Source organism: Notamacropus eugenii, chromosome 2 (genome assembly GCF_028372415.1).
Source record: "Notamacropus eugenii isolate mMacEug1 chromosome 2, mMacEug1.pri_v2, whole genome shotgun sequence".
NCBI lineage: Eukaryota > Metazoa > Chordata > Mammalia > Diprotodontia > Macropodidae > Notamacropus > Notamacropus eugenii.
The window spans coordinates 410,515,628-410,658,436 of record NC_092873.1 but is presented as its reverse complement, the minus strand read 5'-3'; the positions used below and the strand labels follow the sequence as shown (position 1 = coordinate 410,658,436).

Genomic DNA, 142,809 nt, shown 5'->3' with positions numbered 1-142,809 from the left:
AATACATGTTGCACAGAAGAATTAAAATGAATGGGAGAAACCATAGAACAAAACAAAACATAATACAAAAGAAAATGGTCTGTTTTCTATCTTCGATCCAATTCCATAGTTCTTTCTCTGGATGTGAAAGGCGTTTTGCTTCGAGTCCATTGGAAATTTTTTAAGTTTGTGCATTTCAATGAAGTACTAAGTCTACCAGAAAAATTCCTCACACACTGTGGTTGTTGCTGTGTACAAAGTTCTCCTGGTTTTGGTCCTTTCACTCAGCCATCAGTTCATATAAGTCTTTACAGGCTTCTCTGAAGTCTTCTTGTTCATCATTTCTTATAGCACAATAGTATTCTATTACATTCATATACTACAACTTGTTCACTCATTCCCCAATTGATGGGCATCTCCTTGATTTCCAGTTTTTGGCTACCACAAAGAGGGCTGCTATAAATACTTTTGTACATTTGGGACCCTTTACCATTTTTATGATCTCTTGGGTATACAGTCCTAGAAGCAGTATTGCTGGGTCAAAGGGTGTGCACATTTTTGTAGCCCTTTGGGCGTAGCTCCAAATTGCTCTCCAGAATGATTGGATCAACTCACAGTTCCACCAACAATGAATTAGTGTTCCAACTCTACACATCTTCTCCAACATTTATCATCTTCCTGTTTTGTCATGTTAGCCAATTTGATAGGTGTGATGTAGTACCTTAGAGTTGTTTTGACTTGCATCTTTCTAATCAGTAGTGATTTAGAACATTTCTTCCTTTCCATTTTCTTTTAAGATCATCAGAACATAAAAGAATCACTCCCAAGCCCCTCTGTCTAATTAGATTCCCTCAATGACCCCTGATGATAGAGTTCTAAGAGGATACATGTGTCATCCTATCATATAAGAATATAAGCATTTAACTTTGTTTAATTCCTTGTGGTTGCTTGCACATGGTTACCTTTTTTTATGCTTTTCTTGACTCCTATGCATGTATGTCAGAATTTCTACTTAGTTCTGGTAGTTTCATCAGGAATGCTTGAAAATTATCTTATTTCATTAAAGGTCCAGTTTTTCCCTATAGCATTATACTTAGTTTTGCTGGACAGTTTATTATTGATTGTAAGCCTAGATCTTTTGCGTTGTAAAATATTTTAAGTTCTCCTCTCCTTTATGGCATGATGACTAAGTCTTGTGTGATCCTGGCTGTGACTTCTTGGTATTTGAATTCTTTCTTGGGAGTTCCTGGGAGTTTTCATTTTGGAGTTTCTTTCAGGAAGTTGACTGGTAGAATTCTTTTATTTTCTTTGCCCTTTGGTTCTTCAAATTTTTCAGTTTTATTTTATGATTTCTTGAAATGTTCAGGCTCTTTTTGGGACCACAGCTTACAAATAGCCCAGTGATTCTTAAAATACTTCTTCTTAGTCTGTTTTCTAGATTAGTTGTTTTGGCTGTATCTCACATTTTCTTCTTTTTTTCCCAGCCTTTTGACTTTATTTTAATATTTCTTGATGTTTCATGGAGTTATTAGATTCCCTTTGATCAGTTATAATTTTCAGGGAATTACTTTCTTTTGTAAAGTTTTTGTACCTCTTGTTCCAAGCTGTTAATTCTTTTTTTCCCTTCTCAAATTTATTATTTATTTTTGACTATTTTTCGTTTAAGTTTTGAATTCCAGATTCTCTCCCTTCTTCCTCTCCCTTGTCCACAGAGAAGGCAAATAGTATCTCAGTTATGTGTTAGCTGTATTGCAAAAAAAGCAACAAAAAAAAAAATAGAGAAAATTATACTTCAGTTTGCATTCAGAGTTCATCAGTTTTATCTTTGGAGGTGGGTAGCATTTTTTATATATATACACATACCTACCTATGTACATACATACATACATATTATACTTACATATTTACATTCATTTGAATTGCCAGGTTGGATGAATCAAAAGCTGGGTGGTAAGGTGAAATAATAACAGTCTCAGATATGCAGGTGATACCATTCTGATGGCAGAAAATGATGAGAAATTAAGCCTCTTGATGAGGGTGAAAGACTTGAAGCTTAACTTCAAAAAAATTAAGGTCACAGCAACTCTTCCCATCACTTTCTGGCAAAGAGAGGGAGAAGAAATGGAAACAGTGTCAAATTTTATATTCTTGGACTCAAAGATCATTGCGTATGGCAGTTGCAGCCATGAAATTAAAATATGCTTGCTCCTTGGAAGGAAAACTATGGCAAATCTAGACAACTTACTAAAAAGCAGAGGCTTCAGTTTGCCAGCAAAAGTCTGTATAGTTAAAACTATGGTTTTTCTAGTAGCATTGTATGGCTTTGAGAGTCCAGACTATAATGAAAGCTGAGCACCACAGAATTAACACCTTAAAATTATGGTACTGGAAGAAACTTTCAAAAAATTTATGTATTTATTTACTTATTTTAAAAAATGTTTTCAGCATTCACTTCCATAAGATTTCGAGTTTTAAATTTTTTCCTCTTCTCCCCTACCCAAGACTGTGCACTCTGATACAGGCTCTACATACACATTCATATTAAACATATTTTCACATTAGTCATGATGTAAAGCATTAGAACCAATGAGAGGAACTGTGAGAAAGAAGAAACAAAATAAAACAACAAAGGAAAAAGAGAGCAAATAGTATGTTTCAGTCTGCATTCAGACTCCACAGTTCTTTCTCTGGATGTGGATAGCATTTTCCGTCATGAGTCCCTTGGAATTATCTTAGATCCTTGCATTGCCGAGAAGAGCTAAGTCAGTCATCACATAGTGTGGCTGTGACTGTACAGTGTTCTCCTGGTTCTGCTCACTTCACCCGGCATCAGTTCATATAAGTCTTTCCAGATTTTTCTGAAGTTGGCCTGCTCATCATTTCTTGTAGCATAATAATATTCCATTATGTTCATATGCTACAACTTGTTCAGTTCATTGACCTCATTGATGGACATCTCAGTTCCAATTCTTTGCGACCACAAAAAAGAGCTGCTATAAATATTTTTGTACATGTGGGTCCTTTTCCTGTGTTTATGATCTTTTTGGTATACAGACCTAGAACTGGTATTGCTGGATCAAAGGGTGTGCCGTTTTATAGCCCTTTGGGCATAGTTCCGAATCACTCTCTAGAATGGTTGGATTAGTTCACAACTCCACCAACCATGCATTAGTGTTCCAATTTTCTCATATCTTGGAGAAGACTTTTAAGACTCCCCTGGACCCTAAGTGTCACTTTCTCTTTGAAGCCTTCTATGAATTGCCCCCCCCTTGCAGTTCCTATGTTTTCTCTCCTCAAATATACTTTGTGTTGGTCTTATTTTATATGCTTGTCATGTTCCCAGAGTCCATTTCCCTCAGTAGAATATTTGTAAGCACCTTCAATTCAGTTCAGTGTTATGTGTAGTACTCTGGGGCAGACAGGTGGCACAATGGATAGAGCATTGGACGTGGAGTCAGGAAGACTCATTTCCCTGGGAAAAATGGGACAGTAATGCATTGTTGGTGGAGTTGTGAACTGATCTGGCCATTCTGGAGAGCAATTTGAAACAATGACCAAAGGGCAGTCAAACTTCCTACCCTTTGATCCAGCAATACCACTACTACCAAAGATATTATAAAAAATGGAAAAAGTACCTCCATGTACAAAAAATGTTTCTAGCACCTCTTTTTGTGGTGGCAAAGAATTGGAAATTGAAGGTTACCCATCAGTTGGGGAATGGCTGAACAATCTGTGGTATATGAATGTAATGGAATACTATTGTGCTATAAGACTCATCTCCAAGTTAAAATCTGGCCTCAGGCACTTCCTAGCTGTGTGACCCTAGACAGGTCACTTAACCTTATTTACCTCAGTTTCCTCATCTGTAAAATGATCTAGAGAAGGAAATGGCAGGCCACTTCAGTCAAATGGGGTCACAAAGACTAGGGTAAGACTGAGCGACAATGTGTAATGTTCTGGAGATCTTACAAAACTTTAAAAAGCTTTAGTTCCTCCAGGGAGTAGGAAGTATTTCCCTTTTGCCTTGTGTTGTTTAGCCTCAGCATAGTGTCTTACATTTAGTAGATGTTAAATATGTGTTTAAATCATAGTTTTACTACTTAAAAGCTCTCAGTACCTAACCTGTATTCTTTACTTCTTTCTCCCCTCCTGCCTTCTAACTGGTATTTGTTCAAATTACATAGAAGGCGTAATATTTCTCCTAGCACTCTTTGGAGAAAAAGGAATATAGAGCTTATACTATCCTTATTTTTTTTTTTATTTTTATTTTTTTTTAGAATTTAGTCATTAGGATTGCTGTAGAAGTTATTGTATCCACATTGGGACCAATTTATACAATTTTTTGTTGGAGTAATATACATTTTAAAAGATTATGTTGCTAACTTGTAGATGCTGAGTAATTTGAAAACAGCTCACTGACTGTAGAACGATTTAAAGTGGTCACAGCATGGAACTGGCACTGTTTAAACAAGGAATATTAACCCTTACCAATGGAACTCATCCTTCACTTTAGAGCCACATGCTAAAATTTAAATCATAGTTTGATCATTTAACTTATGCTATGTAAAAAGCATTACAGTTAGCTTTAAATTGGATATAGAGGAATGAAGTTGAAGATGTTAGGAGTGATAAATATTTAATCAAGACAAGACTTCATATGTATGTAAAAAATGCATTGTAAAATGTGTTTGTACCTCACAGAGACTTGAAAGCATTCCTTAGCATTGTATTAATGAGTTAGTCTTTTAGAAAGTTACAGTACCACTCCTACTGTCTTCCTGGCACAGTGCTCTGAAGAATGAGTTGGGACTTTAACATACACACACACAATATCTCTCTCTCTCTCTCACACTCACACTCTCTCTCTCACACACACACTCATACACACACACTCATACACACACACACACACACACACACACACACACACACACACACACACACACTTCATTACCCTGGGATGGGATGAGAACTAATGAAAATCTAAGTGTGGTGGTAGAACAGGTATTATGTTTACCCTCCCTATTGTCATGTATATGATCCTTTGGAAAATACCATAACATCTGTCCTTTCTCTAAATTCAAAGATTTAATTCAATTCAACAAAAATTTATGAATCACCCACCTCCTACCAAACACTGGGGATACAAACACAGAAAGATGCAACAGTCCCTGGGTTTAAGAGCTTTCATCTAAAAGAGAAGTAGAAAGTGTGGAACAATATGGAAAGAAAAAAAATAAATACAGCCTAATGCGGTGGAGTGGAGAGAGGCCCAGAAACCATTGGAAAGATCATGAAAAGCCTCTTGTAGGAGATGATAGTTGAACTCTCTTGAATGGACCTAGAGATTCCAAGAGGCAGAAGAGATGAAGAAGTAGAACATTCCAGGCAACCAGTAAGGTGTGAGGTGGGGGATGAAAAAAATGGTACAAGGAACATCAAGTAGGGTGATTTGGTTGGAACATAGGGTATATGCTACAGTTGTTTGGAGTGTATATTGGTTATGGAGGGCTCTATAATATAGAAATAGAGGGGTTTCTATTTTATTCTTGTTGTAAAGTAATATTTTATTTTTTCCCAATTAAAAGTAAAAACCATTTTTAACATTCATTTTCTTTTTTTTAGGTTTGCAAAACACTTTAATTTTTTTTGTAAACAGTTTTTTTCCCCAAATTACATGTAAAGATAATTTTCAGCATTCTTTTTTTATAAGATTTTGAGTTCCAGATTTTCCTCCCTCTCCAAGACAAGCTGTCTGATATAGATTATACATATGCAATAATCAATCATGTTTAACACTTTGGGGCTTCTGAAACTCCTTTGGGGGTTTAAAAATTTGAGGGTTCCAAATTTTCTTTCTCTCTTTCCTCTCCAACCCCAGGACAGTTAGCAGTATGAGATAGGTTATACATGTTCAGTTACACAAAAACATTACCATATTAGTCATGTTGTGAAAGAAGATAGAAATCTGCATTTTGTTCTAAAGCGCAGTAGGGAGATACTGGAGTATCATGAGCAGGCATGACTGTGTTTCAGTTTGATATCTGGATGAACTGGAAAAGAGAAAGACATTAGAAATAAGGAGACCTGTTAGGCAAGAGGTGATGGGAACTAAGGGCTGAACTAGGGTGCTGCTGATCTGGGCAGAGATTGGGATGGATGTGAGACATTGTGGAGGTAAGCTCAGGATGTATAGATTTGAGAGTCATTCATACACTTCACATCAAGGTCATGGTTGCTGATGACATGAGCAAAAAAGAAGAATATCTAGAGAGAGAAGAAAGGAAAGTCCAAGGACACAGTTCTGGGGTAGATTTCCTGAGGGGGGATGGAATGCATGATAAAACAAGAGACTGAGAAGCAGCCATGCAGATAGGAGGAGAACCAGGAGAGAGCAGCATCAGGAGAATCTGGGGGGGATGTATGATGATTAGTGCTAAATAATAAAGAGGAGGTAAGAAAGATGAGGACTACAGACAGGGTCCTGGATTTAGTAATAAAGAAATCATTGTTAACCTTGGGGATTATAGTTCTCAAAATTCTAATGTTTTATGTATTATATATTACATGATGGGCTACATGTGACACTAGCTTTTTTCTTTAGAAAGTGTAATATATAAAATATAAAAGAATCCTTTAAGTTGGTATACCATACTTGAATGAGTTTTGGTGGGCTGTAAAATTAGTGGTTATTTATTCCATTCTTTTTGATGTTTATGTTTAGTAGACAGAGCAGCAGTCAGCTGTAATGAGTGGGAGAATTCATAGTAGTGATTTTTTCTGAGAATTTTCTTGAAAATGATATTTTGGATGCTTTTTCATTTTGGAAATAATATGCTGACATTGTACCTCTTGTACAGCCAGCCAAAAGACCAATATTCTATTGATGTGGATATGTATTAGAGAATAGCCTTCTGGCCTGTCTCCTGTCTCCAGTTTCAGTTCTACCTACTTGCAAAAATTCATATATTGCCTAAGCTTATTGGGATTGTTCTGAGGAGTTACTGCTCTCTCCATTTACCAGTGATGTCATGATTGCCAAATCAAATGACCTTTTCTCAATTATCTTTCTTGACCCCCCCTACAGCCTTTGACACTGTGGATCATGCTCTTCTCCTTGATGCTCTCTTCTCCCTAGGCTTCTGTGAGATTGCTCTCCCTCTGATCTCCTACTTTTCTGAGAAGTATTTCTACTTCTTGGTCTCTTTCTTACTGGATCTTCATCCAAGTCATCCCTCTTCATCATGGATTCCCTCCCCTCCCTTGGTGATACCATCAGCTCTCATGGTTCTGGCTGTCTGTCATCTCTTTGCTTAACTTCTCAGATTTATTTGTCTGGCTCTAACTTCTCTGCTGATGTCCAGTCTTGTATTTCCAACTGACTGTTGGACATTTTGAACTGAATCTTAAACTCAACATGTCCAAAATAGAACTCATTTTCACACTTCCCCCAGACTCCCAAACTCTGCCCTCTTCCTAGCTTCCCTATTTCTCTTCCCACTTAACCAGGCTTACAACCTAGCTGTGATGTCCATTCTTTAATCCCACCCTCCTCCCCCATCCAGTTAGTTGCCAACTCCTGTCAATTCTTCCTTTGAAACATTTCTCATATGTACCCCCTTCTCTTCTCTGATTTTGTCACCACCCTGGTTCAGGCCCTCACCACCTTACAATTGGACTATTGCAGTAGCCTGTTGATTGGTCTTCCTGTCACAAGTCTCTTCCCATTCCAGTCCATCTTTTATCCAGCTCTCAAAGTGATCTTCCTAAAACACAAATTTGACGTATGTCACAATTCTACCTTCTTTCAAGTCATCTCCCTAATTGCCTTCAGGATCAGATATAAATCCTCCAATTGGCCCACCATAATGTGGCCCCCTCCTCCCATTCTAATCTTCTTACTTCTCACACCCCCGCAACCCTCACATACTCTTTGGGACACTGACCTACTTGCTACTTTTCCTTGAACTAGACACTCCATTTCTGACTCCAGACATTTTCACTGGTTGTCTCCCATACCTAGAGCTCTCCCTCATCTCTTCCTAACTTACTTGGCTTCCTTCAAGTCTCAGCTAAAATCCTGTCTTCTGCAATACATTTTTCCTGATCTCACTTGATCTATTTCTTATCTTTCTATTGATTATCTCCAATTTATCCTGATGTACATAGTTGTCTGCATATTTTCTCCTCCATTAGACTGAGCAAGACTGAGTTTTTCCTTTTTGTTGTACCCTCAGACCCTGTTTCCATAGTGCCTGGCACACAGTAGATGTTTAATAAATGCTGTTTAAACATCTAGCCAAATAGTTGCCTCAATTTGCCTTTCAAATAATATTCAATTAAAGTATATATCTATGCCATTTTTTTGCGAAGGCAAGCAAAATTCCAAATTCTCAAGGAACTGAACTAAATTGAGCAATATTACCATGAACAGGTATACAAATATAACAATTCCACTTACATTTTATAAAATATGGAGAAAATTAAAAGTTTCAACTTCAGAAAATCATATTCATGTTTATTGATAGGATTATTAACTGCCACTGGCATGGATCACAGCCTTACTCCACCTCAGTAGAAGATGTTCATTAGTTAACTTAATTTACAAAAATTTTTCACTTTTTAGTCACCATTTTGAGGGATGAACCTCTCCAAATTTAGCTGGCCTTTTCCTCAAACATACAAACTATTGCTGGGTTCATATAAAGCATTTCCAATTGGGCCTACCAGAATGTATGCTCTGTTTATATACCTGTTAGGCAGTTTGGGGTCACCTTGAGGCCATGATGAATCATCTAGGTAGGACTTTAATGTGGAAGAGTGAGAGTTCATGTTGTAATTATTTATTTAAAAGAACTAAGGAAAAGTAAGGATAGCTTTTTTATTTATTTTGCTGTGCAAAATGTGTGTGAGAAGAGTCGCAAATTGTCACAAACGTGGCACAACCATTGAGTTGGAAGGAATTGGTCCAGAAGGACATCTGAACTTATCCTCTGCTTAAAAACTTTGTATTTCCCATGTCATTCATTAGGACCAATCTTATGAAAGCACAACAATGTTAGGTCTGTTTTCAGTTCAAACCTGATTCCTTCTCCCTAGTACAGTTCTAAAATAGTTTTAATTTTTTGTCATTATGGTAATAAAAATAACCCCCCAAACAAAGCTGCTGTATTTGGATACCAGCATTTTATAAATTCACTTAAAATAAGATAACATTCTGTTTCTATTTCAATAATATAAATTCCTTTTAAAAGTACACATTTTAGATGATTTGATTTTAGTGAGGGGAGGTTATGAGTGATAAGTGGATACCAAAGATAATATTTAAGATCTGTTTTATTAAAGCTAAATTCATTTTAAAAAATCAACTGTTTTCACTATTTCTAAAATTGTATTGTTTCAGGCACGTGTGGTTCTCAAATATAGGCATTCAGATGGGAATCTGTGTATCAAAGTAACAGATGATTTAGTTGTAAGTATAAATTTTTATTCATTGTTCAAGTTTGAGTTTCCTGGGTTAACCATTTGTTAAAAATTAATCATAGACTTTATGCAAATTACTCCATAATGATACTTGTTTTGTTCTTTGTTCCAAGTTCAGGAACACATTGCTTCAGAAATTACTTTTATGGGGGTATTGAAAAGTAATTCAACTTGCTTCGTTAGTATAGCGTGCCAAGGCCATGCTAGTAGTTGCCCTCTTTTGACCATCTTCATGTAAGGAGAATGTAGAAGCCACGTATCAGAATACAATATAATAAATAGAACAGAATCTGTGACAGCACCATAACTAACTGGGATTAGATTATTTAATTAGGAAGCAGATAGCAGGTTTTTATTTCTACTTACTTAGAACTCTCTAACCTCTACATTAGAGGTTCTTAACTTGGAGTCCATTTTAAATAGATTTCAGATGGTCTGTGATTTGAATGGGGAAAAAATTACATCTTTTACCTCCAACTGAAATTTAGCATTTCCTTCAACTGTGAATGTAGGCAACAAGACATCCTTAGATGATGTCCATGGATTTCATTAGACTACCAAAGTGAGGGGGCCATGGTGTGAAAAAGGTTAAAAACCTCTGCTCAGGAGCTAACTAATCCCTTAGCAGTTTTAGATTATTGTTTATGTTATCTTTGGTTGTATGTTATAGTACACCTTGTGTTTATAATGCTTTCTCTGTGGTGCACAAAAGTCTTATATTTTAAATGATTATACCACCTCCTTGGAGGACAGTCTATTAAATTGGGTCAAGTATCAGTAAAAAGAAAGACTGGAAGATTCCCTTCCTTAAAGGAAGAATTGGAATCTGTTAGAACTTTGAATATTAATATAAAAAAATTCTGATGATTACTTGTGATTAATTTGTTATAGAACAGAGAACTATATCTTTTGAAGAGGAAGCATAAAATTTTAGAGCTTAACAGAACTTTAGAAAAATCCTCTTTTAATCTCTTTTTACTAATAAGAAAATGAAAGGTTGTATCTGGCCCAAGGATACATACATAACAGACTGGAAAATATGCTCTGTAATAAGGATTAGAACATGAACATAGAAAGATATCATTAATATATAGACAGTTTAAAATTTAAAGGTAGTACCTTTTCCCTCTGAAAATGATAATGTATATTTCAATAATCTAGAGGGCTACTATAGATATAAGAATTATATATACAAAAGATTTTTATTTAAAATGTGTTGTTTCATATAGTAAGACTTGCTTTGTAGGATGTTTTTCCTATTTCATGTTCTCATTGGACCTTAAAAACTATCAGAAGGTGCATGTATTACAAATTGGGGTAGCTAGTTGTTATAGTAGATAGAGTACCTGACTTGGAGTCAGGAAGATCTAAGTTCAGATTCAGCCTCAGACAAGTTATTAGATGTATGACCCTAATCAGGTCACTTAATCTCTTTCTGTCTCAGTTTTTTCATTTATAAAATGAGGATGGTTATAACATCTACGTTACAGGATTATTGTGGGAATTAAATGAGATAATATTTGTAAACCCAGAAGGGTTATGTAAATGCTATTATGATTATGTTTAAAGGGACCAAAAATATAATCTAGCCTATCACCCTAAAAGGACTCTGACAGTGAAAAATCTATACAGAGTAATTGATCATGTTGTCTAGTGGTCCTTACTCTTAGACAATTCTCACCTATAAATCTACTTATAACTACATTCAACTTAAACCTATTTCCTTTTGTTCTGGATTTAGTAGCCAACAGATATAGTTCCTTGTGTGGTATTTTATATATGTAATAACTATTATTGAAGCCTTTCATTTCCAGATTGAATAATTTGTTTCAGTTCTACATGTCTTCCTTACTTAGAGAACTCAGAATGAAGCATAATAGTAATCACTTGACTAGAAATGAATATTATACCTTTTTGGTTTCTACATTCCAAACTCCCATTTATGTATTCCAGTGTCTTGCTTTTGTGGCTGACTCATGTAATCCCAAGATCTTTTTCTGTTGTAATTGTGTGTGTGTATGTGTACACTATAGAAAGTGGAATATACTTTGGTCAGCAGAAGTTGAAGGCAATTATGTGGTTCTTTAAAAATTGCTTAGTATTGCACAATCATAACTCATGTTTTTAATTTTCTGTGGTAGAATGTTGAGTTATGAAGACAAGAGGGAAGCAAATACAATTTCCTGAATTTGGACCTCATTAGAGTGATACTACCTCAATGACATTTTTAAAAAGTGAAGACTGTTCTGCCAGATATCTGAACAACCAACTAGAATGACACCATTTGGTCATCAATAGGTAGAGTAGTATGTGGCCTATCAAGGACTGGGCCAAAGAGTTAGTTCTAGAGTCTGTTACCTAATACTTATATCAGAGACCTAAATGAAAGAAACAAAAGTCTGCTTATTGTTTACAAATAGCACTTAACTGGGTGGAATTGCTGTATATTTTGGTATAAAGAAATTAAATTCAGCATCTTTATTAATTGACAAGAATGATTCTCCAGGAGCAGGATGAAACTCAATAGGAATGGGTATTGATCAGAACCAAAATAGACATGAAAGACTGGTTAGACAAAAATATGGCAGAAAGAATTAGGAACTATATTGTAACACAAGTGGAATGAGTAAGTAATGTTTTGATGTAATCAAAAAGTACCAGAGTTTATGGCAGATTGATGTCTTGTTAACCTCTACTTTTTTGTTTTGTTTTGCAGTGTCTGGTATACAGGACAGACCAGGCGCAGGATGTAAAAAAGATTGAGAAATTCCACAGTCAGCTAATGCGACTTATGGTAGCTAAGGAATCCCGAAGTGCTGCCATGGAAACAGATTGAATAGTTTGAAGTGAAAGCTCTGGTGGTCACGTTTTTCAGGAAGAAAAATCACTTGAATTCATGAAAATGTTGGGACAGAAGAGGCTTTATATAACTCAGTGGGCCCTTAAAAAGCCTGGGAGCATTTTTTTCCTATGTAGCTTAAAAAAAATTCTAACTTCAGATAACTATAAATATATATTGCTTTCAGTTGAAAGCTTCTATTTATTTTTGAAATTTAAAACAAGCAGAAAAGTTTTTACAGGTTATTTGATGTTGGGCAAAACTTGTAAATATGATCTCTTGTAAATTTGTAACACTAATTTGAAAAGGAGAGATCAGCCACCTTTACTCTGTGAATTGCATCTGACCTTTAAAGAAAACTAAATATTGCTTGTTTGCTTTTCATCTTTAACTTAGAATTTAAGATCTTTTTTATTGAATATATTTCTTTACAGGTATAATATTGTCTGACAAAACACATTTATGACCAATAAACATAAGATATATTAACAGAAATTAATTTTGCGCTATAATGAAGGTATTTGTTTGTAGAAATGTTATATATCTTCTTTGAAGCCATACCTAAAATATGCTTTCCAGATGTGACTGTTTTTAACCCTAAAAGATTCCATTATTTCATAGACAAGAGCATAGCTTTTGAGTCCAGTTGTCTGTGATGAGAAACTTTCTTCATAAATGAATATGAGTGACCAATATCCACCAAAGGACTGAAAATTTTTATTACAGAGGCCTCTGTTACACTTGGTCCATTTGTAGAAAGCTTTTCAGAGGGCTCAGGACAAATTGGATTATATATTTTCTATGTATTACCTATTTGTACCCTTTTTTCTGCTTTTGTTAACTTCTTAGAAGTAAAGGAGGTGCTAAAAATGATGGCATAGCTAGTGTAATTATCTGTTATGCTGGCTAATGAACTACAAGTAAATCACTAAAGATTGATAATTTTTGTGTTAGTAACCTGTCCACAGTTCCCCAGCCAAGTCTGTGTCAGAGATGGGATTTGAAACCAGTGTTCCTGACTCCCAGACCATCTCCCTGCTTTATACACCATTTAAAGTCTCAGTGTCCTCTGATATCTCTCAGAGACTGTTATAATAGAGTAGGCTCTAATAAGTGTAGAAGGAGCTCCCTGTGCCATTAAAATCACAGCTGTATTCTCCCCCTTCCGGAAACCAAAAGCAGAAAAGCCCCCAAACCTCAACTTTTAAATAATTGCCCAACATCAGAATGAAGGTTCAACTTTAAAGATGTCACATTAAGATATTTTTGTCAGACATTTAATTTGGCTATTATTTCAACATTGTAAATAGTGCCATTAGCCATTTGAGTTTTGGCATGTTTCAAAGCAGTCTGCAAAAATAAAGAATTCAGAAAAAGGAAATGTAAAAATCTTAATGTTTCTGTTGAAACTTTTTTTACTTTTTAGGAATGACAGATTTTTAAAAATCAATTGAAAGTTAATTTAGCCTAAAGGATAAGTAATGCCATTAGAATAATACTTATGTGTTTTTATGTCCTTGTCTTCACTCCTCAGTACTATCAAATTCACTCTTGATTCTCTTTGGTTTTGTTTCTAAATTCCATTCTTGCCACTTAGCAAATGTTACATGAAAAGAATTGGTCCTTTTGACTCTTTATACCCCCAGCAGCCCAAGGTGGTAATAGACACATACTTCAGTAGAAAATACTGGCTATTTTCTACATGATAATATTTAAGAAAAAAAATTTAAAAGAATTAAATTAGTGTGTTAACCTATACTTTTCCCTTGAAATTAGATGTAGTACATAATGAACTTTAATTCGCTAATTAGATTTTTCGGTTAATAGGATTAGAACTAAGTTTCTGTTATTTTAAATACAGCTTTCTTTCTTCGTTGTTGTGCAGTACTGAAAAAAAGCAAGTATGAGTTCTAATCTTGAAGATTAGAAAAGATATTATGAAAATGTTTTTAATCTAATCTATTCTAAGTAGCAGAGTGCCCTTCACCTGAGCATTTTCTTCTTTATTGGAAAGGTTTTGTTGTTGTTTTTTTTTTAATTTCATTAAAACCATGTCTATAGCCACAGAACCCTTTTAGGTATGTTAGATACAGTATTGTAGGCAGCCCTTTTGAGAAGGTCCTTTGGTATTTGTATAAATAAATACATGGGAAAATCAAGTAATTTCATTTTTATATCTACTTCTAATTTTTTTCTTACATTCCTTGGAACCAAAATCCAGTAAAGGCTATATATTCATGAATGTAAATGGCAATTCCATCCTCTACTCTCTTTCTCCCCGCACCATGCTGCCAATTTTTTGTCTTAAGTGCATTAGTCACAGCTCATGTTTTTCTTAGTCATTCATTAGAAACAATCTTGGGAATGTTTTATAGTTGATAAGACCTTCTATTACCCTTTTAAGAAAACCTAGCACTTAACAGCAATCTTTAATTATATTAAACTTCAAACCATCCTGAAACTAATTGAAAGTAAATGAAATGTAACAGAGAGAAACTAATTGCACAAGAACAGTAGGAAGGGCTCCCCTTTCTCCACTCATCAAAACAAAGGAAGAAAATAGAGTCCTCTGAAATTGTCTGGTGCTCTTCCTGAATGTCTCCTAGCCATGACTGCTCTTGTAAACTCTTCTTCCTTTAAAAAAAAAAAAATTCCTCAAAGCACACTGTTTTTTTATGAAAGGTGAGGAAAAAAGATACACAGGCCCCAATCTTGTATTAAAACTATACTGTTCGGTAAATGAGGGTCATTGGGAGTTCACATTTTATGGGACAGAAGCCACAGAACAGCTTTTTGTCTTGCAATTTAATGCCTTGCTAAAGCCAACATTGAAAACATTATTTTGTGATGTAATTCTTAGTACAAATTTGTAGTTACCTTTGTTATTTCATGTAATTGATTTAATTGCACACTCAGCAGATCAATAGTACTAGGCATTTGGGGCTTCTTTAGGATAAATGGGAGGATAAACTTTCTAAAAAATATAAATTTAATTGGAATTAGTTTTTGAGGAGGGAATGCTTTACTTTAAAAAATGTTAAGTTTGGGTTAGCAAGTCAGGATTTTGGAACATGGCCACTATCATTACATTAGCATAAACATCAGTTCAACAAATATTTTGTATGCAAAACTATGGTGCTATGGATACAAAAGCAAAAACAGCAGTCCTACACAAAGGGGTTGGTGATGGGATACTGCTGAGGCCAGGTAAACATGTACATAAGTAATCCAAGGTAATTTGAAGGGTGAAAGCACTAATTGGGGTGAAGGAGTAGGGATCAGGGAAAACTTTATACAAGGAGATGGTACTTAACCTGAGCCTTGAAGAAAGGCACAGATCCCAAGAAGACTGGGCAGTGCATTACAGGCATAGAATAGTTTGTGCATAGATTGACAAGCGTTTTTTAAGTGTCTGCTATGTGCCAGGCAATGTACTAAGTGCTTGGAGATACAAAGAAAAGTAGAAGATGGTCCCTGCTCTCAAGGAACTACAAACAACTATGTATAAAGAAGATTTGTAAGGATAAATTGGAGATAAAGTTAGACTAATATTGAGGATTGGGAAAGGTTTCTTGCAGGTGAGGTTTTAGCTGAGACTTGAAAGAAGTCAGGAGGTGGAAATGAGAAAGGAGAGCACTCTAGGTATGGGAGAGACCCAGGGAAAATTCATGGACTTAGGAGGTAGATAGTGAGAGGAACCTCAAGGAGACCATCAGTATGTGGACAAGAGTAAGGTATAAGAAGACTGTAAAGGTAGGAAGGAGCCAGGTTTTGAGGGTCTTAAAAAGCCAGAGGAGTTTATATTAGATTATGGAGGATTTAGTTTATTTGTGGAGGGGAAAGGTGACAGACCTGTAATTTAATAAGATCAATTTGCCAACTGCACAGGGAGAGACTTGAGGTGGAGTTATTGTAATATGTCCAGTGTGAGTTAAGGTTCTGCACCAAAGTAGTAACAATGTCATAAGAGTTCTTATATAAGAGAGATATGAAGGTGGGATTGACAAAACTTGGCAATGTTCAGATATGGGGAATGACAGGTATTGATCATGACACCTAGGCCTTCAGGAGAAATGGACATTAGGAAGGGGTTAGGGTTTTGAGAGGAAGGTGAGTTTGGTTTTGGACATGAGTCTAATAAGATACCTTTACAACAACCAATTCAAGATGTCTAACAGGCAGTTGGAAATGCAAGACTAGAGGTCAGAGCTAGCTAAAATAGATCTGAGAATCATCTGCATGGCGATAATAGTTGAATCCTAGAAGCTGATGAGAACAAGTGAAATGACAGTTAAGAAGGGCAGACAGAGCCTTGGGGGTCACCCAGAATTAGTCATTGTAGTCTAGGTGAATAGCAAAGGAGACTGAGCAGTGCTTGTACAAGTAGGAGGAAATCCAGAGAAAGTAGTGTCATAAAAGCCTAGAGGAAAGAGAGTATTGACAATTGTTTTTGCAGAGATCAAAAAAGACTGAGTAAAGGACATTAGATTTCGTAATTAAGAGATTGTTGGTAACTTTACAGAAGACATTTTCAGTTAAATGATGAGGTTGGAAGCCAGACTGTAGGGAGTTAAAAATGTGAAAGGAAAGAAGTGGAGGCATTGATTGTAGACATTCTTCTCAAGGAGATTAGCCATGAAAGGAAATATCTTAGGATGATCACCAATGGCATTGGATTGATCAAGTAATATTTTATTGAGGATGGGGGAGACATGGACATTTTTATAAGCATCAGGGAAGCATCCAATGGACAGGGAAGAGTGGAAGGTGAGAGGGAAATGTGCTGGAGAAGACTGGATGGAACAGGATCAAGGGTACATAGGTTTGCCTTGGCAAGGAGAAGAGCCACCCCTTCCTGTGAAATGAATGAAAGAGGAGACAGTGGAGGGGGTGGGATGAGAAACCATGTAGTAGTCAGAGACAGCTTGTTGGGGAAGCAGGTGGTATAGAAAACCTAAAGTTTGAGTATTGAAGAGGTATGAACAGCAGAAAAGCGGAGGGCAGCCTGTAAGTCGAACTGGTTAATTATGTGGTCAAGATTACCAAGGGAAATGTGAGCCTAAAGAAGGAATGATGGACTGGAACTATGGAAGGCCTGGACATCATAAGGATGAAAAATTGTTAAGGCAGAAAGAGAGATGCAAGATTAGAGTCAGAAAGAATTTTAGAGTCTTAAGATGATGAAAATGGAACAGTTTTGGATAAGTACATCTAGGGTAGATTATGGAAACTGAGGTTGATGAACCAAGGCCACAGTGTTAAAGGACCACTGATTTAAATATGAAGTCCCCAGATTCTGAATTCAGTTGTTCAGGTAGAGAGGAGAACTGCTTGACAAGTAGAGGGAGAGTAATCGGGACCAGTAGATGATAAATATTTGCATTTGAATCTGATGTTTTTATCAAAAGAAGACACATAGGTTGTGCTTTATAGGCCTTGCATATTCCAATCAACTCATTACTTTATATTTTTTGATCAGTTCCTTTTTCCCCACTGTTGATGAATAAGTATAAAGCACAATCTAATTAAAACTGTAAGTATTCTGAAATGTAAGTATTTAATTTTATCTCATGTTTATTATTTGAAGGACTGCACTATTTTGGAGGAATGTGTTACTGGAGGGCCTGCCTCATTTGGTCTGTATAGTGCCTAACAATAATATGCTCATAAGAACATTTAGAAATACTCTTCAAGATTATAGTTTTAAACTAAGATTTATCTTTAATAATTTGGTTTGGGAGTAGCCTTGGTAATCCCTTCATGGAAACTAAGAACGAAGAAAATTTGGATACTTACCCTCATTTGTAAAATGAGGAGGTGTGACTAGAAATCCTCTAAGGACCCCATCAACTCTGAATCAGTTATACAGTGATCCAAATCTTAAATGAACTATAAAGCTGTGGTCTCATATCACAGTTTCTCTAATTTTGATAGCTTCTGTGGATGATTCTCAACCTATGCTTAGCTTGAGAAGCTATCTCCGTGAGCTGTATTGGAATAAATATTCCCGTTGCCAAGTAAGCTGTTCATATCTTTCACTCAGTGGGAGTTGTTGCGAATAGACATAGAAAACAATTCTCTAACTTCACAGTTTAGGAGGTTTGGGGAAGGATAGGGAATTTAAAGGTTGAATAGAAAAGGGAACGGGGAGGGTAAAATTTGGGTAGTAAAATTCCTTCGTAGTAAATAACCACCAAGGCAGTGTCTACCAGTAACCAATAGAGGTCTCTAAAGTTCTTTAATTGCACTGGAATCATGAATATAAGATTTGGGCTTGGTAGGGACCCTACAGATAGTTTTAACTTCCTCATTTTACAGCTTACGAAAATGAGACCTAGAGAGGTTAAATCTTTACCCAAGATCAGAGGGCTACTAGGTTGTAGAATGGACCCAAACCCAGGCCTTTTAGTTTCAAATCTGTTGTACCAACCTGTATACTCTCAGTTTTCCGTAGACACTGCATTTTTTAATTGGTTTGATTGAAGGTGATAAATAGCCTCTATATCAGCTGTGTCAAAAAGACTGTCTAACACCATTGAGTGGCCAGATTAAAATGCAATTGGGAAATATATGATGTAGCATAGATAACATTTTAAAAGTAAGTCAATAATACAACTTACAGGACTCCTTACATATGAATTAGTGGTTTCCAATTCTGTTTGATTTTGACACCATTGATCTATGTGACTATTGCTACATTTTTGTAATTACTCTATGCAAAAGCATAATAGTAGCTTATAGAATTTAGATCTGGAGGGAACCTGAGATAAGATTAAGTCTAACTTTATTATTATGAAAGTTTAATGCTCCGGCAAAACCCTGAAGTTCTCACCAGACCAAATAATGATCATGAAATCTAATGAGAAACTATAGTATCTTCCAGCTCAAAACTATAAAAAAAAAAAAGTCAGTGAGAAGCCAGTATGGCAATGAGAACTTCCCCTAAGGCTCTATGCCTAGAGAAGCAGAAAGATCAGAGAGCTCTGAGAAAACCCCAGGATAGGGACTTTGGAAGGGACTTGGGAATTTTAAGTGGGTAGCAAACAATGTAGTACCATAGCATAGTCTCAGGGACTGAGACAAGGGCCCTGAAGATCTCACACTCAGGAACTCAAGGATCCTAGGAGAGAACCTAATCTCAGGGTGGAAATCAGTGAAGGAATCTAGGGCAAGACCAAACAGGGTTGACCATCCTACCTGAAAATGTATTGGGGACTTCCTGGTTCTAGTACAAGGCCCCATTTCAGTAATGAAAGCTGACAAGATGAGAAAATCAAAACATCAGAATAAAAAATGATTACATGATTTAGGTGGTCCTCCAAAAGAAAAAGTAACATAAGAAAGTAACATAACTCTTAACAACTGTAAAAGAACTCAGAGGAAAAAATGACTTCTGAAGGACATAAATACCTAAAAAAGATTAAATGAGATTTTAAAAAATGAAATAAAGGCCCTGAAGGAAAGAAAGAACTGGAAGAACAAATAGTTTAGAAGAAAAAGTGGTAAACTTTACCTAAAAAATAAGACTTCCTGAAAATTAGACCAAACAAATGAATGATTCCATGAGACCACAAGAAATAATAGAACAAAAACCGAAAGACTGAAAGAAAAGAGAATGTACCAAAAACAGCTGATCTGGAAAACTGATCAAAGAGATTCTTTAAGAGCCAGTGGATACCCTGAAAAGCATGATTTAAAAAAATCCTGGTCGCTATCCTTCAAGAAGTCATAAATGAAAGATGCCCAGATCTATTAGAACCGGAAGGCAAAGTAGAGATAGAAAGAATCCCCTGATAATCTAAAGTAATGTCCAGAAGGAAAAGTACTAGGAATATTGTTGCCAAAATCCACAGTTCTGAGGCAGAATGCTAGAAGCATCAAGAAAGTAGTTCAACTGCCAAGGAACTAGAGTCAAGATCACATAAGAAAAGATCTTGGAATACAATATTTCAAAAGGCTTACAACCAAAAGCAATTTACTCCACTAATGGGAAAAATGAGTGGGTTTCATGCATCTCATGAAAAGAGCTGAGTAAGAATACAAATCCAGAGAAACACAAAAAAGTCACCTGATTTGATCAGTTGGAAGGAGCTATATGATGATGTGCAAACATTCTAATGGACAAGTTAGAACCTTCAGTGTCTTCAGAGGGTACTGAGGGAGTTAAGAAAAAGAAATTCTGGGGTTAGATTGGTTCTATTCTGAGGAGAAAGAGAAGGGAGGGCAAGTGTAGAAAGGAGGAAGAAAGGGTTTGAATTTGCAAATTCCTATAAATGGGATGTGTGAAGAGTTTGCAAACATGGAAGAAGGAGAGGGGGGAAATGGGCATCGGATGAACCTTACAAAGTAGAATTGAACACATAGAATTTGATTCAGAACTAAATCAAGCTCAAGGAAACGAGTGCAGATGGGGGAGGAAGGGGAATGGGATTAAGAGAAGATAAACACATTTTCTGATCCTTAGTGGAAGATTAAAAGTGGGAGAAGAGTTGGAAGAAAAAACAAACCAAATACAAGATGGTGCCTTAAATTGCCTTAGACAAGTAGGGAATGACTGAACAAATTGTCAGATAAGCATGTAATGGAATATTATTGCATCATAAAAAATGATGAAGGAATTCCAAAGCATCCTGGGTGGTATGAACTCATGAGAGAAGCTGAAGCAACATATTTTATAAAGACAAATATTGTAAAGAAAAACAATGTGAAAGACAAATGATGGATGCAATGACCAACCATATCCCCAGAGGACCAGAAGTGTTACCCATCTCCTAGCAGTGGTGTGTCTGTCCTTTGTTGCCAAAGAAGACCATGTCATCAGAGAAATGATGACATGACTTGCACTTGACTTTGTTTTGAGTGAGGGAGAGCTGTGCAGGTCACCAGCCTCACTTGTCCTCCAGAGCCAACTGAATCCAGTGACCAGATATTCATCAGGATGACTGGAGATGACCCAGGATGAGGCAAGTGGGGTTAAGTGACTTGCCCAAGGTCACACAGCTAGTGAGTGTCAAGTGTCTGAGGTGAGATTTGTACTCAGGTCCTCCTGACTTCTGCACTGGTGCTTTATCCACTGTACTATCTAGCTGCCCCCAACCCATCTCCTGACAGAGATGTTGGACACAGAATGCTGAGACATCCATTTTTTTTTGTTTGACTTATTTATTAGAAGGATGTTTTTCTCATTCTCTTAATTTTCAAATGAGAAGGTTGGTAGAGAGGGAGGAGGAACTAGCAATGGTGATGCCCCCAATCCACTACTATACCTTTTTTTTTTTATAATGCATTTGCAGCAATGATATGCATAAATACAAATCCCACTGTAACTGTTGGTCTGTGATCTGTGAATATCATAAACCACTTCAACCTGATTCAGTTCCTCTGGATTCCTGGGTCTTCAACACATCTAACAAACTGGCCATTGTTGCTTAGTCTTTTCTTTCCTTCTCCCTAGGTGGCATAGGATAGGTAATACAATGTGCTATAAGGAACAGAATACTGGATTTGGAATAAGGAGGACCGGAGTTTAAATCCTACTGACAAGTTATAAATCTAGTGTTCTCACACTGAAGAGAAATAATAGGATTATTAAAAATTGCCACAGTAGACAATTATTCCTGATCAATCTTAATTCTTTAAGGCTGGGCAAGTCTTTATAGTAAGTGTTTAATGTATATGAAGGCAACGCCCTGGCTGGAGGAGAAGGTTCATATTGCAGTAAGTGGGAACAGAGGCAGGGTAGTTTGGCCTTTGTCTCCGGGTCCTGGGAAGACCTATGGTTGCGAAGGGAAATGATGCACTTCTTGGCCAAACTTAGGTCCTGTCACAACTATTGTGCCAATACTCTGCAAATACAGCGAGGACCCTGCCATTTATGTTACAAACCTATGGGACAAGGACCTCTGCTGCTGCTGGTCATTTGTTAAGGGGCTGGAGTGGTGGAAGAAGAGAGAGGCAGAGGGATACTGAGGGAGCAGGGGGAAAGGAGAAGCAGAAACATGGCATTCTGAAGGGAATCGGTCTGGGCTGGGGTGGAGAGAAGGAAAGCAGAGCTAGTTAGGGGCCGCTGAGGCTGGCCTGGGGTTGCCTTCGGTCTTGTTCACATTTCCAGGCCCCGCTCCACTTCCTGGCCTAGCTTGGTGGGGTCTGGCAAGGGTCCCCACCTCCGGCTGCACAACAGACGGCTCCGGGCCATCGGGGAGGGCTCAGCGCTGGGCGTGGCCAGGCCTTGGGTGGATAGACCTCCCCGGAGTGCCTGCGGCGGCCGGGGCGCTGGAGGGGGGCGGCTGGCACTTGCTCCAAGGCTTGCCCCATCTTCCAGGTCTCCCGGGATCCTGGAACCTTCCTCGGATCCGAGCCTCTGCGCCTGTTGCTGCTGCATCCCGCCCGGTAGCCTGTCGCCTATCGGCCGCAGTCACCGCGCTGCCGTCACCCTCTCGGCTTCCAGGGGCCTCTGCCCACTCCTTGCGCAGTAACTGGACAAACCGTAAGCGCTTGGGTCACGCCTGTTCTCGTGCCCTCGGGGATCAAGAGGCCGTCCCCCGGTTTTCCTACCCCTCCCCCCCTTTCCGGGGCGAGACCCCGCAGCTGAGGCAGGGAATGTAACCCCAGGGCCGCCTCCGGGTCACCTAATGGACCCTGGCACGGGGGGCAGCGGGGCCTCTCAGCGCCGGGCTGCTGGATGCCAGCGTTGGCCCTCATCCTGGCCAGAGACAAGCCCGGAGAGTCTCTGCCTTATCGGGTCAGGAGGAGAGATGTAGCAACAACGCAAGTTGTTACTAAATATCAAATCTTTAACTAAGCTTGCTACTAGTATCCTAACAGAGAGGCCGTGCACCCGATATGTGGAAAGACACGTTTGACCTTGATCAAGGGGGAAATCCGTTCTAGTTGACTGCGTATTTGTTACAAGGACTTTGTTTTCCCGTTTGAGGATAAATGCCCCAATTAATATTGGGGCAAAAAACTCTGTGTATGTGTGTATATACATAGATATAATATGTGTGTAATTTATTTTAAAAGAACCCATATATTTGGTTCTCCTCAGTGGGCAATATTTTAACCCTTATTTCCCTGTTCCTTTTCCTCACCCTAGACTTCCCCACGTCTCCTACGTCAGTGACCCTTCATTTCTCAGCCTCTTGACCGGATTTATTTGGCTAGTCTCTAGGGCTTGTTGACATACCTTGTTAGAGGAAAATCAACCCCGATTTTGCAGAGGAGGAAACTGACATCCAGGGAAGGTAGAGACTTGCCCTAAGTCACGCCCCAAGCTGGGAAAATATTTTCCTGAAGAGAAGCCCGAGAAATTTATTTAAAGACCATGTAAAAATAGCTTAAGTTAAAATCCTGGGTCCCAAGGTGTTCAAACCCTTCCCCACTTCATGCTAAGCCCTTGCAGTGGTACTTTGAACAGCATTTGGCATAAATCTTCCTTCAAAAGACATTTGTTTTCCCAGATTTCAAAGATGTTTGGCAACATCCCCAGATAGTCATGTTAGTTTCAGACCAGGGGCAATTCTCTGAGCTTCGCATAATTTATCACAAACCTGTTTCTGTAAAATCAATAATAGGTCTTCAGATAGTTTGATTCAGGTTTGATGTGTGCTTAAGTGAAACTTTGATCCCTGCGCTGTTTGTATATTTTAAGCTTTGGAAATAGAATGGCCCTGACCCCACTTACTGGAAGCTAGAAAATCTGTTTAAACAATTTTAAGCAGAATTTTCTTTTGTCCAGAAAACTTACGCAGCCAATAGGAGGGATGGGGAACCTGTGGCCCTCTAGGTCCTCAAGTGCAACCCTTTGACTGAATCCAAACTTCACAGAACAAATACCCTTAAAAAAAAGGTTTTGTAAAACTTGGACTCAGTCAAAAAGCCACACCCAAAGGTCACATGTGGTCTTAAGGCTGAAGACTCCCAACCCTTGCAAAATAGACCATAACTGATGCTAATATTTGACCCCTACTTTTCCCTGGAGAAGTTCTGGTAGTTTTTTCAGCTTTTCCTCTCCTTCCCACCCCCCTTCAGTGATTTAATGCAGAAGAAGTTGGCCACTGGACTTTCATCTGCCTCCCTGGGATGAGCCTCCTACCATACAAACTGGAGAGGTGAACCAGCCTTAGAACAGATATGTTAGGGGACACTGATAGAAACTTCTGAAAGGAAATTCCCAGCAAATTCATCAGTGTGATGGAATAGAAGGACCCACAGTTCAGAGCAGGGGAGGACCTTGGAGACCATCTTGCCTTCTTATGAGAAAGTTATAGTTTAGAGAGTGAATTTATCCAAGATTACACAGCTGCCAAGTATCAGCAGCCATTTCAACACACCCTCTGAATCTAAAGCCAATATTCTTTTCACTCCACTCTACTACCCCTTTTGAAGTGTAATTTTTATGGATTCATTTATGGATTTCACTTTACTGAAGTTTTTTCTTGCTGCCAATAATTTTTTTAAAACTCTCTTGGATTTTATAGGTACAAAAATATTCCTGACTCTCCAGAGATGAAGATCCCGGTCCTGGGTTTTATTTTTGACTTTGCTAGTAACTGTACGTATGGGGCTTTTATTTCTCTCTAAACTTTAATTTCCTTAAGGTTCTGCTATTCCCAAGGTTTTGGCGGTTAGAATCCTTGGGTCGGAAAGGAGGTAGTGGTTGAGATTGGGGGTCGATTCACCTCTCTCTCCTCTAGGCTGTCTTACTTCTCCTGTGTATACCAGCGCTAATAATAATGTGCATTCCTTTTGCTTCTTTGACAGGAAAATGGAGTATCTCTTCCCTCCCAGACCAAACTACTTTTAAAAATTCATTTTTTTAAATTATGAACTTAATCAACAGTCCAAATATTTTAGTATACCAAGAACCAAAGAGGCTCTCATATGAACCATTAAACTTCTATTATGTAGTTTGTTTTTTAAAATTATATGCTAAATTCACCAAAGTAGTAACAAAATTGCCTTCTCCTTTAAACTTCTTTTTATTTCTTTTGTTTGACTTTAATATTTCCTTGATTGATTTTTTTTCCATTTGCATCACTACCCACCAACTCTTCTACTACCATAAAAGCCTTTCCTTGTAATAAATAAGTATAGTCAAACAAAACAAACCCGTATATCAGACATATCTGAACATATGCCTTATTCTGCACCTCTAGTCCACCATCTCTCTGCTAGGGAAGCCACTTTCATCATCAGCGTTCCCAGAGTTAGGACCCTTCACGTTCTTACCCATATTCCAGTCTTGTACAGACTTGGGCACCCAGAGAAACAAACAATCCTAAACATACAAGCTATATGCCAACAGCCACACTTACCTTTAACCCTAGAGGAGGAGGAGGAAGCAGGGACTATTTTCCAGCCTGATCTTTTGTCTCTACAAGTCTTACAGTTGGGTCAGGGCAAGTTCCTAGGTGAGGAGAGGATTATAAGATTATAGACTTAGAGCCAAAAGGAACCTTAGAAGTCAGGACTAAGTGGCTTCTGAGAGTCCTTTCCAGTTCTATACCTGTGATTTTTTGATCTGTAATCCGGTCTGACCCCTTTCTTTCACTCATGAGGAAAGGAAGGCCTAAAAATTTGCTTAGAACCAATCTTCAAACCCTAGTCCTCTAAATGTACTTCCATGTAGTGGTTCATGATAATTCTGAATGATATACTTAGGTAGATTACATACTTGCCTTCAGGAGTGGGACTATGGGAAAAAACCTGCCTCCTCAAATACTTCTTTGGCCATTTTTTTTGGATGCTGCCTGAAATGCCATCATTAGAGATTAATTTGTTTGACTTTTGCTTTCCTTCCTATTTAACATGAACATATTCTTGGGAAAAATAATATAGTAAGTAATTTATATCAGTAATTTGTACTTTGATATGCATGGATTTATCTCATTTTTTCCTAAAATTAAATTTTGTTAATGAATCAAACAGTTCTAGGCCTCTGAACAGGATGGAAAGAGAGGGAAGTGGTACAGGCAGGGGAGGCTGGCATTATTGAAGACATATGAGGCAACTGACAATTTATTAGGACCAGTTTTGGAATGGAGAATCTAGAAAAGGACTAAAGTTCCAATGCTAGACCCTTTTGCCCCGTAGATCATCGTCCAATATTGCTGTTCCTGTGTACAGTGTTCTTCTGGTTCTTCTTACTTCACTTTACGTTAGTACATGTAAGTCTTTCCAGGCTTTTCTGAAAGCATCCTGCTTGTTATTTCTAGCACAGTGGTACTCCATCACAATCATATACTACAACTTATTCAACCATTCCCCAAATGATTGAATCCCCTTAATTTCCAATTCTTTTCACCACAAAAAGAGCTGCTATAAATATTTTTGTACATAAAGGTCGTTTTTCCTTTTCCTCTTTCTTCGATCCCTTTGGGGTATGTGCCTGTACATGCCTAATAGTGAAATCTCTGGGTCCAAAGGTATGCACAGTTTAGTAACTTTTGGGGCATGTTTCAACTTGCTTTCCAGAATATCTCTTCCTGTTCTCAGTTCCACCAACAACAGTGCATTAGCGTGCCTGTTTTTCTACAACTCCTCCAACATTTGTCATTTTCCCTTTTTGTCACTGTTACCAATCTGATGGGTGTAAGGTAGAATCTCAGAATGACTTTAATTTGTGATTTCTCTAATTATTAGTGATTTGGAGCTTTTTTGTCCATGGTTATTGATAGATTGTATTTCTTCTTTTGAAAATTACCTTTTCATATTTTTTGACCACTTAGCTATTGGAAAATGGCTTATTCTTATAAATTTTAGTCAGATGGAAATGAGACCTCTAACAAAGAAACTTGTTGCAAAGAGTTTTTTTTGCCCCTAACTACCATATCCCTTTTAATGTGAACTGTATTACTTTTGTTAGTGCAAAACTCTTTTAAATTTTATGTAATTAAAATTGTCTGTTTTATCTCTATGATCTGTTCTAGCTTGTTTGGTCATGAATTCTTCCCCTGTCCATAGACTGATGGATTTTAGCTAAGTCTTACGTGGAGGTAGGGATTCTGTGAGATATCGAAGGAAAGCATTCTTGGTATGTGCAAAGTCATGGAAATAGGAGACAGAAGGTCCTGTATAGGGCACATCAAATAGTTTATGTGGAACATAGAATACGTGTGAAAGAGTCATGTGAAATAACTCTGAAAAGGTAAGGTGCAAGCCAAATCAAGAAGTGTTTTAAATGCCAGACATTGGAGGAAGTGTGTATTTTATTCTTGAATCAATAAGGAACTGTTAAGGTTTCTCAATCAGGGAATGAGAGGCTCAGCTCTTGGCTTTTTGGAATATCAATTTGACAGCTTTGTGAAGGATGGATTCGAGAAGGTAGAGGCTGGTGGCCAGGGACCCAATTGGGTTGCTGGAGTAGTAGAGGTGAGAGGTAATAAGGCCCTGAACTAAGGGGTTAGTCTTTGTTAGTGGAAGGAGACCAAGAGGAAGAAGGAAGAGAACCTACTATGTGCCTGGCACTGTGCTTTACAAATGTTATCTCATTGGATTTGTAGAGAGAAGAGGATAAAGAAGAGAGATGTGTTGAAAATAAAATTGACAAGAGAAGACCAGTACAGTCTAGTGAGAAAACACCAGTCAGATAGAATTCTCTAGACATAGACTCTTAGGTCTGTCTTTATTTCTGGGATAGCCAGGTGGTACAGCAGTTAGAACTCTGGGCCTAGAGTTAGGAAGACCTCAATTCAAATCTATCCTCAGATACTCACTAGTGGTGTTATCTTGGGTAAGTCAGTTAACCTCTGTTTGCCTTAGTTTCCTCAACTACAAAATGGAAATAATGATAGCACCTACCTCTCAGGGTTGTTATGAAGATCCAATGAGATATTATCTGTAAAGGACATAATACAATACCTGGCACATAGGAGGAACTTGATAAACACTTGTTTCCTTCCTTCTATAAAGAATGTTTTATAGTTTCTTTGTCACTGATCCTATTGCAAAGGTATCCAACTTTTCTTCATGACATATAATATTTGCTCTTAGTTATAGATAAATGCTGTTTATTGTATTAAGAAAAAATCTATTTATTCCTATGCTTTCTAGCATCTGTAGCAGAGCCTGATGTTGGAGATTGTCCAGTAGGCATTGGATCATCTTTGTGACTGTACACAAGTCATTTCACTTTCCTGGGCCTCAGTTTCCTTATCTGTAAAATAAGGGATTAGATTAGATGATCTGTCCAGTGAGGTTCCTTTTAGTTCTAAATCGCTGATCTTATGTCCTAAATTTGAAATCTGATCACTTATTGGATGACTTGGGCAAGTAACTTAAGTCTTTGGACTTCATTCTCCTCATTTGTAAAAGTGGAGGTTGGATTAGATGACCTTTAAGGTCCCTTCAACTCTACATCTATGGTTCTATGAAGATGCAGGCATGGCATCTGCTGATGCTTGTATTCACAACAGGTTCTAGAACAGGAAGGTGACCAGTCCATCCATTCTTGATGTGTATTGTGAATGGAAAGGAATGGGAAGGGATGGGAAGGAGACTGATTTGTTAAAGACTTTGGGTATTAAGAATAGTGCCTGCCATATTGCTTGACTGAAACTTTCTTCTGATCTTGAGAAGGCAGAAATCCTGGTGACCAAGAACATGAAACAACAAAGGCAAAGGGATGGGAAGTATCACAGTCCAGTGGAAATGGTACTGGCTACAGAGCAGGAGGACCTATGGTCTGATCCTTCTTCTGCCACTTACTAGCTGGGTGACCTTGGGCAAATCACTTAACCTGCCTGAGTGCCATTTCTGTTACCTGTAAAATGAAGGGTCTGGGCTACATGGTTTCTGAAGTGCTTTTTAGCTCTGTGTCTGTAATCCTAAGGAGAACTGCAAAATGCCTATCTTAGATTGTGTATCCAAAGTGATGATTGTGGAATGCACATTGTGAACTGAAGCCTATTCACCACAAACTCATGATTTGTTTACTCTTCTCTGACAAAATCTAGGGTCTTTAAAAGGCTCCATCCTGTTATTATATCAAACTTCCCTGACAATATATCTGATATGTAAAGCATTCTGGCAAGAATGAGTGATCACTAACAATTCTGACACCTAGGGCAAACAACACATTTTATGCCCTCAAATCAGCTTTTAAACACAAAATTGGTTAAGGGGGAAGGAAAGAGGAACTACATCTAGGTGGAAGGAGAGATGGAGACCGCAGAATACCTTGGGTCTCCTGCTAGAGAGGTTGTCCTGATGGGGGTAGAGGAGAAGAAGAAAAGGATGAGGCTGGAAATCAGCTGGTGCTTAAAGCACTGTGCAAATGACCAGGCACTGTTCTAGGTGGTCCATTTAGAATCCCACTTTGCCTCCCTTAGAGAAATTTTTATTCCAGCATAAAGGAGTAAAGAGCCCTTACTGTCTTGAGTTACTCCCAGATATCTTCACTGAAGCTTAAGGACTTATTAGGCCAGTGCTTGAAGTTGCATAATGATTTTTTAAAAAAAGTTTACCCCGAGCAAAAGCTAAGCAAACAAAAAAAGAAGAAAAAAAATCTGGTCATATTATTGCCCCATTAGAAAATAAACATTCCCAGGACTCTTTCTCAACACTACATTTCTATTTTGGCCAAATAAGTCTTAAATTATGTCAGCAAATTACATGGGAGATGGTGTTGTCCAGTTAACAGTGCCATTTGTGACATAGTATTAAAAGGCTTGTCAGAATGTGACACCTATGGTTCAGGTTGACAGGAATCTTGAGTGAGTGTGGTGGGGCGGGGGTTGGGGGGACAGAAGGGAAAAGAAAAGAAGGGATTGTAAAATATATAGTGAGAGATAGAAAGAGTTCATGGGGGGGTATGGGGAGAAAATCAAACCAAAGGGATTATAAAGTCTGTGTGCATTATGCCCTGAAATAATCTGAGCCTTTCTTTGCAAGCTGGTGGATTTTCCCTTTAAGTACTGAAATCTGTATTTAGGCTAAGGAAGGTACAGCTTTTTTCTTATTATGAACAGACTATTTTCTCAGCAGTTATAAGAATTAAAAACAAACAAAATTTAAATGTTCAGGAACTCAGAATCAACAGAAAATGAAGATACCCATTTCTTAACAGCAAAGGAGAGAAAACTGAACCATAAGAGCCACAAATGAAATGTCAAGGAGTGGGAAAATCCCCTAGTCCAATAATTGGCTTATAGCCCTTCTCCCCCAGAAGAGCACTTGTGTTTACCAGTGTAAAAATCTAAGGAGGGATATGTTCTCAAAGGAATTTATGGTAAATGTAGATAATGGAATTATTAAAAATCTGTGAAAGCTGCATGATCTTCCTAGATTGATATTCTAGCTAGGTAGTGACTTGGAGACAAAAAGGGATTGGTAGTATGCTTATCAGATTTGCAGATCAAAGCAGGGAAAGAGAGCTAATATGCTGAATGATAAGAGTCTGGGCTCAAAAAGATCTTGTTGGGTTTCAAGAAATGGTTTAATTTTTCAATAAATAATAAATATAATTTATGTGATTTATTAATATGAATAAGGTAAATTAATGCATTATTTAATAGCTAGCATTTCTATTGTCCCTGTCATGTGCCAGGCACTTTGCTAAGTGCTTTACAAATATTCTCATTTGAACCTCACAACAACTTTGAGAAATAGGCACTGTTGTTATCCCCATTTTACAGACTAAGAAACTGAGCAAGCAAAAGTTGAATAGTTACCTAGCTATTGAATGTCCATGGCTAGATTTGAACTGAGGTCTTTGTGACTCCAGGACTAGTGCTCTATCCACTATACCACCTAGGAAGCTACTTTTATTGATAAATCAGCAGTTTATCTGTAATTTATAGTCTTAGGAAGTTGATAAAAGGAATAAATACAAAGTCCTTTACTTGGGTTCAAAAAGTCAATTGCACAGGTATAGCTGGAGAGACGTGTATAGATGATGTTTCCTGGGGAAAGATTTGGAGGTTTCAGTGAGCTATAAAATCATCATGAATTAATAACATACCATGGCATTCAAGAAAGCCGATATGGTTTTAGGCTACATTAAAAGATACGTAGTGTACAGAACAAAGGTGGTGACAATGCAGCAAAAGACCAGGTCTCTCTGTCCTGATCAGGCCACATCTCAGATGAGCAAAAATATTGACTTAGAAAATCACAAATTCATATTGTCTGTGTTGTATTTTTATTTTGTTAAGTGTTTCACAATTCCATTTTAACCCCGGTTTGGCTGTTTCAGGAGTGTTGCAGGCTGTGTGTGGCCTGGGTCAGATACCTCTGATCCACAGACTTTTGTTTTACCCACCCAGTACTTCCACTCTCCTAGAATGCTTTCCATTAGCCTTTCCAAAGGGGAGCTGACCAACCTCAGTGCTGCCCAAGAAGAGAGGTCCAACCTGTGCTTCTCTGACCTTTTCACTCCCTGTAATTTTTCACCCAAAAATTACTCTGGTCATCCTGATACGTCTTTTGCTCCCATGGAAGTCATTTGTCTTCATTCACTTTTTAGGTCTACCTCCTTCCCCAAAGATTGGCATGATCCTTGACCTCAGAACAGCATGAGAACACCTGTGTCCAAGCTCAGAGTCCCCTTTCCCACCCTTACACCCTGCCCTCTCCCCTCGAACACCCTGATGTGCTTAGCTGACTCTTCTGGAGGTCAGCTGACAGGATAGCTGTTAGTCAGGCCTTCAGAACTGTGAATAAATGCCAGAGGAAGTTTTTCTCAGGGAGCTTGTTCCCCTTCCTTCTAGTGTGAGCTATCCCTTCTGTTGTGATGGGTGTGGATGTGACATTTGGGGAGGGGGGAGGGAGTGCTGCCTGGAAGTCCCAGGAGACTGCCATCACCAGCTTCAGTTATTACTAACTGAAGAGTTGGCGAGCAGGAAATGTTCGCAGTCTGTTTGCCTTGGCAGATCCACCTAAGAATGAAAGCAAAGACCATCTGTCTTCGCTTTCTTACTGGACGTTCAAAACCAGAGTAGTAGAAGAAGACAGTTTTCAGGCCCTGGCTCCTCCCTTGGCTGACACTGCTGCCCCATCCCCACCCCTGGACTTTGGGAGGCTCAGGCTGACCTTCCCTGGTTTCACCTCTTTCTCCATCCTAGCATCTGTGCAGAAAACCCACTGCCTGTGTTTATTTTCTACCTTCCCTCTACCCCTCACAGCCCATGTGCAGCTTTAAGAGCTCTTCCTTTAAGAGCATAAGATTCTCACTCTAATTTGTGTCTGAATCATCATGAGGAAAAGATCAGATGAATATCATATTGCATTCAGGGTGTTCTCATGTTCTCATTCAACCTGTACCTTCCTTGTACTTCATCTTGTCATCACTCCCTCATTCCACAGCCTGCAACCCCAGAGGAAGTGGGATAACCTGGCATTGCCACCATTCTTCTGTTTTCAGGGCTTTATTAGAGAAAAGTAACTCTTTAAAGTCTCCTTAAGAGGGGGTAGATAGCATTAATTGGTTCAAACTTTTGCTTCTGTCCCATGGTGGGAGAAACTAATGTCCCATCAGTTGGATGGAGAAACAGAAAATGAACCCCAGATTTTTTGGCTCTTTCAGTCAACAGATGTTTCAAATTTCTAGCTTTAACTGTGGATTATTGAAGACCTTATGCATACTCCTTGCTACAGAAGATAGAAAAGCAAGACTGTGTGGCAGATGGATTGGAGAGGGGAGAGATTGGAGTCGGAGACCAGTTAAGAGTCTGTTAGAAGAGCCCAAGGGAGAGGTAATGAGGGTCTGAAAGAGTGGAAGAAGGATTAACAAAATGGCACTTGAGGTACCTGTGGGACAGCCAGGTAGAGACATTCAGGGATCAGTTAGTGATATGATGCTGAGGCTCAGGTGGAAGATGATTTTACAGATTTTACAGAAATGATCATTGAACCTATTGGAGCTAATGAGATCCCTGAGAATGTCGAAAAAGAAGAGAGAAGGATGACGACAGAATTGGATATACCTAGGGACAGAGAGTGGGGCATGGATGATGACCCACCAAAAGAGACTGAGTACCAAGAAGGAGCAGTCAGACAGGTAGAAGGAGAATCAGAAGAGAGTAATGTCATGAAAATTCAGAGAGGAGAGAATGTCTTCAAGGAGTTGATGGTTAATGGAGCCATATAGAGGTGAGGCAAGAGTACAGTCTAGAGAAGAGAACTTGGGAGCCAACCTTCCATTTAGGTTAAACTTCCTTTTTATCTTCTGTTTCATTTACAGTGAGAATGTCAGTATTAATATGATTGAGTTCCTCCAGGAGCTTGTCATCTCACGTGTCTATCCCATTCAGTAGTCACTAAACAACAATTGCACACTTAGAATCTGCAATTTTTTTATAGCTGGTCTAAAACCATCCCCTGTCCCCTTTTGTACCTCACTACCACCACATTGCCAGCGTAGAAATAGAAGCGGGGACACCTAGCACTGAGCAACATTTTATATTTTTCTTTGCTTCATGAGTTGTCGTGGCCAAAGACTTCATCTCTCAGTAGCTACTTTACTGATGAGAAACCCAGCACCTAGCAAAGTGTTTAGCACACAATAGGTGCATAATATATGCTTGAGAGTTGATTGTTGTTGATAATACATATTGATAATATATTGTGATTGTTATTTGTTATATGTCGTTTTGTCTTATAGGCATATATATGTGTGTCATATCCTCCTACTTGACTGAAAGTTCCTTTAAGTGGAAATTAAATCTCACTAAAGCCTAGCACAGTGGTCTATACACATTAATAAATATTTGTTATATTGAGTTGAATTAGAGGAAGGCAAAGTATATTATTCTTTTTTAAAAATTCATTCTTTAAAAATGAAGTTCTACTTTCTTTCCCTTCCATTTCATTCTTCTCCCCATTGAGAAAGCAATAAAAACAAAACCTCAGTTACAAACATGCATAGTCAAGCAAAATAAATTCCCTTATTGGCCATGTCCAGAGGAAGTATATGCTGAATCTGCACTCTTGAGTCCATCACCTTTCTCTATAGAGGTGGATGGCATGTTTCATCATGAGTTCTCTGGAATTGTTGTTGGTTAGTGTGTTGGTAGTGCCTAAGCCTTTCAAAATCATGAGTTGCCATGGCCAAAAGAATTCATCTCTTAGTAGCCAGTGTCCTGGTGATAAGCCTTCCTGGAATGCCAGCACCCAGTTTTTATAATATTGCTGTCATTGTATATGCTATTTTCCTAGTTTTGCTTATTTCACTCTGCAGTAGTTCATACAAGTCTTCTGAGGTTTCTCTGAAATCATCTCCTTTATCATTTCTTACACCCCAGTGGTACGCAATCACATTCAGAACTTATTTAGCTATTCATCAATTGATGGATACCTCTTCAATTTCCATTTCTTTACTACCACAAAAAAAGGTATTATAAATATTTTTGTATGAATGGTCCTTTTCCTCTTTCTTTGATCTCTTTGGGAGGTAGACCTAGTAGTGGTATTTTTACCCAATTTTATAGTTTTGAGACAAAGTTCTAAATTGCTTTTCATAGTGGCTAGACCAGGTCACAACTCTACCAACAGTATATTAATGTATCTGTTTTTCTACGGCTCCTTAAGCATTTGTCATTTTCCTCTTTTTGGCCACTTTGCCAACAGATGGGGTGTGAAGTAGAATCTCAAACTTATTTTTAACCTGAATTTCTTAATTATTAATGATTTAGAACATTTTTGATCTGACTCTGATAGCTTGTATGTCTTCCTCTGAAAACTACCCTGTTCATATCCTTTGACCATGAGTGAGGAAATGACTATTAGTCATAAATTTGAACCAGTTTCCTATGTATCTTAGAAATAAGACTTTTATCAGAGAAACTTGCTATAAAGATTCCCCCCAGTTTCCTGCTTCTCTTCTAATTTTAGCTGCATTTGTTTTGTTTGTACAAAAACTTGTTAAATTTTATGTAAATAAAATTGCTTATTTTACCTTCTGGGATCCTTTCTCTCTCTTATTTTGTCATGAACTCATCTGTCCATACATCTGACATAATTTCTTTCTTCCTCCTCTAATTTATTTGAAATTCTTTGTGTCTAGGTCATATATCTGTTTGGTGCCTATCTTGTTATATGGTGAGAGATATATAATGCTTAATGACTTAAGCCAGATTCTAACATGAAACAATAACCTTTCTTTTTCAAATCCTTCAGCTAGCTGAAAAATAGCTTAGCATTCAACAGCTCTATATTTCTGCTCTAAGTCAGCATATTTCAGTGGCAGATGGCCAAACCTATAGTCTACTTTATGAGATTTTTTTAAAAATTATATTTAAACTTTAGTCCAGTCCTCATGAAAATGCAGTGCACTGATAACATGCCTGGTCAGCTTGTATCAGTAACAGGGATCCCATGAGTGGTATATGAAAATATGATCCATAGATAAAATTACATTAGGTTACCATTGTACCATGTGTACTTTCATACTCCAAGCTTCCTGGAGTGAGCTGTATCCTAGGTTGGGTTTCAAAACCAGAAAGAAGTGAGAACTTAGGATTCTGAGGTGAACGATGAAAATGACAGAAAAATTAGAGAATAAAACTTTGTGAAAAGGTTAAAAGAATTGAAATAATTCTGCCCAAAGGATGGAGTGATGATCTAATCAATCAAAACTCATTTATTAAGTATCCAGGCAGTGGGCATTATATTAGGGATATTGAGATACAAATGGAACAGCTCTTACGCTCAAGGAGTTTATATTCCATGTGGAATTACAACTTATATACAACAGACTCCCTTTTTAATTGGGTCAAGAAGGAAATAGTGTGATTGGCTGACCAAACAAGCTAACCACACACTTGGGGACTTTAAATAGCAGGAAAAATTTCAGCAGTTCTGTCAGACTGTGGAAGAGTTCAGTGGTGGAAGCTTTCAGTTTGGAGGATTCTAGCCAGGACCTTTCCAAGGGTATCACCATTGGGTGAGGGAGGAGACTTTCTTTTTCTCCCTTTTTCTCTCCTCTCCATGACATGGACCATTTTATCAGAGAAATTGGACCAATAGCCAACAGTGTATCCAGAGGATACACTGAGAACAAATGCCAGACAAGGACACAGACAGACATAGATAACCTTCCAAGGAAGGAAGTAACTTTGAGGAGTGTGACCAGAGGAACTGGCCCTCTCAAAGCCCAGTAGAGGACTATACCTTAGGGGAATTTCATGAGGACTTTAAGAAGGGAGAACAGGACTTCCAAATATCCAGAAGTTGTAAGTTTATTCTTTAAATATGTGTTGTCTATATCTGTACCTCATTACTACTGGTTATGCTTGTTGGAGAGTGCGTCGTAGCCTGGACAGGGTGGAGTTTTGTACCAGTTGTTCTTACTATACAATCTCAGTAAATCCCTTTTTTAAAAGCAAATAGAGTCAACTGATTATTTATGAGGAGTCCACCAGTGGGGACTCAGTAGTCAGAATATTAGAGATCCAGCCCTTTCAGGTTTAACCCAAGGATCCAATGGGGTCTAGTCATTAGTATGAATATGAGTGGGGAAAGTAACTCCACAAGGAGTGCTACACAAAGGAGAAGAGAAGGGAACAAGCGTTTATGATGTATCTATTATGTGCCAGACATTCTGCTAAGCACATTACAGATATCTTATATTAATTTCCATTTGGTTTGAGGTAGAAGTGAGGAGAGAATATATTCCTAGCACCAATTAAATAATCACTCTAGGAATCATAGAAGATTTTTTAAAAGTCCTGTTACAAGAGTCTTCTCATTACCTTATCACCATTGGAGTTCAGATAAGAGAATAACTTACAAAATTTTATTTAAAGGGCAAGAATTTAAACTATGCCACTATTTAAAATTTATTGTATTTGTAGCCTTTTAAGTATCCATAATTTAGATGCACAATTTGCATGATTTAGCCCACTAGCTAATGAATTGTTCCTAACATATGCTTCAGTTACTGGGTAGGTAGCCTTCTAGCACCTTTTCTTTTCCCTCTCCTTTCCAGCAAGTTTGTATTCTTTTCCTGAAATAAAATCTTGCTTTCACGGACATGACCTGTATATGAAATTCCTAATAATAACTGATAACATCATAGGACTTTAAATGAACAGGGCGATGGGCAACTCTTCTGTATTCTCTCCCGGGAAAGAAATTTCCTAAAAGATAGCTGAAGCTTTCATGTCACTGGAGAATAAGGAACCATGCAAAAAAAAAATCTCCCCTTGTGGGATATTTAAAAATAGAAGTTCATCTCTTGAGAGTGCATCTCTTGCAGGCAGCTGGAACCAGTTCTAGGCTTCTTAAGCAAAGAAGGATATAAAGAGCTTGGAGAAGATCCCTAGGACAAGTATGCATCAAAGAAATCAAAATGAAAAAGACCCAGATTTACAAAAATATTGCAGTTCCTATAACAAAAAATGGAAAACTATGGAGGTGTGCATCAATTGGGGAATGACTGAATAAATTATGATGAATATAATGGAAATGACAAAAGGGATGGTTTTAGAGAAACCTGAGAAGATTTGTATGCACTAATACAGAGTGAAGTGAGCTAAGCCAGCAGGAAAATGTAGACAAAAACATTGTTAAAAGATTAACTTTGAAAGACAATAACTCTGATCGGTTCAGTTGACCCTGTAGGACTAATGAGAAAGTCTGCTACCCATCTCCTGACAGAGAGTTGATTGACTCAAGGGGGAAAATGAGGCATACATTTTTGAACATAGCCAATGCAGAACTTGTTTTGCTTAACTGGCATATCTGTTTTGTTATTCTTTTTCCCAATTTGCAGGTAGGAGGGTGGATGGGAGAAGGGGCTAGCAATAGGGTTGCCCCTCCAAAAAAATAATCCTTAAAGTATTTTTTTAACGTGCAGAAGAAAACAGAGGGAAACATCGACAAGGACATCTTTAAAAGTTACTTGTTACTTATTATGCTTAAGAGGAAAAGCAAGGAATTTGTCAGAGATTCTCAGCTTCATGTATGATCTTTTCTTATGTTCTATATTGTGTATGTCAATGCTCATTTTATTTGGTATTTATTAAGTTCAGAATGAAGGAAATACATTTTTTTTTAAAGTTCACAAAACAAAGACTCATCCAAGGTGCAAGAACTCTCTTTGCTGCTATCTGGGTAAAGTTCTTAGGTTTAATCTCAGGGGAATACATTGGACTGTGTAATTCCTAGATACCGCTGAAGGAATGGGGTTGTAGCTGGCAGAAATGGAGTGACTGGGGATGAGAACCTTTATAAGGGGAAAGATAATGTGTTTGCTTTGAGATGTTCAGGGTTTGGTTAGACAGACTCCAAATAGATAGAAATGCCCTTTTGGGAGGTGGGAAAATGCAGACCTGGAATGTGTATCAGGGTTAGAACTGTAGAAGGAAATAGTTCCAACTGTGGGAATAAATGAGATTACTGGAGGAATATGTACCTAGAGGAACAGAAGGCCAAGGGTAGAGCTTTGGTATGTGTCCACAGCTCCTGGATGGTGTGGTGGAAGGGAAAGGAAGGAGAGCCAGTCAAAGAGGCAAGAACCAGAAGACAGTCTCATTCTTGGCAGTTTTACAGTCTTCGCTCTTGATTTTTTCTATAGCTTTTCTTTCCATTCACATTGTGGGTATACTCTTTGTATCTGTTGTTTTCTTGGCCTAAGGGGAGCGTTTAAGAAGGAAGGGGTAGTCGGTGTTCTCAAATGCTGCAGGAGGAAAAAGCCCTGGGAACCAACAATGGATTTAGCAAAGGGAGGTCACTGGTGATCAGTGGAGTGATGAGGACAGGAGCCTGATGGCAGAAGGCTGAAAAGGGAATCAGGCACATGGTGGGTAGAGATCACGGTTCAGAGGAGTTTGCTAGAAAGTGGAAGGAGAGAAATTGGCAAATAACTAATCATGGGCAATAACGTCATGTGAGGGCTTTTAATTTAAAAAAAAATTTAAAGATAGAAGCATGTTTTAGGCAGAAGGGAGAGGAGTCATGGAGTATCACAGTCCCATGACCACTGCTGGCCACTCCTTCCTTGGGACAGGGAACTGAGCTAAACAGTGATTTTCGCTGTTCTGAAAACACCTCATCAGTGATTGGAGTTATTGTCTTTCAAAGTTTTTCTTAAGAATGTTTGATGTATGTACTGGCAGGGGAAGATCCTCTTTATCTCACTTTTAGACTATTGCAATAGCCTGCTGGTTGGTCTCACTGTCTTGTCTCTCCCAGCTCCAATATTACCTCTGCTTGTCTGTCCAGTTGATCTTCCAAAAGTTCAGGCTTGGCTGCACCACCCTCCACCCCAATCAGTCAACTCCAGTGCCTCCCTCTTGCCTCCAGGGTCGAATATAAAAAGGGCTTTTAAAGCCTTTTATAACTTGGACCCTTCTCCTTCGTACTTTTCCAATCTTCTTATATCTTACTTCCCTTCCCCTGCAGGGTTCTGACAGGGATGAGGACATGTTCTGGCATCCCTTCATATCACCTTATTTCTTGGTTTTCTGGTGCCACTGATTGGCATAACCAGCCCTAGGCCTTGTCTCTCCATGTCCTGTTGTCATGGTACCCCTGTCACCAGTAATCTTTCTTCCCTTGCACCTGGGCTGAGGATCAGACTGCCCCCTCTTCTCATACAACTTTGCAGAAGGTCATACCGATCTCTGTAGGAGGGCCATTTAATTCTCCCAACTATTTTTTGTTGATTACAGCTTGGAGATTTCTTTTTTTCCTTTCATTTTTATTTTGAATTCCAAGTTTTCTCCTTTCCTTACTCACTGAGAAAGCAAGAAATCGAAATCCTATTATACATATGAAGTCATGCGAGACATATTTCTGCTTTAGCCATGTTAGCTGGGAGCTGTCTTTAAAAACTTTCTCTTCTGTGAGAAAAGAACCCAAAAAGAACCTGAAGATTATCTATAGGGCGTGGCCCCAGCTATGTTCCTTTGACCTTACACCTGTTGTAATAAAGAGATTGTGAGAATGGAACATATTAATCTTTGGAGTTAGGAGTTTAAGGACGGACAAAACAATAAACTTGGTAAGTCTTTGAAGCAAAATATTTGATAAAGGAAATTAAATTGTTTATAATTAATACTAGTATTAATGATACTTTAGACATTGCAACTTAAGGTTTACAAAATGCTTTCCTTAAAGTAAGCTATAATGGTAGTTTGAATGGACATTATCATCCCCACTCTGCAGATGAGGAAACTGAGCAGTGAGAGATGAAATAACTTATTTAGGACTACGAATTGTTAAGTATTGGAACTAGGATTCCAACCCAAATCTCCAGGGTCCTAGAATTTAAAGTAGATATGCAATAGGAACTGAATCCAAGAAAGGAATGGACATGGTTTAAAATTTTATAATAAAACTCTGTAACAATTAGATGGCACAGGAAATAGAGCACTGCCCTGGGAGCCAGGAGGATCTGAGTTCAAATCCAGTCTCACACACTTATTAGCTATGTGATCCTGGGCAAATCACTCAACACTAACTGCCTGCAAAAGCAAAAAAAAGCAAAAAAAACCCAAACCCTCCATAGCCAATGAAGCTAAAGTATCAAATAAGTTTACAAAAAGAAGAATAAAACCTTTTACAAATAAATATATTAGTATGTAACAATATGGAACCAAACAGACTTAACAGACAAGTTGACAAAGTGTTTGCCCTTTATTTTTTTTTCAGGTTCTTTTGAAGCTCTGCTACATTTAACTTTGATTTCTTTAATATCCATCAGCAGTCACCTAACGTTTATTAAGCACCTACAACGCACCAGGCATTTTTCTAAGCATCGAGGATATAAAGAAAGGCAGAAGATAAAACAAAAAAAGAACCCAATCCCATAATAGCTACCCCCATCAAAACAAAAAAGCACAGAGCTCACAGCCTAGGAATAGGAGAGGCAACAGGCAAACAACTACGTTCAGAGAAGATGGATATAGGATGAATTGGGGTTAATCTCAGAGCGAAGACTAAGATTAAGGAGGTCTGAGAAATGCTTCTTGTAGAGAAGGTGAGACTTTAGCTGAGACTTAAAAGAAACTTAAGGCCTCCAGGAGTTATAGATGAGGAAGAGCATTCTGGGCAAGAGGGACAGCTGGTGAAAATGCCCAGAGTCAGGAGATTGAATGTCCTGTGCAAGGAATAACACAGAGGCCAGTGTCACTGAAGTGCAGAACACATAGAGGGAAGTAAGGTATGAAGAGACCAAAAAAGGCAAGAATGAACCAGGCTATAAAGAACTTTGAAAGTCAAATAGAGGAATTTACATTTGAACACTGAGGCAATTGAGACATTGGAGTTTATTTATTTTTGAAGTTTATTTTTTAAAAGAAAATTTATTGGAGAATCAATACAAATCTCAGATTTATTCTTTTTTAACATTTGTTTTAAAATTTTCAGTTCCAAATTCTCTCTTTCCTCCAGCTCCTCCCCCATTTCATTTATAAGGCAAGTAATATAATACCCATCATACATGTGAAGTCACATAAAATATATTGCTATTTTAGCTATGTTGCAAAAAAAAGCAAGAAAAATAGAGTGGAAAAATATGCGTCAAGCCACGCTCAGAGTTCATCAGTTCTTTCTCTGGAGATGTTTTCATTGTGAGTCCTTTGAAATTGTCATGGATCATTGTATTGATCAGAGTAGCTAGGTCTTTTACAAGTTGATCATCTTTACAGTATTGTTACTGTTGTACTGTGTTCTGGTTCTGCTCAATTCACTCTGTATCATTTCATGTAACTCTTCCCAGATTTTTTTGAAACCGTCCTGCTCATCATTTCTTATAGCACAATAGTATTCTGTCACACTTATACACCACTGCTTGTTCAGTCATTCCCCAGCTAATGGATAAACTCTCAATTTCCCATTCTTTTCCACCATAGAAAGAGCTACTATAAATATTTTGTACAAATAGAGTCTTTTATCTTTTTCTTCACTCTCTTTGGGATGTAGACCTAGTAATAGTATTGCTGGACAAAGGGTACGTGTGCTTTTTATATGCCTTTGGGCTATTGTTCTCCAGAATAGTTGGACCAGTTTACAACTCCACCAACAGTGCATTATATCCCTATTTTTCCACATTCCCTCCATCATTTATCATTTTCCTTTTCTATCATGTTAGCCAATCTGATTGGTGTGAGATAGTACCTCAGAGTTGTTATAATTTTCATTTCTATAATTATTAGTGACTTAGAGCATTTTTATATGACTGTCAAAGCCTTTGATTTCTTCTTCTGAAAACTACCAGTTCATATCCCTTGACCATTTATCAATTGGGAAATGGCTCTTATTTTTTTTTATAAATTTGGCTCAGTGCCCTACATATTTGAGAAATGAGACCTATCAAAGAAACTTGCTGTACCACCACAAAGGTGGGGTGGGGTGAGAAGTGATATAAAAGTGAAAAGACCTGCATTTTAGGAAGATCGATTGGACAGATGAGCAGAGAATAGTCTAGAATGGGGAGAGACTTGAGGTGAGACCAACCAGCAGGCTTTTGCAGTATTCAGGCTTGAAGTGATGAAGGTCTGCACAAAGGTGATGGCAATGTTCGAGGTGAGAAAGTGACGGAACTTGACCACTGATTGGATGTGGGGAGGAGAGAGTAGCTAGGAGGATGTGGTCCACAGTGTCAAATGCTTTAGCGTCTAGAAAGATGAGCACTGAGAAAAGGCTGCTAGAGAGATCATTGGTGACCTCTGAGAGAGCTGTTTGAGTCAAGTGGTGGGGATGGAAGCCATACTGTAAGCGATTGAAAAGTGAGTGGAAAGTGAGAGAGTGGAGACAATGAGTATAGACAGCTGTTTCTAAGAGTTTGAAAAAAAGAGTAGAAATGCAGGACATTAGCTTGAGGGGATGACAGAGTCTGGGGAAGGTTTTTTTAAGGATTAGAGAGATCTGGGTGTGTTTCTAAGGTATCAGGAAAGAAGCTAGATTGGAAAGATTGAAAATCAGATGAGAAGAGGGACTAATTGACAGAGCAAACTCCTGGGGGAGACAGAAGGGGATGGTTTTGCATTCAAGACTTGCCACAGTCTGGTATGACTCTACCTTTCCACCTTATCTCATCTTAAATAACTGCACCTCTAATAACAGCTAATATTTTTGTAGTGCTTTCAGGTTTGCAATGTATAAATATTGTCTCATTTGATCTTCACAACAGTTATTATCCCCATTTTATAAATGGAGAAACGGAGACAGACAGGTTAAGTGACTTGCCCAGGGTCACACAAGTGTCTGGAGCTAGATTTGAACTCACTTCTTTCTGACTCCAAGCCCAGTGCTCTATCTACTCCACCTCCTAACTATCTCTATGTATTCTGTATTCCTGACCAACCAGAGTACTACCACTCCCTGTTCCCTTGAGCACAGTCTTATCCATTGTGTGCCTTGGTCCCTGCTGTTCCTATGTATGGAATGACCTTGTCTATTTGCCTGTCAGATTCCCTCTCATCCTTTAAAGTCCAACTCAAATGATTTGTCTTCCATAAGCCTTATTCATATAAAACATGTAGGATTATGTGGGGTTTTTAAATCTTTCTTGTACACATGTATTATTTTGATTGTAGGTTTTCATTTCCTCATGAGACATAACATAAAAACTCCATTAGTCAGGAACCGATCTCATCTTAACTGAATGTCTGCCAGGCCTAACATATTCAACTGTTGAATTGAACTGAGGAAGAAAGTACACTATTCTTAATGCTTAAAGGTCTGATTCTAGCTTGAGTAGCATGGAACACTATCCTTTTTCTCTTTCACCTTCTTCAGTTAGATGACATTGCTTATCATTCACTGATTTTGCCTTTCTTTTCTAAGTCAACACGGTGAAGTAGTCTATGGCCAACCCCAATAGTTTGCTCTATGAGGTCAAAAGGGTTTGTGCTTAAAGTTCAAGTTAGTCTCCTCAAGATTACACAGGGCACAGATAACGTGGTTAGTCATCATGCATCAAGAACTGGGATCCTAGGAATGGTGTGTAGGAAAATGATCTACACACATTCAATTCAATTCTTGAATCGGACTGGGGAAGAAAATACATTATTCTTAATGCCTGATTCTAGCATGAGTAGCATGAAAGATTACCCCTTCTGTTTCACATCTTTCATCTCCAGTTAGATTCCTTATCATTTACTGATTTTTGCCTTTCTTTCCTAAATCAACAGTGGAGTAGTCCATGGCCAAATCCAATAGTTTGCTCTAGAAGGTCAAAAGGGTTTGTGCTTAAAGTTCATGTTAGCCTTCCCAAGATTAGATACAGCACAGATAATATGCTTAGTCATCATGCATCAAGAACTGGGATCCTAGGAATGGGGTATAGGAGGATGGATGACAGGTTGAAGTTGGTCATTCTACCATCAATTATACTCAGTACTTCTCACATGGCGGGCTTCTGAGAGTGAACTGTATCCTGGGCTGGGCTTCAGCACCAGAAAGGAATGAGGAGACTTTAGAGAGAATCCTGAAGTAAACAAAGGAAATGAGGAAAGAATTAGATAATAGAACCTATGTGGAAAGATTAGAGGCATTGAAATAAATCTGCTAGGAAAGAAAAGCCAGAGGGAATCACCTAATAATAAATTAGTCAACAAACATTTATTAACCACTTACTGTGTACCAGGACCTAGGGATACAAAGGCATGAAAGGAAGAGACCCTCGCCTCAAGAAGAATACATTCTTTGGGGAGAGAATTGATAATTAATGATTCAGCTCTTCTCAAATCACACTCCTTCTTATTGGTCTTTCTACATTTCCTTGTATTTACCAAAGGATCAAAAATTAAGAGCTAGAAAGGACCTTAGGGGCCATCCAGACCTACTCCTTACTTTATAGATAAGGAACTTGAAGGTCTGAGAAGTGACTTGTCCAAGGTTACGCAGGCATCAGCAGATGATTCAAATGAAGATTCAAATCTGGATTCACCAATGCCAGTTCTGGCAATTTTTCTTTCATTACGACACCATGCTACTTCTCATTTATATTTATCCTAGTTTTAATATCACCATAATATTCCAACATATTATGCTATAACTCATTCAGCTATGTTAGACAAATACGTTGTTTTCAGTTTTTGTTTTTAATTTTGTTGCCATTACAAATAAATAGAGCAAGTAAATGAAAGAGTATCAACTTTGGAGTCAGAAACTGGGTTCAGATCTCACCTTTGATACGTTACCTGTGAGAGCTTGGACAAATCACTTAACCTGTGTGTGTCAATTTCCTCACCTGTAAAGTGAAGGAGGTAGACTAGATGATTTCTTAACCTCCAGTTCTACTTGTATTATCCTATGAATATTTTGTCCAGCTACATTTTTGCACATATAATCTTTTGTCTTTTTAATGACATTTTTGAGGATTAAGTTGTATCATTGGAATCACTGGATCAAGAGGTGGGATCAGTTATGTAGATTTCAAGATGTTTGTACCACTCTAAAGTCCCATCAGCACTGGGTTAGAGACTTTATGGTTCTCTATAAGGTTTGGTCATCCTTTGATGTTTTTGCCATCCTAGTGGACTTAAAATGTATCTGGTGGGTTTCCTTGATTTTATTTTCTCTGATTCATAGAGAGCTTGACTGACTTTTCACATTATCATTAACAGCTTATATTTGGAAATTTTACTGACTAAATGTGTATTTAAAACCAACTGTAAAAATAGTGCTAAAGGCATGTGATCCTTGAAGAATGGTTTTGAAAGAACAAATAAGGCCTGGCCTAAATATAATCGTGGAAGAACAAGAGGTCATAGAGAGGCCACTTTGTTTTTATCATGACCAAACTGGGAAAGAATGAAAACTAATCAAGTTTGGGATGAGGGAAAATAGGTTTGTGGCTTCCTATTCTAAAATGTATAAAAGAGGAATGAAATAAAATTTGGTCTTTTTCCTTGAGAAAGATCTTTTGCATTTCATGTTGTATACCAATTACAATAACAATACGTAGGCTTTTTGCCAAGCTGTTCAAAGAGTTGGCTTGAAAGCCTGTGTATCAAAAGCTGAGGGGTTTTGGAATAGAGAGGGAAGGAGCTTTAGAAGCCCTTGAGTTCAGCTCTCTCACCTTACAAATGAGGAAAAAGACCCGCAAAGGTTAAGTGACTTGCCCACGATCAGATGTGGCATTAACAGAGGAAAATGGATTTAACCTCTCATCTCCCAACTCCAAATTCAGCTGTCTTGCTACTGTACCAAACTATCTCCTGTTTCAGAGGCCTGGGAAAGTTCTTTTGGAGAATAGTTTAGATTTCTGTGTAAAGGGATCAGCACTTGTCTTAAGAAAGACTGTTTATTCTTTCTGAATTCTTGGAGGAAGACTAGGGAAACTCTTCAGCTCTAAGGGGTCAGCAATACAACTCCGATTTACTGAAGGGTTGGGCTTCTATTCAAACCCTGAGGGAGTCACACTCCCCTGGTGGGATTAGGAGTCCGTTGTTTTGATACAGAAGTGATATTACATGACATGCAAGTCATGTCATCATTTCTGTGATGTCATGGTCTTCTTCTTCGAACAGAAGTGATAAAATCTCAACTAGACAAAGAGCTAGTCTCTGTCTTGGACACTAAACTTTCCAATAGTGTTTCAGCAGCCTTGTTAAGGAAATATCCTTAAGATAGTTGGGGAGTGGTCTAATTGGAGATAAAACAAAATCAAGGGTCTCAAACTTTGAAGAAGCTCCTTCTGGAAGCCACCTGCTAAATTTTAAGTAAATTATATGTTAAGCCCCATTGTAAGACAAGAATATTGTTCCATTGAGAGAACCCCAAGTTCACCATCTAGTCTGTCTCTACTTTATAGGTGAGGAAATTGACACTCAAGTAGGTTAAGTATAATGTATTAAAGATAATATACATACAGGTAATGTATCAAAGATGAGATCTGAACCCAGTTTCTGACCCCAAAGTTGGTGCTCTTTCACTTACTTTATTTATTTGTAATGGCAACAAAATTAAAAACAAAAACTGAAAACAACATATTTGTCTAACATAGCTGAATGAGTTATGATATAATTTAATGTAATGTTGGAATATTATGGTGATATTAAAACTAGAATAAATATAAATGAGAGGTATCATGGTGTCGCAATGAAAAAAAGAATGTCAGAGTTGGCATTGGTGAATCCAGATCTGAGTCTCCATTTGAATCATCTGCTGATGCCTGTGTAACCTTGGACAAGTCACTTCTTAGACCTTCAGTTTCCTTATCTATAAAATAAGGAGTAGGTCTAGATGACTCCTAAGGTCCTTCCCAGCTCTTAATTTTTGATCCTGTGGTAAATACAAGGAAATGTAGAAAGACCAATAAGAAGGAGTGTGATTTGAGATGAGCTGAATCATTTGTTATAAATGTCTCCCCTCAAAGAATATAAGCTTCTTGAGGGGAGGGCCTCTTTTTTTTGTATCTTTAGGTCCTGGTACACAGTAAGTGGTTAATAAATGTTTGTTGACTGATTTATTATTAGGTGATTCCCTCTGGCTTCTCTTTCCTAGCAGATTTATTTCAGTGCCTCTAACCTCTCCACATAGGTTCTATTTTCTAATTCTTTCCTCATTTCTAATTCTTTCCTCATTTCCTTTGTTTACTTCAGGATTCTCTCTGAAGTCTCCTCATTGATCATAAAAAAAAGGAAAAGGACCCACATGTGCAAAAAGAAAGCAGCTTTTTTTGTGATGGCCAAAAATTAGAAATTGAGAGAATGCTCATCAACTGGGGAATGGCTGAACCAGTTGTGGTTTATGAATGTAATGAAATACAATTGTGCACTAAGAAATGATGAGCAGGCAGATTTCAGAAAAACCTAGACTTGCATGAATTGATGCTGAATGAAGTGAGCAGAACCAGGAGAACATTGTACACAGTAACAGCTACATGGTGTGATGACCAACTTTGATAGACTTAGCTCTTCTCAGCAATACAATGATTTAAGACAATTCCAAAAGACTCGTGATGGAAAATGCTGTCCACATCCAAAGAACTATGGAATCTGAATGTAGATCAAAGCAGGCTATTTTCTCTCTTTTTGTTGTTTGTCTATTTTCTTTCTTCATGGTTTTTCTTTCAGAATATGACTAATGTGGAAATATGTTTACTATGATTGTACATGTATAGCCTATATCAGATTGCATGCTATCTTGGGGAGGAAAGTGGGGAGGGAGTGGGAAAAATTTGTACTCAAAATCTTACAAAAGTGAATGTTGAAAACTAAAAATAAATTAAAAAAGCAACACCTCTCTGGTGTTGAAGCCCAGCCCAGGAATACAGTTCACTTTCAGAAGGCCACAGTGTGAGAAGTACTGAGTAGATAATGGTAGAATGATTAACTTCAGCCTGCCATCCACCTTCCTATACACCGTCCCTGGTATCCCATTTGTTGAAGCATGATGACTAAGCATATTATCTGTGCCCTTTGTCTAATCTTGGAAGGACTAGCTTGATCTTTAAACACAAATTCTTTCGACTGCATAAAACAAACTATCAGTTCCCCAGAAGAGAAAGGGAACCAGGGTTTCAGCTACACAGGGTTTCAGTGAGTATTCTAGTTTATCTATTTCTCCTGTGATTTTTAATATCTCTTTTTGTGCCTATTGTAGATTTATTTGTTGGATTTCTAATTTTTGCATGTATATTTAGTTTATCAATCCTCTCTATTTTTTCTATTGCGTTAATGTATGTTTTTAAGCATATGATTTTCCCCTCCCTGCAGGACTTATCTACATCTCAGAAATTCTATTTCATTATTATAATTTTCTTTGACATAATTTTTATTTCTTGGTTTGTTTTTTGATCCATCATTATTTAAGATTTCATGTTAGTCTTCAATTGGTTCGTATCTTTTGTTTGTGCTCTCTGAACTCATTGCTATTTATATTGCATTACTATCTATAAATGATGTTTGTTGTTTCTTCCTTTTTACATTTATTTGCCATATTTTTGCCCTAAAACTGGTCAGTTTTTGTAAAAAGTTGTGTGATGCTGAGAAATACACACACATACACACATACATTTAGCAGAACTGTTTAGAAAATGCAGTGTCTCTTAACTGTAGTTTCTCAAGCAATTTATTCAATTTCATATTTTCCTTTCTGTGTATCTTTCTTTAAGATTTGTCCAAAATCAAGAGAGGGTCATTAAAGTCTCCTGCTATTATTGTATTACTGTCTATGTCATGTAATTCAGTTAATTTTTCCTTAGCTAAAGAAAGGAAATATTAAGTAAGACATTTAGAGCATAAAAGTTTAATGTTGTTTTGTTGTCCATGGTTCCTTTCAGCATAATATAGTTTCCTTACTTATCTCTCTGTTGTGAATTTTTAGTTTTGCTTTTTCTGATAGAATGATTGTGACTCCTGCCTTTTTGGATTCACCTGATAAATAGTAAATTTTGTTTCAACCCCTCATTTAGACTTGTTCTAGCCCACACATTTAGATGTATTTCTAGTCAGCAAAAGATTGTAGTTTACTTTCATATCCAATTTGTCACTTTAAAATTTTTTTGAGTTATTTAATCCATTCACATTGAAAGTTTTGAGAATTTCTTTTCCTTTGTTTCTAATATCAGTTTTGTTTTCTGAATTGAGATTTTTGAGTTTCTTTTCTTCTTTAAACACAGGACTCTGTTTCTTCAGTTATTTTTGCTTAATCTACCATAAGGCAGTTCTGTTCCCACAGGCTCTCTACCCCTCATTTCCAAACCAAACATATGCCTCCCCTTACCTTCCAGTCTTGTTTATTACCCCTTTCCCTGGTTTTGGAGTTTTACTTGTTAGTTCTGGATTTTCTTTTTCCTTCCTTTTACCTATTTAATTCTTCCCCTCTTTTTTCCCTTTTCAATTAAGTAGTCAAGTAAAATCCTCCTTTCTTTCCTCCCTTAACTCCATTGGTGACTTCATCTTTTAATGTTTTCCCCCCTGGGGTAATTTATTTCATTACTTCTATCTTCCTTGGTTACTGTAGTTTACCTTTCTTGTATTTCTGTTATCTAGGGTGTTTGCAAAGCAAATAATCTCTTCATGGTGGTTTTCTTAATGGAAAACCTCAAATGCTTCATTTTTATTTAGATGTCCATTTTTTTCATTACTAATTAGGCTTACATTGCAAGGTATGTCATCTTGGGTGTAGAGTTCTTTTGCCCTTTGGGACACACTATTCCACTCTTGCAGTTTCTGGTGAGTGGAAGATGGTTTTCTCTTAGATGAATTTCCTTTCCTTTATAATTGAAGATCTTTTCCTAGTTGCTTGCAAAATTTGTTGTTTGTCACTGGAATTGTTAAATTCAACCACTGCATGTCTTGAAGGCACAGCACAGGGTTTTGTTTTGTTTTTAATTTATTCTGGAGGCAACTTGCATATTCTTTTAATTGGCAGTGTGTTTTCTCTTTTCAGAAGTTCCGGGCAGTTTTCTATAATTTTTTTTTTTTTTTTGCTGCATTATACTGTTAAGGTTTTTGATGTGTTACGTTCCTTCTGGAAGACCTGTAAGTTGTCTCTATCCATCTTCTCTTCAAGATCAATACATTTTGCTTGTAATTATCCCTTCAACATCTTGACTTTTTTTCCCCATCATGGTTTTGACATATCTCAAGGATGGTTTAAGAAATAAAATGGGAATTTGGGGGGAGTTTTGTGGAAGCCGGAGATGATATATGAAGGCCAGCAGATGACACAGATTAAGCTTAGAAATTCAGAAATGCATAAAATATGTGTATAGTATTGTACCATATCAATGTATTTTGTCTTTTAATACTCCAATAATTCAGACTTCTTCTCTGGTATGAAGGGAGCACCAAAAATTTTATGTGGATTTTCCAGATCTTGGGGGCACTAAGTCCATAGCCTCACCATGATGTTGAAAGGATAGCTGCATAAAGGTCATGCTTTGTTTTAATGTTAATCGCTTTTTGCTTCTTTTCATCCAGGATGTTCTTCCTTTCTGTGTATCAGTCATTAGTTTTCTTTTGTTTTTTTGGTGAGATTTGCCTTTGTGGATTCAAGTTTTTCTCTTTTGCCATTTGTTTGTATTATATGGTCCATAAATTCTGCTTTCAAAATTCTTATTTCTCTCTTAAATCATTTGGGAACTTCCCACTGTGATTTCATGCTCTCATGGGAATCTACAGGATTTTCTGCTTCTTAAGGTGTTGATTCATTTTCCTTTCTTATTCCTTCCATCTTATTCAAGGGTGTTTAGACTCATTTACATGATCTAGAGACCATATTCCCCTTTGTAGTTAATATCTTCTCTCTTGGTTTATCTGCTTATGCTCAGTATTTTTAACTGAGCTTTCTTCCTCCTGAATTCTTTGGTAATTGCAATCTTTTCCCCTCAAATTTCCTTATCACATACTTTCTTATTCCTCCTAGACCTCAACTCTATCCCAGTCTCCTCATATCCTGGGGAATTCATTTCTCACTCACCTCAATCTCTTTCCCAAATGGCTTCTAGGGGGACAGAACTAGCTTCAGCTTCATGCCAGTCCTCTGTCCTTCAGCTCTGGTGGAGCCCCATACATGCTGGTTGCAGTTCCCTTGCTTCCTTAGTCCTCTGGCTGGCTGGGTACTGCTATACCAGAGTGCAATTCTAAGCAGTCATCCCAGATAAAGCAAATTTTCATCTTTCTTGCACCTGTCCCTCCACAGCACAAGGTTGAGAAACTGGGAATGGGGGTGATGGGAAGTAGCATTCAATTCTTTTCTTAATTGCCTTGGAGTGGTAGAATGAGGGCAGGTGGGAGAGGTAATTAGCTAGCAAAAACTACAATGAAATCAAGGGAATTGCCAAGTGGGTCCCAGAGCACAAGATGATAAACTGGGTTGTACCATGCTACCAGAGCATATATGTGTGCTTGTGGGAGATAGGGTGCTGAATAAGTAGATTAGAAGTTAGCCTTTTCTGCTGCTAGTGCATCTAGTTGTTGCCTTGTTAGGGTTGTTGGTGTCTTAGGCTGTGGAGATAGCTGAAATTGCATTATCTGTTGTGCATAATTCTTTATTTTGGAAAGGTTTGAGAGCTCATGAAGATTGGAGAAAATGTCTTATCTATCATCTTGGTCATGGCACTTGGAATACACCCTCCAGTGTGTATTCCTATCTGAGGGATAAAGGCGCCTGAATGAATTGAGCCATAATTAGTCATTTTGATACCCAGCACATGTAGAATGAAGAGTTTCAAGACAAGCATCCTTACATTGACTTTTTAATTTGTGATCAATTTTGTGAAAATGATTTTTTTTTTTTAACTGACCTGTGATTTTATCTGTGTAGAGAGTTCCTGGTGAGGGACTTCCCCTATCAAAGCAGATATTCTCTCCTCACAAACTTGTGTTATTTTGAACTTAATCAATGTAATAGATCCCTCATATGGGATTTTACTGCAGTTTTGTAAGTGCCTTCAGGTCCATTCCCAAGAAGTAAATGTGAAGCCTTGGTTTTACTGACTAAAGATTGTTCAATAGAAAAATGAAAATCACCTCCTTCTCTTCATCCAGGGGCACAGCTAGATGATGCAGTGGATAGAGGGCTGGGCCTGGAGTCAGGAAGACCTGAGTTAGAATCTGGTTTTAGACATTTACTAACTATGTGACCCTGGGCAAGTCACCTAATCCTGTTTGCCTCAGTTTTCTCATCTGTAAAATGAGCTGGAGAAGGAAATGGCAAACCACTCCAGTACCTTTGCCAAGAAAACCCCAAATGGGGTCACAAAGAGTGGGACATGACCTAAACAATTGAACAACAAACCTCATCTGGGACACTGAGTGACTTGATGTGCAAATATGCTTAATGTGAAGGAATTTGCATATGTTTTCCAGTAACTGCTGTTGGTCTGATTTCTCCCAGCCTAAGAAAGTGCAATCCAAATGAAACCAGTCAGTTCCCAGGCCCTGTGGCACAAGAGAAATTGTTAGCAATTGTTTTTCCTTCTTTAAGAAACAAAACTTGGAGAGTTCCTCCTCAATTGTCACTGTCAAGCCTCAGAAAGATGAAGAAAGAAAGTCCCTTCAGCCAGGACCAACCCCAAAAGGCAACCTCTGGACCTGAGCCCAGTGGGCAGGACTGCCCAAGAAAGGGGGAGCAGACCAAGGTCCAGTTTAGAATTCCCTCTTTGTTTCTTTGGGGGAAATTTAAAGCACTTGCCCTGATTGAAAAGGATTAAAATCCTTTCTTACTAGAGAAGCTGCCACCTTTACTTGGGGTATTATTTACTTTTAAAAAGACAACCTTCATTTCTTTTGCTTTAGCTTGTTTTCATTATTCTCACAATTCCTTGGAGCTATATGGGCCTCCTATAGAAAGAAACACTATTAGCTAGCTCTAGTAGAGGGCTGGCTACTAGGTTCTGGGAGAGGGGAAGGAGTTAAGTGGAAATAGCCTATGAAGTAGCAGCTTTTGAAAAATGTTCGGTGGTGTTGGCTGTTCTGTGAACCCCTCTGGGGCATTACTCTGATCTGATGCTCCTTCTAGCACCTCAGGCCCACTCCATTGCATGTGATGTAATGCCGGAAAGGAGAAAAGAAGGATAGGATAGTTTGTGGATGATTTCAGTTGGAAAAATGAATTAAGATGGTGATCCTGATTACCTTTTAAGCGATAGCGTCATAGAGCATTAGACTTGGAGCCAGGAAGAATGAGCGTCACATCCTATCCTTCCAACCCACTTACAAGCTGTGTCACCCTAAGCATCTATAAGATGGTACAATAATAGCCTCTTTCCTTATGGGGTAGGTATAAGGACCCAAAGAAATAATCTGTATAAAGTGAGATAATATATGTACAGGGATTTACAAACCCTTAGGGCAGGTAGGTGGTGCAGTGGGTAGAGCCCTGGGCTTACAGTCAGGAAGACTCATCTTTATGAGTTCAAATGTGGCCTCAGACACTTACTAGTTGTGTGACCCTGGACAGGTCACTTAACCCTGTTTGCCTCAGTTTCCTCACCTGTAAAATGAACTGGAGAAGGAAATAGCAAACCACTCCAGGTAACTCCAGGCCAAGAAAACCCCAAATGGGGTCACAAAGGGCCGGATACAACAGCGGTAATAACAAAATGATATATAAATGCTATTATTATTATTATCTGTATCAGCTGTTGTTTACTCTTATAGAATCCAACAACCACTTAGTACCTGTGTGGCCTTGGACAAGTCATTCAACCTCTGGGCTGTGTTTTCCTCAAATGAAAAATGACAGGGTTGGACTAGATGACCTCTAAAGCCCCTTTGTGCTATAATTCTTTGATCTTACGAAGTTAGGTATTATAGATATTATCCTTCCTGTTGTACTGATGAGAAAACAGAGGTTGAGTGACTTCCCCCTTGTCCCACAGTAACTATCTGAGGTAGGACGCAGGTCTCTTCTAAGTCCTAATTTAATGCATCACCGTTCAGTGGTCAGTGACAGGCTGAAGGGCATCCAGTAAACAGTAGAGCTGGCTGAGGCTTGGATCTGGATCTCCTGACTCCAAATCCATTGTCTTCTCCCCTCTGATACAATACCTCTTCTCTCAGTACCAAGATGGCGAGATGGTTTTAGACTGTGGAGAAAAGCAGGATGTGGTAGTCATTTGTCCTTCCACCTAGGCAGAGGCTTTGTGATGAAAGGTAGGCCATCCTATTGTCCATTAGGCACCCTCTTTGAGGAGCTGAGAGAGCAAGTACCCGTTGTCTGTGGTTTCTCCCTGTTTTTGACCTTCCTGAATCAATGCATTTCATAGTTGGGAAGAAACCTCAGAGGCCACCAGTCCATCCCTATATAACCTCCCCTCTCTAAAGGAGAATGAGTAAGTGGCTCTCCGGCTTCCACTTGAAAACCTTTTATGAAGAGAAATCCAAGTGCTGAACTGAGCATCACAAGCCCTGAGTTCAGATTCTGCTTCTTCCAGGAGAACATTGTGCTGTCTTGGGGAGGGGGGAAGAGAGAAGGGAGAAAATTTAATACTCAAAATCTTATAAAAGTGAATGTTGAGAACTAAAACTGTCTAAATAAATAAATAAATAAATTTCATTTTTAAAAAAAGATTCTGGTCCTGCCACTTATTAGTGCTGTGGTTAGTCATGTCACATCTCATGGGCCTCAGCTTTCTCACCTGTAAAATGAGAGGGCTGGATTAAATAACTAGTCTAAGGTTCCTTCTAAATCTTTCTTTATGATCATAAACATAGGGGTAGTACCCGCTGCATATTGAAATCACGCTGTAAGTTTTTCCTTATATCAAACCTAAATCTGATTCTCTGAAATTCCCCACACTGCTCCTACCTCCTGTCCTCTGGGGCTGACCGGAATAAATCTAATCCTTCTTCCTTGGGCCAGGCCTTCAAGTACTTAAAGACACTGATCAGGTTCTTACTGGATCTTCTTTTCCCTGGAATCAGCCTCCCCAGTTCCACTCTTTTAGGGCATGTGCTATGCCAGTCTCAACTAAAATTTGACCTTTGTCAATTCCTCTTACCTCTAGCGCCCTCCCTCCGTTAACTATTTCTTACACAATTCGTTTGCACATATTTGCTTGCATGGTGTCTCCCCTGATTCAATTGTAAACTCTTTGGCCGTTTTTGTATCCTGTTTTGTAGTGCAGTGCTTCACACATGCTAGGCATTTAATAAATGTTGAATCGTGGATTGACTGATTGGTCAGCTCCCTCTTCATAGTCTCCAGCTTACTGGACATTTCCTTCTTACAATGTAGCACCAAGAACTGAACAGACATGGTAGTGCACCTGAGGGGTGCCCAGGGCCAGTACCTCGGGGTTATTGCAACCCCTTGTGACAGGCACTGATGCTTTCATTAAATCAGCTTAAGCTCCAAATCTAAACATTTTTGTATTAAAAAGAGGAAGAGTGGTAGTGGTATGTGATTCAAGAAGGTCCACCCAAAGCTTGACAATATTAAACTTTAAATACAATTATGTATTATTATATATTGTTTGTTATTATATATTATATATTACTGTATATTATATAATGTGTTATGTGTCATATGTAATATAATACATGTATATTATATATTATATGATTATATAATATTATGTTATCTATAATATTATATACATAATTAAATACAAGTTAAAAAACTATTCTTTGAAAGATTTGTTTGCTTAAATATTTGCATATTGTCAGTTCCTGTTTTAGTTTGTAAATGTTTAATATTTGTAGTTTGAATGAAACAAAAGAGATCCTTTGAATATTGTTTTGGAAAAATTAAAACAAATTAATATATGAAGAAAAAAAAATACCATTAGCTCTTTCAGCTACTGCTTCCATCCACTCAAAATGCTCAGCTCTTTTTTCAGACAAGCTCTTATCACCTCACACCTTTCCCATCTTGTTCCTGTGAAGCTGATAAAAAAAAACCCTCCAAGTGTAGAACTTTGTTCCTATTCATCTCTATTAAATTTCATCTTCTCAGATTCCGGCCATTGTTCTAAACTGGTGAGATCTTTTTGGAGCCTGATTCTTTCTCCCAGTCTGGATGCTTTTCTTTCTAGCTTTTCATCCTCTGCAAATATGATGAGGGAGGGGGAAAGGAAGGAGAAGGAATAAATATTTCTTTGCTAAGGCTCACTAGCAAACCTTTCGTTGACTACCGAATGACCTTTGAGTGCCTTATTTCATCCAACATTGAACCTGAACTCAGAGGGTTAATCCTGCAATATTCCCTTTCCCTTGCCATATCCACCCAAGTACAACATGCTCAATTGGTGGTTTAATGTGTGATAACTATCTTATTTCTGGTGCACTAGAATTGAAGTCAGGGGGACTTGGGATTAACTCTTCTTCTCACTACCAGGGAGACCTTGGGCAAGTCACCTTTTAGTGACTTGAGCCTCAGTTTCTTTATCCATAAAATTAAATGATTGATCCCTAAAGTTTCTTCTGGCTTTGACATGATGTGATCTCTGAATTTTATCTTCTCTAGGCCAGTTATAGGTTCACTGATGATTCAGGTTCATATAATAATGTAGATAAGTTCATCTTCTGAGTTCACTCTCATTTCCAGTAGCTGGTACTTAATACTGAACTTTGCAAATATTATCTTGTGTGAGTCTCACCACATTCTGTGAGGTAGGTGCTATTATTCCCATTTTACAGATGAGGAAAGTGAAACTTAAGTACATTAAATGCCCAAGGTCACACAGTTAGTAGATGTCAGAGGCTGTATTGAACCCCAGGTCTAGATTGAAATTTTATGTTCAGGTCTTTTCACTGAACCATGAAAGCTCATTCATGTCATCATCAGATGTGTTTACAAACTACTAAGTCTGAAACTTGGCCCTTCCAGGGTGGAAGAGCTAATGTTCCCTGTTTTCAGAGGGGTGCCAGGTTGGTGTGGCCCTAGTAAGAAGGATGCCCCACTCTCCTGGAAGCATTAAGCCCTAGTGACTGGTCTCCAGCTATGGGGCTGACTGGCCCTGACTAACTTTGCTTATGTGTGTCTTCTCTTGCAGATATGTGGTTACTATACATTTTTGCCATCCTGTTTCTGGTCCGTTTAATCTACTGGATCATTAACAGGATGAATCATGAAAAACTGGAAATGAAAGATGCATGGTGGGGCCCAGGAAGTAAGTCCAGCACACGAGAGGATGAAAGTATCCGCCCCTTCAAGGTGGAAACCTCAGATGAGGAGATCAAGGTAAGTAAGGCATCTAACTAGGGAGAACCAAACAGAAGCAATAGACTGAGCTAGAAGAAAGAGGGTTTAGTGGCTAGAGTGCTGGGCCTGGAGTCAGGCAGATCCGAGTAAGGATTCTCCTCTACCAATGTAGATGAACACTTCCTCCGTAACTTGTAATCTTAGAGGGATGGTTGGGAGAGACAATGTGGTGCAGTGGATAGAGAGCTGCCTGTCTTACCTCTGACAACATAGTAGTCATGCCTTTGGGTGGGGGAAGAAGAGGATAGGTTGGGGAAAGGTGGGGTAATACTGTTAGAGGTGGGGGAAAATGGAGTGTTTCTATAACCTACTCTCCTCTCAAAGTATCAGAGACCTCTCTTCAGTCTCTGACTTCTTCCACACCAATTCTCCCCTCTGTCCCTGCCTCCCCAGTTCTTCCCTTATATATCTTGGCCACACATGGGGAAGTAAGAAGATAAGGGGTGAAGAGCAGGAGTAGGGGGGGTTCCCTGTAGCCAGGTGGGAGAGCTGTAACTGGGAAAGCTGGAAACTGTGGTAAATTTGGCTGAATTTGAGGTTGTAGGGGGTGGGATGGTGTTGTCTAAGGAATGACTATTCCTCTGTGTCATCAAGTACGCTAGAGAAAGAGTGCAGAGGTGATGAGAATCTCAAGAAACTAGGCTGTGAGGGATAGGATTTGGAGAGGGGGAAAAAGACTGTGAACCTGGTAGTAGTTTATTGAGAAGGAGGGTACCCCACCCTACTGGGCAAGGGGCTCCAGGGAGGAGGCGGTGAGGGCTACAAGTCCCTCAGGGGCCAAGGCAGAAATGTACTCCTCAGCACCTGGACAGATCTTGCTAGTTTTGGTTCTGGCCTTGAATTTCCCAGCTCATGTGGGGCTTTGTCACCCCCTGGGTAATAGTGGAGGAAGGTACAGATGTTGTGATCTGAATTAATCCATCACCAAATATTAAGTGTACTCCTACAGTGTGCCTTGTAGTGACTGAGACACTGAAGTCGATGTGGATGTGGTTTGGGAGGGCTGGTTGGTATCCACAAATCAAGTGAGTATAAGACATTTGCTTTTGTGAAGTTGTTACTTAAAAAAAAAATACATTCAAATGTTCATCCTTAATGCACCCAAAAAGGGTACTGAGCATCAGGAGCAACATGGTACAGATTAGCAGCTCAGATGAACTGGGTTCAGATTCCACCTCTGATGCTTACTTACCCCTGAGACCTTGGCACACTTTCACCAATAACTATGATCCAAGATGGTGGAGAGGGTATACCCAGGAGAAACCTAAAGGGAGATACTTTAGTTATTTCCGCAAAGAGCAGTGTCGCTGCAGCAGGCTTTAGAAGTTCCCACATGTAGCTGTGCTCTAGGACAAGGAGAGATCCTGCATCCAACATAGAGAGATCAAATCTTTTGTAGAGAGCATGAACAGGTGCCAACTGGTAGCTCTAGCTCTCATTACTCAGTGCTTGTCTCTCATTGTCGTTCAATTATGCCCAACTCTGCAAAGTTCATGGGGTTTTCTTGGCAAAGATACTGAGTGGTTTGCATTTCCTTCTCCAGTGTGTCCCCATTTTACAGATGAGGCAACTGAGGTAAACAGGGTTAAGTGATTTGCCCCGGGTCACACAACTAGTAAGTGTCTGAGGTCAGAGTTGAACTCAGGTCTTCCTGAGTCCAGTGCTGGTGCTCTGTCTACTCCTCTAGCCAGCTGGCTCTCATGACCCAGGCACAGATCTTGCTATTGTGGCTTGCAAAGAGGACCATGGCATAGGAAGGTGATGCCATGATTTTCCTGTGAATTGGATTTAAGTGAGGGAGAGCTGGGAAAAGTCACCAGCCTCACTCTCTCCTCCAGAGTCATCTGGGTCCAGTGGAATAGAGAAGGCCCTTTCACAAATCTAGCGTACAGAGCAAGGTATAAATATAGAACAAAGAAGCAGTTGTGTGGCTCTGACCCTAGCCTGGTATGGAGTCTGTAGCAGAAAAACCAGGGCAGGAATCCCAGAATGAAGGGACCTATTGTTCTGTTGCTTTGAACCTTCAGAACTTTCCACATGGCTGATGGTGGGCATGTCTAGTAGTAGTCTACTAGAGCTCCAACCAGGGGCTATGGCGTGTTGTTTTGGACCAACTTTGCTCTCAATAAGACCTTGGTCACACTGGAAGCTTGTATGTCCCCAGCCTGAGCTGCCCCTGAGATCCAGGAGTAACCCACATTCAAAAACAAGAACAGGAAAGCAGCCGTAGGACCCAAGAGGACACAAAACAAGTCCAGCCAGACATTCCTACACAAGTGCACAGAAGCATACTCTAACACAAATTCCAAAGTCAGGAAGTAAGTCTGGGAACATGAGCAAACAAGCAAACAAAAAAGAATCCTACCATAAAGAACTGTTTTGCTGACAAGGATATTGAAGACACAGACCCAGAAGAAGAGAATGATTTCAAAACATCTACAAGCAAAGCCTCAAAGAAAAACGTTTCTTGAGCACAAGTTCCTTCTGGAAAGGATAAAGTAAGAGTTTAAATAAGAGTAAAATTATTTTATAAATGAAATAAGAGAGCTAGCAGGAACAGTTGGAAAAGGAATGTGAGCACTAGGGGGAAATGGAAAACAAGTGAGAACAATGGAAAAAAGAATTGAAAGATAATTAATTAACACAACATTAATTAATTAACAACATTAATTTGCACAAGAAGTGCAAAACCTTACCTACAGACTCCTTGAAAATGAGAATGGACTAAACATAAGTTAATGGTTCTTTGAGACAGCAAGAAATATTAAAACAAATTCAAAGGACTAAAAAATAAAAGAAAGTGTAAGGTATCTCATGTCAACAAGTGACCTGGAAAACAGATCCAGAAGAGAGAATTTAAGAGTCATTGGACTACCCTGAATATCAAGACCCCCAAAAGAGCTTATTTCATATTTCAAGAAGTCATAAAAGAAAATTGCCAAGATCTTTTAGAACCAAAGGGCCAAGTGAAATTAGAAAGAATCCACCAATAATCTCCTGAGAGAAACTCTAAAATGGAAACATTAGAGCTAAAATCTAGAACTTTCAGATCAAAGAAAGCAATACTGCAAGGGCCAGAAAGTCAAGTATGAAGTAGTGACAGTCAGTATCACACAAGACTTAGGAGCCATCATATCAAGAATGGTAAGCTTGGAATATGACATTTTCAGAAATCAGAAGATATGCTTACAATCAAAAATAACTTATCTAGTCAGTCAACAAATATTAAGCACCTACTGTGTGCCAGTTACTGTGCTAAGAACAAGGGATAAGACAAGAAAGACAAAAGTCAGTCCCTGCTTTCAAAGAGTTTAAAACTGAGTATAATCTTAATAAGAAAAAAAATTATCTTTAATGAAATACAGGGCTTTTAAGCATTCCTGATGAAAGACTTGAGGTTGCATAAAAAGTTCAAAATACAGACATGGAAGTCAAGAGAAACATAAAAAGGTGAATCTGAGTGAACAATCATACAATGCTAAACAAAGACAAACTGTTTACATTCCAATGTGAGGAGATGATCCATTGTAACCCTTCAGAATCTTATCATCAGGAGTCATAGAGGGAGTCCAGTAAGACAGAGGGTGTATGAGTTGTGTATTATAATCTAAAAAGAAGAAAGGAAAAGGAAGGAAAAGGAATATACTGAGAAGGAAGGGGATAGCAAGGGTGGGGGGAAATTATCTTACATAATTGGGTTGTATAAGTAGAAGATTCTACAAAGGGGAAGAGACAGAGAAAATATGTGACCCTTGAGCCTGCCTCACTTTCTTTGCAACTATTCAAAGGAGAGAAGAATACACAGTGGAATTCTGGGAAATGGAGGAGAAGGAAGAGGTGGGTATAAGAGGGAGAATAGACTAAGGGAGGATTTAGTCTTAAGCAAAGCAAAGTAACCATGAAGCGTAGACTGTGAAGAGGGGTTTAAAAGGAAAGAATGAAAGGGATAAGAACTTGTGATTAGGCTCTGGCTGATGGAAAGAGAAGAGGGACAGGGGAGCAGAAGTCGACTGCATCAAGCCTAGAGCTCTGGCGCTGAGCATACTCCTCTTTCACTGCCCTTTTCTTTATAGAGAGGGTTCAGCCCTCCCTCACTCAAAACAGTCAAGTGCAAGTCATGTCATTATTTCTCTGATGGCATGGTCTTCTTCAGCAACGAAGGACGAACACACATAGAGAGAGGTCAGGGAAACTGATCAATACAATGACTAACCACCATTCCAAGGGAGTAATGATGAAACCTGCTTTCTACCTCCTAACAAAGAGATTTGAAGATTGAAACCTTTTGTGTGTATGTGTGACATGGATAATGCAGAAATTTGTTTTCTTTGACTATGCATATTTGTTACAAAGATTTTATTTTTTTTAAATTTTTCTTTCTTTTTCAATAGCTGGGAAAGTCAGAGGGGAAAAAAGATGAATTTTCATTCATCAAAAAAGATTTTTTCAATGTCTATAGGACATAGGACTTCCAGTTTGAGATATCCACTAGGCAGTTGAAGATGCAAAACTGAAGGACAAGAAAGAGGTTTGGTAAATAGATCTGAGGATCATCTTCATAGAAATAATAAGGGGAGATAATAGGTAATAGAGATAATAAATGTGGGGCCTGTTATAAGAGTGAAGGTATATTATTTTGTTTGTCTATTCATATTTGTTACAAGGGAGGGTTTCTATTGGTGTGGGAGTGGAAAGGGTAAATTAGTTAGCTAACAAAAAAAAGGGAAGAAAAAGGCATAAATAAAACATTTTTAAAATACCATAAAAATACTGTTTTCCTAATTCAATTTAAAACTGTATGTTTATGCAAACAATATAAGTTCTTCCTTTAACTTCATTCTGTCACTACTAAACCACAGTGTGCACACACAGAAGCTGGAAGGGACCTCTGATCAGTCACCTAGTCAAAATCCTTTCATTTTTAAAGACGAAGGAACAACTACCTCATTTGCTGTCTCTGGGGAATAGAGCTTTTCATCTGTGTCCTATCCCTGTCACTCTTTGTCCCTGCTTCTTCTCCCTCCCAGGACTTATACCAGAGGATTGATTTGACTCGATTCACACCACCCCTGGAGGACTCCCGCTTCCATTATGGGTTCAACTCTAGTTATCTAAAGAAGGTGGTTTCCTATTGGAGGAATCAATTTGACTGGAAGAAGCAGGTGGAGATTCTCAACAAATATCCTCATTTCAAAACTAAAATTGAAGGTACTTTTCGAAAATATATTGCTCCACATTAGCCTTCCCATAGTTCCGTGATGGAATCAGGATGTGTTCGTACCTTGGACAGCAGACTCAACTCTGTTCCTTAACCATGCTTCTGGTAGTGGTTGTTGTGTTTGTCCTTCATTCTCGAAGAGGATCATGACATCAGGGAATGATGACATGACTTGCAGTTGACTTGAATATGAGTGAGGGAGGGCTGTGCAGGTCATCAGCCTCTCTTTCTCCTCCAGAGCCATCTGGGTCTAGTCGTTATTTTAAACTGAAGGATCTCCTGGACCTGGAGACTCATGAAATCTTTAAGATGACATTAAGAGGTGATCTTGTCTGTTCCCTTCCCTTGAACAAATCCAACCAAGTTCAAACTATCTTAGAGCAAGAGATTTATGGCCTATTCCTTTCATTATTTCAATGTTAAATGACAACACTTTTGTTGGAAAGGTTTTTCTTATGCCCTAAGCCCAGAAATCTTTTTTTAAAAAAATCTTTTAAAAAGGGGGAGGCCTGGTATTTACCAGAAATTATCCTTCACAGGGCTCCCTTGGAGGCCCAGATTACTAACTGTTCCATAGCATTTGGGGGCCTATCTATTCCTGTATACATATGACCTGATTGCTGGGTTAACCTGACTTCTCTGCCACCCAAAGCAGATTCCCTGTCCTAAGGTGATGTTTGAAGGTAGAGAAAGATGATGATCCTCCTCAGTTTGTTTTTGTGGAGATAACTGAAGGGAATCACCTCCCCATCTCCAATAATCTACCCACTGGCCTTCCCTACTGCCAGGACCTGCCTCACCTCAAACCCCACATCCATGTATTCCTTGTCTCTTTCCCTAGTACTAACATTCGTAATTCAATGTTTATAGAGTCATGTGCCCAGCACTGTGGCCAGTACTAGGAGGATATAGAAATAAAGTCCCTGTCCTTAAGAGAGTTTAAAAGCCCACTGGGAAGACAAGATAAGAACACATGAGCTTGTGAGAGAAAATATAGGGCACTAAGTGATAAGTAGTGTGACCAAGCTGCTTTGTTTCCTGAGAGCACGGTGTGGGTTGTGGGGGGCTGTAATGTGCAGCTCAGGACCTTACCCAAGTAGATTTGTTTGACTTTGAACCTACCTTGCTGTTTCCTTCCAGGGCTCGATGTCCACTTTATCCATGTGAAGCCCACAAAACCACCAGCAGGCCACAAAGTAAAACCATTGTTAATGATTCATGGTTGGCCTGGCTCCTTCTACGAATTTTACAAGATCATACCCCTCCTGACTGACCCTGAGAGCCATGGCCTGAATTATAACCAGGTCTTTGAAGTCATCTGCCCTTCCATTCCTGGCTATGGCTTCTCCGAAGCACCTCACAAGCAAGGTATGAATGCTGGTCTGTAGGCATTGGTAGCAAGCCCAGTCCATGTGCAGCATCCTCATTCGATATCCAGTCCTGACTAAATTCTCCCATAAATGCACTCCTCCCAGGGGATTCAGGATAGGACTTACTGTCTTTCGAACCAGAAGATGCTACTGGGAGAGGAGAGAGCACAAAGAGACAGTGGAAAGAGTGAGTTCTGAAGAAACAGGAATAGTATAGTCAAAGAATAAGGTAGAAGAAGGCAGAGATAAGAGATACAGTGTGAAGGTTGCTGGGTATGGGGAGGGAGGATCCCAGAGAACAGGGTTAGACTCCTAAAGTTCACATCATATTCTCATACTCCCCATTTAGAAGGGCTGATGAGCAGCAGGGGAGGGCAGAACATTGAATCAGACTATTCTATCTTTTTTGGGGGGGGAGGGGAGATGGCAGTTGGGCTTAAGTGACTTGCCCAGGGTCACACAGCTAGTAAGTTTCTGAGGCCAGGTCTTTCTGACCCTTAGGCCAGTGTTCTATCCACTGTGCCACGTAGCTGCCTCTAGACTATTCTATCTTAACAAACTTAAAACCATTTGTGAACAAGCTGTTCTCCCGCAGACTTGAATGCCCAAGGGCTTTTCATAGATACAAGCCCATACAGAGTCCTACATCTGTGCACTAGACACATATATATTTGTACACACATGAATCCATTCACATTTAATTCAATTTATTGAATTTAATTCAATTATTATTATTAAAATTAAATAATTTTAAGTGCCTGCTATATTTAAGGCACTATTCAAGCTGCTGGAACCATATATTCATGTTTCGCCTCAGGTTTCCCCTCAGTCAGGGACTCTTTCTCTGATTAGACTCATGTTTTGAAGAGATTTCCATCTTTGTCAGCATGTTAGAAAACCCTGAGGATTAGGCAGCCATTGTGCTTCCTATTATCAGGCAGCTGTCACTGTGTTCCTACATAACCCCAGAACCTCTCCCAATCCTACCTCCTTACCACCACCACTAGCACCAGCATCATAGACGTGCAGAAAGGCTGTGTGGACAAAACAGGTGGTAATAATAGGTGTAGTTGGCTGGTAATGGCAATAGAGGGTAAACTGAGGGAGTGATCAATTCTCTTCTCACTATTGACAAGTGTTTGGCTTCTGGAGAGGAGAAGGAGACATGGGCTAAAAGTGCTAGGCCACCAGACTTTCTTCATCCCAAGTATAGATAACAGGAGTGAGGGAGTCAATCCTGAGGTTCCTTGGATGGCCGGGGTGGATGAGAGTTCTCTCCATTGGTATAGAGCTCTACTCTTTGGGCCCCCTGGTCCTGCTAATCAAAGGATAACAGAGGGCCTGATAACTGGCCCATGAAACTGAGGAACCAGAAAAAGTCTAGGCTCAAAGCATGATTTTTCAGATTCTGTCTACCCTATCCTTTTCCAGGTTTCGATACTGTGGCTGCTGCTCAGATCTATTGTAAGCTGATGACCCGCCTGGGCTTCCAAGAATTTTTCGTCCAGGGTGGTGACTGGGGGTCTCTGATCTGTACCAACATGGCCCAGATGGCGCCTTCGTGAGTGATGTGTTCTTGTGTGTTGTGTATGTGCTCGGGTGGTTATTTTGATGAGGCTGGTCATATCTGCAGAGAAGACCCATTCATCGCCACAGAAGCATCCTTTTCCCCCAAAGTGTTCTAGTGTGGCAGCTTTACCTCAATTTCCACCCCATCTCAGGTACCCTGGTCCTGGCTGGTACCAGATACAGATTTTGGCTCTTGCTCCAGATCTCCCCTTGCCACAGTACATGAACTCCCAGGTGCCCAGTAGTGTTTTGGGATGAGGGTGATGGCATCCATAAATGCCTACTGCCATTTAATGCCAGGGACGTTTTAGCACAAAGGCTGAGTTTTTGAGGTGGGATTTAGAACCAGGTCTTCCTGACTCTTTTCTCATCCTCCATATACAACCACTGTTACTCACCAGAGACACAGGTTGTCCCATTCTAAAAAATTGTGAAATAGAGGTCCAAACCAATGATGTGCCCTAAGCCAGGTCCCATGACAGAGTTGAGGGGAGGGAAAGGGGGATAGCCAGGGACTAGACTCTTGGGTGGAGCTCTGGCTACTGAAATTTGGGCTATACCCTGGGTAGAATGGCCTGTAATCCCAGCATCCCTCTAACTCAATGACCTTCTGAAGGGATGGGAGTGAAGCACAGTAGACATGGACCGTAGAATGGCCAGAAGCTGAATATAGTGTCTGGATCCTTTACTACCTTCTATCTACCTATGCACCTTGACCTCATCTTTTTCCTTTCTCCTGGACTTTGTCCTTTACCCTTCCTTCTCCACATTCTCTTTGTCTTCCTTTATGGCCCCCACTTCCTCCTTCATGACCAGCTAGCCTGACCTAAATCCCCTTTCTCTGCATTCCTAGACAGGTGAAAGGTATCCATCTGAATATGTGCTTCACTGATTCTAAAACCTTCTCCATCTTTGTGTCTGTTCTGCTGGGACGGTGGTTCCCATGGCTTTTTGGCTTCCGGGAGAGGGATTTGGAGCTGTTGTATCCTGCCAAGAAGATCCTCCATTCACTATTTAGAGAATCTGGCTACATGCACATCCAGGCCACCAAACCTGATACTGTAGGTAAGAAGTTACTTGACTGCCCCACTCATGGAGGGGATTTTCCAGAGGCCCAGGTTTGGTAGACAGCAAAACAAACAAACCAAAAAAAAAACCAAAACCCCCCCAAAACCCCAACCTAACCAACCCAATCATTAGGCTGGCCTCAGCCTTCCTACTCAGTTCAAAGACTTCATCCAATTCAATCCTATTCAGTTCACTAAGCATTTATTAAGTTCCAGACAATATACTAGGCACTGAGCATATGCCAAATACTGTACTAGGATACAAAAAAATGGAAAAGAAAGTAGACTCTACCCTCAGGGAGCTTATATTCTTCTGGGGAAAAACAACTTGTACTTAGACAAGTGCATACAAAATGCTTGCAAAGTAAATAAAACAATTTTTGTGGGGGAGGGAGAGTTTGCTAAAATGCAGGAGAATCAGGATAATTGTCATATAGGAAATAACACTTGGGTGAAAAGTGAAGAGGGAGAGTGTTCTGGACATGTTCAAAGGTCCAGGAAAAGGAGGTGATTGTAAAATGGAAAGGTTGGACTAGATGACCTCTCAAGATATTTCTACCTCTCAGTCTTATAGCCCTGTGTAAAGTGATGCCATGTGGAAGAAGGATTAAATTTCTAAAATCCATGGCCGCAGAAGGGAAAATTCAGACCAATGAGTGGAAGTTACAGGGAAACAGATTTCTGCCAAGTGTAAGAAAGATATCCTTAAGCTGCCTTATGAGGTTGTGAGCTCCCCTCTACTGGAGGGATGCAAGTAGAGAGGCTGGCTGATTATTTTTCTTGAATTAGGTGGGAAACTAGACTAAATGACTTTCAAGTTCCATTCTAACTTCATCAGGCAGGGAAGGCAGGAATTATTATTTCCATTATTTCTCAGTTAAGGAAACTGAGGCTTAGATGAGTGAATTGGTTTGCCAAAGAGAACCTGAACTTTTCCCCCCATACTAGGCTGTGCACTGAATAACTGCCCTGTGGGATTGGCTGCCTATATTCTGGAGAAGTTCTCCACATGGACCAATCCAGAATATCGATACCTGGAGGATGGAGGCCTGGAAAAGTGAGTATCATTTTTCCTCTCTGGAGCTTAGGTCCCGATCATACCAGAACTGGAGAAACCTAGACAGGCAGAAATCTTGCCTCTACTTCTTCACACATCACACTTATCTTCATCTCTGGCTGCTTCGTTCTAAGGAGCTGGAAATGGGTCCTCTGTTTTGGCCAACTCACAAATTCCAATCCTGTGAGGTAGGAAAGGATCATTAGAAATTATCCCTTTTTATGTATGTAGAAGCAGACATGCAGAGAGATAATATTTTTTACCCAAAATACATAGTGAGGGATCCAGGAGTAGGATAATTACAATGGGCAGTGGGCAGTGTGTCCAGGGCCCTGTAGGGGAAGGAGGGCTGTACATTTAGAGTACAGGGGAAGGGGCAGCAAGGCATCGTTGATATATTGCTTGATTTGGAGACAGGAAGATTTAGGTTCAAATTCCACCTCACATACCTATGAGCCTTGGTGACCCTGGGCAGGTCATTTAAGTGCCTCAGTTTCCTCATCTGTAAAATGAAATAGATGATCTCTGAAGTCCCTAGGAGCCCATGATTCTTTCATTCAATAAAGAGACAGAGTGAGAATTTGGCTGGTCTCCCTTGTGGGTAGGATCTCAATCTAGATGGATGAGCAGGAAGAATACATGGAAGTCATTGTTCATTTCTACTTCTGAAAAGGCGAGTCTTCAGATAGCAGGGACTCCCAGGCTTGATAGCTCAGTCATGTTCCATTAACTCCAGTTCCGGACCTTATTGTCCAATTAGCTTGTTTAAATGTTTAATATTGACATGAGTCTTAGGCACATATCTTGTGTGAACTTTTTCTTCCTCAGGAACTAGAACCTCTGTGTTTACTGCAGGCACTCAAAATGAGGATTTTGAATTGAACTGAAGATGGAGTCCTTGCTCAGCCAACTGGCTCCTGGACCCTCATGCCCAGGCTCCTTGGCTGAGGGTTTGCTGGAGGTGGTAGCTGAAGGGAGAGAAGGTTCACATCATGGGCTGAGCATGTGTGCCCACCCTGGCATTCCCCACTGGGGACCCTTTTTTGCTTGAATGTACATCATTGATGGCTAACATGAAGTTCAGCTCTCCCCTCATGTTTTGAGCATGTAGGCTGTCAAGATTAGTGAATAACACATGGTTTTTGTTCCATCTGAATTTCCCGTGGGCTGGGTGGAAAGTTGAATTGGAAAGGCATCCCTGAGGTTGTTCAGGGGTAGCATTCCTCCCCCAGCTCTGCCTTTCTAGCTCTGGTTGCACTTTTACCCATTTCCCCCAATTCACTGGTCTCAGTAGGGGAGTTTGAATTCTTGCTCTCCATTGCCACTTTCATGTTCTCCTTCTCCCGCCATCACTCTCCTTTGAGGTTCACTCAACCCGTATCTACTACACAATCAAAATTCTGGTACCTATTGTCTACTAAGCTCCAGGTCACTCTCCTTTCTTTAATGAGTTCAGTGAGTTTCTGTCCTTCTGTCCTCCCCAACTCTTGCCTTCATCCTAGGGAACTTCAACATACATATTTATATTCTCTCAAACATCTTCAACTCACAGTTCCTCAATTTACTCATATCACATGACCTACTCCTGTCCCACCCTCAGCCACAAAGATGGTTGTACCCTTAATTTTGCCATCTCCCACAAATGGATCACTCCATGTTCATGAACTCTGAAATCCCTTTATTTGATTTCACTCTATTGTCATTCTATTTCTCCCTCTGCATTGCACCCCCAAACCTGTTTTCATCCTTGCTTTGACCTCCAATCCTTTACTTCCTCAGTTCTTTCTCAAGTTGTCACCACTGCACTAACTACACATTGTCCTTTTCTCTTGAGTCCCTTGCCCTCTTATCATGTTGATAGTCTCATCCTGCACCAAACCTCAACCTGGAATCATTCTGACCATCTGCTGCCTTAACAACTAAAAAAAAAAATCACAAAACAATGATTGGGTTTACTACAGATTTGTGTTCTGTACCTCCTTTCACACCTGCCTAATAAACTCACTGTCCTACTCACTGCACCTCTTGCCAGATCTTTTCATCCCTCCTTAAGCCTTCCCATGGTTCTTTCTCTACCCCCTCGCCCCCCCTCCACGCCACTATCTAGTTTTCACCTTGCCTCATTTTTCACTAAAAAAAAAAATGAGGCCATTCTCCAAAGGCTTCCCTAGGTGGCACAGTGGATAGAGCATGGGGCCTAGAGGTAGGAAGACCTGAGATCAAATATGGCCTTAGATACTTACTAATTTAGTGACCCTGGGCAAATCACTTAACATCTGCCTGCCTCAGTTGCCTCAACTCTAAAATGCAGATAATAATAACTAACTTCCAGATTGTGAGATAATAATTGTAAAGTGCCTAGCACAGGGACTGGGATATACTAGGCATTTAATAAATGTTTCTTTCCTTCCCATTCCCTCTTCTTCCCCTCCCCCATCCTTTCATATCCCCCATTGCCTTCTGCTACTATCTCCTCTTTCACCCTTGTCTCACATGAAGAGGTGGTCTTACTTCTTACCAAGGCAAATCCCTCTACTTGCACAAATCATCTCATTCCATCCTATCTTCTCCATCATCTCCAATCTCTCATTTATGTTCAATGGCTCTTTGCTTTCCAGCAGCTTCCTACTGCCTCCAAGCATATATGTGTCTCGCCCACCCTCAAAAAGTCCTCACTTGATAAAGCTATCTTCACTAGCTAGTATCCCACATCCTTTCTTCCCATAATGCCTTTATTTCATTTCCTCTTGTTTTCTGCCTAACTCTGTACCATCTGGCTTCTGACCTCATCATTCAACTAAAACTGCCTTCTCCAGAGTCACCAGGGATCTCTTCATTGCCAAATCGAGTGGCCTTTTCGCCATCTTCATTCTTCCTGACTTTTGTAGCCTTTAATTCTTACCTATCACCCTTCTCTCCTTGATACCTCTTCTCTCTAGGTTTCTGTGATACTACTCTGTCCTGATTCTCCTCCTACCTGTCTGACTGCTCCTTGTCAAACCTCCTTTCATGAATCTTCTTTCAGGTCAACTTACTAAAGATGGGTGGCTCCCAGGACTCAGTCCTGGACCCTTTTTGTGCTACCTCACTTGGTGATCTCATCAGCTTCCATGGTTTCCATTTTCTCTGTGCTAATGATTCTCAGAGCTACTTATCTTGCCCTAACATCTCTCTAACCTCCAGACTCTCATCTTTAACTGCCCATTAGACATCACAAACTGGATATCCCATAGACTTTTTAAACTCAGTGTGTCCAAACTGGAATTCTTTACCTTTACCCCAAAACCTTACCTCCTGATGAACTTTTCTATTATTGTTGACGACACCACCATTCTCTCAGTCACCCAGACTCACAACTGAGGTGTCATCCTGAACTCCTCATGCCCTCACCCCTCTCATATCCAATCTGTTGCTAAATCCTGTCTATTTTACCTTTGAAACATCTTTCATGTTTGTCCCCTTCTCTCCTCTAACATTGCCACCACCCTGATGCAGGTTCTTACCAGCTTATGCCTGGACTATTACAATAGCCTGCTGGTGGATGTCCCTGCTTCAAGCTTCTCTCTTCTCTGGTCCATCCACTCTACTCCATCAAGTCAATCTTTCAAAAGGACTTCCCAAAGACACTGACCATGTCATTCCCCTATTCATTAACCCCCAGTGGCTCCCTGTCCCCTCCAGGGTCATGTATAAAATCCTCCCTTTGGCATTCAAAGTCCTTCACAACCTGGTCCCCTCTTACCTTTCTAGACTTCTTACACTTTACACACCCATGTACACCGAGATCCAGTGACACGGACCTCCTTGCTCCTCCTCACACAAGACATTCCATCTCCAGACTCTAGGCATTTTCATTGGCTTTTTCCCATTCCTGGCATGCTCTCCCTCCTCATTTCTATCTCCTAGCTTCCTTCAAGTCCCAACTAAAATCCCACCGTCTACAGGAAGCCTTTATTCATTCTCTTTAATATAGTGTTTTCCTTCTGTTGATTATCTCCACTTCTTCCTATTCTATTTTGTTTGCGCCTCATTGTTTACATATCATATACCCCATTTGAATGCGAGCACTGAGGGAAGGGACTGTCTTTTGCCATTCTATCTCCAATGCTTGACAAAGTACCTGGCACACAGTAGGTGTTTAATAAATGCTTACTGACTCACTGCCTTGTAGAGTCAGTTCCTGGCTTCCTTTGGGGTTCAGCTCAGGGGCCACTTCCTACACCAGGACTATTCCAACCTCCCCAGTTGCTAGTGCTCTGCCCCCCCATAACTTTATATTTGTGAATATTTTATATTTGTGAATATTTACTTTGTATTTACTCATATTTACTTATACTCTCTTCCCTGTATATGACACTCCAAGCCCTGAAAGAGGCTCTGAATCCTGATGTCTCCCTAAGTCCTGATGCTATCTGGGACTTTTTCTTTGATCTGTACAGGAAATTTACTTTGGATGATCTGCTGACCAACATCATGATCTACTGGGTGACTGGCAGCATCATCCCCTCACAGCGATTCTACAAGGAGAATTTAGGCCAAGGCATAGGTGTACAAAAGCATTCCAGGTGAGTCTTAGGGCTTAAGGAAAACCCTGTTGGATAGGTGGGGATGTTTTTTTCCTTCTTGCATGATTCACCATCCTCTCTGTGCCCTCCCAGCCCTGTCCTCTCTTGTATGGTACTTATTGGACTGGAGAGAACACTTACCCGGTTGGCTAGGGAAAGGCAGCTAAAATTCTTCTGTTTGAAATCTTGAATTCAACCTGAATTTTCCTTGACTCACCTCAGTGAGCCCCAGGAGTTAATGAGCTGTTTCCCTGATGATGATTCAGACCCTCCTTGGGGGACAGGGATGGGGATAAAGCTATGTGACCTGCCCCTCCTCAGCTGACATCTCTTGTTTTGTAGGATGAAGGTATTTGTGCCTGCTGGTCTGTCTGCCTTTCCTTATGAGCTGGTACACTGCCCAGAAAGTTGGGCTCGGAAAAAATTCCCCTATCTCTGCTCCTACACTCATATGTCCCAAGGAGGCCACTTTGCTGCCTTTGAGGAGCCTCTGCTGCTTGCAGAAGACATTCAGAAGTTCATAGGGACACTAAAGGGGAAGTGAGTTTCAGAACTAGACGCTTCCCTCCCATCCCCAGCTTGTTCCACTCTACCCAACTCTCTCATCACTCCCCATCATCTCCCAGATGCCCCAGGCTCCCCTTCCAAACCCCTGCCCCAAACCATATCTCTCATGTAAATCTACAATCAGCCTCTTGGAAACTATGATAGGAGGGGAGGATGCCAGCTCTTCCTGCCGAGAATCCCAAGGCTGATCCACTAGGCTGGGAAATTGAACCTCATCCTTGTGGCATGTGCCAGATCTTATTAAACCTCTGTGTTCCACCTACCCAGAATTAGTTTCTAGGCTGGTGGGGTCTTAATTGGGAGGTGTGGTACTGGTTCCCTTACCCCTTGCTATTGGAGCTTTTATCAGTCACTTGTTTACTGCCAAAGGAGTGATTTTGCTTCCCTTCCCTTTGTAGGCTGCAGATGGTGCAGCTCTACATTGGTACAGGGAGTTTGCTCATCTTAGACATTCCACCATGAATAAACAACAGTCTCTATACTCTCTGTTGTGTTCTGGGTGCAAGCCAGTACATAAATTCCATGTTCCCTACAAGTCTCAACACTTCTTGGGTCTTGAGGTGGTAGATTTGGGTTGGATGGGTCTGTGGGAAGGAAAATGGCTTTTGATAATAAATGTTTTTGCTTCATAAGAACTGTTGAGTCTTGGACATAGGGGAAATTATGAGTGGGGAGAAGAGAGTGGTTAGAGAAAATGGGGTGTGTATAATGGGCTGAACATCCTGGAGAGCTCATTCCCATCCTGAAGCAAGATACTGCTTCTCATGCTCCTTTCAGCTAGTTCTAAATCTAGGATCTAGTTCTAGATCTCATTCATTCACCTCATCTTCATGGGAAGAGACATGGCCAGGAGAGCCAGGGCTCAGAGGCTCCAGAGCTCAGGACTGGCTCCGTTCTTGCTTGCCCTCCTTTCAAACTGAGAAGCTGACTCCCTACCTCTTGTCCTCAATGGTCCTGTAAAATGCTTCCCCATTCCCACTTTCCCCGATCACCTAGTTGGTTGGCTCATTCCCCAAAGCCAGTGACCTGAGCCTCATAGTCCCCAACTGGTGGGGGAACTGAGGGGAGGGACAGGTCCTGTTATTACCTGTGTGACCCCTCTGCCCCAAGTCATTTAACCTGGGCCTCTGGTTTCTCACTAGGATCATAAAAGTGGGAGGGATCTTGGTGATTCTGAAATCCAGCTAGATTACGTTCTTTGCCTGCCTCCAAAAGACTAAAGGCTAGCAACTTGAGTGGATGTACCCAACCCCTAGGGGATAATCTTGGCCCCACAGGAGGGATTGATTTACAGAGCTGCTGATCGCAGCTGTCAGGCCTGCTGCTGAGGGGTGGGGCCAGGTTACTGTCCTCAGGTTCACCCCATTCTCCCTCATAAGGAAGCAAAGGGAGACAAGGGGTGGGGGTGTGTGTGTGGAGAAGAAGGTGTCTGGCCATAGACTCCCATCTGCCATAGCCTTTGGGCTGCCAAGAGGGAGGAAGGGAGAGAAGGGGAGAGGGAGAGAGGAAATCGGTGTGAATGAGGTATGAGGACAGACTGAATTTTCTGCCCAAGAATCTTGTGGCTTCTCTCCCCAGGTACAGACATATCAGTGCTCTGTCACCTTGAGTGAGGCAAAAAGAAAGGGACATAGTTCAAAAATGATTTTGACCTCTGAGGGCCAAACAGTGACAGGAGCGAAAAGAAATCAGCAGAGACATTCTTCAGCCCTTCTACTGGCAGGCCGGCAGAGGGTCTGGCCACCAGGAGTCAGCTCCTTCTCCAATGTAGGGAGGCAGGCCTGCTGGGATGCTGACTTGGCTGTGTGCATGTGTGTGCGTGTGCATGTGTATGTGCGTGCGTGTGTGTGTGCATGTGTGCGTGTGTGTGCGTGTGCGTGTGCGTGTGTGTGTGTGTGTGATAGGGAAAGCCCCTAGTTTGAATGATGTCTGTATTACAGAGAAGCTGTGTGGCCCTGGGAAATTAACAACTCATCTGGGCTTACATTATGTCTCGGTAAAATGAGGGGGCTGGGATAAATCACTGGTCTTCAGAGTAGGGGATCACAGTGAGATCCCTGTGACTGACCAACCTATAGGAAAGAAGGGAGATAGCATATCCCACCATGCTCAAGATAGCCAATCATGGATTTGTCTCCAAAATGAACAACCACAGCTCTTTTTCTTCCACTGTCTCTGTGCAAATGCTCAACCTCATCCCTTCTGAGATGGATGTCAGTCCCTCAGGATGGCTATAACCTAATCCCTCTACCCAGGTACCCCCAGCAGCAGCTGCATAGATGCCACTGGAAAAATTCACAGTAGGCCTATCCCTCTCAGATCATTTAGTGTCTATGGTGGACACTCCCTTGAAGGGTGAGTTCTCTCCTCCAGGGCAGGAAACTATAAGGACCTCCCACCTTTTTGCTTTTAGGGAGAATAGAGGAACTCAGGTTATGATCCGTATCACAAAATTCATTACACGATTTTTCTCCCTAAACCCACTGTCTTCCAAACTTGGCTATCACATAATTTGAGGGCATCTTCGTAGGGCATCATTCTCCCTCACCTCTCTTACCAAATGGAGTCATTTCTGCTTCCACTAAATCTCCCACTCCTATCTCCTTCCCCCCTCACACTGATCCCACTACGGTTCTGGCCTTCTTCACCTCCTGCTTGGACTTTTGCAAGAGTTTTTCCCCCTCTCAAATCCATCCCCACACATCTGCCGATGTGACTCCTAAATCGCAGCTTTGACTGTGGTGCTCACTCCAGTGATTCCCGTTGGCTCTTCGACCAAATACTATTTCCATCTTTGTCTCTTTGTTATAGTGCAAATTTCACAATATACATAATTATTAGTTCTTCTTTGTAATGTATAAATAAGTCTATAAACAATGTAGGCACATACTCAAAAATCTTTTACTAATGGGGTGGTGTGGTCCCAGTCAAGCTTAGATCAGGACTAGCTATCTTAAGTCCCTTGTAGCTCTAAATATTCCACTGGCACCACCTGCAGGACAATGGGAAGAATGCCTCCTTGCCTGAGTCCCTACTTCCCTCTCCTGGAGGAGCCTGTTAGAGCAAGTTCAGCCTTGATAGGATCACAATTCATAGATTTAGAGCTGTAACAGATGTTGAATCCAATCTTTTCCTTTTATAGATGAGGTGACTGCAGCCCAGAACTAAGCTAAGTGACTTGCTTAAGGTCACACACCTAGCAAAAGTCACAGCCAGGATTCAAATCCAGGTCTCCTGTTTGTTTACTACCTTCCCTGCTAATGGTGGGTCCAGATGATGCTGTGTCTGATAGCTCAACACCATCTCCTTTCCCTTCTTTGGCCCACCCCAGCCGCAGGGGAGGAGACCATCGCAGAATATTGGCGGCAGTAGCCCTTGCCTGACTCGCACTCCTAGACTGGGAGAGGCCGAAACCAGTGGCTATCTCTTCTCCATGGCTCTTCCAAGACAGTGACACCGTTCACCTGGTTTCCCAAAGTCAGATCAGAGCCAGCCTTCAAAAAAGGAAGTCGTTAGTACTTTTGCTCAGGAGGAGTGGTGGGTGGTAGTGGTGGATGTTGAAGAAGCAGCCCCAAGTCATGGCTGGAACACTCAAATGAGGGCTATTGCACCAAGAGACCCACAGAAAGAAGCTAGGAACAAATTAAAAGCAATTGTTTCCTTTCGAACTTTGTATCCCCAGCACCTAGCACACAATAGGCTCTTGATAAATGTTGGTTGGTAGATGGATTCCTCACTTATTAGCCATGCAGCCACAAAAGTCTAGGAAGATCTTTCCCTTTGGCCTGAGGGAAAGCACAGGGAGCAAGGTCGGATGACAGAGGCCAAAGGTGAACCCACAACTGAGGCCTAACACAAACACTGGAGGGACTTGTGTAGTGCCAAGGGGCAGGATTCATTTGGAGACCAGGAAAGGGCCCTGATGCAAGTGGGGGATGGAAGGCTGTCAGGGAGACCAGGAGTGGGAAAGGATGCAAGATGTCCTTCATTCACCCAAACAGCTTATAATTTAGAGAGTTTGAAATGGAGGAGACCCTGGAGGTTATCTTGTCCCAAATCCCTTTTTACAAATATGGAAACTGGGGCCCAGAAAGTAGCATGCTCAAGGTCACACAGGTAACGAATGACAGCGTCTGGACTCAAGCTGAGGTCTTCTCACTCCGGAGTAAGCACGCATTCTAGTAACTGAGTCAAACCGCTAATTGGCTGAGGAGACTGTGGAGGCAGGAGAATGAAAGAGACCAGGGCAACTGCCCAAGGTGGAGCAGGGTGTTGGGGGGAAGTGGGTCTTGCACTCTAGTCACAGGGCAGGGAGAGGAGGAAAAGGAGAGGGGGAGAGTCAAGGCAGACAGAACCTCACTCGACCTGGCCACCTGTGCACTTTCTGCTCCGTGCTTTATTAAGGGTCCATCATCTTCATCCTTGCACCATTGTGATGGTGACCTGGCTGGAAGTGTCACTGACATCATGAGACAACAACAGGAAAGTCCAACACAAGCAATCAGGCAGCTGGAGGCAGGGAGCGATGGTGCTGTGGATGGAGTCAGCATTCAACCCATGAACCCAAGAAGAGATAGGCTTGAAACAGCCTTCCCCTTCATCGCTGCAGGCTCTGGGGCAGCTACTGGGAAGGTTTGGAGCATCGAATAAACTGGGACTCTGGCAGGTGGGAAAACAATAGTGCAGAGGGAAAGCTGGACTAAGAGCAGTCCCCTTCTTCTGACCAGGAAACCTACCCAACCACCTTTACCTCGGAAGGCTCTTTGCATACAACTGGAATATGTGTATTTGGATGTACATGTTAGTGCAAGGGCTCAGGAGGGAGAAAACTTCCTGCTCCAGGCTACCCTGGCCCCAGTCTCTCATTCCCAGTACCCTGGATTATTTGTCTAGGGTCCCAATGCTAACATGAACCCTTAATTAAAGAGTTACATATGCTGGCACCATATGGGCAGCACTGGCGGGGGACAGAGCTGGAGGGGAAAACCTCTCAAAAGGGAGTATCAGAAATCCAGAAAGCTGGGGTTGCCCCTCCTACTGGCCTTCTAGTGAATGTCCACTGAGCAATCTGGGTCAGGAGTCTTAACCACGTACTCAGAGAGGCCCCTGACTGTGAGCCATTTGGCTTGTCCTGTCCTAGGAAAATGGGCCAAAAAAAAAAAAGGAGAAAGCTGAGGTGCTTGGTCTAGCTTTTCCTTCTCCCCAGAGTCAGATGGAGGAGGTCACACAGCCTTAGAGACCTCAGACCCCCATGCATGCTCATCCTGGGTTAGGTTCATTTCAATCATCAAAGGAAGGAGCAAAGTCTGAAGGCTTTGGAGAATGGTGTCCAGGGAGGGTCCCACTGATGTTCTGGATGGCACCATATGTCTGCTGATCCTCTGGGGACAAGGAAGTCCTCTCCGAGGCCAAGCTGCTCAGGACCCTGGGCACATACATCTGTTGACAAATAGAGGAGTTGGGGCTTTGGTTCCATGGCTAGATCTTTGCATATGTCCCAGACCTCAGCACCCTATCCCAATCCAACCCCAACCATCCCTGTATTTGGGAAGGAAAGTGAATACAAACATGATCTCATTTGGTCTTGCCAAGCAGATGCTCTTATTATATTCATTTTATGTTATAGTTGAAGAAACTGAGGCAAACAGAGGTTAAGTGACTTACCCACTTTTACACAGCATCTGAGGCCAGATTTGAACTCAGGTCTTCCTGACTCCAGGCCCAGCACTCTATCCACTGAGCCACCTACCATCTAGCTACCTCGGGGGCAAGTCCCTGAGCTTGTGTGGCCCTCTTTCTTTAGCTCTAAAATGAGGGATCTGGATCAGATGACTGCTACAGAACTCTAACCCTATGACCTAGGAAGCACAGGGTTCCACACATAATAGGGACTCAGTAAATCCTAGTTAAGAGAACAAAACTATAGAGCTCTGTGATTTTCCTCCCCCAAGACAGAAGGTTACATGTCTTAACTGCACAAAAGATAAATGAGCACAGAGGCCTGGGAGAGGGGAAAAAAAGCCCATGTGACTGTTTTGGAGTATCCCAGAAAGATGCATTATCTTCTCTGGGCTACAAAGCATCAGAAAGAAATGGGGACTGATTGCTGATGAGCATTAACTTAGAAACTTGCCTTATCAGAGAATCAGAAGCGTCTGTTCCATAATGATTGATTCTCATGTGCTCAGCCAAGGCCCAGAGCGTTCTGATGGCCAGGGCCACATTAATCTGAGCAGTGGAGTAAGTGACAAATCCTACTACCACTATTACTATCACTGCTAGTAAAAGTGGTGACTTACAGCAGCTCTGGGAGGGAGGCGTCCGTCTGTTTCATTTCCTTTGTCGTTGGCCGATTCATCTGTCTATAGACAACAACAAAAATTGCAACGATAAACAAAACCAATCGTCTCGAACTGACACCCTCCAAACAAACAGCCTATTAACACCCAGAATAACAGCACCAGCTGGTGCTAGACTCTCATCCGAAGTACAGATAGAAGACTGGGGGAGGGGTGAAGAAGCATAGGGGACAGAGAAGGTGGTGTAAAGAATACTAGCTTTAAAGGATTTGCATTCAAATCTCAGTTCTGAGGTGTCTAAGCTGTGTGACCTTTACCCACCCCACCCCCCACCTTCCCCATTCCTCAGTTTCCTCATCTGTAAAATCAAAGGGTTGGTAGGAACTGGGGAGGGAAAATTCACTTCATACCAAACTACCCACATACTCCCACCCAGCCCCCACTCCTTTTTCCATACCTGAGTCATTTCTCACCTACTCTGCTTTAAGTAAAAAGAGTGGATGGCAAGCATGAGTCCATTGCCCCTTCTTGTACCATGACGGAGTCATCTCACCTTGTAATTGAGGGGACTGAGGTGCTTGAAGCAGCCGAAGCAGGTGTAGCCTATGCAGGCGGCGATGGTGAGCAGTACTGCCAGCAGGGTGAAGAGGCTTGTGGGTGCCTGGAAACCTAAATCAGAAACAAACTTCAGCCCTGGAGAATAGGCCTGACCCAAGAAGGGTGGGAGGGAAGAGATCCCGCATCCTCAGACCTCGAGAAAGAAGCCCTTCTCCCAACAGCAGGATGCTCCTAACAAAGCCAAAACAGAGGACATCCCCCACAAATGTGTGAGCTCTAAGACCCTCTGGCTCCTGGGCCATTCCCCACACCTTGCAAAGAAACCTTTGTGAAGCCTCTGCCCCAAAGGAACCTTGTGTCAATTTTATATCTATTTATATATTGAGAGATATTATGATTCGGTGGGAAAAAATTGTAAATTTGGAGTCAGAGGTCTTGGATTTGAATTCCATCTCTGCTACCTGTATGACTTTAGGCAAATTACCCAACCTCTCTGGGTCTCAGTTTCCTCATCTGTAAATTGAAAGGGCTAGCCAGGATGTGCTCTAAGGTCCCTTTCACCTGTAAATCTATGATCCTGTGATCTTTTATTTTACATCATCTTGTCCAAAAGAATGTAAGCTCCCCTCTAAGGGTAGGGACTGTTTCACTTTTGTCTCTGAATCCTTAGTGCTTAGTGTAATACCTGATCAATAAATCATTGTTGATTGACTCTGAGAAGCAAATCTGCCAACTTCTTCTACCCTCTGTACGCTCTAATCCTTTATCAATACAGAAAACTGAAAAGGGGTGAAGGTGTGTATATACATATGTACATGTATGTATACATATGTACATGTGTATATATACACACACATACAAATGCATACAAACACATATCTCCTTAGTATTTAGTATACACACACATGCACACACGCTTTTGTGCAGTGGAGACATAGGCCAACAAGCTGGGCCCTTCACACTATGGATTACTTCTATGTCTTGAATGGCTTGGAAGCTGATTTTGCTAAAGACCTCATCCAAATGCAGACAAGGACCTTCCTTAAGTTAAACTGTGTTTCTGACTGAACCATCAACTAGATGCCTTAAAAGCAAGAAATCTACTTGACTGGTTCATATAGACAACACAGTTTCCAAATCCTAGATACTAAGGCCATAAGCTTCCCAAAGAGAGGCTTAGGACAAGCCTGGAATCCCCTTGTCTCCATACTATCATAGAATCAGAGCTGGAAGGGACCTTAGTCAAATTCCTTCCATTTTATAGATGAGGAAATGAGGTCTACTGAGGTGAACTGACTAGCCCAACATCACCAAGACAGGAAGCAACAGAACTGAGAGTGATCCCAGGTTCTCTGACTCCTGATTTGTCTTGCTTTGTCTCTGGGAATCCTCCCTCACCCAGAGCCATGATTCCACAACCTTGAGGATAGCAGTGGCTGGATTGACTTCAGTTAGGATAGATGTGTATAGGTATCAGTGCCACATCAGCATCCATCCCTCCTGCACAGGCATGCTCAGAGCCTGGTCTGGCAGGACTACTCACCTAACCTCAGGAAGGAGAAAAAGTACAGCCAGAAGAGGCAGAGGATGGGTGCAGCCAGGGCTTGGTTCACAGCAGCAAAATGGATCTTCTTTTCCAGTTTGGTAGGAAGATAGGCAAAATAGAGGTTGTGTCGATCCACCAGGTGCTTGAGGAGGATGTAGATAAGACCTGCAGGAAATGAGCATGGAACCCAAGGATCAGGGTGCTATGATGCAGAAGCAGGAGGGGCCAGGTCTGTGGCCACAGGGTCACTCTGTTCCATCCCACCTGCCCTGGTGCCCCTTGCTGTTTACCATACCCAATCACAGGGGGGTGGGGCAGTCAGGTATGAACCATCTAACCCTCACCCACTTCAGCTCCAACAGTAGTGACTGTGATTTCCAATGGCCACTTGGAAATGGCAGCTGCTATATGCTCTCTGGGATCTACCCTCAAATAGCACTTTCCTGAGACAAACTCCTTTCCAAACTCACAATTGAGAATTCTCTTCGGTACATCAATTCAAAGAATACTGATAGGTGGTGGGGGGAGAGGGCACTCACCAAAAGGAACAATGATGGGGCAGGTAATACTGTAGGCCATGATGACAGTGAAAACACACAGCATCCATGCGTACATGGCTCCAAATTCATACTCAAATGCCTGGTGCTGGAGGTTAGAAGGAAAGGGATGTTTTAGAAAGGAAAAGGATGGGAGCTGGGAAAGGTAAACTTACAGGCTGTCTCACCTCAGAACCCAATTACATATCTTACACCAAAGAGTAGTATAAAAAAAAAAAGGAAAAGATGTATAATGAGGGATTTCAGAATTAGGAAACAAACACCTGTTTTTAATGCTAGGTAGACCTTGGGGCACGTTACTTAATCCACCTAGGCCTCAGTTTCCTCTTTGGTAAAACTAGGGGGTTGGACTGGACTGTCTCTGAGGTCCCTTTCAGGCCTAGAACTATGATTTTATGAACGTAAGTCCCTGGAAATTTCCCTCCTTCTCCAAATATACCCCCCTCCAACCTTTTAAAATCAGTTTGTCCTCTTGCCACGAAGTCTTTCCTGAATATGCTATCCTACATATAAAGACCAGCACAGTAGTGCAGACATAGATATCCAAACACGACTTTATTCTGACAGCTCTGTGGAGGTATGGTAATAAAGTCACTATCAACTCTTCTCCCTACTTCCACTCTAATTTCCCTTCCTTCCTTCCTTCTGTCCTTCCTCTTCCTTTCTTTCTTTTCCTTCCTTCCTTCCTTTCTTTCTTTCCTTTCTTTATCAGGATTAAGAGACTTGCCCAGGATCACACAGCTAGTAAGTGGCTGAGGTCACATTTGAACTCAGGTCCTCCTGACTTCAGGGCTGGTGCTCTATCCGCTGGCAACCTAGCTGCCCCTCCACCCTAATATCTTAAAAAACAGGGTGTAAATTGTCTTTACAATAATCTTCCCTATTTCTGTGGGGTAGAAGCAGATATTATTATCTATAACAGAGAAGAAAACTGGGATGCAGATGAGTGTGCTGGAGCCAGCTTGAACTGGCTTGGAGAAAGTCAACCATTAAATCTTCAGTGTAAACATTTATATGATGGAAACTGGCAACCGTGACAAATCAGGGCTTGGTTTATTGTTTTGTTGAATGTCTAGACTTAAGAAAGCATACAGAAAATATTAATAATGCAAATTAAACTTAATAGCTTATGTGCATACCTTTGGTTTGGTTTTTTGTTCTGAGAGCCAGTATATCCTAAGATGCTGACAATCTGCATATCTTAAAGGTGGCAATAGCAATTCACTTCAGGTGCAGGTCTCTGGCGACTACACACAACCCATTCTGTGGATAGCTCCTGCAGGTGATACCTCCTTATTTGAACTCAGAGGATCATAGAAATTAAGAGCTGGAAGGGACTGTGGAGATCATCTAAACCAAGGGTTCACAACCGTTTTTGTATGTATGAGGCAGTCTGGTGAAGTCTATGGAATTCTCAGATGTTTTTAAATGCATAAAATGAGATTTGAAAAATTACAAAGGAAATTGATTATACTGGATGCAATTATCAAGTATTTTTAATAATAATAACTAACATTTATATGGCCAGCTAGGTGGTAAAATGGATAGATTGTTGGGCCCAGAGTCAGGAAAATCTGAATTCCAATCTGGCCTCAGACACTTACTAGTCATGTGACTTTGGGCAAGTCGCTTCACTACTTGCATCAGTTTCCTCATCTGTAAAATAAGCTGAAGAAGGAACTCTGTAACTTGGCAGTATTTCTGCCATGAAAATCCCAAACTGGGTCGTGAAGAGTTGGAGATGACCAAAATGACTGAACCAAAAAGCATTCCTACAGGGCTTTAAGCTTCACAAAGCACTGTACGAACATTTCATTTTATCCTCACGACCATCTTGGGAGTTATGTAATATTATTATCCCCTTTTTTAAAGATGAGGAAACTGAGGTAGACAGAAATTAAGTAACTAGCCTATGGTCATGCAGCTAATAAGTTACTGAGGCTGGAGCTAACCTCTTCAAACATCTTCCAGATTCAGGTCCAGTGCTCTATCCTCCATGGCCAAGGTTAAGAACTGGGCCCCAAGTTAAGAACCTTTGATCTCAATCCAACTCCCTCATATTACAGAAGAGGAAAATGAGGTCCCCTCAGTTATGTGACTTGCCCAGTCACATAGATAACAAATGGGCAGCTAAGTGTCACAGTGGATAGAGCACTGGCCCTGGAGTCAAGAGGACCTGAGTTCAAATCCAGCCTCAGACACTTGATACTTCCTAGTTGTATAACCCTAGGCAAGTTACTTAACCCCAATTGCCTATGGAAAATAAAAAGATAATAAATAGCAAACTCAAATGTTCCAAATGATTCCAAATGTATTTCTCTTCCCCATTCCACCACTGACTTCCTAGTGCACTGAGAACAAATGATTACATTCTGGGGCATAGAGTTCACTCTTTCTAGTACTCTGCCTGGATAAACCATATGCTCCTTAAGGACCATCCCATAGCTGTTGTTAACTAGCCAATGAACAGAAGAAGACAAGAGTGGAGATGAGCCTGTTGATAAGACAGAGGACAACCTTCCAGCACCTGTTTGAGGTTTCTTCGGTCAGCAGCTGTCTTGGCCATGATCATGCGGATGGTGTAGAGAATGAGCCCAGGAAGCCTCAGGAGTTCCATGCCATTACCAATAAAGGCTGAGGCGATGACGTAGTTCACAAAGAAGGCTCCTTGGTCAGGCAGGAAGACACACCTACGGGAAAGCCTGGGTCAGGACCAAGGATAGAGCCCCAGGCAGGAGCCTGGGGGCAAGGCAAGGTCTCAATAAGACACGAAAGGTGGGAGGGCTCCGCCTCTCCCTTGGGGGAGTAATCTTTTGGGGGAGCTGGAGCAATATGCAAGTGAACTATGTCATTATGCCAAGAACACAAGGAGGTGAACAGGGCAAGAGTCCTTGGAAAGGACAGTAGGTGTGTAGGTATTTGAGTGTACTTTCAGTATATGTCTGAGCTACTCAGACAAACAGATCCCACAAGGACAGCCAGTTCAGTATTACAGTTTAATTATTCTGCTGCTTCCCTATCTGAGTGTGCCTGCTCCCCCAAGTGGATGGGTTTCCTGTAAATAAGTTTCAGAGGATGAATAAGGCTCTAGTTAATTGAGTTTTATCCTTAGAAAATTAATAACATTTCCATAAGCACAGTAAAAAGTGGGTCAGCTCACAAACATGCTGAAAAGGAAGGCTGCACAGACGCCCACCCCAAGGGTGGCTGAAATCCCAACACGGGCTGGTGAAGCCTGAGGCCTTGTTTTTTTTTGGGGGGGGGGAGTTGAAAAAGAGGGGGAAAAGAGGAAAGATATCTTTTCCTGAAGCACAAATTTCAACCTGAAGCTTCTGCACCAGGTTCCCCCTTCATCCTGGGCAGGCCCCCACTCCTCTGTGGGGTATTCGCCCCTGGGAGTATGCCAGACAGATGGATGAAAGAACAAGGGAGATGTTATGTGTACCACTTACTCCAATCTGACTGAGGTCTCAGAAGAAGCTTTGTCAAATAGCCACCGGAAGAAAAAATCTAGACTGGAATAGAAATGGATCCCATGAGATTATTTTCACTACACACACACACACACACACACACACACACACACACACACACACATGCAAAACAGAATGAAAAAGGAAGACTGTCCTTGGAACTACCAGTCTTGATTATGTACAGCTGGCTTTTCCTTTTAAATTTAATAAATTCATCCTAATACTTTCAAAGTTCTCCTGTTTGTCTGTTTCCTTCTAGACTTCCTTCTTTTCCTCCTCTGGGCATTTAAAAAAATGTTTCAATAATCCATTTTTCTTTTTTTTCTTTTGTAACCCTATTACTAGTTTCTCTCTTCTGATCTTGCCTCCCTGTAAGTGAAAAAAAATCCACAAAACTCTGATAACCTACAAAATCAAACAAAACAAATTCTTAAGTGGCTGGGCCTTAAAATGTATGACTCATTCCAGAACTTAACCTCTCAGTCGAGAGGTGTAATCCCTCCCTTCTTTACAGCTATCTAGGCTTATCAAGGACAAGGGACCTGTCCAAGGTCATCCAGTAAGAAAAAGTGGGATTCAAACCCAAGTCTCCTAACTAGAGGTCTATGGCTTTTCCCATCACACAGTGCTACCTTTCTGCTGTGACTTTTAAATAGGACACATATGGTCTATGACTAGAGCTTCCCCAAGTGGCATGGCTAAAAGGTGGTTTTGTTTTTAATTATCCAAGTAAAAAGAGGGGGGAAAATGAATCTCTCTTTGGATAAGTTAATGCCTAATTCTAACCGAATCTCTACAATCACACTATAAACAGATAACATATAAATGAAAAAATAAAAAATATTCATAGGTCAATGCCAATGAAATTCCACATTTCTATGGATCTCAAAGTGGAAAGTGATGCCTTTTACCTGGTAAGACCCAGAGAGGGGAGGATCAGCACCATGAAAATCAGGAAAATGTACACCTTGATCATCATTATTCTGTTTTCTCCTGACCTAAAGAAAAGATGAGCATTCCAAAGATTTTCACCAAGCCCTTGACTGTTCCTTTTCAGGTTCCTTGTCATGCATATATGGGGGAGGGGAAGTCTGGGAGACCCTGCTCACTCACTTGGTCCAGTGTGACTCCAGCAGTGTGGAGTAGTAGACAATGGAAGGCAGCAGTGCAGAGAAGGACCACAGAAGGAGTGTGGGGAAGAACTGACTGATTACTGGGTCCTAGGGAATAAGAGCCAGAGTCAGCCTCAGCAAGGGTAGGTAAAACAGGGCCCACAGGACTCTATCCCTACGAGGAAAGGACCTGCTAGCATCAGCATTCAATGCCTGGGGGTGGAGGGAGGGGACAAGGGGAGAAGTAAGGGTCTGAAAAGAACAGCTGACAGTTAACTAAACCCCAGAATGAAATAGAAACAAAATCCACAAAGATATGTGTGGGTGGAGGGGAAAGGAATGGGAAAGTGGATATCTCAGCCAAACCAAGTCCAGGAAAACCAATGACTATATCTTCAAGCTGAAACACGATGCAGTAAAATTAACTACGAACGCATAGTGGGATGAACCTTGAACTGGGAATCAGGTTCTATGGATTCTTTCACGCCAGTTTTGCCACTAATTAGTAATGTGACCCTGGACAAGTCACTTAACTTGATAGAACCTCAGTTTCTTCATCTGTTAAATGGGGATAATAACACTTATATGCCTACCCAACAGTAAGGATGTTTGGTTCAAATGAAAGACTGCATGTAAAATGCCTTGCAAATGTTAAAGTGTAATTTAAATGTCAATTATTTTCATAGGTTCATAGCTCTAGAGCAGGAAGAAACCTCAAAGGCCATTAAGCCCAAATCCCCTCATTTTACAGATAAGGAAACCAAGGCACAGTCAGGTTAAATGATTTGCTCAGAGTCACACAGCTAAAAAATGAATGAGAAAGGACTGAATTTAGGTCTTCCAGCATTCCATCCACTATACTATGTAGCTACCTCCTACTTCATTATCATTATTACAATTTTAAGGGATTCCCATTTTTAGCGTTAGGGATTTTTCATCTTCTCTCCTCAAGACTTAAAACTACAGAAACAACATCAAGCCATGTGCGGCTCCCTCATCCTCTCAGTCTCTGGGCTTCTTATTTCAATTATCGTATGGATTTCTCCTTCTTTCTTTCCTTCCCTCTCATCTCCACCCTCCTACCTCCAACAAGGTGGAGACCCAGCACTCACATTTAGGGCATGAATGGGTTTGGTGACATTGAACTTGTCCATAGTGGAGATAATGATGGAGGGAGTGGTCAGGAAGAACAATACCACCGAGAGGATGAAATTGATGCCTGACCACTGGAACCACCATCGAAGGCCCTGAATAGAAAGATTCTTCCTGTAGCAGAAAGGAAGAGAGAAAGGGAAGAGAAGTTCATTTTCAGTGTTTCCTGACCACCCTCAGCATTTCCAGGTAGAAGCAGCCCCAAGTGGAGCGATATCGCCCATGTCCAGGGACTCAGAGGTATTCAGTATCTCTAGACCTTAGACAACCAAGGCTAGGGTTGTAGAGGATTGTTAATGAGGGATTCAGTGCAAAAACCTGACTTGGGACAGGTAGGAGTTAATATAAGATCCACCTCTGCACTGGCTTTCAGCCGGAGGCAAGCCAAGCCACTGGATCCCTACAGGCTTGGAGGGGAAACAAAAGAGGCGAGTTCACCCTCCTTGGGTTACCTGCTGGAGGACATACATGTTTACTTTGTAACTGTAACTTGGAGACATAGCTGGGGCTGTGGAAAGGGTGCTGAGCCAAGAGCCATGAGAAAAAGTGGGCTGTGGTTCCTGCTCTGTAGCCTGCCAGCTGTGTGATGGGCTCTCCAGTTTCCTCATCTACATAAATATGTGTGTATTTAATTTACATATACGTGTGTATAAATATATTTATGTTTATAATTTATGTGTGTATATAATTTACATATGCACACAATTTTATATGTATGTACTTTATGTTATGTACATGTCATATATGTTTATGGTTTTGTATGTAAATATAATGTGTGTGTTCATATGTGCTTACATAATTTATGTGTGTATATTTATATATAATTTGTGTGGGGGGTATATATTGATACATGTATAGATGTAACTTATATGCATGAATATGTATGTATGTATGTATATATGTATGTGTATATATGTATATTTAAATATGTATTCCTCCATTAACATGTAAGCTCCTTGAGAAAAGTGATGGTATTATTTGGTGTTTGACACATAGTAGGTGCTTAACTGAACTGAGAAATAGCACCACCCATGCTCACAGAGAGCCAACTGGGTTAATAACAAATAAGAAAAATTTCCCAAATCATAAGATGGCATCTCCACTCTGGGCAATTAAGCAAGTTTTCCTTATGTGTTGTGAATGAGCCAAGGAGAGAATGCTTCTGGAGTGAGGAGGGAAGGCAAGGTTAGGCAACCTACACCAATGACATGTTGCCACAGACCTCTGTGTTTCTCCCCTTTCTCCCTCCTCCCTCTTATATTTTCTTTCTCTTTTCCTGCTCTTCCTAGGACCTAGTACAGTGCCAGGCACACAGTAGATACTTAATAAATGCCTGCTCATTGATACTTACAGGATATTCCTTAGACCAGGTATTTTTAACCTTTTTTTTTTTTTATCACATTCTTTGAGCAGTGTGGTAAAAACTCTTCTTAGAATAACATTTTAAAATAATTAAAGGGAATGCTAAATTTCATTAAACATTAGTGAAAATAAAGATGTCATTTTTTTCCTGATACAAGTTCATGACCCTCTGGAATCTATCCATAGACCCCAGATTGAGAACTCCTACCTTAGAACAACTATGAGGTAGAGGGGCTGCTATCTCATGGCCCAGGGGAGAGGATAACTGAGTTAATAAGCTACCTGTAGGGACCCCAAGGAGCTAGGACATCAATAGTCTGAATGTCCACCATTTAACCTGTTACAGTGTTACTGGGGAGACAGGCCAGAAAGTGATTAGTGAAAGAACTAGGCAGAATTTCACTAAACTGCACACTAGGCAGTGTGGTGCAGTGGTTAAAAGAGATGGCCTGGAAGTCATTTCCTATTCCATCTCTAACACTCATTAGCTTTGGGAAAATCACTCAGTCACACTTTCCTCATCTATAAATGGGAATAATAACACCTGCCTGTTGTATCTACATCACAAGTTTATTGTGATAATGAGATAATGGATATAAAGGCCTTTGCAAACGTTAAAGGTCCATATAAATGTGAGTTATTACTATTATTATATCAGTATGTTAGGGTGGAAAGATCATATCCTATGGTCCCCAGTGATTTATGCCAGATACAGTTATGAACAACAGATGCAAAGATCATTGTAATAAACACAAATCCTTTCCACCAATACTCCTCCCCAAATCCAGTCCCCTTGAAGTCAGGGCAAGAAGCTCACCAACAAATGTTCTCTGGATGGGAGGCAAAGGAGACAGTCCAGCTGGAGGTGCAGAGTTCTTTGCTGTAGGATGAGGGCTGGGGCTCATTTTTACATCTGCAGCCCTGACACTTGCAAGCATTGAAATCCTTGAGGATACTGCCGAGACAAAAGACATTGGAACACACCCAGCATGCAGAAGGGGCTCATTCCTACCACAGCAAAGACTGGGCTTCACTGGAAGACATTCCAAAAATGCCTGAAGAGTGAGATGACCACCTGTGCCTTCTTCTGAGACATTCCTATCCCTGAAGTCTCTCCTGTCCAAGATCATGGAGCTTACTCCCGTCTTGTAGGTCAATGGTCCTTCCCATTGCTATATCTTCAAGTTCCCCTCTGTCTCTTCTCTGTCCCCACAAATAAACTTCCTCAGAATATTCCTCCTTCCAATCACACGTACTTTTCTATCTCAGGCTCATCCTTGACTTCTCCTGTTATTCCTGTGGCTCTGAAGCCCCCAAGTGAATGGCATGATACTTATCCAGGGGGAATACTGAAAGAGAGGCTCTCTCAAGGTCCAAGATATATCAGAGACATTGGGTGGAAGGGGGAGCTAGTTGGCCTTCAGGGTCTGAGTACAGAAGAGGGGGGGAAACATTTCAGATGGCTACATTTTCCTTGGCATCAGGCTGCTCCCAAGTATAGAGAGGCAAAGAGAGAGGTGCCCTGCATTGCCCCGCTACTGACATGAGTAACTCCAACTTAGAAAATGGCTTCTGTTTAGTTAAGTTGAGAAATGACATTTACTTTTGTCTTGGTTCCCCTCAAGCCTTCCATATTTCTATCTTGGCTTCTAAGCTGATAAAACAGACAGTTTTATTTCTGGAAATGAAGGTTAGACCACCTACCACATTAATACTGCAGTAATACTAACAGAAGCTAGTCACTGTTCCTGAGAGGCACATAAAATCCTTCAGGCCCAGCAGTGGCAAAGGGTGTGGTGACTGTCTTCTTAAAGGATTCTCCCTGTGGCTACATGTGCTTCTTGTCATCTTTGGACCTTTAATAGTTCTCCTAGATTGCTTATGAGCAAGGTACCATGACAAGAGGAAGAGAATCAAGGCCAGTGCTCTAAGGTGACACCAAAGTTTGTCAGCTCTATTAGTTAAATCCTAGTACTGATGAAAACAAGGCCAGGGGGTGAACGAACCAGGTAGCACTCTCTGTTCTGTGGTCATAAATGACTATACCCTTAACCTGTCAGACATCTTACAAATGTATACCATGGGTCAAAAAGGAGAGTAGCTGAGAAAGGGAGGATGGTTCACTGTAGTCCCGCACTTCTATGGCAGAAAAAAAGAAAGCCATATGTCCTAGTCATGGTGAGTTAACAGCATCTTCTTGGTATCTAAAAGTTAGCCCATGAAGGTCCTGAGTAAGTAGGAAATGAACGCAAGATGAAGAGAGAGGGGAAACAGAGCTTTTGGGAAAACAGGGTCTGAAGCCCATTCTTCAAGCTGTATCCACTCACAAGGTAGCCATGGAGTGCTCCTGGAAGGTGACAAAGGCCATCCCCAAGGGGTGATCCTGAACCGTGCATTCCTCTTGAGATAATTTTTGAAGCAGCTTGTCTTTCATCCGGGTATAGTAGATGATGGCATCTTCCTGCCAGGAAAACACCAACTTGATTCACAGCAACGCGGTAGGGAGAGATGGGACACCACCCAGACCCAGAAAACCATTGGACCTTCACAGTACCTGTCCTGTAGGAACTTAACACATGTAAACTGACTGAGATAAAGAGGAAGTAGCTCCCAGCAACTTATGGAACAGTACTGCTGAACTAAAGGGTCAAGGTCCTCACCTTCTCACACCCCTGGATTTCACAGAAACAGAACTGGCCACAGGGCTTGGGGTTGATGAATGTGCGCTCTCCAGTCTTTGTCTGCAAGTTGGTATAATAGTTCAGGCTTTTCTCAGCTTTTTTCCTGCAAATGGAGAGGAAAAATCAAGAGAAACAAAAAACACAGACAATGTTTCCCAAGATGTGGTCAGACAATGATGAGTGAATGAATGTGCTCCTTGTGGCCACTGGAACAAAATTTCAATTAAATTCAAACATTTGTTAAGTGCCAGCTATGTACAAGTCACTGTGCTAGGGGAGGAGACAGACAAAAATAAAATAATCCCTTCCCTCAAGAAACTTAGTCTACTGACAAAATTTTTTGTAAAATTAAAATGGTTTTATTATTCAAGCATAGGTCTCACTTACTTTATAGATGAGGAGACATGGATCACCAAGGAAGACAGGACTAGAATCTGACAGTCTTGCATAATGCATAAGGTTCCCTCTCCCCCACTCTCACAGGGCCCCTTGACATTATGCACATTCCCCTAACTTACCTTTCATTACACAGATAAATTAGCTTGGCGACGTCATAGCACAGTTGGACTTCTACTACAGTACAGGTGGGATAGGCATCTCTGCAGCACGGAAAAAGAAGGAAAAAGGACACAGAGGACACATTATGGAAAAGAGCAAACTCCACTCAGAGAATATCAGTATTCATTTAAAATGATAACCAATGGGCAAAATGACCTTCTTATGGGTTGTTTTTATGGAGAACTCCTAAAAGTCTAGGAAGGGATTCTTAACCTGGGATCCATGAACTTTTTAAAAAAATATTTGGATAACTATATTTCGATATAATTGGTTTACTTTGTAATATTGTATACTTCTATGCATTTTAAAAAAAGTTTTGTTGGTGGTTCTTGGTTGGTCTTGCTGCCACAAGTCTCTCTCTGCTCCAGCCCATCCTCAATTCAGCTAGCAAAGTCATCTTTCCTAAGCACAGATTTGATCGTATCACCCCCCCAGTTGATAAACTCCAGTGGCTCCCTATCACTTCCAGGTTCAAATATAAAATCCTCCATTCAGAACCTGGACCGTGTCTTCCCAGTATTTTTGCACCTTAGTGCCCTACACCATCACTGCCCTCCTACCTAATCCCTCCCCTTAACATGCTCTGTGATTCACAGACAATGTCCTCCTTGGGGTTCCTAGAACAAGACACTCCATCTTTGGGCACTTTCCTCGGTTGTCTCCTATTCCTGGAATATCCTCCCTCCTCATCTTTGCCTCCTATCTGCCCTGACTTTCTTGAAGTCCCAACTAAAATCCCACCTCCTACAGTAAGCCTTTCCCAATTCCTCTTAATTTTAGTGTCTTTCCTTTGTTAATTATTTTCTATTTATCCTGTATAACATATAGCTTGTTTGTACTTAGTTATTTGAATGTGGTCTCTGCAATTAGATTGTGAGCTCCTCAAGGAAGCCTTTCACTGCTCTCAGCACTTAAAACAATGCTTGGCTTATAAGAGATGTAAATGTTAATTGACTGAATGACTGATAAATTCTTTTCCTTTCATTCATTCTAGTCCAGCCACTCTTCAAATTTTTGTTTTCTGAGCATGTTAGCAAAATTTCTAGGAGAACAGATTTTGAGGGACATGCCCTTGTTCCCTTGGAGAATCTTATCTAGCCTGCTTATACCCCAAAATCTGTTGGGGATCAGTATTCTTTAGATCTTTTGGCATGTAGGTGTTGATGAAGCCAAAACCCACAAAATAAATTTATGACTTTGTTCAAGAAAGGTATTTAACAGCAATTATTCACACACAATTATTAAAGAAAATTTCCTAGCTCAATACAAAAATACAAATCTAAGCTTCTCTTTTTCAGGTATGATATTCCTATTCTTACAACTTATGTTGTCTTTGGCAAGTCACCTGAGGCTACATGGGGCATAACTATGTGGTAGAGTGCTGGGCCTGAAGTCAAGAAGGCTTGAGTTTCAAATCTAGTCTTAGGTACTTTCTAGCTGTGTGACCTTAGGCAAATCACTTAACCTCTGACTACCTCAGTTTCCTCATCAGTAAAATGGGGATAATGATAGCACCACCTACCTTCCATGGTGGTTGTGAGGATCAAATGACATAATATTTTTAAAGCACTCAGTAGAGTACCTGGCACATAGTAGGCACTTGATAAATACTTGTTCCCTCCCCTTCCTCAAAGGCTGAGCTTGAACTCAGGTCTTCCTGACTCATAAGCCCAGCACTCTAACCACAATGCTATGCTGCTTCTTTTCTTAATAGACAGGCAAAGATACATTTTGACCCAGCCCTGCTCCAAGGTCTCAAAGAAGATAGTTTGAATTAATGAAGTGCTACAGTATAAATAGGTTTTTCTTGTTATCACTCCCACCTTCCCCCATCCAAGGGGATTAGTTACTAAAGAACTAGAATGGTCCCATGACTGAATATTCTCCGGGAGGAGGCTTTCGCAGGCCTGATTTATGTGTGGCTCTGGGATATTTCCAACGTTGACCTAATAAGAGTGTTTTCATCCCTGCTGGGGGCTTGGCCCATAGGAAGCTCCACCATTGCCCGCCTTACCTGAAGTGGCTTTCTAGCATCTCTTTCCTGGTGTTTTTGGGGAGTCCTGTAATAAACAGAGTGCGCCTCACCTATAGGAGAAAAAAATAACAAAAGTGCTTTACTTTTACAAATAATACCTCTAGGGTGTGTCCTTCAGGGGTGCTGTAGTGCCCAAATGAGTCTTGTATTAAAAAGCCCTTTGCAAACCTTAATAATAATAATATTATAAATAATTAATGTATCTCAGGAGTTTTTTCCCCTATAAAGCATTCTTCGATTTAGTGTATTCTTAATACTTTAAGTAATTTTAAATTTTTTAATATATTAACACAATATATTAATAGTTTAAACAGAATAATCTTTAAATAATTTCATTCCAACCTCACAGCAACCCTAGGAAATAGACAGATCAGAAAGGTGTCATTCTTCCCATTTTACAGAGGAGGAAACTAAGGTCAGAAGAGGCTCATGGACTTGCCCAATGGTGCTCACTCAGTAAGTGGCAGAAGGGAAACAAGGATCTAGATCCCCTGACAGCTACTCCTGAAGGGCTTTGAAAAACTCAAAGAAAACAGCACAGTTTTTTTTTGTTCTTTCCAAAGTCCCAGAAAGAAAACATCTGGGAAGCCAGTAGACGATTTATTGGCTTTTGCTTTGGGCCTTTCTGCTGCCTTGAACAGAAGGAGTTCATTTATACAGCACCTTCTTCAGAGGCTTACAAAGCACTGGAAACCACAATGGTGGCTTTATGTGCAAGGTGGGAAGATGGAGAAACAAGAACTCAGAAAAGAGAACTGGCCAGCTCAAGACCACACAGTAAATCTGGGGCCCAGCTACCCACAGAACAATTAACCCAGGGGAACCAGAACTGCTCTTTACCACATGGAATGTGCCTAACCATTGTAAGAAGAAAGTGGAGAGATGGGGTATCAAGTATAAGGACCATCAAGAAGACAGATGCTGCTCATCTTGGGACATAACATTTCTTACTTGGTTTCTACTTGGAAAAGTGATTAAAAGATTCTTTTTTAAGATATGACTCATCTGAATGTAGGCTGAAACACATTATTTGTGTGTGTGTGTGTGTGTGTGTGTGTGTGTGTGTGTGTGTGTGTGTGTGTGTGTGTGTGTGTTCCTTTGGGTCTGTGTTTTCTTTCACAACAAGGGATACGGAAATGTTTTGCATGATTGCGCATATATAACCTATTCAAGCTGCTTACTGTCTCAGGGAGGGGGAAGGTGACAGGAGGGCGTAAATTTGGAACTCAAAATTGTAAAAAAAAAAAAAATGAATGCTAAAAATTGTCTTTATATGTAATTGGGAAAAATAAAATATTATTTAAAATTAAAAAATAAAAGTAAAGATTTGAGTCAGGAAGTAAGAAGACTCAATACCCGGTGGCTACAATGATACAAATTTTAAAAAATCACCAAAAAGGAAGGGAATGTATGAGTAAATGAAAAGACCCATGATGATCGGAGAACAGATAATGAAACAGACCTCTCTCCTCATGGCAGAGGGGTGAAGAAACACAAGGACAGAATGTAGTATATACTGTAAGACAAGGTTGCTGTATCAAGAGTTTTTGTTTAACTGTTACACAGAGGTGTTCAATCTGGAATGGAGAGAGGATTGTTGGGTTTTTTTTTCCTTTTCCAGAAATAAATGTCACATAAAGAAAAAAGGCATCAGCAAAATGTTTTAAGATATGACTTCAGAATTGGGGATAAAATATCAGAAACCTTAACAGAAAAGAATCAGTCAGCTAAATGAAAAATAAAACTCTTCTGTTGATGGTCTTGTCCTTTAGACCTTGGAAGAAACACTTGAAAAGCCCAGGACAAGTTCAGGAGCAAATCTGCATATGTTGGGCTCCACCAAGGCCCTCTCTGACCTCAAGCAGGAATCAGGATGGATTGGGGGAGTCCCCACTGAGCCTTCCCTCTTTGCACCCTTCCCACTTCCGGGCAGAGGCTCTGGTTATGTTCACTGACCAGGTTTTCATCTTTGTACTTGATGGACTGGGTGTGATGCCTCATGAAGCCAACGGTGAGCAGGAGATAGATGACAGCAAAGATGGTGTGCAGCCAGAGCAAGTCATTTCTGAGAAGGGAGAAAAACAGGTTCAGAGTTGGGGTTGGGGGCCACCGAGGGGAGCACCTAGGAATTTCATGTACAATTCTCTTTTTTTGATTCTACTTTGTGTATGAAAACGTTCATTTCTCCCTCCCTCTTTTTTTCTCCTTCTCTATCTGGTATTTCAGAATATTTGGTGTATTCAAAATACATCTTTTTTTTTTTTTGAAAGAGACAAGAAATGGATACAAAAGAAGACATTTGACCCCCTCAGTGCAGTCACATAGTAGGACTGGTTTTGATTGGCCGTGACATTCCCAATTCTCACTCACTTCACGTGACCTTCATAGTGATCTACCTTTCAAAATGTAGGTCTAACTATGCCACCTTCACCCCTCTCTCCATTACTCCAGTGGCTCCCCGTTACCTTCAAGATCAACTATAAAATGCTGTTTGGCTTTCAAAGCCCTTCATCACTCAGCCCCCATCTACCTTTCCAGTCATTACATTGGACTATTTTATGATCTGACAATATTTGTCATCCCCACCCACTTTCTCCACTGGGTGTTTTTACTGCCTATGCCCCATGCCTGGAATTTTTTTCCTTCGTACCTCCAGCTCCTGGTTTCCTTCAAGCCTCAGCTCAAATCTCACCTCCCACAAGACACCTTTCCTAGTCCCTTCAGCTGTTCCCACTTCCCCTCTCAGACTACCTTTCCTCTACTCTGTATCTTGGACATACATAGTTGTTTGCAGGTGTCTTCCCCCATTAGAAGGTGAGCTCCTTCAAGGCAGGGACAGTGTTTTTGCCTTTCTTTGTACTCCCAATACTCAGCACAGAGCCCTGCAATACTAGCCTTTAGTTAAATGCCTATTAATTGATTTGACTGACTCCTCAGCTTTGCAGCAGCTTCTGGCCCTGAGCCCACTGCTGCCATCCTTGGGCAGGGGTTAGAAAAGCTCTTGTTCTATGGAAAGAGGAGTAAGAGAAAGGCAGAGTAGAGATTCAAATGTGAGGGATAAAGAAAAGTGTACAGAACAAGGCCAACAATTTACACTCTGGGTCCTGAAGTAAAGATGTCAGAAAGCTCCCTCCCTGCCCTTATGCCTTGTTAACTGTAATGTATCTGTATCTCTGGGGCATGAGGGACTCTTCCTTTTGTGAGCATCCCCTACAAAACATGGGTTTTTCTTATGACGTTCATGGTTGCACATTCATAGCCAGGAAGAGTTCATAAATCTTGACCCTCTTCTCATCTCTATCAATAAATCAACAAATATTTATTAAAAATCTAATAAGTATCAGGTACTGTACCAAGTGATGAAGATACAAAACAAAAATTAAACAGTTGTTGCCTTCAAAGAATTCACATTCCAATGGAGGGGGATAAGCACATTTATATGTATCTACAGCATAAGTTTAAAGTGAATAAATACAAATCAGTACAAATTCACTAAATACAAGACAGTTTGGAAGGGAGGATGCTCGGGGCAGGGAATAGAAAAGTCTTCATACAGAAAATGATGCTTGAGTTGGATCTTAAAGGAAAGGAGGGACTCAGAGACACCTCACTCTCTACGCTTGTTCCCTTTATCCCATCACCAAATTTCATATTTTCAACTCCATCTCTGACTCTCAAAGATGTATCTTCAACCTTGCACTGAGCTGGCACCTTGTATCTCCCACTGGCTATATGTTATCTCCAACTGTATCTCCAACAAAAATTTCAAAGTCAGCTTGTCCAAAACTGACCTTTATCTTCCACCCTAAACCCACTCCTCTTGGCTTCTGAATGTGTTGTGGCCTATCCTGGCCTCCCCAGTCTGGTTTCCCATTAAATTCCTCCCTGAGAAGAAACACACATCAGAGCAAGAATTGATAGCCCAGTGTCTGCTGGGATCCCCAGCTCTGACACTCACCCAGTCTGCAGATTTGCTATCGTCGTCCTCCCAAAACTGTAAGGATCTTTATCTATAGATAAAACATAGACACAGTGTCCTGAGATAGTCTTGAAGAAGACTGATAGGGAAAATCAGCTGGTGTTTATAGAACTCTGTGTAAACAGTTGAAATAAAATGTGGTCTAGTCTAGAAACCAGTGATTCTCATTTCTCAGGAAATTAGAATATACTTTATCCAGAGTTCACTTTGGCCACCATCCTGAATTTTTTTCCTTTTAATATCTAGTATGCATGCATTTTTATAAGTCAAAATAAATTAAAATTTAGTTCTAGATAACTTTATTACAACCCTTAGGATAATGAGAAACATCTTAGGGCATCACAAAACTAGACTTGGGAATCTCTACCATGGATAAAGATTAATTTTAGCATTTGAAAATGAGAACCTTTGCAGAATACTTGAGGGGGAAAAAATGTCACAGAATGTGGAACTTGACTGAAGAGAGTTGTACTGTGACAAAAGTACTGAATTTAGAAATGAAGGACCTATGTTCAAATTTCAGATTTGTTATGTAACACATCTGTATGACATTGGCTAGGTCTCTGGCACTTAGATGTTCTCAAATCTGATTCAGCCCTGAATCCCTGGAGATCCATTCTGGATCTTTGTCAATGAGCTCCAAAGCAGGGTCCCTGCTCTGGCCTCTCCCTTCTCCAATCAGAAAAGTGGGTAGGAAAAGTTCTTACCCAGTAAATCACCTGAGAGATTGACAGGCAGGATGACACACAGAGACAGGAAGCTGATCACCACCAGCAGGAAGATGATATGGCGTTGGAAGGACAGGTAGTGTATGGCGTCATCTCCACACCATTCCTGGATATGTTCATCTCTGGGCAGACACAGACACACACAAACATGCAGTTTCAATTGAGTAGCTTGGGCCAGAAATTCCTTCAGAATCTTACGGCTGCCCTGATTTGTGTTGATTGCATTTCATGCAACCACCTAAGTATGTAAAAGTGTGTGCATGCATGTGTGTGTGTTTACATCCCAAAGATCTTTCTGTCAGTCTGAATCAATCAACAAAGATTTATTAAACCTCTGCTCTGTGCCAGGCATTGAGCTAAGTACCACAAAGCACTTATCTCCAAGAGCTAGTGACACAAAGACAAAAATGTACCAATCCCTGCCCTCAAGGGGCTTATGTTTTATTGGACAAGCAAAGATGCTGACAATGTAGGTTCTAAAAATTCAACCAGCATTATGCTGGGCAACTACACAGGAAGACAGCCTGATGACCAGGGAGAAGGCTTCTGGATGGCGGGAGGCATCCCTTACTGCGTTCCCCCTCTCTCCATCTCTGTTCATCACAATGGAAATCATTGATAGGAAAGAAGTGCCAGGGAAGCCCCGCTCTAATCCTAAAGGCTGTTCCCTCTGCCCTGGCATCTCCCTGCTAGGTCCTGAAGACCAGAAGAACAAAGCAATGGCTTTTTGTCCTTTATGATGCTGCATTAGGGAGGTCTATGGATAGGAAGAGTCTTGAGATTAAAGATACAAGAGCTGTGCCATGGGAGGGAAAGGATTAAACAAAGTCGGAAGACCTGGGTTTGAATCTTGCCTCATACCTATTGACTGTGTGACCTTGGGCAATTCACAACCTCTCTGGGCTTGTTTTCTCATTTCTAAAATGAAGGATTGGATTAGATGGCCTCTGGGGTCCTTCTAGTTATAAACTGATGATATCATGATGATTACTTTTTGTGCTCTAGAGGGAGAAGGGGTGCCACCCTTAGCTCAATGCTACCCTAACAATGAGGCCCGTAGAGACCCACCACTTCTCAGGAAGTCAGAAATCAATGTGTCCGGCAGAGGAATGACAGCCCTATCCCACCTTCAGACTTTTTAAACACAGCCCACCTTTTGGTTTTAAGTCAAACCCAGCTCTCTTCTGACAACCACAATGGAGATAGTATTGAGATATGAGGAGGTCACTTCTTTGGCTTAGCCTCACAGACCAGAAGAGGGATGGATGGGCTCTGTGATTCCCTCCTGTGGTTTCCCTAAAAGCTTGTCTCTGTTTCCTGAAGGCCAGGCAATATACGTTGCCCTCTGGGTCCCTCTCCTGACTTCCCCAATTATTTTACCATCTTGCTCCTGGTTTCCCTCTCTTCCCCATCTCCTGACATCATCCTGAAGGACCCCTCTAAGAGCTGGATCACACAATCCTTCAACCTCAGAATCTTCTCTACCCCTCTTCAGCTGCATATGGGCATGACTATACCTTCCAGGGATGGGGAATCTGTGCCCTGGAAGCCACATGTAGCCCTCTAGGTCCTCAAGTGTGGCCCTTTGACTAAATCCAAACTTTACAGAACAAATCTCCTTAACACAAGGACTTGTTCTGTAAAACTTGGGACTCAGTTAAAAGCTCATATCCAAGGACCTAGAAGGCCACATATGATCTTGAGGCCGCAGGTTTCCCACCCCAGCAAGGCTTAGGCTTTACCATTCCTCAGAACCATGCCTCCTTCAAGTTCCCCAACTTCCAAAATTCTATTCTCTAACCACAGACTCCAGCTCTCCTGCCTCTCTCGTTTTCTCACACTAAAACATATTTTTTGTCCTTATCATGACTACCACAAAGCCAGCTCTGTTCTCCCAACACATTCTCTCACTCTGGCTTTATCTGTTTCCGCACCCAGCTTGATGACCTTCCACTTTCATGTTTTACCAGCCAGGGTCCCAGAATGCCTTGCTCCTGACCTTTTGTCATTCTTGTTTGGCTAATTTCATCGTGAGCACCATCCCCAACATCTTTTTTCTCTATTTTTGCTTCTCAGGCTGAGAAGGTCACACAACAGAGCTGATTTTATTCCAAATGGATGATCCATACGTTTTGGCTGGGCTCTCACTGAAGGTCAAAAATCCTACTTTACTCCCTCACTAATTCTCCCCCAGATCACTGACCTTGCTTCCTGCTTGGATCTTAGTCACCATCCTGGGAAGCAACTCTCAGAGAGATATAGCCTAGCAACTTCTTCTGCTGGGTACAGCTACTACAGACTAGAAAGTTCTTGGCACTGTCAAATGTTCCAACATCAGAAACTGGTACGATTTTATCAGTGGAAATGGCATGGATGCATCACTATCTGCTTTGCTACTGCATCCTAAGGACCACGGGACCTTTCCATCTGACTTGAGACTGAAACTTTCTATATGGATTGTCTCCCCCATAAGAATGTGAGCTAGTAAGAGCAGAGACCTTCTTTCCTTTCTATTTATATCTCCTGGGGCTAGTGCAGTGCTTTGCATGTAGTAAGCACTTAATAAATGTTTTTTCATTTATTTGTTCAATGGTAATCTCATTCAATTCCATATCTTTAACTCCCACCTCCATACAGATGACTCCCAAAACTCTGTCTTCAACCCTGATCTCTCCTCCGAGCTTGAGACTCTATCTCCAACAGAGTATAGGATATCTCCATCTGGACACCCCACAAACACCTCACATGCAACATGTCTCACAAACTAAGCTTATTCTCTTTTTCCCTAAATCTACTTCTTCTGACTTTGTTATTTCTGTCAGAGGTGCCACTATTCATCTAGTCTAAAAAGATTCAAAATTCTGGGGTTATCTTTGAATCTTCTCTCTCCTTCATCTCTCATGTCTAATCAATAATCAAATGCTGTTGACTTTAGCTATTCAATATTTTTCATTCCTGTGTTCCTTTCCCCTAACCCCCACCTCTAACCCACTGTCATTAAGGACCTAATCACATCCACCAATAATCTCTAATTGGTATTTCCATCTCCATTTTCTTCCTGCAGAATCAAAAAATTGGAAAGGTCCTCAGTAGCCATCTGGTTTACCACCCCTCCCCAATCCTCATTATATAATAACATACCCAAGTGGTCATCCAGTTTCTGTTTGAAGACCACTGATGAGTAGGGAAACGTACTATCTCCCAAGGAAGCCCAATTTCAATTTTGTATAACTCTAATTGTTAAGAATTAAGGGCAGCTAGGTGATACAGTGGATACAGAACAGGGCCTAGGGTCAGGAAGATTCACTTTCCTGAGCTCAAATCTGGCCTCGGGCATTTATTTACTAGCTGTGTGACCCTGAGCAAGTCACTTTACTTTGTTTGCCTCAGTTTCCTCATCTGTAAAATGAGCCGGATAAAGAAATGACAAACCACTCCAGTATCTGTGCCAAGAAAACTCCAAATGGGGTCATGAAGAATTGAGCGTGACTGAAAAACGACTCAACAACAAAGCTACAAAGCTACCATACCACAAAGGTGAATGGGAGCGAATGCCACGGTCCTAAAGACTTGAATCAGCAGTATTATGCGCCAGGCCTCAAACAAGGCTCTCCCCATCCAGCTGCATGGTTTTTACTTCTAAACCAGAGTTCTTACTATTATGCCTTGCACACAGTAAGGGGTGACATTCATCGTTGAATGAAGGAATGAATAATGAAAAAATCCGCTATTTCTTTCCTCAGTTTTAATAGAAACATTCTTCCTGCCCCACAGCTCCCATTACCTTTTGCTAGGAGTAGAAGGAGGGAAAGAGAAAAATTCCAAACCCCTTGTAGCAATAACTAGACTTAATGTTAGAGATTTACAACTAATAAAGAACTCTTCATTGCAGTTTTTTATCAACGGTTAGTTTTTCATGGAGCTAGCTTAGAAAAAGAAGGGAAAAACAGATTTCTATTCCCCCATTTTCACAGAGTGACCTGGCCCAAATAGAAAAGGCCAATGACAAGCCCAGTCCTGTCTAGAAAGAAAACAATATATATAGGTATGAATCCAACCAGTGGCAGAATTTACATTTTAAGTAACTGAGGAAAAAGAAGGTAGGGCCCACCCACTGTTGCCCTCTCTTTTTGACCACCTCACACTCCCAAGATGGTCTACTGCAAAGCATGAGGTCCCTCTATGTTCGGCAATTTATGCTCTGTTTTTGGGGTTCCCTTCCTTTTGGGTACTTTCATTTCCAAACCAGAAGGGCTCCTGGGATGAAACCTACGTTTCAATCCTGAGACAATGTTTATGAGGCAATAAAAAAGCACACCACACCCTATAAAAACACGATCATTCTATACCCCAATGCAGTTCAGCTCTTTCTTCCCTAATGTTCCTACCACCCAGATAAATGAGCTATAACAAAGGCTCCAAGTGACTGCTCTCTCCACCACATACTTACTGCATTCGGAAAACAGCAGTTAGCCATGAACAACACCCCTGGAAATAAAGAACAATTTGATTAGCTTCTAAACATCTGTTGCTTTGAGAAGACAGCTGTTTTCATAAGCTTTGAAACCAGACAACAATTTAATCTCCTATTATGCTGAAAGCAGTTTATTTGTCCTCAGTTTTGCAGCCTGTCCCTTTGTCCCCCTTAAGACAGTCTCCATATGCTCCTTGTTAAAAAAAAAAAAAAACTACCACAGCCGTGTACCATGTGTGTGGAACACTGGAGAAAATATTTCTTTCAAGTCTCAATAATTTTGGAAAAAAAATATTTTTAAAGCTCAAGAGGACACAGCCCAAACACTTAAATCAAGAGATGATGACATCTCAGGGCTGATTTGGAGACATCAATGCAGAGACTGTCAGTAGAACATTTGGAAAATAATTGATGGTGCCTGGGCCAGAAGCATAGGAGGTAGAAAATAGCAATTCTGGGGCAAACTTTTAGAGTGAAATCTAAGGGGAGGAAGTTTTCACTTGTTTGTAGACATTAGAAACAATCACAATTATTTTTAAACTTAAAACTCCCTAGAGTTTAATACTCCCTTAGCAGAGAAGTAGGTCAGTAATCCAACTGCTGATCATCTATGGGGAACTCTTTTCTTTCTTACCTCTTCTCTTATTTCCCCTCCCCGCCCTTTCCTTTTTTTTTTTCCTTCTGTCCCATTCTCTGGCTCTTCTCCCTCTCATTTCCTTTTCCTTCTACACTACAGCTTCAGCCTACCAAGTGGCCTGCTTGAGCCTACTGGCTAACATGAGGGTTAAAGGATTACTGACTTCTGTCTTACCTATTATCTCGATCTCGTTCACATGAATTCTTTAAGTATCCCAATTCTATTCTAACCCATGACGCACCTTTCCAAATAATATCCACTGCATTCTCCCAGTTCTTTTGATGAGCATGGGCAAAACCTACGTGATCTTGGGGAAAGCCACAACCTCTCTGAACCTCTTCTGTAAATTGAGAGAGTTGGACTAAATGGCTTCTGAAATCTCTTCCATCTTTAAATCTATGATGTCTTAATATTATTATTATAATATATTGTTATACATAATTAATATCAACAAAACAACTCTCATTTAGATAGCATTTTTACATTTACAAAGCTCTTTCTTCGCAATAACCCTGGAAGGTAGATGGTAGAAATATTATCATTCTTTTACAGTTAAGGAGGTCAGTTCTCAGAGAGGTTAAACAATTTGCACAGGACCACACACTCCTGAGTACCAGAGTCAGAGACTCAATCCAGTTCTCTGGATCCAGGCATCTTTCCCCTAAACCTGTCTGCCCCCTTGTGGTATAGTTAAGGACTGAGCTATAAATACTGGAAGTAGTCCTACTCCCAAATTTCTATTGTGAACTCTTGGAACCCACTGCCCACGCTGCTCTGTCCTTTAAAATACTAACCAGATCTGATTCAAAATCATGATGCCCTGAGGAAGAGGAAGACAGCCTCCGGTATCTGGAGTCCCTGGGACACACAAGGAGAGAAAGATACTTAAGTCTGTGTAATCATGTCTGGGGCACACTGCTCACAATTATCCCACCTTTCCAGGCTGGAATCCCATTCCCTATCCTAGGTTACCCCATTCCCTTAGAGAAGAATCAACTACATTTGCTTGGAGAATTATTGATTCAGCTGGAAAGGAAACTCAGCTTTCTACTTTTCCCTGTTGCTAAATTCCAGCTACAGAAATTTAAAAGCTACTGTGAGATTGCCTAAAATTACTCTATTTACCTTTTATAGGCTTCTAATTAACAGAATAAAATCAATGCAAATAATGTAATACTTACCTGAGGATATCATAACAGGTTCAAAATGCAAAAGATTTTTTAAAATCCATAGTCTCTGATAATAACACCTATGTGGTTCTGGGATGTTAGCAGATTGTAGGTACACATAAATTGTGGCCTGAATATGTCCTCAACCTCAGCAGAATGTGGTCTACCATAAGCAGGCCCTTTGTGTCATCTATCTGTATTTCCCAGGTTCAACTTTCTGCAGGATCACTGTTAGGTGGAAAATTTGACTGGGGCAATTCATTTCCCATCTATGTATAGGTACTTTACAGTAGTGGTACTAAAGTCAAACTCAAAGGGTTCCTTGGAGCTGCATATTGATTTAGAAAACCACAAATTAGCATTATCTATATTCTGTGTTATTATTTACTAGACATTTCCCAATGACACTTTACACTCTGGGAGTTTTGCAGGCACAAGATGACACCTCTGCTTTACAGATTACAAAGCACTAAACTACAGTTTGGTATAAAGTGGGAGTTCTTAACTTGGGATCTATAGACTCCCCCTACACCCCACAAAAAAAGTTTATAGATTTCAGAGAAATCTGAACTATATCGCAAATTTGTTTTTTTTAATATTTTGAAACTGTATATCAATATAACTTACTTTGCAACCATATATATGCATGTGTATGTATGTCTGTGTGTATATATATAAATATATACATATATGTATGTATGTACATATATACACATATATGTATAGATATACATATACATTATATATATGTATATATATACATACATATATATATATATATATAATTTTATGCATTTAAAGACATTCTCAGAAGTTTTACCAAAGGGGTCATAGGCTTTGCCCTTCACACACAAAAAGTTAACAAGCCTTGGTATAGTGGCTACAAGTGCTGGACCTGGAGTCAGGAAGTTTGGGGTTCAAGGTCTGCCTCTGAAACTAAGTGGGTAGATAAGTCCTTTAATCCTCTGAGCCTAAGGAAATTCTCTAAAACTATAAATTCTGGGCTGTCTGGTGTGTCTCTGTGGAGGGAGAGTTCCCACATTCGCTAAAATGTGGGTCTAGGACTTGTTGACAAAGCACTTTCCCAACAACAAATCAGCAATAAGGAAACTATAATCTGAGAAGTTGTGACTTGTCCAAATTCCTTAGGGTACTGAGTGTTGGAATCAGGATTCCTTCTCCATTTTTTGTCATTTGATTCCAAGTTCAGTGCCCTCACCAAAAGACTACCTCGCAAAAACTTTTATTGAGGCTTGTATTTTTTCTTCCTACCCTCAAAAAGCAAACAGCCTAATACTTCCTTTAATAAAACCTAAGCAAATTGTATCATGTTTTTGTTATCACAAGCAGTTTTCAAAAATCAATACGGGGCAAAGATAGCTTTTGATGTGACAAATAATCCATGTTCCCCAGGGCTGGGCAGTTCACAGATGTCCCTCCACCCACAGAGGCCACATTTCTGCACCAGCTTAGGCTGGTGGGAAGACAAGGCATTGTACGGAGGAATTCTCAGTTGAAACTGCCTATGGGCCCCAGGCAAGAGACAAAGGAACCCAGGGTCTACTCCCCAGTCTTCCCCATTAACATGCTACTGAAACAGCAGATACAATACCCATATAGGTATAGTATCTGGCCAGATCCAGAAGTTCTAATTGTTTAGATCTGTAATTTGCCATCACCTTTTTCCCTTTGATGTAAAATAGAAAATGGGCCTTCAGACCACAGTATGATATTGAAGGGGACAAAGAGTTTATGTGTTCCACTACAGTCATGTTGTTTTTCAACAAACTCAAAGGATGCCCAAGCATTGAGTTATGCCCACTGGGCTTTCACTGTAGTATAGCTTGAAATTCATGGATGGACTTTTTGGCCCTAAGGAGTCTCTCCTATTTTCAGTGTTCATGAACTCCAAAAGAACTACATTTGAAATAAGCAGATTGAGTAAAGAAACCCTCATCTTTCCACATTTTCTTCAATGTTGAAACACACAGGGAGCTACAGCAACTTTACTTCCTTTGTACGTTTTGATCTGCATGACAAGAATTCTGGTTGGGAGGCCAGGCATAGCTCTTTTCTGAGATGGGCAGCAAGAGCCAGGGCGGAGGAGGGGTGTTTCCAACAGGAAGAACAAAAGGTCATTTACATGGTGATGCACTGACTGAGCAGGGATTATATTGTAAGCCTACACTCACTTCCTGGGCCAAGAGCCAATCACACCTCTGAACAACCTTCAACATGTTTATCACATTAATCAAGTTAAAATAAAGATCTAGGGTCCCTAAGACATTAAAAAAAAAAGTCAAAAATAGGATGCCTGGAAGCAGAATGAGGAAGGGGGAGTGGATTAGCCCTGGTGACCATTTTATGGGTTGCTTGCATTATAATAACTCACACTTATATTGGCTTCATGCTTTGCAAAGCTCTTGACATAAATTATCTCATTCGATCCTCACTGCAACCCTTTTGGGAGAAAAGAATGAGTATCTCTGGTCTGGTAGACAAGCTAGCTGGAAGAGCTAACTCCTTCTCCACCAACATGCTCTCCTTTGCACCTGCCCAGAAGCCCCTCTTCTACCCCAACCCTATCCTCTCCCTTACCCCCTAAGAAGGAAAGCATCTGGGGAACGTCCCAATTTCTAGTACCCAAGTGACAATTCTGCTCCCATTACACCGAAGTAGATTTCATCTACTCTCATACCAAGGAATCTTATTTTTACCTGTCTGTTTCTGACACCAGTGCGATGCGGCCATAGTCCCAAAATCTTCTTCGAATTATGGAAAACACAACTATTAAAAACTAGGAGCAAGAAAGAGAAAAGGGCCGGGGGTAGGTGGGGGGCGGGGAGAAAGAGAAAGACAAACAGATGCATCACAGATGTTTTTCTAATTAGAAATAGAGATTTCTTGGGGATGAGCACGACATCATCCTAAGTTTACTAATACAAAGCTCAGCACCCTGGATACCTCCAGTAATGGTGATTCCCCTTCATGGGCCCGGAAAGTTGGTCATTTCTCAATATCCTACTCAGCTGTAGGAAGACAGACCCTCTTGCAATGGAGACTTCAGTAGGAGCTGCTTTCCCTGACCTCGGTACTATCTAACTGCAACATTTCCACTACCCAGCTTGTACTAACATCCAAGCAGAAGGATTAAAAAGTGACTCTAGCAAGCAAAATCACATTTATGTAGCAGCCCTGGAGACCAAGTTCTCTCACTCATACACACATACACATATACATATGTTTATATGTATCTATATTGTATATATGTGAGTATGCATAGACTTACACACACACACACATATACATATGACAGCTAGGTAGCCCAGTGGATAGAACACTGGGCCTGAAGTCAGGAGTCACTGGGCTCAAATCTAGCCTCAGACATTTTGCTGGGTGGACCCAGGCAAGTCACTTAACCCTGTTTGCCTCAATTTCCTTATCTCTAAAAAGAGCTGAAGAAGGAAATGGCAAACCATTTCAGTTTCTTTGCCAAGAAAACCCCAAATGAGGTCACAAAGAATGACCAAACAACATATATATTAGAATTAACAGCAAACAGCCTGCTCATTTTCCCATGACTAAGCCCTGATCAATATTCCTTAATCACTCAAGTTTTGTTTTTTTTAGAGGAAAGTAACAGTGCCTGGCTTGATTAGGTCTGAGCTATCACTGGAGATTTTTGCAAATAAGTAAATATGAACTTTATTTTATTTCCAATCCATCCTCCAAACAGCTGCCAAAGTGATATATCTTAGGCATAGGTTTGACCATGTCACTCCCCAAATCAATTATCTCCAGTAGTTCCTTATTACTTCTAGGAGTAAATATAAATTCTTCTATTTGGCATTTAAAGTCCATCACAACCTTGACTCCACCTTACTCTTAAAAGTTAATTATATATTACCCTCCTCCATATGGTCCATCCAAACTGGCCTTGGTGTTTCTCACATTTCATCTCCCACCTCTTTGTTTTTACACAGGGCTCTCCCCTTGCCAGGAATACACTCCCTCCTCCTTTCTCTGAAGTACAGAGACCAAATGAGGTCATCTGCTCATCATTCTCTTCTATGACTTATTGTTGGACGTCTACAACCTGGTTTTTTCTAAAAGAAACTGATTTATTCTTGCTATCTCACCCTTCCTCTGGGAGAAGCTCTTTCATCTTCTTGCAGATATCTTCCTTATATGGCCCTCCATATCAAGCTACATCTGTATCAATTTTGTATATAGTTAAAAGTGTACATATTGTTTCCCCCTTGAGAATGTGAATTCCTTAAGGAAGAGATGCTTTCACTTTTGTCTTTTTATCCCAGTGCCTGGTTCGTAGAAGAAGCTTAAAACTTGGGGCTTGTGGATTGACTGACTGATCTTAAAGGCACATGCTTGTTGACTGAAGTGTACCATAAGCAATACAGCAATACAGTATGTTCCTGGAAAGACTCAAATGAGAAGCTATATTCATACAGCTTTTTTGCAGTGCTTACATGCTACAGCTTGAGAATTTCCTATGCCCATCACCTTACAGGGCACTCTGATATTCCCATAATCTGAGAGGGAGAGAGAGACAAAGACAGAGAGAGAGAGAGACACACACACACACACACACACACACACACACACACACACACATAAACTGTCTTTAAAATTGCCTACCATCTGGCCCCACTCCTTACCTGATTCTCTCTCCTTCTAGTACCCTACTCATCCTGTTAACCCCAACCCAGCCTTCTTGAAGTCCCGGCTCCAGTCCATGCTGCTCAGGTATAAACTCTCCCCTTCCCCAACAGTCTCCCACTCCCTACCCCTATAAACTCCTTAAAGGCAGGGGCCTCTACTTAGTTTGATCCACCTAGCGTTCCCTCCACAAACCAAAAAGAAATGGGAGCATCTCACCAAGAAGCAGCTGACATCTATGAGCAGGACAGTAGGAACTCCACCAAAGGTCACTCCCTGGAGCACGGTGCTGGTGTTGTTGACAGTGCTGTAGCAATACGTATCATTGGGCTTGCCACCAACACTTAGCCTGTCTCTGCTCCTGATTACCCCAGAATGCCACAGGCTCAGGGTTGGGAAACTTGTGGTTCCCTTCATTCCTGGAGGCCAGATGGGAAAAGAGGAGGAAAGAGGGAAACAAAAAGTAGCAGAGTCAATGAGAGCACGGACACTCCCCTGAGACCACACTACGGGTACCAGTATCTCTTATGCTACTGTAGGGGACAAGGATTGGTGGCTAAGCAGGAAGTCAGCTGGAGAGAAAGGGATTCAGAATTCCTGTGTCCGGCAGTGGCAGCATCACTTGAGAATAGTTCCATTGTTTTAAGCAATTCCACATTGTCAGAGGGGTTGGGACAGCCAGGCTTACTCTGGGTCTCAGCCATATAAAACAGGTCCCCTTGAACACAATCTGTCAAATGGAAATTAACTGATATGGGTAAATCTAGACCAAGAGGAAACCTGTAGAAGAAGCTACTAATGTCTTAAAAGACTCTAGACCATGGAATCTGGGGCCCATAAAGTTGTTTCTAAAAATATTTTGGTAACGATTTTAACATAATTAGTTTACTTTGCAATCCTATGCAATTTATTTTATACATTAAAAACATTTTTTCTGAGAAGAGTGCCAAAGCGGAAGAAAAGAAAATAAGAATTTATTAAGTGCCTACTTTGTGCCAAGCACCGTTCCAAGTATTTGCAAACATTATCTCATTTTATATTTACAACAACCTCAAGGTTGTTGCTAACCTCAAGGGGTAGGTGTTATTTTAATCTCCATTTTACAGATGAGGAAACTGAGGCAGGCAGAGGCTTAGTAACTTGCCCAGGCTCACACAATTAATGTGTATGAGGCTGGATTTGAATTCAGGTCTTCCTGATTCTAGGCCCAGTGCTCTATCCACAGTGCCAACTAGCTGTCAAAGGGGGTCTATGACACAAAAAAAGTTAAGAACTTTAGTCCAAGATGAAAATTCTCTCTGGTCTTAAGGGTCACTAGCAAGACTAAACAATGTTTGTGGGGGCAACTGGCAAGGGTGAAAGAAAAGAGAGAGAAAAAGGGAAAATATATAGAAAAGAAACAAGTAGCAGAAGAATGGAATATCTTGTCTTGCTACAGTTGTCAACATGATACATGAGACACAGAAGATACATGATAAATAGAATCCTAGAAGAACAGACTCCTAGAGCTAGAATTAGGTCTAGATAACTTCTAAAATGACCTTTCTAATCCAACCCCCTCCCCTGCCATTTCATTCAACAGTTAAGGTGAGATGAAATTTGAGAGGGCTAAATGTAAAGCCTTATACTTGGGTTCAAAAAATCAACTTCATTAGTACAAAATGGGAGAGGTGTAATTTAGACTGGTATGTCTGGAAAAGAGCTTTGGGTTTCAGCAACCTGCAAGCCCAATGAATGAGCAGCATGGAGTGGCAGTCAAAAACCCTAATGTGATCTTGGCCTCCCCTAAGAGAGCTATAACTTCCAGGAATAAAGAGGCGATAGGGCAGCTGTACTCTTCTCCAGATAGATTTCATCTAGAGTACTGTGTCCAGTTCTAGATACCAAAGTTTAAGAATGATATCGATAAGCTGGAGGGAGTCACTAGGAGAACCAGGATGGTGAAAGAATTGCAAGTCAATTTCATATTCAGATTCACTGAAGGAATTTTAGATGTTTCATACTCCGCCATCTGTGCCTCCCCCCCCCCCCCGGCCAAAAAAAGACAGGGGAGGACATGATAGCTATCTTCAAAATTTTTAATGGCTATTAAATAGAAGAGAGTTAAATTTGATCAGTTTGGTCCTAAAAGGCCCACGAACCATGGGGTTGGAAGATGCAAAGACGAAAAGAGGAAAATTTTGGCTTGATTTCAGAGGGGAAAAAAACCAACTTCCTAACAATTAGAACTCTCCCAAAGTAGAACAGACTGACCACCTCAGGAGGTAGTAGGTTTCTCCTTATTGGAGAACATCAAGAAAAAGCTGGAAGAGGGATTAGACTTGATCAATCTGGTCCCAAAGGGAAGAACCATGAGACAAGAAGCTGCAAAGAGGCAAGTTTGGAACAATCTAGGAAAAACTTCCCAAAATTACAGCTGTCCAAAGTAATATAATAGTGCTTGAAGAAGCAGTTTAGCCAGGAAAATGGTTGTGGTCCTGGAATGAAACATGTAGATGGGGCCACAGCTGCTGAGCCTCCCTATCTCCTTTCACCATCGCCTCCAGGGGTAGGTCCCAAGGAGTTCTAATGCAGCAAGATGAATGCTTATCCCTCCCCTTCAACCTGACACTTACTGGGTGACTGGAATCAGGAGCCTATGAAAATGGCCTCAATCAGTGCCTTCTCTGGGATTTGCCAAGGGAGCAAGGGAGCTGAACATTCCTTGCCTCTGGCTCACCACAGCAAAGCCTCCCACACTGCTGAAAGCTGGACTCCGCCAGGATGACAACTCATTTCCTGCATGTCTTGAAAAACCAGAGTCTTGGAGGTCAGTCAGCCTTCATGGATTGCTCTAAGAGGAATAGGAAGGAATAGACAAAGGCCCAATCAGGTTCCTTGCCGCTCTTTTTATATTCTCTAAAAGTTGCCCGAACATCTTTGAATTTAAAGCCCTTGATAGACTTTGGTTTTATCTAAGAGCCCACCCACATCAGCTCTCTTTTCCCAGTCCCTACTGCAACTATTAAAAAAAAAAAATTGGTTTGTTTTGCTTCATGCCCCTGTTCCTTTCTGCTTTTCAAGCATTCAATCCTATCCCTCCAAAGAGAGTCCCTCCCAGTGACTTTCTGTTTTGACCAACTTTTCCTCTTCCTCAGGAAGAGATAGTAGCTGAGGGAGGTGGCCTGTGAAGTTAACAGTGTGCTCACCCCCCAAAAGCCTCTCCCCCTTCTCCAGAGGGATAAGGAATCAGGAAGAGCCAGGGTAGCATAAACCAGGAAGAAGAGACAAGGGGAGGGGAAAGAGCAGACATCTGAGACTGAGGATTGCTCTACATCAGAAGGCAAGGTCTCAACTGTTTTTCAATTGATCTACCAACATTCATTAAGCACCTGTATGACAGATACTGTGATCCAAATACACCAATGCGATGCTCTTTCCCCGCAAGGAGCTTTCATACTACTGGGTGGGGGGAACACAATGTATTATTCATAAATATAGGATACATATGCAAAATTAATGCAACAGCATTGGGAGCAGGGGAGAAAATGAAGAGGTAAGAAAAATTAGGGGAGTCAGGAAAGGCCTCCTGAAAGAGGTGACCCTTAAAGGGAATGAGGGGTTCCAAGAGGATGAGGAGGGAGAGCATTCCTGGAATAGGAGACAGCCTGTACAAAGGCAGAAGGGTGGGAGGTGGAAGGCTGTATGTGGGGAGCATCAAATAGGACAGTCTGACCAGACTGTAGAGTTTATGAGGGGGAAAAATGTGTAATCAGCCTTGACAGGGCTTTACATTCCAAATAGAAATTTGTATTTGATCCCAGAAGCAAAAGGAAGTCACTCATAGAGCATCTTATGGTGGTTTTTGCCATTTCCTTCTCCAGCTCATTTTACAGGTAAAGAACTGAGGCAAATAGGGTTAAGTGATTTGCCCAGGATCACACAGCTAATTTAGGGTTTGAACTCACGAAGATGAATCTTCCTGATTTGAAGCCCAGGGCTCTGTCCACTGTACCACCTAGCTGCCCCTACTTGTTACTTAATAAATGCCCATTCATTCCTTCATTCATATCTTCAGCACCTAATATAGTACCTGGTATGCACTTAATAAATACTCATTGATTGATAGAGCATTGAAAACCTCAGGCCAGCAGGACTGGGCATCGAATCCCCCACCTACCACATGGCTGGGAGAGAGGTGTGATGCTGAGAGCCATTGGCTTTGGCAAAAGCCTAAGGCATTAAGGAAACCAGCCAGGCAGGCACTTACTGCTGAGGAGAGTTCTGAGACTACATTCGGAATATGTCTCAGACTAGACTAGATAGTTCAGTACAAAAATAGATAAATGAATAATAAAACAGCACAGCATAATGGAAAGAGTGTGAGATCTGGAATCAGGGAACCCTGGTTCAAATCCCAGCTATTTACTCTTTGTGTCACCTTGGACAAGTCACTTCATATCTTCCTCTGTTTCCAATGCCCCCTTAAATGAGGGCATTGGACTAAATGATCTCTTGTGTCCCTTTCTTCTCTAAAGCTATAAATACTACCATCCTATTCTATCTAGAAATTGCGTTTTTAAAATACCTGCCACAATTTTTCCATTTGATATCCACAATATTCCTGCACAAACCATCTCTGAGGAACAGAATTTAAGTAGCCAGTCCTAGATCACGCTGCTGGAAAAAAGTCTAATTGGGCTGTATCCCAGCTGGCTCAGCACACCTAATTCAGCATTTTTTCCAAGCACAGCGATCCCCCCCAAATCTGAATCCAAAACCCTGGATTGTCAACCAAATCCAGGTGCTCATCTTGACTGTACCAAAGAGCTAATTACACATTTCAGTGACTTCTGTGGTCTGCATGGGTATATTACAAGGCAGTACACAGCGTGGACCGATGGTAAGGGCACTGTTGAGAGTCAAGACCAGCATTTCTTTTTCAGTTCTTCCAGACTCACTGTATGACCCTGGTAAGTTACCATTCCTGACTCTCCATTTCCTCAACTCTAACATCAAACTCATAACCCTTGTTATTCCCTCCTACAGAAGCTATAGAAGGCTAAGCATCTCAGAAGAGAGGCACTATAGAAACACAAGGTATTTTTTTTCCTCCATCCCCACCAAATTTAAAGATGATGTTTTAGGAATAGTTAACTCCAAGCAGCTAGGTCTCCTCTGGCGTGCTTGAGTACCGTATCTCTTGAAGTCTTGTGACTGGAGATCTCTGATAACTTTAGATTATCAGGAACTGAAACCTCAGTGGATTTTGTTTCTCTGCAAAATCTTTTTCATGGAAGACTCCTCATGGAGCAGTTTGACTTCTAAGGCACCTACTCTGGAGGAGAAGTGAGGCTGGTGGACTCGCACAGCCTTCCCTCCCTCAAAACAAAGTCAAGCGCAAGTCATGTCATTTCTCTGATGGCCTGGTCTTCTTCTGCAACGAAGGACAAACACAAACGAACACACACACACACACTTAACCATCAATTGAACTGTATGCAGACTAGAGCTGGGACACTGTGTGCTCTTCAAATTTGTGGCCTATTAATAAGGGAGGAGGGGGGAATTATAGCTCTCAGTTTTAAAAAATCATTCCCTCAAGCTAGAGAAACACACAAGCGATGCCCAGAGGGACAATTCATGCTTGTGTTTTCTTCCATTCCCTAGTATATGAACTTCCAGCTGGCTTCCAGATTCATCCCCATACCAAACCAAACATGCTGGGGTATGTGACAGCACTTCTAAGAGAAATGATGACACAATCTCTGTTCCTGCCCATACCCAACCATAGAGAAATTTCAGCATATGTGGAGTCATTAAGAGGCCCAATGAATTTCCTGTGTTGGGAAGGACATTTTTATGCGATGTTTTCTGAGGAAAAATGATCCCCTCTGACTATATTCCTTTTGGAATCCTACCAACACACTTTTGGATACCCCCAAGATATCCTCTTTGGACAGCCTCCTTCAGCAGTCTGGGGCCTGAATCAACCGTCCACCCAGAACCCCTGCCCTCACTACTTATTCCCTACTTCAGACTTGGAGCAGAAAGTCTTCAGTAGGCACCCCACTGCATCCCTTGTCCTTGGAGGGAGGCACTTAAGACTGAAATCACCAAAGTCACCTTAAACTCTCTGATAACTTTGGCTTATCAATTTTCTTTCTTTGCAAAAGCTTTCTTAGCCCTGTTCCTTCCCCTCTTCCACACCTCCAGCTTTCAGGTCCTGTCCACCGTACCCAAGGAGCCAAACTGGTAACAGGTGGTTCAAATTCAGATAACATTCCTTTATTCCTTTGGACTTTCCAAATATGTGTGTCCCTAAAGTCTTGGTACAGTGTTAATCAGTTAAAAGACTTTTGGGGGATATATTCTGTCTAAGTCCACTGTGAGGCTCCACTGATGAGCTCAGGCCTCTCAACAATCAGTCCCTTAATATCTCTCCTGCCAAGTCTCCCCGTGAGTAGATAAACTCAATCGATCAGAAAGCATTTATTAAGCGCTTACCAAACACAGAGCTAAACTCTAGAGATACAAAAGAAAAAACCAATAGTCCCTGCCCCAAAGAGACTTATATTTTATGGGGCCAGGGAGGGGGGGCAGCAATGTAAATAAATAGGTATAGAACATACAGAGTAGATGGAAGTTAACCCTAAAAGTCTAGAAGCCTAGGGAGGAAATGCCAATTGTAGCAGCTCCGGGATAGGCCGGTGGAGACTTCAGACGCCAGCTGACAGGGAAGGAAAGCGGTACAGTAGCTGAGGTTGAGAGGGGCTAGAGAGGGGAAAGCAGGATAAGAGGGGGAAGGGGCAGGATTAAGGAAGAAAGGAGGCAGCGAATTATAGCAGAGAGAGTCCCGGGAGGGGAGTAAGGAATCCTAGAAGAAGAGAAGGTAGTTGCTCTGCCCTGTCCCGAGGTTGGAGCCTTGCTTCCGCCGGGGAGGCGCCCCCGGTCCCCTTCTCTTATTGCTGAGATAGGAGGGCTATGGATACCACCCACTCACCCACACCCTGGCAGGACCACAGCTGAAGGCCTGGACTTGCCACGCCTGCCCCAGAACAGGACACCTGACGTGGCAGGGCTCGGGGTCGGTGCCCCCTGCCCAGCCCCGCTCAGCTCACAGGGCAGGTAGGCGAGGGGGCAGCAGCGGCGGCGCCCCCCAATCCTTGTCCCCCTTTTACCTGTAGCAGTGTCTCTGGCCCCGGCCCCGAGAGGTTGCGGAGCTCCACCCCGTCCGGCCCAGAGGCTACCTGACCACTTAAAAGTTACAAAGTGAAACTCAAGCACTTCCAATGCACATGCGCAGAGGCTCCGCCTTTTGCCCAATTTGGGCTTTCTGGGCACCCAGCAGGCTACGCTCCCAACTGTGCCCCGCAGCTAAACTCAGCGACCCACCTGCGCCACTCAGCTGGAGGTCGGGCCCAGGATCCTCCTGTTGCCCCCTCGCTTTCTCAGAGTCCACAGCTGGGTGCTCCACTGCCCGCTAGGCATCCCCGAGCTTCTGCGGACCTGAGGGCAATCGTCTCAGCCAAACAGCTCATTTTACAGACAGGGAAACTGAAGCTCCAAGATGGGAAGTGAGTTGGCCAAGGTCACGGAGAAAGTAAGCCGGCACCCGAGCTGCTCTTAGAAGATTCACACATGGTTTGGGAAACATGAAATAAATGCTCTTTAACCTCCATCCTGAATAGAGTTTTGGGTGGAGAAAAGGGAACAGGGCAGGCACTCGGATATGAGCCAGAACCAGAGGTAGGGGAGGGGCAGCTCCCATTTTTTCTTTTGGCTTACTGTAAATCACTGGGAAAACTATTGCCAAAGGAAATGAGAGTATGGGAGAAGGTGGAAGCTCAGGTAGAGAAGCTGATGCAAAAAAAATACATACATGCATACATACATACATACATACATACATATATATATATTTATATAGGGGTGGGAAGGGTCTCACCAAGAGCCAAAAGACCCCGTGCACTCTGCTGGGGTGACTCATGAGTCAAAACATGTATTTATATTTAAATGTTTCACATTTATACATCTTGGTACCACCCACAATAATATAAATTCCTGCAGGTCCAGGACTGTGTTTTATATTTCTTTTGTTTCCACCCTATCCTCTAGCCCATTGCCGCACCTATATCTTTAGTAAGTTAATGCATAAATATGAGGATGGCACAGTATAGTGGCCTTGGGATCATAAAAACCCTAGTTCAGTCTTTTTGTTTGCTCCTACAGTGATCATGGATAAATATTTTTTTGGGGGGGGGGAGAGAATTAACATTTATAGAGGCACTTTATAATATTAACTCATTTCATTTTCACAACAATCTATGAGGTAGATGCTTTTATTATCTCCATTTTACATTTGAGAAAACTGAAGAAAACAGAAGTTAAGTGACTTGCCTACCACACAGGTAGTAAGTATCTAAGGTCAAATTTGAATTCAGGTCTTTCTGACTCCAGACTTCAGTGTACTTCTACTTCACCACCTAGCTTAACTTGTTAGTGTATGTAGACAATCTCTAAGAATGTTCAATTAGAAATAATACTAGCCAGCATTCGTGTAGCTAGCACTTCACAAATATTATCTCAATTGCCCCTCACAATAATGCTGGGAGGTAAGTGACATAACAGGTCCCTTGATTACCTCCATTTTAGATAAGGAAATGGGCAAACAGGTTAAGTAATTTTCCCAGAATCACTCGACTAGTGTCTGAGTCTGGATTTGAACTCTTCCTGACTCTTAAGTCTAAAACTCTATCCAGCAGCTTCATATATCCAGAACAAAAAGAGAACCCAGAGTTCTTCCAGTTCAAACCTTTTATTTTAAAGATGAAGAAACTGAGTTCCCATGGAAGTTAAGTGACTTACCCAAGAGTTCGCATAATTATCATAGATGGAATAAGAATCCAGGTCCTTTCATTCTCGAGTCAATGTTATTTCCATCATCATTGCTGATATTTGTGGATGGTGGTAGTTTTCACATTAGAAGTTCCACAAACTGCTGAGGAAGGAAGGAAGGAAGGAAGGGAGGAAGGAACGAAGGAAGGAAGGAAGGAAGGAAGGAAGGAAGGAAGGAAGGAAGGAAGGAAGGAAGGAAGGAAGGAAGGAGGAAAGAAGGAAGGAAGGAAGGAGGGAGGGAGGGAAGGAAAGAAGGAAGGAAGGGAGAGAGGAAGAGATTTCTTTAGTTGCATTGTCCCAGATTTTGGCAGTCGACTGTGTATCTTAGGCAGTTGGGTCCCTTGCTATATTTTGTCAAATGCTAATCCCGGTCACTCCTTCCATTTACCTCCTTCAATCTGGTTCGTACACCCCCCAAAGGAACTGGAAGAATTTATGGAACCCTGAGCACTAGGTCCGCTACAGTTGTATGTAATCTCACCTCAGCTGGGCCTCAGTGCTGTAAGGTGCTCCTCCCTAATCGATAAATTAGCCCATTTTCCACAGCAACTATTCCAAACCTTGTCTCTCCTCAAGCCTCTCTGGCACCTCCTTCTCTGCTGAGGGCTTCACCTTCTACAACAATATCCTTCCTCTCAGCTCGGATTCTAGGTTCTTCAAGAGGTTTGTCCTGACCTCCCAAGGTGCTAGTGTCTCTGAGATAAGCACTCCCCTCTTCTCCTCACCCCCATCTATTCTCTATATGTCTTATACGTAGCTGGTTATTTACCTTTGCAGGACAGTCACAGTCTCTCTGTGAACCCCTTGAAGGCAGTAGCTGTTTTTGCCTTTCCTTGTGCCCTCATCAATTAGCACAGCACCTGGCACGTACCAGGGACGACTAGACTGCCAGGCCTGGACTCAGGAAGACTCATCTTCCTGAGTTCAAATCTGGCCTCAGACACTTACTAGCTGTGTGACCCTGGGCAAGTCACTTAACCCTGTTTGCCTCAGTTTCCTCATCTATAAAATGAACTGAAGAAGGAAATAGCAAACAACTCCAGTATCTGCCAAAAATAACCTAAATGGGTCATGACGAGTTGGACACACCTTAAAAAAAACTTGAAATGGTACATACTAAGTGATATTAAATGATTGTTGATCGATTGATAGAGAGCAAGATTTGTATCCTAATGAAACATATTAATACAAATTTTACAAAGAAATACAATCTTTTATTTTTATTTTTTTGCCCAGAATATGAAATATAAAGGGTAAAAGTATAATATAGGACCAGATCTAGGATTGAAATGTTCTTTACTCCAACCAAATTTTCAGTTGTTGAAAGCTTCAAAACAACATCTTGGGGTAGTAAAGAAGCAAGTATACCCTCTATGGTCTAAATAAATACTGAGTCATACACACATACACATATATGACTGTTTTTCAAATATTTGCAGCTGCTGTGATAAAATATTTCATTTAAAAGCACCACTGAGTTTATGGGAGTTCTTTAATATCATGTATTTTCTCAATCAATGGTAATATACTTACTATGACTGGGGAGGAGGTTTGCAAAAAAAATTTACATAAAAATGGGTTCTCCTACTTGAAACTTTTGGGAGGCAATGGCTCCAGAGTTGGGGAACCTGTGGCCTCAGAGGCCACATGTGGCCTTCTAGGTCCTTGGGTACAGCCTTTTATCTGAGTCCAAGTTTTACAGAACAAATTCTTTTGATAAGGAGATTTGTTCTGTGAAGTTTGGATTAAGTCAAAGGGCTACATTTGAGGACCAAGAGGGTCACATGTTGTCTGGAAGCCACAGACTCCCCACCCCTGGATTGCCCATATTTGGAAGGGACTTCTTCCTTCCTATCTCTGTTTAAGTTCCTTCCTTCCTTGGAAATTCTACTCAAGTCCCATTCATTCCATTCACTTCCTTGACCTTTGTTACTGAAAGTGACCCTTGCCCCCTCAAATTTCTCCACCTCTTCTCAGATCTCTCCTTTTCACTTACCTCACTCTCCTTTGTATGCCTGTTTTTTGTGTCATTTTTTATCTTTGTGTAAGCTGAATTATATCCTCAATTAGATATAAGATCCTGGGGACCTATTGTGAGGTTTCTCTATCTTTGCATCCCCAGTGCCTGATATAGCACCCTCTGTATTGTGTTTAATAAATATTTTGTTGAATTGAATCAAATTGAAATTGAAGATGGGAAATCTGAGACAGAATTACTAGACTTATAAAGTCTTCATGTTTATTATACCACCTTTTTTCCTCAGAACTTAGGGCCCTGCAGGCAGGAAAGTGAAATAGAGTAGGAATAAGCCAGCATGGAGGAGTGGTATAGAAAGTCAGCTTTAAAGTCAGGAAGCCTCTGACCCACACAGGCTACATGGTTCTAGGGCAAATCACTTAACCTCTTTGTACTTTAGGCTACTCTACTTGCAAAGAAAGTACTGATCCGCATGGGCAATTTCCTCGCCTGGGTGTTCCCCATGTCAATGAAATAACAAATCTAGTCCCTCTCTGTATACATATACATACAGAGACAGAATGGGGCATGGAGGGAAGTAAACTTCTAAAATACATGCTTAGGATGTTGAAACTCTCAGTGCATCCCCAACCCCCCCCCACCCCCCCACCCCCCCCACCGTTCTAAGCCAATGAATGACAGAACTCCTGCTGATCTGCATTGGTAGGAGTTTCCTCTACAATAATGAAATCAGAGGTCAAGACCAAACAGAAGACTCAGAGATCTGGATTTTAGGAGGAAGTGAGTTTCTACTATTTTTAACTACATATTTGCTTTCTCTCTTTATCATTCTCCCTTATCAATAGAAAGAAATGGTTACTGTTTCAACAACAGGCAGCACACATTTCATAAATGAAACATGAACCATCTATATGTGTCCTAGGCTGCTACAGTATTTCAGTGGATCTCATTTTATACAGTAATAGCAGCCTTGACGTTCCCTTTCGAGGTATAAATAACAACCCATGCACAGTCTCTTGTTCTGTGGTGTTTTTGTCCATGTTCTACAGTTTTTTTTCCACCAGAGTCTGCCCAACATGCTGAGAACCTTTCTCTAGTTCTCTTGACATTGCATGGCTATCAGTGGAGCAAGTAGTCTTGACCAGTGGTTTTTTTCCCTTGATCTTGTCAAATGACTGGATAAAATCCTAATGATATCCTTCATGCCACTTTTGTTACACAATTTTGGGCCGGCAAAATGTTGTGGGCAGTTTTATAATACGACACTACTTTAGCCAGTCAGTCAGACAAATAGCATCTAATAAGTGACTACTAGTTGCCAGGCACTATGTTAAGTGCTAAGGACAGAAAGAAATGTCAACAAAACAAAAAAAGACCAAAAACAACCCCAAAACCCAACCCCCCCCCAAAACAAAAGCAAAACCAGTCCCTGCTCTCAAGAAGCTCACAGTCTAATGGAGGAGGCAACATGCACACAAGTAAATGTGTGTTCGTCCTTCGTTGCTGAAGAAGACCATGCCATCAGAGAAATAGTGACATGACTTGCACTTGACTTTGTTTTGAGTGAGGGAGAGCTGTGCAGGTCACCAGCCTCACTTCTCCTCCAGTCACCTGAATCCAGTGACCAGATAGATATTCATCAGGATGACTGGAGATGACCCAGGATGAGGCAATTGGGGTTGCCCAAGGTCACACAGCTAGTGAGTGTCAAGTGTCTGAGGTGAGATTTGAACTCAGGTCCTCCTGACTCCTGCACTGGTGCTCTATCCACTGCACCACCAGCTGCCCCTACACAAGTAAATACAAATAAGATATATACAGGAAAAAACTGGGTTAGTCACAGAGGGAAGGCACTAAGAATGAGGAAGACTGGGAAAGGCTCCTTGTAGAAACTGACACAGGAACTGAGATGTGAAGTAAGCCAAAGAAGCCAGGAGAAGAGGAAGGAGAGCATTCCAGGCATTAAGGAACAGTCATTTATATAATCCCTGCTCAAAAACTCAGTGGCTCCCTCTTGCCTATAGAATAAAATGGAAATGCCTTAAACTACCATTTAAAGCTTTCCAAATTCTGGATCCAACTTATCTTTCCAATCATTTCATTTTATCCTCTTTTATATAATCTTCATTTCAGCCAAACTAGATGGCTGTAGCTATTTAACAATCTTATGCTAAACTCTCCACTCCATGCCTTATTACAGCTATACTGTGGTTCCCACATGCAGTGAGACAAGACAGGATTGGTAGAAGCAATGAGGCAGGGCTGACATCTGAGGTAAGGGCTCCTCTGCCTGCCTCATACCCTGAAGATGCCTATAGGCATCATGGAAAAAGCAGGAAGAGTAAGAGCCCCAGGGCTGGTATTTGTAGTTCAGTATGGTTCAGAATACTGACCCTATTATACCTTTGTAGTTGAACCCAGGGGGACTCTGGACTTGGAACTTGGAACTATAAGCATGCTTTATAAGAATTCAGTTAAGCTGTGCATTTAATTCCCCTCTCTTCTCCTGAGCCTATGGTAGAATAAGGGGGCATTATGCCCCACAGATGTTGAGGAGAGATGTTTATATGCTTGCTCTTACTATATCTTTGAAGTAAATATTCCATTGTAAAAATGAATCTGTTAAGTGGGTACAAAGACTTGGGTTCAAGGAACCTATAGAATTGGGGATACATAACTGGTAGGAGCTTGAGCCAATGACAGAGATTAAACACTATTACCCTTTAAGAGTACCGGAGAACCCTGGTAGAGGGGTAAAATATAACATGCCTAATTTTCAGGCAATGGGGACCAGAGTAATTGCTATTACACTGGTATACCCTGATAATCCCCAATGATAATCCAAGACCTCCCTTTAGCTAATATAACCCTACTGAGGAGAGAGGAAGGATGGTGAGTCTTGAGTTTACAAGTCTCGGTTAATCTTTCCCAATCCTAGTGCCACCTTCCTAGTGCCACTTCTGGGGAGAATGCTAAAGATCAGTGAAATGGCACCTCTGGGAGAAAGAGGAGATGGATGAGCCCTTAGATAACACACTCTGGACAGCCCATACTCTGGCTAATCAGTCCCTGAATAATGGAGGTGACTGTTAACAACACCCTGTATCTTGATACCAGAGACAGCATTCACTGTCTAGTCAAAAAACCCTTTCCTTCAAGCCAAAATACTAAACTCTAGGTAAAGTGTACTTTTACACTTCATTTTCTGCAACTCATGGAAGGATAATATTATCAGCCAACCATATGGTTATATATAGTGTATTGTTGATGTAGATGGATTCAGGACAACAGTACCTTGAGTAGTCAAGAGTATCCATGTTTCTGTTAAATCATTCAGTGACTTCTATATACTAATTCAGCCCTTCTAAAAGGCTGACAGCGACTGGGTTGGCCCTACCCGGTAACCTCTGTACCCTGTGGAGAAGAACTTTTTAAAAACTTTTTTTGTAAACTTAAAATATATTTTTATTTATTTAATTACATGTAAAAACAATGTTTAACATTTATTTTTTAAAATTTGAGTTCCATTGTATACAGTAATAGCAGCAATGTGCAATGATCCAAGACAATTCCGTAAGACTCATGATGGAAAATGCTATCCACATCCAGAGAAAGAACTGCTAGTGTCTGAATGCAGATCAAAGCATATTATTTTCATGTTTTTCTTTTTGTTCTGTTTCTTCTTTCACAACATGACTAATGTGGGAATGTGTTTTACATGATTGCAAATGTATAAACTATATCAAACTGCTTGCCATCTTGGGGAAGAGGGAGGAGAGAAGGAAGGAGGAAAAAATTTGGAACTCAAAATCTTATTAAAAATGGATGTTGAAAAGTAAAATAAAATTTTGAGTTCCAAATTCTCTTCCTCCCTCCCTCACTGAGTAGGGAATCAATTTGATACAGGTTATACATGTGCAGTTATAGAAAACATATTTCCATATTGGTCATATTGTGAAGGAAAACAGACCAAAAAAACTTCAAGGAAAATAAAGTTTAAAAAAAGCAAGCTTTGATTTGCATTCACACTCCACCAGTTCTTTCTCTGGAAAGAGAAAGCATTTTTTCATCATAAGTCCTTCAGAATTGTCTTAGATCATTGTACAATGGAGAATAGCTAAGTCGTTCTCAGTTGATCATTGTACACTGTTGTTGTTACTGTGTATACTGTCCTGATTCTGCTTATTTCACTTTGTAGCAGTTCAAGGAAGCCTTTCCAGTTTTTTTCTAATAGCACCCTACTCTTCATTTCTTATAATAGCACAACAGCATTCCACCACAGTCATACACCATAACTTGGTCAGCCATTCCTCAGTTGATGGCATCCCCTGAATTTCCAAAGATCTGTTATAAATATTTTTGTACCTATAGGTCCTTTCTCTTTTGGTTTTAAAAATATTTTTTAAAATATATTTTTCTCTAAAATCCTTTCCGAAATCCTTGAAATTTGGAAAAATCTCCTTAGAAAGGTTAGTCAAATACAAAAAGGCTTTTCTTAGGGAAATGAAGGGTCGCATTCAGTCTTTTAAGACAGATTATCTGTTGGCTTTTTCAACCCACTGTCTCTCCACTTACATGAAGTGACCACTGGCATCCTTTCTATTCTTAGACCAAGACATTCCATTCTCCAACTCTGGGCATTTTCACTGCCTGTCCCCCATACCTGAAATACTCTTCCTCTTCATTTCTGTCTCCCGGCTTCCTTCAAGTCCCAGCTAAAAATTCCACCTTCTACAAGAAGCCTTTCTTAGTCCACCTTAATATTAGTACCTTCCCTTTGTTGATTACTTCCAATTTCTCCTGTATGCATTTTATTTGTACATAGTTGTTTGCATGTTATCTCCCCCCTCCCCCATTTGACTGTGAGCTCCTAGAGAACAGGTTCTGTCTTTTGTCGTTCTCCTCCAGTGTTTAATACAAGGTCTTTATTGACTGTAGGCACTAGGACCTACAGTTCTCAGATAAGAAAGGAAAGTGAATGGAAGGGAGGAGGTCCCTTTGTTTACTAAAGAAGGGAGGGAAGTGGTCTGATAACTTTGGTGACTTGAGTATTAACCCTTAATATATCTTCCTCATTCAATATTCCTTTAAAAGTTATTTCAAATCATCTTAGAGTAGTCATGTCAGTGGGCATGGATTTTTTTCCTGTTTGTTTTGCCAGTTGGGACATTTTTTTCTCTAACCTAGAACTGGCTAGGATATAGATGAATAATAAATAAAATTCTTTCTGGAAGATTTGAACCTAAAGATATAGAGTATAGTGTTAATATTCTTCTCTTCAACACTAGAATGTTGTTCTGTGTAGTATGCCTTTTGCATAATTGACATAAAGATGTTGGCCAAGACCTGACAATAAAAATCATCACATCATCCCAGGAATAGTTTTCAACCATCTTGCTAGTTATCATTATTGCCAGTGATGCTAGCTGTCATTTTTGTTCAATTTCAGTCTCTTCAGGAAAGAAAAGTGAATCTAGGAAGACTGATCCTAAAATTAATTAATTAATATTAAACCAGTAGCCTCCATATCTAGTTCATTGAAAAGAATTGAAACTAGAGGCAAGAAACTGTAAAATAGAGGCAGACCCCATCATACCTCCCTGGATTCTCTGTGAAGGGCATCTCTGTCCTTTATTTGCTGTGAGGCATTAAGCAAGGCACTTAACATGTATGAGCCTTAGTTTGCTCATTTATAGGATAAAAGATTTAGATCAGATGATATCTGAGGTCCTCTGCAGCTAGAATATTCCATTATTATGAAATTTAGACTTTGAAAGGTCAAAGATGGGGGCTTCTATAGCCATGGCAAGAAGTTGAGCCATTAGATGTTTTTCCCTGAAATCTATAGGTTCCTCCTTCAGGCACAGATAGACAAGTAGGATTCTAAGACAGCTAGTGTTCCCACTTCTAAGTCCTCAGGAAGTCCAGTGGGAATTCCTGGTCATTCGTCTCCTAGAGCAGCTGGCTCTTTGCCCCTGGTCTTGTCATGTGTTTATTCATAGTGCATTTCCTTTCAAAGTTGAGCTACATGTCATGGTGCACTGGATAGAGCTCCAGGCCTGAAGTCAGGAAGACCTGAGTTCAAATTAGGCCTCAGATACTTACCAGCTGTGTGACCATGGGCAAGTCATTTAATTTTATTTGTCTTAGTTCCTCATCTGTAAAATGAACTGAAGAAGGAAATGGCAAACCACTCCATTATCTTTGCCAAGAAAACCTCAATGGGATCATGAAGAGTTGAACAGGACTGAAATAACTGAACATTTTAGCTCCTTAGGGAAGTGAAAGGCTCTCCAAAAGTCACCTAGTCCATTTCTGTATTTCTCCACACCTCAAACATTCCATGTAGATAGATGACTGTTTAACTTTATGGGATCTAATAATTCTCCAGTAAACTTTGTAACTGCTACATAAGTTACTCGAACTGGGGCCTCACACACAAGGGTTAAACAGTCCACATCAGGGCCTTACACCACCCCAGACTCAGATCCAGTACTGCCCAGTCTTAAACTTCATACCTCAACCTTAACCAAGAGCTGGATGTTTTCTGGGAGTGCCTCACCCTTTTCCCTATCTAAGAATTAAGCTATGGAACTGGGACAGTGTATGAATCCCAGGGACCCCAGTCTCCAGGTAGTTACTGACCCAGATTACCAACCCCAATGGCCCACTGCCTCTCTACTCCCAGGTCTCTAGTGTTTAAACACCTAGTCTCAAAACAACTCTCCTCACAGGACCCAAGAGAAAGGAAACCTTAATGAACTAGTTCTTTCTATGTCTTCTGCCTAGCAAATTCTCACACACACACACACACACACACACACACACACACACACACACACACACACACACACCCACCCACCACCACTTTCCTAATCTCAGAGTCAGAATTATTGTCTTCTGTAGCAAAAATTAATCTGCTTCCAGGTCAACCCTGCTGCTCCCTGGTCTCTTCTCCTTTTCTCTTCTATATAGCTGAAAAAGAGATTATCTTTAAATGCTGGTCTGATCAAGTCATTGCCTTGTTCAGTAAACTCCAGTGGCTCCCTACTGCTGCTGGGATGAAATAAAATCTCCCTTTGGCTTTTAAAACCTCCTGTCACCTAGATCCCATTATGTGTTACTCCCCTTCCTGTCTACTAGGATCCAGTCAAACTGGCATTGCTCCTCTTCTCTATGACATCCCATTTCCATCTCTATGCCTTTTCCCTGACTGTTCTCCATGCCTGCAATGCATTCTTTACTTGCCCCCACCTCTTAGAATCCCTAATTTCCTTCAAGACTCAGCTAAAGTACTCTTCAACAGGCAACTTTTCGTAATTTCCACAATGACTAAATCCTCCCTGCCCTCCTTCCCCAATTTACTTGTATTTATTTTTTATGTATATATACATACATATACATATTATATGTACATATATGTCTTCTTCAGCCAGCTTGTAAGCTCTTTGAATGTAAAAAAATTAACTTGCCTTTGTATCCTTGGAGCCTAGAGCAATGACTGGCACATGGTGGGTGCTTAATAAATCGTTGTTGATTGATCTCATTGTACCCTCTTCATTCTGTACTGCTATATGTTTCTTTTCATACTCTTTTCCTCTTCTTATGCCCCCAAAACCTGACCCTCTCCAGAAGTCATTGATTCCTCGGTCCACTACTTGGTCCACTGCTTATTCTCTCATATCCTACCACCTCTGGCACACCAGGTTAAAAGAAGTCAACACTGTCAACCAGATGGAAATAGCCTCTAACCTGTGGGTGGCTGGAGCTGAACAGAGCAGGCTAGACAAGTGAGTCAGGAATCAAACAGAAATGTAATTTCAAAGTGAGAGAAACAGCTTTCAGGTAAGCACACATGTGCCCGAGCCCCACCCCTATTGGGAGGACCTGCTTTGGTGTGATGAAATTGCTGTACTTATACCAATGGCTGCGCAGTGAGCTGTAGCCCTGACAATGAGGGGTGACAGCAATAATGTGACATGTTTGATTCATAGCAGGACTTCAAGACCAGAACATGGGTGTAGCAGGTCCTTGTCCAAGCTCAGAGAACACTTGGTGCTGGTCAAAGCAATACAATAATTATATGAAACAATTCTGGGATTTTGCTGTGACTGAGATCAGTTAGAGGGTGAGCGCAAAGGATTGTGGTTAGGTCAAGCTCAGGATATAGCCTATATTCCAGTCATTAGCTCTGGAAAACAGCATGTCTCCTAATATCTTGATGACATATTCTTTGCTCCCTACTACTACTTCCAGATTCTCCTTCTGCTACTATTACACATCTCTTCTCCTTTCTCCTTATGTTCTCTATCTCTGTCTCTCTCTCATTTTCAACATATATCCCTACCTACTGGGTCTTTACTTGCTGTCTACTAGCATGCTCAGGTCATAGGATCATAGATATAGAGCAGGCAGAAACCTTAGAAGTCAGCAGATCCAAATTCCTTCATTTTATAGATAAGTTAGTTGAAATTAGAGAGGTTGTGGTAGAACTAGTATTTCCCTAAAGAAACTTCTTTCTTCCCATCCACTACCTTTACTTAAAAGAAGACAAAACTGCCCCTAGGATCTGTCCCAGTTTTCCTGACACTGCTTCCTGGTCATCTAAAGGCACAAAAAGTCCTACCCTATGGAGTCTGGTTCCCTCAGACTTGGTGAATTTGTGAAGACCTTCCAAGTTACGGTATCTTTTACCATCTCCTTCCCTGTGGACTAGTCATATGTATACAAAGGAAAGGGGGACGCATAAAAAGAAATAAACCTCCTTTTGTTAACTTTTCAATGGCTCATCAGCACCTCATTTCATCCCATCATCAAGCATGAACTAAGAGAGTACTAGCATTAGAAACACCTCCAAATGTATTTTGCATGATTACACATGTATAACCTATGTCAAATTGCTTGCCTTCTCAATGAGAGGGAGATGACTGGGATGGAAGGAGAGAAATTGGAACTCAAAATATGAAAAAAGAATGTAAAAATTGTTTTTACATTGTTAACTGAAAACTTGGTTAAAGGAAAGACATCAGACTAAAGGCATGCGTTATTAATTAATTAATTAATTCCCTCTTAAAGATAACAGTCATAGCGCTATGGAGTCAGAGGTGACTCTGACTACCTAGTACAGAAATCATCTGTCTTAAGTACATTTTGCCGTGAGAAAGAAACTCTCCTAATTGAGCAAATCATAAATTCAGTAAAACAAGACAATTAACAAAGCAATGTCAGTCAGGCCTTGCGATTCCAGGTTGGGTAAACATATGTCTCGGTGACAAAGAAGGAAATCCCACCACTAGTGAGTGGCAGGCTTCCTGCCCTAAACAGATAATTGACATAGGAAAGGGTAAACAAAGTTCAATAGAAATTACGACCTAAGATGTCTATATTTTCTTTACCATTAATATGCCATGACATAGTATGTGTCTATAGATAATAAGATATAAAGGAAAGTCCCATTATTCAAGATAGTGTCTTAGGTTAAAGGTCTCCTAAGGAATGTAGAGTCAGCCTTGGCTAGCTTTGTTGACATAGGAAGAGGCACCCTCTGAGTTTGCTTCAGAGAGAACAAAGAGATTATTCCAAAATTTTATATTGAACATTATCAACATGTAATCAGGAAAAATAAAATATTAATAAAAAAGATTTTAGATTAAAAATATAAATATATAGATGAATAAATAAGTATATATGTATAAAAAGAGCCACCTCCAACAATGGTGATTTGTCAAGGGTCACACAGGTAATGTCTGTCTTAGGCAGGACTTGAACCCAGATCTTCCTGACTCTAAGTCCAGTACTCTACCTGTTACATGCTGCTGCCTTTCTCTTTTTAAGGTCCATCCCATCCTTAAGAAGAAAAGAAGGAAGGAAGGAAGGAGGGAAGGAGGGAAGGATGAAAGAAAGAAACCTTCACTTGACTCTTCTCTCTCAAACTTCCATATTATATTTCTCTTCCCTTTCACCACCAAATTTTCAGAAAAAAATTACCTATACTCTGCCTCAATTTCCTTTCTACCCAGTTCCTCTTGCAAGTAAATTTCCAATCCCACTTCCCTAGTGAAAAATTCTCTCTCTGAGATGACTATGGATCTCTTAACTGAAATTTGATGGCCTTTTTTCTGTCTTGGGAGCTTTTGGGTTCCTAAAACACTACTGGATACTCTCTCTTCCATTGGTTTTTGAGTCACTGTTATCTTTTGATTCTCCTCCTGTCTGTCTTATTATTCCTTCTTTGACTTTTTTTTCTGAATCATTAGGTTCATCCTGGATCCTTTTTTGTTCTTTCTCTACACACTCTTCCTTGATCATCTCATTGACTCCCATGCATTCATGGATTCTTTATACAGTTGATTTACAAATCTATGTAGGTATGCAGCCCTGATCTCTCTCCTAAACTCTAATTCTGCATCATTATGTCTTCTGGTCAGATGGCTTCTTAAACTCAACATTTCCAAAAGGGAACTCATCTCCCCACTTCTCACTCTCCAAACCTGCCCTTCCTTTCAAATGCCACTATTTCTGTTAAAGGTATAGATATTTCTCTAGGTCATTCAAGTCCTTACTCTGAGCAATCAAAGGTGCTTTTTCCTTCTTTATCCCCTTTATGCATTATTTTAAGGGCTGTTAGATGGCACAGTTGATAGAGTGCCAGCCTGGAGTCAGTAACACTCATCTTCCTGAATTAAAATCTAGCCTCAGGCACTTACTAGCTGTGTGACCCTGGGTAAGTCATTTAACCCTATTTGCCTCAATTTCTTCATCTGTAAAACTGAGCTGGAGAAGGAAATGGAAAACCACTCTAGTATCTTTGCCAAGAAAACCCCAAATGGGGTCACAAAGGGTGGGACAGAACAACAACAACACTTATTTGACAAACACTGTCAATTCTATCTCCATGACATATCTCAAATCCATCCTCATCTCCAACCATACAGCCACCATCCTTGGTTTGGTCCTTAACACCATTTACCTGGATCATCATAATAATCTTCTGGTTCAGAAGAAAATTGGAATCCGATAGATATTTGCCTTCCCCTTCATCCTTTGCTTCCACTACTTTTCATCTTGAATCCATCTCCCAAATGGTTACTAAATAATTTTCCTAAGGCTTGACCATGCTATTACCTTGCTCCAAAATTTCTCAATGGTGCTTTATTGTTTGTAGGATAAAACACAAACTCCTCAGCTTGGCATTAAATGCCTATAAAAATATGACTCCAACCAACTTTTCCATTTTTATTTCTTACTGTGTTAGTTGCAGAAACTCTACATTTTAGCTAAACTGAATTATTAGTGGTTCTCTTAATTTGATATTCCATCTTTTTCTTCTGTATTAGCACAGACCATCCTCTACATCTGGATATACTTCCTTCTAATATCTGTCCCTTTTCCTTTACAGCTTGAATGAGATGGGAGCAAACATCTATTCTTTCTTGTGACATGGAGCAGCACCATCTGCCCTGCCACTGATTCCTAAGATTCCCCAGCATGACCATCTGACATATTTATATAACCTAAGGACCCCTGAGTCTTGTCACCTGCCCTGCAGCTAAACTTTCTTTTGTGTATTGTCTCCCCAAGTAAGAAAGTAAGTTCCTTGAGATCAAGAACTGTCTCTATTTTATTTTTTGTATTCCAGTGCTTAATATGGTACTTAACACATAGTAAGCACTTAATGAATGCTTTTTTCTTTCATTTATTCATTAGCCGTATAATCCTTTGAGGTTCAGTTTGAGTGCCACATCCTTGTTGAGGCCTTCTCTATTTCCCCCAGTTGTTGTTTTCTCACTCTTCAAATTACCATATATTATACGTCACATCCCTTTGAAGTCACCACGCTTTTACAACCTGGCTTGTTCTCAGTGCTAACTGAATTAATGCTTGCCCTTTACAAACTGGTCCCAACCTACCTTTTCAATATTATTAAACACTGAGTCCTTTAATTTCCCTATCATCCAATCAACCTGGCCTTTTTTTTTTTTTTTGACTTTTCCAATTTATTATCCTACTCTATGTTTGGCATTCAAGATCTTCAGAACATTTCATAAACATTATATATTGACTCAGCACTATATGTGGTTATCTTTCCTTCTTTTTTTTTTTTTTTCAAACTGGCCTTTTTATTGTCATATATTGCACTCCATTTCCTTTCTTAGTGCCTTTGTGATATCTATTCCCCCATGCCTAGACTGTGCTCCCTCCTCATCTTTGCTTATTAGAATCCCTAGACTTCTTCAAAACTTGGTTCAAGTGACAGTTTTTCATGAGGTTGTCCTTTATGTCCCAACTGCTAGTGTCCTCCTTCCCCCCACCATACTCCCATCATTGTATGTATGTGTGCATGCATGTTCTCTCCTCAATAGAATATTAGCTTCTTGAGAGTAGGGACTGTTTCATTTCTGTCTTTGTATCCCTCGTCCCTAGCACAAATGCCTCAATAAATGCTTGTTAATTGATGAACATTCACAAGTATATTTTTAAAAAAACATCAATGAATCTAGTTCAAAGCAAAAGACACTTAATTAAACATTATAGCAAAATAAGTGACAAAAAGATTACATTCATATGCATATGTCCAGCATATCATTGTAATTACTACTGGGAAGACCTATGGTCAGGGAATGCAGAAGTGGAGGGAACACACTTAGAACAGGTACACTAATAGAAAGAAAACTCACTAGTCAGAACAATTAATATTCCTAAGGAGGGATCTCCCTTGTAACAATTCTCAGCTTCTGATGCTGCTTCTTTCTCCCCCTGAGTGCAGATGTCCTTGGTGAACTACCCTCTCAGCTGAGCTAAGGCCCTCTACTCACGTCCTTTCTCTGCCAAGCTTCTCTCTGTTGCCATCTCCTGGCCTTTAGCTGCCATACAGCTTTTTCTCTTGAGAGGCGGAAGAGTTGTATTCAGTTATTTTTAGTTCATGGTCCCAGGACTATTTCAGTTCTTTTGTAATATGTACCCTAGCTTGTGTCACTCACCCATCTGCTGAAAGAAACTGTTAGTCATTCAAGTCTGTTTATTAACTCCTTTGTTTCTCCCTCAGGTTGCCACTCTGGGTTGCCTCTCTTGACTTAGAATGAGAAAAGTCTACTAAATTTCTTTCCATTCATGAGATACTAATTTTGGCCCATGAAATTTCATCTCAGAAGCAAGACTGAAAAGAACAAGGTAGAACTAGCAAGCTTTGTACCGCATCTCTGTCATTAACAAAATCTTTACCCTTCTTATATGCTAATTGTATACATAATAATAATCAGAATTATAGCTAATATTTATATAGCACTTACCGTGCCAGGCACTGTACTAAGCATTTTATACATGTTGCCTCCAGCATGCTGTAAGCTCCTTGATAGTAAAGTTTAGTTAGTAAAGTTTATTTCCATCTTAGTAGATGCTTAATAAATGTTTGTTGATTTTCACTATAAATAGTTCCTAGGTATAGTGATAGAGATGTTGGGAAAGAAAACAGGGTAGGTTGATTGGAGAACAGAAAGCAGACGGTGAAGAGTCATGTCTGAAGTGGAAAGTTGCAAGGACTAATTTATGGGCAGAGTTGGATTAGAGATGTGGTTTACAATCTGGTTTGTGCTCAGTGCTAATTGAATTAATGTTTTCCCTTCACAATCTGGCCCCAACCTATCTTTCTTATTATTTTATTATATTATACATGGTATGGATTTAAAGATATTTCAAAGGTCAAAAAATTCTGGATGTGAGATGAAAAATTCAGAAGAAATTTTGAGTTAATAAACATGTGACTCCATCTTCAGAAGTCCTTATCCCATCCTAGAGTTCATATTCTTCACTGCCTAAAATAAAAGGAGAAAGTCCTCACTCTTTTGTTCCCTTCCCACATAGGCAGGCCCTCAGACTTTCCCTGTAACATCGCAGTTCTCTCCTAAGGAAAATTTGGTACTTGTCCCTGACAGTCATTAGCTGGAAATATTTGTGTCTTTCAGACATCTGCAAAGGTACAGAAGTGTTAGGCTAAGAGCAGATCTAGCACAATGTGGCTGTCAGCCTTTGAAAACTGACTCAGCTACGCGATCTCATAAATATTAAATCATCACTCCATATGGTGAGAGGAAACCTAACAGTTATGACTATCCACCTAGAAAAGTGAAGGGTCATGGGTGTCATACTGGGACACAGCTCCTAAGATCCACTGCTGTCTGCCTTTACCAGAGAAACTCCCTCCACATATTCCCTCCATTTCCCTAAAGTTTCTCTGCATCTGTCTGCCTACATGCTGATACAGGTTCTTGGCCTAGGCTTCAAACTGAACTCCCTCAGCATCTTGACAAGCATTTGAAGACAAGTATAGTGAAAACAACTGCCCCTTAAATTCAAGCTAAGCCATCTCTGCTTTATTTCTGTGGTCTTTGCTGGCTCAGAACAATGCCCAGGCTTGGCTGAGATACCCAGGAGGCATGGAGAGGTTCTCCCTTGGGACTGGAAAAACTAATCAATTTTATAAAAAGGTTTCAGAAGGAGGTGAAATGTAGGGGGATTCCTTCTCTTCCTGGGTCTCTAGACTGTTCAGTTGCTGTCTGTGTTAAAGAGCAAGGTTTTCTGCAAAAACTCCATTGTATCCTATGTTAGGATAATAGCAACAACGATGATGTTGATAACAATAATAGCTAGTGTTTATATGACACTTTAAGGCTTATGAAGTGCTTTACAAATATTGTATCATTTTATTCTCTTAATAGCCCTGGCTATGTGCTCTTATTATCCCCATTTCAAAGATGAGAAAACTGAGATAGAGATTAAGTGACTTACCCAGGATCCCAACTATTAAGTCTCTGGGACAGATTTGAACTCAAGTATTCCTAATTCCAGGTGGAGCAATTTATCCACTTAGCTGTACAATCTGTCTAATAGGGAACAGAATTGTCATAGGATCATCCCATTAACACTATCTTTTCTGTCTTCAGAATACAGTATACAGGACTAGGGGAGATTCTGTTTGGGGGGCATCATTAAGACACCATGAGAGAGTTCCAACTGAAAGCTTGGCAAGATATCCCAAGAATCCATCTCCAATCTTGGGGGGAAAATTAGGAGCCAAGAGACTATACCACTTTGATAAAAACTAGTGTATCTGTTACCCGTTAGAGATAATGTTGCCCTGCAGAACAACAAAGATCTGTAGTAGCAGGAACGTGACCAGTATCCAACATTTTGAAGAAATTGGACACCGGGGGCCAGTCTCACATAGGTGGGCATAAAATCTAACATATACTCACTCTTTTCTGAACCCTTATAAGTATTATCTTAGCACTAATCCCTACAGCTGGACTCCAAACCACATTGCTTTTCTCTCCCTTTTGGACTTTGTCACAGATCCTGGCATTACTTTTGCTCTGGACCCTGCTTTCTGCCCTTGGCAGTCAGAGACATAAGTAGGGTGATGTCACTTTGCCTCTGGGTGCCAGGATTTAGAAGGTCCTTAACAATACTTGTAGAAACAACAGAACTCAGCACCTAGTTAGCAATAATTAATTAAAATGCTAGGCACTGTGATATAGTTGTGCATGGTAAACTAAGCTGTCCTCAGGTCCAGGAAGACTTGAGTCAGCCTCTGCCACCTAGTGACTGTGTGACCTTAGGCAAGTCACCAAATCCCTACAGAGCTGGGGCAACTCTCTTAGGTTTTCAGTTCCCAAGCAGCAGGTGCAGAGCTGCATGATAGAGGGAGTTTTCTCACTTAGAATTTCCTATGCCACAAGTTTGTTTGTGCCTCTCTCCCTCAAAAAACAAAATAGTTAAGATAAGATGCTACTAGATGCCATATTTCCTCCCTTTGTGAGCTCCTCCAAGATCTAGCTAGCCCACTTACCTCTCCCAGTAGCCACTTGACTAGTAGATTCACAATGTCCAAAAGTCTCTCTCCAAATAGGTCTCTTTTCCCTTCTCCATCTCAACTGAATTTGACTTTAAAATCCCAGTCATTGAAGGATACCTTTCATGCCACTCACCTCAGAACATTTTATGGTGTTTGTCTTCTTTTGTGCCATAATTGTTGATTTTGGCTCTTCCTCTGGTCCCTCAGATCAGTTGCTTGTATCCCCATACCAATCCTGGCTTATCCCATGATACTTTGGTACACAAACCTCCCAAGAACTTCCCACCCAAACTTTCTTTTAATTCCCAGATATGGAGGCTTTAACCCAGATGATGCAACTGTCCAGACTCAGTCCATGACACATCCTATTTCTGGCCCTACATGAGGAACATATATGATCTTTCCTTCCTTCTTTATGCAGAGTGGGGAGATGGCTCTGGAGAAGAGGTGGGACTGGTGACCTGCACAGACCTCCCTCACGCAGGGCAGGGTCAGGTGCAAGTCATGTTATCGCTTCTCTGGGCATGGTCTTCTTTGGCGGTAAGGGCGAACACAGTCCTGTGAGTGGACGCAACTGGCAGAATGGGGACCCAGCTGGTTGGGTGACTAGGCTCCTCCTCTTCTGTCTGCCTCCCCTTCCCCTTCCTTCTCCTCTCCAAAGGAAGGTAAATTTGGATGGCCAAAGATGCCCAGTTGACTTGGGCTTTACTGGCTCCTTTCCTTCCCTTCCCTTCCCTTTCCTTTCCCCTATCCTGTCCTGTCCTCTCCCAAAACCTTAAACCTACTGCACTCAGAAGCTAGGACACCAATGGGCCCCTGCCTAAGGGCTCTTCTGGATCCTCCTAGCTTTACAGTGATAATCAATAGTAACTTACTGTTTCCCTCCCAGCCTGATGTCTTTCTTTTTCTTGCCCTCATTAAAGGGGCTATGCTCTGGCTACTTCTTAAACAGGTCTATTCAATGAATGGGCATTGCCTCACCCTTAGTGAGTACCTGCAAAGACCTTGGCCTAAAGGGGCCATCCTGTTCATCCTGGGTCATCTCCAATCATCCTGATGAATATCTGGCCACTGGTTTCAGATAGCTCTGGAGAAGTGAGGCTGGTGACCTGCACAGCCCTCCCTCACTCAAAACAAAGTCAAGTACAAGTCATGTCATCATCTCTCTGATGGCATGGTCTTCTTCTGCAACGAAGAATGGATACAGTGCAGAGTGGGGCTATTTCTGAACCAGACTGAAGTCTAAAGACAATGGAAAAGGCTTTTTATCACCTAGGAGAGATGGAGAGAAGCCTCTCCATGCTGGTACTGCAGTGAATGTAGCATTAATGCTTGCTAGTAAGAAGGGGAATCATGACATAGAGACAGAGCAGGTCCCTTAGACCATTATCCTGTCTGACTACATAGGCTTTTTCCCTGAAAGTGGATTCCAAGCAATTTAAAGAGCTATGATGGGGAAACACAATTACAGGCCTGTCCCACATAACAATCCCCCCCAAATCAATCTTATTTTACAATAATACGATTAATGTATCATAAGGAAACCCCACACGATGTCCTTCCAAATGGTGGGTGGTGATTTGTCTCCCTGTCTGCATCCACTGTGAACCTCTTTTCCCTTTGGTAGAAAATGGTAAATCTAGTCAACCAGAAAGCAGACCAAGGACAATTGCAAGGAAAAACTTTAAAACAAAACAATTAGAGCTATTATAAATTGGAAATTCTGCCTCAGGAGGTAGGATGGATGGTACATGTCTGCCTGTTGTAGATGGAATCCCTAGATTAGTATGGATTGGACTAGATGATGTCATAAGTCCCTTCCAGCTCTGAGATTCAAGGATTCTAAAGTAATTTCCAACTCTGAGAAGAGAAAGAAGGAGAGAGGAAAAAAAAGAAAGGAAAAGCTAGAGAAGAAGGAAAGGGGAAGTAAGAAGGGAACAGAGGAGGAAAAGCAAAGGAAAGGGACAGGGGAAGAAAGAAAAGGGAAAAGGAGGGGAAAGGAGGAGAGGGGAGAAGGGAAAAGGAGGAGGGAGAGAGAAAGATAGGGAAAAGGAGAGGAGGGAAGGGGAAAGGAGAAAATGTTTCTAGTCTGGTAGGATCTCATTTTATCTCATCTCACCCCAACCCACCTCCTATTTTTGGCATTTAGACTGGAATTTTGATGGTCGTGCAGGAGCATGTCTCCCACTTATAACATTGTTGCTATGGAAATAACTGCCCCCTATAACATTATTTCACCTAATAGTGTTTCCTTGAGCTTTCTTGAAACCAATTAAGGACATCATTGAGCACATAGGCAGTGGTGAGTCAGTGAGTCACTGACCAAGGGGGAGGAGGAAAGAGGTAATTGATTGGGAGTATGTTTAAAAAGGGGGAGGGGAGAACTTTATTATCACTTCTGTCAGCTGCCCTTTTGATGTGCTGCCATAGTGAATGAGAAGTATTAGAGGCCAGCATGTGTTGATCATAGCCGGGGAGGGGGAGGGAGGAGGAAATTTCCACACACCCCAGCTCAAAAATCTGAGCTCATTGCTAGGGGCAAATTGTGAGAAAAGCTTTGCTTCAACTCAGATCCCTTTCTGACTTGTGTTGACCTTTGCTTGGCTCCAGACTGCCAATTCCCTGAGTTCCCATGTTCAGCTGGAGAGTTGGGAATAGGGAAGAGAAGAGGGTGACACTGCCTTTGGACTCACTCTAGTTAGGAGAAGAGCCAAGATTCAGAGCCTGTACTGGTGGGAAAAACTCCATTGCTATTGTCCTAGCTTTATCTGCTTCAGGGAGAACAGAGAAAAAGGTATATCTCCCATATAGCCTTCCCTTTAACTCTAAGAAAGTTTATATAGCATTCTAAAGACAGAGATGCTGCATGTCAAACCCTGGGTGACTGGGTCCAAAGTGTTCTGCACTGTACAGGACCCAGTAAACTAAATGCCCAAGAACCTGAAAAGACTGTATCAGCTGCACCACAGAGTAGCCTCCTCAACAGCTAATGTCGTAACAAAAATTGCAGCTAGAAAGGGAACTGCCCACCTTTTCTTTCTATGGGAGGGTAACGCTAATACTGTGTCCATCTAGGTTTCAGATAACAATAGACAAATATGTGGGCAAGTGTGCTATAGCCTGTATTCTCATAGCTTCCTGTTGGGCCTATCTCCCAGCCTACAGTATTCAGCTCCCCTCCTCAACACCCACAGAGAAAGATGGAAGAATCAATTCTATTCTTGCAATTTCATGCCAACTTAGGCCACTAAGCATCTGGCTGGGAAACAACACTAGGAACTAGAGCCAAAGCCACGCAGTCATAGAGAGGGTTGGTTCAGGCACCAGGCAGAAATAGTATTTCCCTTTCTGTTCCTTTTCTCCCTCAATCTCCTTATAGAAACGTTGAATTTAATTCCAGATCATTTTACTCCCTGAAAGCCCTTTAGTTTTCATGTCTTCTACCCATGTAAAACTAAGGATTCTTATTCCAACTCTCACTTTCATAGATGAGTCTCAGGTTCTGGATCTTGGCTACATCCTCCCTTCAGGGTTCTAAGGGTGCCTCTATTACTATCAGCTTGAGGCTCCACTAGTATTTTCTTCCCTATCCGACCCCATTATTATCCAATGGCTCCCAAAGATTTCACATTAAAGTTTTTGATTAATTAATTGAGATGTGTTCTTGCTTGAGAAATGTTATCAAAGCTAAAATGGGTTGTGGTAGTTTCGTTACAAGGAATGGTTCTATGTGGAGCGAGAAGGGGGAAGAGAAGGGAAACAGAGGGGTAATTTAGGCAATGTAAAAGCCAATTATATCAATAAAAATCCATTTTTTAAAACAACCAAAAAAGCCTCAATCCCATTGCTCTCACTAAAATGGTAGAATAAAAGGTTTTTATGCCATTAATAAATATTTAATTGTCAAAAAATAAATCGTATTTCTCATGGTCTGTAACTTGCCCTTTCTTCATTCTACTGTAAGTATTAGACGCAGTCCTAGAATCACTTGACTGGCAGACCCAGCATGAGACTTCAGAAGAACCCTACGATATACATTAGGACTTCCCCAAACAGAAGTGAAACCCCTTCCCCAGACTCTTTCTCTTTGCATGACAAAGGGGACAGCTCAGGGGCTGCCCTACTGCCAGAGGAATAATCAGACTCCTAGTTTAAAAAAACAAACAAAAAAGCTTCCAATCCACATGCTGTTTCTTTCCCCGTTAGCCCTTGACTGCCTCTACTGTGAAGTAACTATATCTCTCCAGCAGAGCCCATAAAGTACCCCACAATCCACATTCCAGAAAAAGGGGCCTATGTCTTCTGGAATATTTGTGGATCTGAGGGACTTGTGCTTGGTCTGGCTCTGAACTCCTTTTCCCCCAGTATATATTCTACCCTCAGACATGCTGTGCCAGTCTTGAGCTGTCTCCCCATCTTCCCTCCAGTGGAAGGAATGGTGGATAATAATAGGCTTTAAGTCCTAGGTTCAAATACTGAGTCCAAAGTGTCCCAATCAGATGTTGCTGGGAAAGGTACTTAACTTTCTAAGTCTCAGTTTTTTCATTGGCAAAATGGAAAATAATTACAGTACCTAACAGGGTTATTGTAAGGATCAACTGAGGTAACATATAAAGTGACTTGCAAACCATAAAGGGCTGCATAAATTTGACTTGTTCTTTCTTAGATGTTGAAAGGGGTTTCTTGTATGTTTGTTGTTATTTTCATATATCAACCTAATTTAGAAATGGTATAGGTCTGATTTCCAACCTGTAACCAACTTGACACAGTGGGAACAGGACTGGAGTCTAAATCAAGAGACTTGGTTATGATTCTGATTCTTCATTTAGGGAGTAAATCATTTCAGCTCCTTTAACCTGTTTTCTCATTTGTAAAATGAGATGGGGAGACTGGTGTTAAACTAGATGATTTTTATTAAGGTTCTGGCTTCAAGTTCTAAAAGTCTATGATTCTTTGAATAAGGAAAAAGTGGCTAGCGTTTGATAAAAGTATCATATGTAAACTACACCATATGAAAATGAAATTGACTGAGACATGGAAAGAGTTGCAATGAGACAGGAAACAAATTAGTTACACAAGTTGTTGTGTTTGTCCTTCATCGCCGAAGAAGACCATGCCATCAGAGAAATGATGACATGACTTGTACTTGACTTTGTTTTGAATGAGGGAGGGCTGTGCAGGTCACCAGCCTCACTTCTCCAAAGCCATCTGAATCCAGTGACCAGACATTCATCAGGATGACTGGAGATGGCCCAGAATGCACTGGGAGACCTTGGCCCCTTTAAGCCAAAGTCTTTACAGGTACTCACTTAGGGTGAGGCAATGCCTATTCATTGAATAGACCTGTTTAAGAAGTAGCCAGGGCATGGCCTCTTTAATGAGGCAAAGAAAAGAAAGATATCAAGCTGGAAGGGAAACAACAACAGTTATTATTGATAATCACTCTTAAGACAGGAGGGTCCAGAAGAGAGCCTTTAGTAGTTGTGTATGTATAGTCATCAACTGATTAAGGTTAAAATCAATACTAAAATGAAAGGGAAAAAATGAGAAACCACTGTTTGGCATAACATCAGTTTTTAAAAGCTGTCAAATGGAAAGGATAGTTTCTCCAGTTTTTTTCACTATGGCTTCCCCCACGGAGTCCTACCCCTCTGGCGTAGATTGTGACTGGAGCCTTGTTGGGATGGGGAAATTGAGCAGAGTGTGCCCAAAGTCATTGTTCATTGAAGGAGGGGCTCAGAAGCACTAGAAGGTAAAATTCCTTACCAGTAGTGAGTTAGAGACAATCTTTTATTTATTCTTCCCAGGACAATAACTTGTCTGTCTAATACGCTTCTAACC

The 142,809-nt window shown here is 40.8% G+C and overlaps 3 protein-coding genes across 8 annotated transcripts in view; 2 read left to right on the top strand and 1 right to left on the bottom strand.

Moving 5' to 3' along the window:
- SRP9 (signal recognition particle 9) overlaps window positions 1–12,796 on the top strand; it is a 23,494-nt gene extending 10,698 nt beyond the window's left edge. The window contains exons 2-3 of the mRNA XM_072647710.1: window positions 9,383–9,451; window positions 12,179–12,796. Of these exons, the coding sequence (XP_072503811.1) occupies window positions 9,383–9,451; window positions 12,179–12,298 (189 nt within the window). The 3' untranslated portion in view covers window positions 12,299–12,796. The remainder of the gene's footprint in view (window positions 1–9,382; window positions 9,452–12,178) is intronic.
- A 9,712-nt stretch (window positions 12,797–22,508) lies between these two features.
- On the top strand, window positions 22,509–73,901 carry EPHX1 (epoxide hydrolase 1). Of its 3 annotated transcripts, none has more exons than XM_072647708.1 (10): window positions 22,509–22,787; window positions 24,781–24,854; window positions 57,645–57,832; window positions 62,881–63,061; window positions 64,212–64,439; window positions 65,873–66,002; window positions 66,864–67,075; window positions 68,026–68,134; window positions 72,574–72,699; window positions 73,042–73,901. In XM_072647708.1, the coding sequence occupies exons 2-10, from the start codon at window positions 24,809–24,811 to the stop codon at window positions 73,241–73,243; spliced, it is 1,422 nt and encodes a 473-aa protein (XP_072503809.1). In that variant the 5' UTR covers window positions 22,509–22,787; window positions 24,781–24,808; the 3' UTR covers window positions 73,244–73,901. The 3 variants fall into 3 exon arrangements, with proteins under 3 accessions (XP_072503809.1, XP_072503808.1, XP_072503810.1); XM_072647707.1 differs by lacking the exon at window positions 22,509–22,787 and adding an exon at window positions 24,368–24,411; XM_072647709.1 differs by lacking the exons at window positions 22,509–22,787; window positions 24,781–24,854 and adding an exon at window positions 48,528–48,735.
- Window positions 73,902–77,642: 3,741 nt separating this feature from the next.
- TMEM63A (transmembrane protein 63A) lies at window positions 77,643–117,634 on the bottom strand. Of its 4 annotated transcripts, none has more exons than XM_072647703.1 (24): window positions 117,424–117,634; window positions 112,879–113,096; window positions 110,483–110,682; window positions 108,304–108,383; window positions 105,212–105,275; window positions 103,757–103,794; window positions 99,286–99,428; window positions 98,558–98,609; window positions 96,556–96,664; window positions 94,579–94,649; window positions 92,525–92,605; window positions 91,986–92,109; window positions 91,653–91,786; window positions 90,143–90,280; window positions 87,924–88,077; window positions 86,813–86,919; window positions 86,611–86,697; window positions 85,679–85,741; window positions 84,754–84,916; window positions 82,209–82,314; window positions 81,667–81,834; window positions 80,119–80,234; window positions 79,566–79,628; window positions 77,643–78,705 (listed from the first exon to the last, which is right to left on the bottom strand). In XM_072647703.1, exons 3-24 carry the CDS (start codon window positions 110,678–110,680, stop codon window positions 78,547–78,549), a joined length of 2,418 nt encoding a protein of 805 aa, XP_072503804.1. In that variant the 5' UTR covers window positions 110,681–110,682; window positions 112,879–113,096; window positions 117,424–117,634; the 3' UTR covers window positions 77,643–78,546. The 4 variants fall into 4 exon arrangements, with proteins under 4 accessions (XP_072503804.1, XP_072503806.1, XP_072503805.1 ...); XM_072647705.1 differs by having other exon boundaries at window positions 99,298–99,428; window positions 117,424–117,511; XM_072647704.1 differs by lacking the exon at window positions 112,879–113,096 and having other exon boundaries at window positions 117,424–117,505.
- Window positions 117,635–142,809: the final 25,175 nt, after the last annotated feature.

Coding starts and splice junctions, on each gene's coding strand:
- EPHX1 (XM_072647707.1), top strand. CDS start 24,383: ATGAGCCTCCTACCATACAAACTGGAGAG. Junction 63,062..64,211: donor TTTCAAAACTAAAATTGAAG/GTACTTTTCGAA, acceptor GTTTCCTTCCAG/GGCTCGATGTCCACTTTATC. Junction 67,076..68,025: donor CACCAAACCTGATACTGTAG/GTAAGAAGTTAC, acceptor CCCCCATACTAG/GCTGTGCACTGAATAACTGC.
- TMEM63A (XM_072647703.1), bottom strand. CDS start 110,680: ATGAAGGGAACCACAAGTTTCCCAACCCTGAGCCTGTGGCATTCTGGG. Junction 98,610..99,285: donor TCTCTCAGGTGATTTACTGG/GTAAGAACTTTT, acceptor TTTTATCTATAG/ATAAAGATCCTTACAGTTTT. Junction 80,235..81,666: donor TTTCTCCTTCCTGAGGTTAG/GTGAGTAGTCCT, acceptor TTTCTGATTTAG/GTTTCCAGGCACCCACAAGC.